The 144,179-nt window shown below is 47.6% G+C and overlaps 1 protein-coding gene across 1 annotated transcript; it reads right to left on the reverse strand.

The window, feature by feature from the left end:
- Positions 1 to 12,636: 12,636 nt before the first annotated feature.
- NAV2 (neuron navigator 2) lies at positions 12,637 to 80,247 on the reverse strand. The gene is given in 43 exon segments (XM_040409758.1): positions 12,637 to 14,757; positions 14,891 to 15,094; positions 15,185 to 15,303; positions 15,507 to 15,703; positions 16,755 to 16,826; positions 16,932 to 17,086; positions 17,199 to 17,434; positions 17,585 to 17,753; positions 17,831 to 17,926; positions 19,403 to 19,500; positions 19,722 to 19,875; positions 20,727 to 20,880; positions 22,301 to 22,473; positions 23,543 to 23,691; positions 24,230 to 24,341; positions 24,432 to 24,515; positions 30,666 to 30,740; positions 30,836 to 30,859; positions 33,162 to 33,214; positions 37,223 to 37,405; positions 37,769 to 37,826; positions 37,829 to 37,879; positions 37,881 to 37,933; positions 40,599 to 40,642; positions 42,385 to 42,419; positions 42,421 to 42,828; positions 42,831 to 42,843; positions 43,832 to 43,983; positions 43,986 to 44,048; positions 44,050 to 44,108; positions 44,111 to 44,179; positions 44,182 to 44,281; positions 44,283 to 44,488; positions 44,491 to 44,517; positions 46,164 to 46,449; positions 50,117 to 50,255; positions 62,309 to 62,431; positions 70,115 to 70,492; positions 70,772 to 70,880; positions 71,020 to 71,126; positions 73,536 to 73,857; positions 73,860 to 74,553; positions 80,136 to 80,247. Coding segments are annotated over 42 exon segments (5,766 nt in total). The 5' UTR covers positions 74,191 to 74,553; positions 80,136 to 80,247; the 3' UTR covers positions 12,637 to 14,631.
- Between the last annotated feature and the right edge of the window lie 63,932 nt (positions 80,248 to 144,179).

Raw genomic sequence — 144,179 nt, forward strand, 5'->3', positions numbered from 1 at the left:
GGCCACTCCAGAAGGCGGATTTTCTTATGTTTAAGCCATTCTGTTGTTGATTTACTTCTATGCTTTGGGTAGTTGTCCTGTTGCAACACCCATCGTCTGTTGAGCTTCAGCTGGTGGACAGATGGCCTTAAGTTCTCCTGCAAAATGTCTTGATAAACTTGGGAATTCATTTTTCCTTCGATGATAGCAATCCGTCCAGGCCCTGACGCAGTAAAGCAGCCCCAAACCATGATGCCCCCACCACCATACTTCACAGTTGGGATGAGGTTTTGAGGTTGGTGTGCTGTGCCTCTTTTTCTCCACACATCGTGTTGTGTGTTTCTTCCAAACAACTCAACTTTGGTTTCATCTGTCCACAGAATATTTTACCAGTACTGCTGTGGAACATCCAGGTGCTCTTGTGCAAACTGTAAACGTGCAGCAATGGTTTTTTTGGACAGCAGTGGCTTCCTCTGTGGTATCCTCCCATGAAATCCATTCTTGTTTAGTGTTTTACGTATCGTAGATTCGCTAACAGGGATTTTAGCATATGCCAGAGACTTTTGTAAGTCTTTAGCTGACACTCTAGGATTCTTCTTCCCCTCATTGAGCAGTCTGCGCTGTGCTCTCGCAGTCATCTTTACAGGAGGGCCTCTCCTAGGGAGAGTAGCAGCAGTGCTGAACTTTCTCCATTTATAGACAATTTGTCTTACCGTGGACTGATGAACAGCAAGGCTTTTGGAGATACTTTTATAACCCTTTCCAGCTTTATGCAAGTCAACAATTCTTAATCGCAGGTCTTCTGAGAGCTCTTTTGTGCGAGGCATCATTCCCATCAGACAATGCTTCTTGTAAAAAGCAAACCCAGAACTGGTGTGTGTTTTTTATAGGGCAGGGCAGCTGTAACCAACACCTCCGATCTCATCTCATTGATTGGACTCCAGTTGGCTGACACCTCACTCCAATTAGCTCTTGGAGATGTCATTAGTCTAGGGGTTCACATACTTTTTCCACCTGCACTGTGAATGTTTACATGGTGTGTTAAATAAAAACATGGTAACATTTAACTCTTTGTGTGTTATTAGTTTAAGCAGACTGTGATTGTCTATTGTTGTGACTTAGATGAAGATCAGATCACATTTTATAACCAATTTGTGCAGAAATCCAGATCATTCCAAAGGGTTCACATACTTTTTCTTGCAACTGTATACCACCATAAGGAGCTCATTAAAGCACTGTATTATAGATGAATATACGCCATTAAATACTCATGACAAAACCTTTGATGAAACAGTATTTTGCTTTGACAGGTTCACATGGACTCTCTATGAGGCAGAAGTCGTCGTCATGGTGGTCTGCTCCAGATGGAAAAGCAAACGACTGCAACCAGAGAACATGTTTGTCAACTGTAAGTCCCTGGATATAACTGCACTGTTACCACTTATATGATCTGCAGAACGCTGTGTAGCACTATATGGGGTTAAAGGTGGGCTTTCTGTAATGTGATTAGTAAAAGTATAGTAATATTATTCAGCCGGTGGTATAGTATAAAGTTACCTGGGCTAGGGGCCCTCTTAAGTGTTGGTTGTGTATCACCCCCGTTCAGAACCCCTATCGCCTCTGACCGGCCATAATAATGTCTGCTGAATTCTGTATAAAGCAAAGTACTGGAAGCCTACGGAGGACGAGCGGTGCCATAGATCCTATGGGCTGCGGAGCACGGTCCGTGCATCAACTGCAACCTGATGTCTAATGATCCATAGTTACATAGTTAATACGGTTGAAAAAAGACATACGTCCATCAAGTTCAAACAAGGGATAGGTGGGGACGCGAATCCCAAAAGGAAGTGAGACTCAGATTTCTACACGTTTTCATAAGCATTTATGTTTTTTACTTTTAAGAATTCGTCTAAACCCTTTCTAAACCCGTCCACTGTTCCTGCTGTGACCACGTCCTGAGGTCTCTATTCCACAGATTCACAGTTCTTACAGTAAAGAAGCTTTGACGCTTCCGGAGACTGAACGTTTTCCTCTCCAGTCGGAGGCAGTGCCCCCTTGTCTTTTGAGCACATTTTACATGGAACAGCTTTTCGCCGTATTTTTTGTACGGCCCATTAATATATTTGTACAGGTTAATCATGTCCCCCCTTAGTCGTCTCTTCTCAAGACTAAATAAATTCAATTATTTTAATCTTTCTTCATAACTAAGACCCTCCATGCCCCTTATCAGTTTAGTCGCTCTCCTCTGTACATTTTCCAGCTGCAGAGCATCCTTTCCATGGACTGGTGCCCAGAACTGGACTGAATATTCCAGATGAGGCCGCACCAACGCCTTGTAAAGTGGTAGTATTACATCCATGCCTCGTTTAATGCATGACAATATCCTGGTGGCCTTAGAAGCAGCTGATTGACATTGTGCAGTAATTTAATCTACCATCCACAAGGACACCCAAATCCTTCTCTATAAGTGACTCTCCCAGTGTTACATCACCTAGGACATATGAAGCACAGAGATTATTACTACCAAGATGCAGAACTTTACATTTATTCACATTGAACCTCATTTGCCAAGTTGATGCCCAATCACTCAGAGTGTCCCAGTCAGCTTGTAGTGTATGGACATCTTTTATAGACTGCACAGTACTACACAGCTTGGTGTCATCTGCAAAAATAGATATCCAGAAGAGAAAATCCGGAAAAATCCCTTATTGTAGTAACTGCAGCTAAAATGTAAAAAAAAAAAAGCATATATTCAGAAAAATAACGAGAAACATAAGATTAATAATAACTAACTGAACCAAATACTGAGACTCCCTCTTAGGCTGGGTTCACACGGGCGTTGCGGGAAAATGTGCGGGTACGTTGCGGGAACACCCGCGATTTTTCCGCACGAGTGCAAAACATTGTAATGCGTTTTGGGCTCGCGCGGAATACTCGCCCGTGTGAAAGGGGCCTTAGGGCTCATGCTATTTTTCGTCCAGGCCTGTTGCTTTTTTTTATAGTCTGTATGCAGAACCATTCATTTAAATAGGGCAGCAAAAAAAAACAAATGAATTCCGTATCTGTATGTCCGCGAAAAAAATTAGAACATGTCCTATTCTTGTCCATTTTACTGACAAGGAGAGACATTGTTACAATGGATCCGCAAAAAAACGGATGTAATACAGTGTCACACAGATGTCATCTTTTTTTTTTTTTTGATACGTGTTTTGCATACCGCAAAATACATACGGTCATGAGCATCTGCCCTAACACTGAAGATTTCAAGACAGGAAAACATTGAACAGGATAATGCTGCCATCTGGTGGTGGAAACCTGATATTAACCTGTATTCATATAAGTGTACAGTAGTAGTAGCCTTGTGTCATTGTCCTGTACCCCAAGTGTCAGCGTGTTCTTATCCTGTACCCCAAGTGTCAGTCATTATCCTGTACCCTAATACACAGTGTGTCATTATCCTGTACCCTAATACACAGTGTGTTCTTATCCTGTACCCCAAGTGTCAGCGTGTCATTATCCTGTACCCCAAGTGTCAGCGTGTCATTATCCTGTACCCCAAGTGTCAGCGTGTCATTATCCTGTACCCCAAGTGTCAGCGTGTCTTTATCCTGTACCCCAAGTGTCAGTCATTATCCTGTACCCCAAGTGTCAGCGTGTCATTATCCTGTACCCCAAGTGTCAGTGTCATTATCCTGTACCCCAAGTGTCAGCGTGTCATTATCCTGTACCCCAAGTGTCAGTGTCATTATCCTGTACCCCAAGTGTCAGCGTCCTCATCCTGTACCCCAAGTGTCAGTGTCATTATCCTGTACCCCAAGTGTCAGTGTCATTATCCTGTACCCCAAGTGTCAGTGTCATTATCCTGTACCCCGAGTGTCAGTATCCTGTACCCCGAGTGTCAGTGTCATTATCCTGTACCCCGAGTGTCAGTGTCATTATCCTGTACCCCGAGTGTCAGTGTCATTATCCCGTACCCCAAGTGTCAGCGTCATTATTCCGTACCCCGAGTGTCAGTGTCATTATCCTGTACCCCAAGTGTCAGCGTCATTATTCCGTACCCCGAGTGTCAGTGTCATTATCCTGTACCCCGAGTGTCAGTGTCATTATCCTGTACCCCGAGTGTCAGTGTCATTATCCCGTACCCCGAGTGTCAGCGTGTTCCTCTCCTGTACCCCAAGTGTCAGCGTGTCATTATCCTGTACCCCAAGTGTCCGTGTCATTATCCTGTACCCCAAGTGTCAGCGTGTCATTATCCTGTACCCCGAGTGTCAGTGTCATTATCCTGTACCCCGAGTGTCAGTGTCATTATCCTGTACCCCGAGTGTTAGTGTCATTATCCTGAACCCCAAGTGTCAGTCATTATCCTGAACCCCAAGTGTCAGTCATTATCCTGTACCCCGAGTATCAGTGTCATTATCCTGAACCCCAAGTGTCAGTGTCATTATCCTGTACCCCAAGTGTCAGCGTGTCATTATCCTGTACCCCAAGTGTCAGCGTGTCCTTATCCTGTACCCCAAGTGTCAGTGTCATTATCCTGTACCCCAAGTGTCAGTGTCATTATCCTGTACCCCGAGTGTCAGTGTCATTATCCTGTACCCCGAGTGTCAGTGTCATTATCCTGTACCCCAAGTGTCGCCGTGTCATTATCCTGTACCCCGAGTGTCAGTGTCATTATCCTGTACCCCGAGTGTCAGTGTCATTATCCTGAACCCCAAGTGTCAGTCATTATCCTGAACCCCAAGTGTCAGTCATTATCCTGTACCCCAAGTGTCAGCGTGTCATTATCCTGTACCCCGAGTGTCAGTGTCATTATCCTGTACCCCGAGTATCAGTGTCATTATCCTGAACCCCAAGTGTCAGTGTGTCTTTATCCTGTACCCCAAGTGTCAGCGTGTCATTATCCTGTACCCCGAGTGTCAGTGTCATTATCCTGTACCCCAAGTGTCAGTGTCATTATCCTGCACCCCAAGTGTCAGCGTGTCATTATCCTGCACCCCAAGTGTCAGTGTCATTATCCTGTACCCCGAGTGTCAGCCTCATTATCTTGTACCCCGAGTGTCAGTGTCATTATCCTGTACCCCAAGTGTCAGCGTGTCATTATCCTGTACCCCAAGTGTCCGTGTCATTATCCTGTACCCCAAGTGTCAGCGTGTCATTATCCTGTACCCCAAGTGTCCGTGTCATTATCCTGTACCCCAAGTGTCAGCGTGTCATTATCCTGTACCCCGAGTGTCAGTGTCATTATCCTGTACCCCGAGTGTTAGTGTAATTATCCTGAACCCCAAGTGTCAGTCATTATCCTGAACCCCAAGTGTCAGTCATTATCCTGTACCCCAAGTGTCAGCGTGTCATTATCCTGTACCCCGAGTGTCAGTGTCATTATCCTGTACCCCGAGTATCAGTGTCATTATCCTGAACCCCAAGTGTCAGTGTGTCTTTATCCTGTACCCCAAGTGTCAGCGTGTCATTATCCTGTACCCCGAGTGTCAGTGTCATTATCCTGTACCCCAAGTGTCAGTGTCATTATCCTGCACCCCAAGTGTCAGCGTGTCATTATCCTGCACCCCAAGTGTCAGTGTCATTATCCTGTACCCCGAGTGTCAGTGTCATTATCCTGTACCCCGAGTGTCAGTGTCATTATCCTGTACCCCAAGTGTCAGCGTGTCATTACCCTGTACCCCAAGTGTCAGCGTGTCATTACCCTGTACCCCAAGTGTCTGTGTCATTATCCTGTATCCCAAGTGTCAGCGTGTCATTATCCTGTACCCCGAGTGTCAGTGTCATTATCCTGTACCCCGAGTATCAGTGTCATTATCCTGAACCCCAAGTGTCAGTGTGTCTTTATCCTGTACCCCAAGTGTCAGCGTGTCATTATCCTGTACCCCGAGTGTCAGTGTCATTATCCTGTACCCCAAGTGTCAGTGTCATTATCCTGCACCCCAAGTGTCAGCGTGTCATTATCCTGCACCCCAAGTGTCAGTGTCATTATCCTGTACCCCGAGTGTCAGTGTCATTATCCTGTACCCCGAGTGTCAGTGTCATTATCCTGTACCCCAAGTGTCAGCGTGTCATTACCCTGTACCCCAAGTGTCAGCGTGTCATTACCCTGTACCCCAAGTGTCTGTGTCATTATCCTGTATCCCAAGTGTCAGCGTGTCATTATCCTGTACCCCGAGTGTCAGCGTGTCATCCTGTACCCCAAGTATCAGTCATTATCCTGTACCCCAAGTATCAGTCATTATCCTGTACCCCAAGTGTCAGCGTGTCTTTATCCTGTACCCCAAGTGTCAGCGTGTCATTATCCTGTACCCCGAGTGTCAGTGTCATTATCCTGTACCCCAAGTGTCGCATGTCATTATCCTGCACCCCAAGTGTCAGCGTGTCATCCTGTACCCCAAATGTCAGTGACCTTATCCTGTACCCCAATACTTAGCATGTACTTATCCTGTACCCCGAGTCTCAGCGTGTCAATACCCTATACCCCAAGTGTCAGTGTCATTATCCTGTACCCCAAGTGTCAGTGTCATCATCCTGTACCCCAATACTCAGCGTGCTCTTACCCTGTACCCCAAGTATCAGTCATTATCCTGTACCCCGTGTCAGTGACCTTATCCTGTACCCCAAGTGTCAGCGTGTCATTACCCTGTACCCCAATACGCAGCGTGTTCTTATCCTGTACCCCAAGTGTCAGCGTGTTCTTATCCTGTACCCCAAATGTCAGGGTCATTATCCTGTGCCCCAAGTGTCAGTGTCATTATCCTGAACCCCAAGTGTCAGCGTCATTATCCTGTACCCCGAGTGTCAGCGTCATTATCCTGTACCCCGAGTGTCAGTGTCATTATCCTGAACCCCAAGTGTCAGTGTAATTATCCTGAACCCCAAGTGTCAGTCATTATCCTGTACCCCAAGTGTCAGCGTGTCTTTATCCTGTACCCCAAGTGTCAGTGTCATTATCCTGAACCCCAAGTGTCAGTGTAATTATCCTGTACCCCAAGTGTCAGCGTGTCTTTATCCTGAACCCCAAGTGTCAGTGTGTCTTTATCCTGTACCCCAAGTGTCAGTGTCATTATCCTGAACCCCAAGTGTCAGTGTAATTATCCTGAACCCCAAGTGTCAGCCTCATTATCTTGTACCCCGAGTGTCAGCGTCCTCATCCTGTACCCCAAGTGTCAGCGTGTCATTATCCTGTACCCCGTTTCAGTCATTATCCTGTACCCCAAGTGTCAGCGTGTCATTATCCTGTACCCCGAGTGTCAGTGTCATTATCCTGAACCCCAAGTGTCAGTGTAATTATCCTGTACCCCAAGTGTCAGCGTGTCTTTATCCTGTACCCCAAGTGTCAGCGTCATTATCCTGTACCCCGAGTGTCAGCGTCATTATCCTGTACCCCGAGTGTCAGCGTCATTATCCTGTACCCCGAGTGTCAGTGTCATTATCCTGTACCCCGAGTGTCAGTGTCATTATCCTGAACCCCAAGTGTCAGTGTAATTATCCTGAACCCCAAGTGTCAGTCATTATCCTGTACCCCAAGTGTCAGTGTAATTATCCTGAACCCCAAGTGTCAGCCTCATTATCTTGTACCCCGAGGGTCAGTGTGTCATTATCCTGTACCCCGAGTGTCAGCGTCATTATCCTGTACCCCAAGTGTCAGCGTAATTATCCTGTACCCCAAGTGTCAGCGTCATTATCCTGTACCCCAAGTGTCAGCGTGTTCTTATCCTGTACCCCAAATGTCAGCGTCAATATCCTGTACCCCGAGTGTCAGCGTCATTATCCTGTACCCCAAGTGTCAGCGTCATTATCCTGTGCCCCGAGTGTCAGCGTCATTATCCTGTACCCCAAGTGTCAACGTGTCCTTATCCTGTACCCCAAGTGCCAGCGTGTCATTATCCTGTACCCCAAGGTCAGCATGTCATTATCCTGTACCCCAAGGTCAGCGTGTCATTATCCTGTACCCCAAGTGTCAGTGTGTCATTATCCTGTACCCCGAGTGTCAGTGTCATTATCCTGTACCCCAAGTGTCAGTGTGTCATTATCCTGTACCCCGAGTGTCAGTGTCATTATCCTGTACCCCGAGTGTCAGTATCCTGTACCCCAAGTGTCAGCGTGTCGTCCTGTACCCCAAGTGTCAGTGTCATTATCCTGTACCCCAAGTGTCAGTGTCATTATCCTGTACCCCAAGTGTCAGTCATTATCCTGTACCCCAAGTGTCATTATCCTGTACCCCAAGTGTCAGTGTCATTATCATGAACCCCAAGTGTCAGTGTAATTATCCTGAACCCCAAGTGTCCGTGTCATTATCCTGTACCCCAAGTGTCAGCGTGTCTTTATCCTGTACCCCGAGTGTCAGTGTCATTATCCTGTACCCCAAGTGTCAGTGTCATTATCCTGTACCCAGAGTGTCAGCGTCATTATCCTGTACCCCAAGTGTCAGCGTGTCATTATCCTGTACCCCGAGTATCAGTATCCTGTACCCCAAGTGTCAGTGTCATTATCCTGTACCCCGAGTGTCAGCGTCATTATCCTGTACCCCAAGTGTCAGTGTCATTATCCTGAACCCCAAGTGTCAGTGTAATTATCCTGAACCCCAAGTGTCAGTCATTATCCTGTACCCCAAGTGTCAGCGTGTCTTTATCCTGTACCCCAAGTGTCAGCGTGTCATTATCCTGAACCCCAAGTGTCAGTGTGTCTTTATCCTGTACCCCAAGTGTCAGTGTCATTATCCTGAACCCCAAGTGTCAGTGTAATTATCCTGAACCCCAAGTGTCAGCCTCATTATCTTGTACCCCGAGTGTCAGCGTCATTATCCTGTACCCCAAGTGTCAGCCTCATTATCTTGTACCCCGAGGGTCAGTGTCATTATCCTGTACCCCAAGTGTCAGTCATTATCCTGTACCCCAAGTGTCAGCGTCATTATCTTGTACCCCGAGTGTCAGCGTCATTATCCTGTACCCCAAGTGTCAGTGTTTCATTATCCTGTACCCCAAGTGTCAGTGTCATTATCCTGAACCCCAAGTGTCAGTGTAATTATCCTGAACCCCAAGTGTCAGTCATTATCCTGTACCCCAAGTGTCAGTGTGTCTTTATCCTGTACCCCAAGTGTCAGTGTCATTATCCTGCACCCCAAGTGTCAGCGTGTCATTATCCTGTACCCCGTGTCAGTCATTATCCTGTACCCCAAGTGTCAGCGTGTCTTTATCCTGTACCCCAAGTGTCAGTGTCATTATCCTGCACCCCAAGTGTCAGCGTGTCATTATCCTGAACCCCAAGTGTCAGTGTCTTTATCCTGTACCCCAAGTGTCCGTGTCAGTCATTATCCTGTACCCCAAGTGTCAGCGTGTCATTATTCTGTACCCCAAGTGTCGGGGTACAGAATAAAGACATGCTGACACTTGGGGTACAGAATAATGACACTGACACTTGGGGTACAGGATAAAGACACGCTGACACTTGGGGTACAGAATAAAGACATGCTAAGTGTCAGCGTGTCTTTATCCTGTACCCCAAGTGTCAGTGTCATTATTCTGTACCCCAAGTGTCAGCATGTCTTTATCCTGTACCCCAAGTGTCGGGGTACAGGATAATGACACGCTGACACTTGGGGTACAGGATAAAGACATGCTGACACTTGGGGTACAGAATAATGACACTGACACTCGGGGTACAGGATAATGACACTGACACTCGGGGGACAGGATAATGACACGCTGAGTGTCAGTGTCATTATCCTGTCCCCCGAGTGTCAGTGTCATTATCCTGTACCCAGAGTGTCAGTGTCATTATTCTGTACCCCAAGTGTCAGCATGTCTTTATCCTGTACCCCAAGTGTCGGGGTACAGGATAATGACACGCTGACACTTGGGGTACAGGATAAAGACATGCTGACACTTGGGGTACAGAATAATGACACTGACACTCGGGGGACAGGATAATGACACTGACACTCGGGGGACAGGATAATGACACGCTGAGTGTCAGTGTCATTATCCTGTACCCCGAGTGTCAGCGTCATTATCCTGTACCCCAAGTGTCAGTGTTTCATTATCCTGTACCCCGAGTGTCAGCGTCATTATCCTGTACCCCGAGTGTCAGCGTGTCATTATCCTGTGCCCCAAGTGTCAGCATGTCATTATCCTGTACCCCAAGGTCAGCGTGTCATTATCCTGTACCCCAAGTGTCAGCCTGTCATTATCCTGTACCCCGAGTGTCAGTGTCATTATCCTGTACCCCGAGTGTCAGTGTCATTATCCTGTACCCCAAGTGTCAGCCTGTCATTATCCTGTACCCCGAGTGTCAGTGTCATTATCCTGTACCCCAAGTGTCAGCCTGTCATTATCCTGTACCCCGAGTGTCAGCGTCATTATCCTGTACCCCGAGTGTCAGTGTCATTATCCTGAACCCCAAGTGTCAGTGTAATTATCCTGAACCCCAAGTGTCAGTCATTATCCTGTACCCCAAGTGTCAGCGTGTCTTTATCCTGTACCCCAAGTGTCAGCCTCATTATCTTGTACCCCGAGGGTCAGTGTGTCATTATCCTGTACCCCGAGTGTCAGCGTCATTATCCTGTACCCCAAGTGTCAGCGTGTCGTCCTGTACCCCAAGTGTCAGTGTTTCATTATCCTGTACCCCAAGTGTCAGCGTCATTATCCTGTACCCCGAGTGTCAGCGTCATTATCCTGTACCCCGAGTATCAGTATCCTGTACCCCAAGTGTCAGTGTCATTATCCTGTACCCCAAGTGTCAGCGTCATTATCCTGTACCCCGAGTGTCAGTGTCATTATCCTGTACCCCAAGTGTCAGTGTCATTATCCTGTACCCAGAGTGTCAGCGTCATTATCCTGTACCCCAAGTGTCAGCGTGTCATTATCCTGTACCCCGAGTATCAGTATCCTGTACCCCAAGTGTCAGTGTCATTATCCTGTACCCCAAGTGTCAGCGTCATTATCCTGTACCCCGAGTGTCAGCGTCATTATCCTGTACCCCGAGTGTCAGTGTCATTATCCTGTACCCCAAGTGTCAGTGTGTCATTATCCTGTACCCCGAGTGTCAGTGTCATTATCCTGTACCCCGAGTGTCATTATCCTGTACTCCGAGTGTCAGCGTCATTATCCTGTACCCCAAGTGTCAGTGTCATTATCCTGTACTCCGAGTGTCAGCGTCATTATCCTGTACCCCGTTTCAGTCATTATCCTGAATCCCAAGTGTCAGCGTGTCATTATCCTGTACCCCGAGTATCAGTGTCATTATCCTGTACCCCAAGTGTCAGCGTGTCATTTTTCCTGTACCCCAAGTGTCAGCGTGTCATTATCCTGTACCCCGAGTATCAGTGTCAGAATCCTGTACCCCGAGTGTCAGTGTCATTATCCTGTACCCCGAGTGTCAGTGTCATTATCCTGTACCCCAAGTGTCAGTGTCATTATCCTGTACCCCGTTTCAGTCATTATCCTGAATCCCAAGTGTCAGCGTGTCATTATCCTGTACCCCAAGTGTCAGCGTGTCATTTTCCTGTACCCCAAGTGTCAGTCATTATCCTGTACCCCGAGTATCAGTGTCAGAATCCTGTACCCCGAGTGTCAGTGTCATTATCCTGTACCCCGAGTGTCAGTGTCATTATCCTGTACCCCAAGTGTCAGTCATTATCCTGTACCCCAAGTGTCAGCGTTTCATTATCCTGTACCCCGAGTGTCAGCGTGTCATTATCCTGTACCCCAAGTGTCAGCGTGTCATTATCCTGTACCCCAAGTGTCAGCGTGTCATTTTTCCTGTACCCCAAGTGTCAGTCATTATCCTGTACCCCAAGTGTCAGCGTGTCATTATCCTGTACCCCGAGTGTCAGTGTCATTATCCTGTACCCCAAGTGTCAGCCTGTCTTTATCCTGTACCCCAAGTTTCAGCGTGTCGTCCTGTACCCCAAGTGTCAGTGTCATTATCCTGTACCCCAAGTGTCAGTCATTATCCTGTACCCCAAGTGTCAGTGTCATTATCCTGTACCCCAAGTGTGTGTCATTATCCTGTACCCCAAGTGTCAGTGTTTCATTATCCTGTACTCCGAGTGTCAGCGTCATTATCCTGTACCCCGTTTCAGTCATTATCCTGTACCCCAAGTGTCAGTGTCATTATCCTGTACCCCAAGTGTCAGCGTGTCATTATCCTGTACCCCGAGTATCAGTGTCATTACCCTGTACCCCGAGTGTCAGCGTGTCATTTTTCCTGTACCCCAAGTGTCAGTCATTATCCTGTACCCCGAGTGTCAGTGTCATTATCCTGTACCCCAAGTGTGTGTCATTATCCTGTACCCCAAGTGCGTGTCATTATCCTGTACCCCGAGTGTCGGTGTCATTATCCTGTACCCCAAATGTCAGCGTCAATATCCTGTACCCAAAGTGTCAGTGTCATTATCCTGTACCCCAAGTGTCAGTGTCATTATCTTGTACCCAGAGTGTGTTATTTCATCCCCAGGACGGTCTAGATTTTAGAGACTTTAAAAGAAAAACTGCTGCAGTCCCCCTGACCAACCAATCACGACGCAGTCTTCATTCTGTAGCAGCAGTATATGAAATGAAAGCTGCGCTGTGATTGGTTGCTCGGTGCAGTTACTCCCTTAGACGTCTTTCCTAAAGCGGCAGCCGATTCTGGACACAAGGACCGGACTCTGAATAAATAACCATCAATTTATTGAATCAGTAATAATTTAAGACTCATACAATCAGTTTTGTTTGTATCGACAGTAATAACGATCTCATCCCAATGTGTGAAAAATTCATCACAACTGAAAAATAAACCCCGGCAGAAAGGAAGCCCCCACAAAATACTCGCCCTCCCCAATCTTTCCATTTTGTTTTTACTTACATTATTTTTTTTTAAAAAGGACTAAAAAAATCTCATCAAAATGCAGCAGATTCCTTGGATATTTACACTTTGTTACAATGTGAACATTTACATCTTGAGAACATCCGAGCGAGCGCGATGCATGATGCGTCACGTACAATTTACAATAAGGGGGGGGGGGGATATTTAATCTTTATTATTCCGTCTCCTTAGAAGAATGTTGCATAGAATCCGGCGGAGATCTGACGATTGACTCTGGAAAAGGCTATTGGAGGTATTAAAAGGGAGGATCATTGAGCGATTCTTTGTGTCGTCCAGCCCGGCGCTCCTACAACAGTCTATATACAGTGCTGTATCTGCTGGCGCTATACTGGCAGAGACGTGGAACATGTGACATGGTATTAGATTAAAAAAGAAAACCTTCCCATTTAATATACATCCAGGGAGACCTGCTTCCTGGTGTTCACCAAGGACAATACAGTGTCATCTAGAACATCCCAACGCAGTTCGGGCATCGCAGAGAACAAGTCGTGGCTTATATACAGAGTCTGAAAGCTATAAATATAGATATATGCATCTGTGATATGACGCGTCCAGCCCTATTCACAGTTGTGGATTTCAGTGCTGGGGAAACTCTCTGCTTGACCAGCTTCGGGCACCGTAAAACCGTTACCGTCCGGTCCAGACAGCGTCAACGTGAAATTGCGCGTCTGCTCCGGCCGGTTCATCATAACCTGGTCTAACATGTAGCAGAACACATGAGGTATAGAAGAACTGCACCAATGTATAGATTTAGAACCGAGGGGGTCTCCCGGGATATTACAGGGGGTTTCCCAGTGTCAAATAAAATTCATAACAGAGCAGGTCCCTGGAGCCAGTACGAGCCCAGTGGTGTCACAGCAACACGCATCTAGGCTAACTGGGAAGTACACCAGACGCGTCTGCACTACAAGCCCCAGTGTCACCCGGACCGTGGCAGACAGGACCCATCTAGGGAGTTGCAGGTTACCCACCTTGATTATAAGGCATTGACGGGTTAGCACCAAAATGGGGGGAGGTGGTGGTCTGGAGACATCGAGGTGGGAGCAGATGTTTACCTGAGGAAGGACGGGTATGCAGCCCCTGTCTCCCCAATGGACGTAGCTAGGATCTTGCACAGTGCAATACAGGACAGTGTGAGACAAGCCCGTCTACTGCTGCCGCCGCATGGAAGGGTGTGGGTGACGGGACTAAAATGCACTGCGGTCTCCTCATACCAGCCTGTTGCATTTTATGTCGGGGGGGGAGCAGCTATTTGCACCCAGTCTAGTGGTCGCCCCATCATATAATAGATGACCTGCCTTAGGACAGCAGAGGTGACGGTTCAGTTTTTGGTCAATGGTCGTTACCTATAAAACAACGTCCATGTGGCGGCCGACGAGCCCTTTCATGCTCACGGTATAAAGCGGGGGAATGGAGAGCATCCTGCATAGCTGTACAGTATTTGTGGCAGATGCCCCTTCCCCCCAGCAGCACCGGTTACAGAAACCGAGAGCAAGGCAAGCAGCATAGTCAGTGACTATCTGCACTGAGGTTACCTAGTGAAGCTGGTATGGCCAGTACCCCTGTGTGTTTGGTTAGAGCAGCATAGGCAGTGTACCATCCCCCACCCAGGGAGCAGCCCCAGACCTGTCCGTTTTATCTTCAGTGTTTCAGGCGTTTCGTCCTGGTACATGTAACACCTGGTCATGTCAAACAGGGTTCAGCAACCTGCACCCTCGCCCGTTTGAAAAGCCTAAAGTGTCTTGGTTGTCCTAGCCACCTGACAGTGGCCAACTCTCACGGTCACAGCGCGGACTCCAGCGAGGAGTCCAGAATGTCGTCCTGGTGGCTGTTGCTGTTGGAGTCGCTGTCGTAGCTCTGGGGGCTGGAAAAGTTGGCGGCTTCCTGGAGCCTCATCAACATGTTCATCTGGAAAAGCAAGAAATCAGTGTACAGGGGCTGGAAACGAAGCGCTAGCCGAAACGTATGCATCCTCTGCCCTAGAGGCACGAGTGCCACCCGCCCTATAGGCATCTACAGATAAAAGGTATTGGACTCTTACCAGAGGATCTCCGTCCCCATCCGCGGATGGCGCTTGCTTGCTTGACGTTCCCTCCCTGGGCACAGAATACCCGTCAAATCCAACATCTTCTGGCCGCAGCTGGAGCAGAGGTGGCCAATCATGCTGTAAGTGAACAGTGGTCCACGGGTAGGTATCCATAACCCACTTGGCAGGATCTTCCCAGGGTGCTCTTCTGCCGTACAGCTAGCGGAGGAATTCAGAGACATGCATGATGGGAAATTCTGTGTGCTGTACATAATCATGTATGACGAGTCTACACAGGAGACCTCTTACCTGCAGGCCTTCTCTGACAGCCTCCAGTAGGTAGGGGATGATGGAGTAGTTCCAGAGGTCAGTAAACCAGACCCTTGAGCCGTCCACGTCCATGGGGCAGGACAGGAACAGACGAGGTCCTGGAATAAAGAAAAGCAGGCTCCTTGAAATATCATAGGACAGACTTTAGGTTTACTGTCCCTTTAAATCTGTCATATGTTTATGTGAGAGCGCCAACTACTGGCAGTGAGTCAGAATGACAACTTTCCAGATAACGTCTCCCTTCCTAGAGGTTATTGACCAGTGATGGTGTCTAAGGGATCCGTTCATATTCACCACTCACCGATGGTGACATCTGAGGAGCTGTGAGTCTCCAGGAAGCGGTTCAGGTGTTGCCAGACCTTGGGGATCCAGTCTATGATCTTCCCCAGCTCCACGTTCCTTGTCCGGTTGCTCATTTCTGTTTCTATTAACTTCCTCCGGAGATATCGCCCGAGGAAACCTTTGACGGGCTCCGTGTGATTGGCGCATAGCACCCACCTGTGTGACAAGCAAGGCAGATGGTTACAGGGTGGCAGTGGACACATACAATGTATCCAAACATATGACATAGGATATAAAGCAGTAAACCGCTCTGCAGACCCGGAACGTGTAGGAGAAAGCCGTGTAATGCAGGTGGATGAAATACCAGTAACTATACGCCCCTGGCAATTTGTGTGCAACTGAAAGGGTTTTCCAGTTCTGCAACTTTCTAACCTACCTTGTCAATGAATGGAAGCATTCGCAGTTCACACTAAGCAGCTGAAAACCCCTCCTCATCATGTCTAGCTCGCACAGGTGCAATACAAGAGAGCGCTCTGATCCACCGTAACGAACCGCACCGCTGAGACATCAGGATGGGATTTCTGCCTCTGAATGTAAACCAGAATGTGTCCATTTACTGGCTGCAAGCAGAGATCTTGAAATAATGAGGAACCCATTAGAATTATGCAGACTGTTTCATGAATGATTAAAAGAGATTTCCAAGATTTTAATACTCATGACCCATCCCTAGGTCATCAGTATCTGATCGGTGGGGGTCTGACACCCAGGACCCCAACCCATCAGCTGTTTGGGAAGGCAGCGGTGCTCCTGTGAGCGCCACACCCTTCTCTCTGCACAGCGCCATACATTGTATAGTGGCCGTGCTTGGGATTACGGTCAGCCCGATTTCACTTCTATGGGGCTGAGCTGCATCTAAGCCTTGTAAGTGATGAATGTGTTGTCACTCGGCCTACGGAAAGCAGCGAGACGGCTGCAGCGCTACTGCCTTCTCGAACAGCTGATCGGCGGGGGTCCTAGGTGTTGGACCTATCCAGCGGAACGGTCATCAGTAGTAACATCTCGGAAAACCCCTTTACGCTTTAGAGGGGAGTCCACACTTTGAATCTGCAGTTTTGCCGCCCCCTTCCAGAAGACATGGCGGTTTTTAAATGATTTTGAGTTAATTGCAGCAAAACTGCAAATGAAAACCGTAAACTATGGCCTCAGCCTGAAGGTGAAAGCAAATGCGGACAGAGATCTATATCATTATCACAGGACTGGGACGCACCGGAAGTTGTGGTGAAGCTGTAGATTGGGGGTGGAGGACGTTGCCTGGTTCATGGTGCCGATTATGTACGGGCTGCAGACAAAAAAAAAGTATATTAATGACATCTTCTACATCCACAGAGGCGGACACCCTGCACAGGTCCTGCCAGGGGGGCCCGTATAGGCTGCAGGACATTACCATTTGTGGTACTTGCAGTTTAGGAGCCCATTAAAGATCTCGCCCAGGGAGCTGAGGTGGTGCAGGTTGTCCAGGATGATGACGAGGGGCAGGTCCACCGCATTGTTCTTGCTGTTGCACTGATCGGCAAGATTGGAGAGATACTGGCGCAGCTCCTGGAGGACAGAACGGTACAGGCCGTTAAGGAATGGCCTTTTGAGCAGTTCCCTCATGTCAGTGTAGCCCACCAGATGTGGTGTCATTAACCCTTCCTGGAGGAGTCTCTACCTTACTGGACTTGTGATCCACGTTAAAAGTGGCAATAATCCCATCCGTCATCTCCCGCCCCTCGCGCAGCACCATGTACTCGGACAGACGGTTGGCCAGGTAGGTTTTTCCTGTCCCACTTGGACCAGACAAGATAATCCTTCTATGCTCTATCAACAGTGAGATGTATCGCTGTAATATCGGTCGAGGGATCAAAGTCTCAAATACCAGGCTGTCCACGCTGTTCTCCGGGAGACCTGGGGGCAATGCAGGGAAGAAATCAGTGCAAACACTGCACAAGGGGGCACAGCTTGGTGGCTCCTGTCCTGTGTGCCATCCACTGTAACGAGCCTTGCAGCAGTGAGCTCATGCCGCCCTCACATTACCCTAAATCTAAATACTCATACCTTTTAAAGAGACAGAAATGGTGTTATTCTCGCCTACGAGGTACCCGCAGGGGAGCAGCTCAGGGGTCCCGGCTGTGTTCGTCCGCTTGATCTCCCCGATGCTATAGGCAACGACGCTGTCAGTGTTCAGTCCCAGTTGTGTTACTGGATCCACGTGCACTAAATATTCCTGTGAAACACATCGTGTCGGTGACATGCCCCTTAGTTCCTAGGATGCTGTCCCCGTGTGGGGCATCATTCATTTACCTTGAACAGCCGTCGGACCACGCCATCCAGAACGTCCCATTTTGTTTTGCCGCCCACACCAATGCAACCGACAAGGAAGACTCGAGGCCGGCATTCCTGTGGGAAAGACAAAGCCCTTCAGTATGTGGCGCTGCTGTGTCCCAAATTTTTTTAATTAATTTATTTCTTTTACAAAGTGCAGCACAATGGGATCCTCCATGCTTGTGACTAATAGGGAGATGTGTCACTGCCCACAATCCTACTAGTGGAGTCATATAATGTGCAGTGTAGGGCTGCAACAAGTACTTGATTAAATCGAGTAATCTGACCCAAAAAAATCCTCAATGCAAATTTTTTTCCATCGAGGATTCGTTTGTGTCACGTGACTACGGAGCGGGAGTGAAGCGCTTGTTATTACTCCTGCTCCATGGTCTCCCGCTGGCCCGCAATGCGCTTGGAATACTAACCTTTCCAGCAGGGGGTCTCCGGACACTTCACAGCACGTCCATGGTCCCGCGCTGCACTGACCTCCTGACGTACGCATGGCCGTGACCCGACGCTCTGTGTCACGTCAGGCCCAGAGCAGCGCAGAACGATGAAGTGTCGGCGGCGCCACTGCTGGAAACGTAAGTTGGTGACACCAAGGGGATGGGGGCACGACTAAGGCCTATTGCACACGACCGTATGGCTTTTTCAGTGTTTTGCGGTCCGTTTTTCACGGATCCGTTGTTCCGTTTTTTGTTTCCGTTGTGTTTCCGTTTCTGTTCCGTTTTTCCGTTCCGTTTTTCCGTATGGCATATACAGTATACAGTAATTACATAGATAAAATTGGGCTGGGCATAACATTTTCAATAGATGGTTCAGCAAAAAACGAAACGGAAACGGAAGACATACGGATGCATTTCCGTATGTGTTCCGTTTTTTTGCGGACCCATTGACTTGAATGGAGCCACGGACTGTGATTTGCGGGCAATAATAGGACATGTTCTATGTTAAAACGGAACGGAAAAACGGAAATACGGAAACGGAATGCATACGGAGTACATTCCGTTTTTTTTGCGGACCCATTGAAATGAATGGTTCCGTATACGGACCGTATACGGAACGCAAAAAACGGCCAGTAAACGGGGAAAAAAAACGTCCGTGTGCAATAGGCCTAAGGCTGAGTGCCCGGAGTGCACAGCGTCATAGCAACCAATGACGCTGTGCACTCCGGGTGTCAGGAGGAGGGCAGGCTGGGCTTTCACGGACCATGCGTCCGTGGTTTAACTGAAGTGTGGCCCGGCCCTGGGAGAGAGCCAAAAGGCACCGGGGTGGGGGAGAGCCAAAAGGCACCGGGGTGGGGGAGAGCCAAAAGGCACCGGGGTGGGGGAGAGCCAAAAGGCACCGGGGGATAGTGGAGCGGATGGCACTGGGGGAAACGAAGGGTGTTGGGGTCTGATGAGTTTTTATAAAGGAAAACCGTCTATTAATTCATTTTTTCTTATTAGATTACTCGATTAATCGTAAAAATAAATCAGTAGAATACTCGATTGCTAAAATAATCGTTCGCTGCAGCCCTAGTGCGGTGCCATCCGTGTATCCATCACTTACCTCTCTCCACTTCATCTCCTCCATGAAGCTGACAATAATCTTCACATGGCGACTTTCCTTGCGCAAGGTGCCATCCGCAGAATCGTCCAACATCATGTCTGTAAAAGAAACCAGCCAGTCAAGGAGTGAAATAGTTCAGCCACCCCCAAAATCTCTCTCAAACTGCCAGTCACCAGCGTTCAGACGTACATCACGGTTCAGCATGGCGCCCTACGGAGGGAGGAGCTAAGAACTCTATGTCCGCCCAACTAACAAGACCGCACAGGTCACGCTCCATCTTTACCTATGTGACCCTTCAATGTATCACCAGTGTAATTACCGAGGCTGGAGGATTCCGTCATGGTTATTCCGGGCTGTGGGAATCCTACGGAATGTCTTGGGGAGGAGGAGATCTGAGATGGTGTCCTGCTGCATTTCCCCGTATTTTCCGCCTTCAGGTGATCGTTCTCGACTTTCAGCTTCTCGATTTCCGTCTAAACAGAAGAAGTGAACATTAGTCTGATCATAGAAGTGATCAGCGGCGTCAGACAGGACGTAGGGAGTCAGTACTCTGCAGGAGGCCATCAATATTAGGCGAATTGCTGGTTACAAAAGATAAACAAAAAACTACAGATGTACTACAACTCCCAGCAGTCATTTATGCTATTTAATGTTCAGCTCAGTCACTTACCTCTCTGGCAAATAATGGCTCATACAGGTAAAAGAGGTTTTCCAAGATTAAGGCAAGAAAACCTAAAATCATTGTATAATGAAACTGTCTGCCATCATTTCCCTCCCAAGATCTTTGCTTGCAGTCATTGAACAACAACATTCATTCAGAACTAAAGATCTGGTACTTCAGTCTAGACCAGGGATCAGCAAGCTCCCGGCATGCTCCATTCACTCCTTTGGGAGTTCAGAGAACAGCCAAGGAGGTGAGCATGCTGGGAGTCGTAGTTTCACCACAGCTGGAGTGCCGAAGGTTGCTGATCCCTGGTCTAGACATTCATCTGTGAGCTCAACAGCCTGCACTCCGCACATACACAGGAGAGATTTGACAGAGATTATCTAGACTTGGTACACTGTATCAAACCCTCAGCTGTGAGGAGTAATATCTACATCTGGTTTTAGCTTTACTGACAGCAAGCAGAGTTCCTGGGAAGAAATGAAAACACAAAGTATATTAGAAAAGTAGCCATTTTTTTTGCAATGCAATGCCCAAGGGTGATGCTGGGGGTAGTAGGCCTTTCTTCATACACATTAGAGAGGAGCGGTCAGCTGTGTTATATATGCTCAGAGCAGGGAAGGTGGACGTGGCGGCTGTCATGTGGTCACGGCTCCGTACCTGCATTCTGTTCATGGCCTCGCGCAGGGTATCCAGCTGATGCGCCGAGCTCAAGGCCTCCAGTCGGATATCGGTCAGCTTCATCTCCTTGTCGCGGAGTTCGTTGCGCAGTTGCAGGACGCTGTCGGCCTCATTTATCGAACAGTCGGAGAGTCTGTAAAATAACGTAAGGTTTATGAAGCCGTGTCCTCACAATCTGCCCACACCGAGGGTGGCTGGAAATCCAACATATACATCACTATTGACGTGCACGCCGTGAAATCAGACAGCTGTCCTATACAGCCTGATGAAGGGCCCGAAACGTTGCTATAATATGTACCACTGATGTTGAAAAATCTATAAAAGTATACATTTTTCGTGAAGATCATTTGGTGTGCTGTCTGAAGCCAAATATTGAGTATACATCACTATTGAGCCAGAACGCGGCAGATTCACGGTCAGATCCGCTGTAATCAGTGCAATGGATATTTCTTCTTCGCTTGCGCAATGTTAGAGGTCCAGACGCTGAACTGGGGACGGATCTGTCTCAGACATTCGAAGGCGCAGCATCCGTGTCGCCGCCTGCCCCGACAAGATCCTGTGGATTTCTCCAATTGATCAATTATGGATTATACGGTAATTAAACAATTATTGGATTGTAAGCTCCTCCAATTACCGGGACAGGCAGGAGCCTTCCGTCAGGAGGGATGCACCGTAGAGCTCAGTCAGGGAGCAACGATCTGCAGTGCATTAACCCCCGAGGAGCCGACCAGTTTTTTCTTTTTTACTTTCTCCTCTTTTTTTCTGATTAACGTTTTTTTTTATTTCCTTGTCTTTCTTTTTGCAAGACGGGTTTTACTTTATGTAGAGGCAATAATCTGGTCCATAAACATTCACCTTTACTGTATAAATTAAGTTTAAAGAAAAAAGCTATTTCGCTCCAGTTTTAATTCACTGATTATCAAAAATGTACCGTGCAGCTTCTGAGGGTCATGAGGATACCAGAAATTTGTATATTATGTTATTGGACATTTAATAAAGTTAATTTATTGTAGAAAAAAAAAAAAAGGAAGTGCATTTGTTATGTTTTTTTTTTTAATTGATTTTTATTTAATGTTTTTTAAAGTTTTTATTTTTATTTTTACTTTCACTTATTTGTTAACTATAATGTGCTGTATATATCCATATGGCAGTACATTACCCTGCATACTAACACCACACCTAAGTATGTCCTTCCCTACAAGGAGGATGCCCTGGGGTCCTTCAATGGCCCCTAGACTGTGAGCCTATACCGGGCGTTGCCCTCAATCGTGTCACAAGGTCCCCCCCCCTCCCCAGTCTTTCCTTTTGAATACTGCCTGCGGCATTCAGAGGGTTAATAGGTGGAGATCAGAGGATCCCGCTAGCTGTTGCCCCTGATCACTTGCTGTGTCCATTCGATCAGCAGTTCATCCCGCGCCCTCAAGCGTCAGGACCTATAGGGAATACAGAGGGGCGCTCTGACCTCCCTTTATTAGCCAAAGAGGATATTACTGGTTACACTGGAGGACCCATACTTCATGAACCAGGATGATCAGGATGAACCATTCACTTACATAGAGCTGGACTGGGAGCATCTCATGAGCGGGGTAGACAGAATAGTGTTATTATGTGGCAGCTTGGGGGAAGACGGTAGCGAGGAGTCGGTCATTTCCTCAATGTCAGAATGGGAGGACGCGGACTTGGGAGACTTCTTCTTGCCGAATGCCTGTTTGAAGGAGCTCCTCAGCTGTAAGAAGAGAGAGGTTATGAGGAGCAGCGGAGCCCGAGGCTGGGAGATGGAGCGCGAGGTGGGGGATGGGATGAGCGGCTGAGGTGAATGATGACTATAAGTTGAAGAATGAGCTGGTGGTGGAGGAGGTGATGGAGGAGATGATGTGCTGACAGGAGGAGTGACGGGAGGGCCGCAGACCTTACCTCATTCACCTGGGACAGGACAAGCAAGCAGAAGGGAACAGGACGGGAAAAAAGACAAAAAAAAAAGGACAATTTAAAACAGACAGGAAAATGCCATATGCACCAAATTCAGACAAAAACCACAGGGAGATTTCTGGAGATCCGGATCCTAATGCAGGAAATCTATGACACGGGGAGCGCCGATCGCACACACAGACATATTCTCAGAATAATGGCGGATCTGAGCACTGGGGGTCAGCAGAAATATCGGACCCGTGAACTTCCACTTGAACTTAGGGCGACCCAAGTCAATAAAACAGGTGGTCCCCTTTAAGAAAGGAAAATGTCTCCCTTCTAATGTCTGTGTGCATGACCAGCAGAAAATTAATAGAAGCAAGCGAATTAAAACAAGGGTTAAAGGGGCAGTAAACCTAAAGTCTGGAGTTCTATCACCGCGTTGCGGTGTTATAACGGGAGCGGCTGGTCACATGGAAATGCCTCTGGAGATGTATGACCTCAAGTAGTCATCATGGGGGCAGGACTGGAACAGCCGACAACAGAAGGCAATTGTTTGGGGACGTTAGGTGTAGCGTCCATTTAGGAAACAACTCCCAGATTAATAATCCGTGAAGAGAGAGAAAACCAAATGAAAGCACAAGACAAAAAAAAAAACAACTGCGATGGAATAAAAAAAACTACGTTTCCAAATGATTGCAGCTCAGCATCATTGAAGTGAATGAGCCTGAGCTGCAATACCACAAGTAGCCTGTGCACAGGGGGGGGTGCTGGTTTAGTACGACCCCTTGTTGTGTCAGGCTGAACACAGGTGGTGAGAGGAAGGGCTGACGACTTGTACATGACACAGTACACCCCAGTCACCGCCTGACGCCCGATCTACACACCCAGTTCTTCCGATTCTTCTTCTTCTTGGAATCGCTTTCCACGTTGCTGCCCACACTGGAATGGCTTGTGGCACTGTTAATGCTGGAGACGCTATCAGACGAGTGCTGCCGTCGGATCCGCAGGTCAGCTGACTGGGTCGTCCCGCTTCCTGTAAGGGGGGGGGATAATTGTCAGGTAGTGTATCAGATGTAATCTTATTACAATGCAAAATGCAACAAATGCTCTAAAAAAAAAGAGATCAGCAACCTCCAGCAGTCCAGCTGTCCTGAAACTACAACTCCCAGAATCCTCTTTTCATTTCTATGAGAGTTACAAGACCAGCGGAGTCAGTGTGCATGATGGGAGTTGTGGTTTCACAGCAGCTCGGAGGGCTAAAGTGTAGCCTCCCCACAGCGCCACCTACAGTCAAAGTGTAAGCTGCAAGATCTAGGCCTCGTTTTCAGAGGGCAATGCAAGCTTCACCCCCCACACACAAATAGAGAAGCATCTAGAAGGATTTACGGTCGCCCGCTCCTTCGTCATCAGGTACATGGGCGGTTTCCTGGGCCGGGGCTATGGTTATACTACTGGGCATCCATGGCCTTATAATTGCAGACAGGCAGGCTTGTCTAGCGCTCAGCAGATTACATCAGAAATTACCTGGAGGCCGCACACAACCCAGGGGGGACGCAGCTGGCTATTATTACCTTTGCAGCTGAGCTCCGGGGTGTTGATGACACCGTTAATGGCCGCCTGTGCGGCCGCGTTCTGCTTCTTCAGCTGCTCTATGGTTTTCCTTAACTCATTCAACTCTGAATCCTGCAAAAAAAAAAGATAAAAGTTCAGGCTGTCAGATTCAAAGTCTAAAGCCTGCGGCTCTTTGTGACTACAACTCCCAGCAGTGCTGACCTTCTGCTCTGCCGACATGGTGAGACTCTGCAGCCGGATCGTCATGTTGCTCAAACTTTGTTCAAAGGCAGCAACAAGATGAGCCTAAAATAATAAAAAACACACAAGAGTAAATAGCAGAACCTGAAAATGTCTCGTCACATCCAGGGGTCCACCGACGAGCAGGGGGGTCTCCACAGCGTCTATGAAGATCTGACAGGTTGGAAATTTTTGGATTTAAAATTATTTGATTCCCAGGAGATAAGCAACATGCAAACATGGTTGACACCTAACATTTGCAATAGCTTTTGGTTCATCGGGGTGTGAATATTTCTGCAAGAAAGGGCTACTAAAGTAAACATGGAGGATGGTGGGGGTTTCTACATGTGAGGTGCGAGGGCCGGACGAGGACCCATCATGTGAATATGGAATGTGTCGGCTAGGTGCGGGAATGTCACACACACACGCTGTGTAAAAGTCCAGGATCATCACTACTGCAGTCTGCTGAGCTTGTGCTTATACACAGCAGCCTATCGGAACAAGCAGAGCTGCAATGTAAAGCATGGCAGCAGTCAAACCAGCATTCTGAGGCAGTTTTAGGACTACTTCACATACCAACAAGCAATGTAGTCAAGCTGTGGGTCACTGACCATAGTTGTGCCTAAATGGAGAAGGGCTGCAGTCCAAAGCATGAGGGACACAATAGAAGCCTGAGCCCCTGATGAAACACGAGGTGGGTTTCAGACTACCTCAAACTACAACAGACATTGCAGTTAAAGCTGGAGCAACCCTGAGATATTTATATAGAAGGTCAGACAACCCTTTTACTGGATGGGTTGTTCCTTTGAGATTCTCCATGTGATGCGAATAAAGGAACATATGGAGCCTATACATCAGAGGCCGGAGGAACAATATGGAGGATTACCATCCTCTGAGTCACTGCAGCTGCTTTATTTATAGATCGCCCACCTGCGCCATAGAGAATCACTGGACAATGTCAGTCTACACCGCCATATAGGAACACACGTAGACGTGCACAGCGTCTGCTCCTGAGGAACCTCACACCCCGCTTCTGCTTTTCACCTAAAACATGCTCATCAGAGCGCGACAAATCCTCCGTACAAACATTTACAGAGAAAACAAAGACCAGCAGGATGTGTGCGCTCCGCGAATTGTGCCGCTAACACAACAGATACGGTGGGAGAATTCGCTCAAATCTGCCCACTGGACAGAATCTCACAAAGCCCATCATCTGCTCATCCGTCGAGATGTGAAAGACGGCGCCTTGTTGGAGGAATGTGAATTAAAGGGTCACAAACCCTAAAGTGAGAAGTATTAAAGGAGTGCCCGATAACAGGGGCCAATAGACTGTATTCTCCTGTCCTACAGTCATCCTCTCCCCTGAAATGGCTGATAGCAGGGAGCAATAGACTGTATTCTCCTGTCCTACAGTCATCCTCTCCCCTGAAATGGCTGATAACAGGGAGCAATAGATTGTATTCTCCTGTCCTACAGTCATCCTCCCCCCTGAAATGGCTGATAACAGGGGGCAATAGATTGTATTCTCCTGTCCTACAGTCATCCTCTCCCCTGAAATGGCTGATAACAGGGGGCAATAGACTGTATTCTCCTGTCCTACAGTCATCCTCTCCCCTGAAATGGCTGATAACGGGGAGCAATAGACTGTATTCTCCTGTCCTACAGTCATCCCCTCCCCTGAAATGGCTGATAACGGGGAGCAATAGACTGTATTCTCCTGTCCTACAGTCATCCCCTCCCCTGAAATGGCTGATAACAGGGGGCAATAGACCGTATTCTCCTGTCCTACAGTCATCCTCTCCCCTGAAATGGCTGATAACAGAGGGCAATAGATTGTATTCTCCTGTCCTACAGTCATCCTCTCCCTGAAATGGCTGATAACAGGAGCAATAGACTGTATTCTCCTGTCCTACAGTCATCCTCTCCCCTGAAATGGCTGATAACAGGGGGCAATAGACTGTATTCTCCTGTCCTACAGTCATCCCCTCCCCTGAAATGGCTGATAACAGGGGGCAATAGACCGTATTCTCCTGTCCTACAGTCATCCCCTCCCCGGAAATGGCTGATAACAGGGGGCAATAGACCGTATTCTCCTGTCCTACAGTCATCCTCTCCCCTGAAATGGCTGATAACAGGGAGCAATAGACTGTATTCTCCTGTCCTACAGTCATCCTCTCCCCTGAAATGGCTGATAACAGGGGGCAATAGACTGTATTCTCCTGTCCTACAGTCATCCTCTCCCCTGAAATGGCTGATAACAGGGGGCAATAGATTGTATTCTCCTGTCCTACAGTCATCCTCTCCCTGAAATGGCTGATAACAGGGAGCAATAGACTGTATTCTCCTGTCCTACAGTCATCCTCTCCCCTGAAATGGCTGATAACAGGGGGCAATAGACTGTATTCTCCTGTCCTACAGTCATCCCCTCCCCGGAAATGGCTGATAACAGGGGGCAATAGACTGTATTCTCCTGTCCTACAGTCATCCTCTCCCCTGAAATGGCTGATAACAGGGAGCAATAGACTGTATTCTCCTGACCTACAGTCATCCTCTCCCCTGAAATGGCTGATAACAGGGAGCAATAGACTGTATTCTCCTGTAATACAGTCATCCCCTCCCCTGAAATGGCTGATAACAGGGGGCAATAGACCGTATTCTCCTGTCCTACAGTCATCCCCTCCCCGGAAATGGCTGATAACAGGGGGCAATAGACCGTATTCTCCTGTCCTACAGTCATCCTCTCCCCTGAAATGGCTGATAACAGGGGGCAATAGATTGTATTCTCCTGTCCTACAGTCATCCTCTCCCTGAAATGGCTGATAACAGGGAGCAATAGACTGTATTCTCCTGTCCTACAGTCATCCTCTACCCTGAAATGGCTGATAACAGGGGGCAATAGACTGTATTCTCCTGTCCTACAGTCATCCCCTCCCCGGAAATGGCTGATAACAGGGGGCAATAGATTGTATTCTCCTGTCCTACAGTCATCCTCTCCCCTGAAATGGCTGATAACAGGGGGCAATAGACTGTATTCTCCTGTCCTACAGTCATCCTCTCCCCTGAAATGGCTGATAACAGGGAGCAATAGACTGTATTCTCCTGTCCTACAGTCATCCCCTCCCCTCCCCTGAAATGGCTGATAACAGGGAGCAATAGACTGTATTCTCCTGTCCTACAGTCATCCTCTCCCCTGAAATGGCTGATAACAGGGAGCAATAGTCTGTATTCTCCTGTCCTACAGTCATCCTCTCCCCTGAAATGGCTGATAACAGGGGGCAATAGACTGTATTCTCCTGTCCTACAGTCATCCTCTCCCCTGAAATGGCTGATAACAGGGGGCAATAGACTGTATTCTCCTGTCCTACAGTCATCCTCTCCCCTGAAATGGCTGATAACAGGGAGCAATGGACTGTATTCTCCTGTCCTACAGTCATCCTCTCCCCTCCCCTGAAATGGCTGATACCAGGGGGCAATAGATTGTATTCTCCTGTCCTACAGTCATCCTTTCCCCTGAAATGGCTGATAACAGAGGGCAATAGACTGTATTCTCCTGTCCTACAGTCATCCTCTCCCCTGAAATGGCTGATAACAGGGGGGCAATAGACTGTATTCTCCTGTCCTACAGTCATCCTCTCCCCTGAAATGGCTGATAACAGGGAGCAAATAACTGTATTCTCCTGTCCTACAGTCATCCTCTCCCCTGAAATGGCTGATAACAGAGGGCAATAGACTGTATTCTCCTGTCCTACAGTCATCCTCCCCCTGAAATGGCTGATAACAGGAAGCAATAGACTGTATTCTCCTGTCCTACAGTCATCCTCTCCTCTGAAATGGCTGATAACAGGGGGCAATAGACTGTATTCTCCTGTCCTACAGTCATCCTCTCCTCTGAAATGGCTGATAACAGGGGACAATAGACTGTATTCTCCTGTCCTACAGTCATCCTCTCCTCTGAAATGGCTGATAACAGGAGGCAATAGATTGTATTCTCCTGTCCTACAGTCATTCCCCCCCCCCCCTGAAATGGCTGATAACAGGGGGCAATAGATTGTATTCTCCTGTCTTACAGTCATCCTCTCCCCTGAAATGGCTAATAACAGGGGGCAATAGACTGTATTCTCCTGTCCTACAGTCATCCTCTCCCCTGAAATGGCTGATAACAGGGGGCAATAGACTGTATTCTCCTGTCCTACAGTCATCCTCTCCCCTGAAATGGCTGATAACAGGGGGCAATAGATTGTATTCTCCTGTCCTACAGTCATCCTCTCCTCTGTAATGGCTGATAACAGGGGGCAATAGACTGTATTCTCCTGTCCTACAGTCATCCTCTCCCCTGAAATGGCTGATAACAGGGGGCAATAGATTGTATTCTCCTGTCCTACAGTCGCCCTCTCCCCTGAAATGGCTGATAACAGGGGGCAATAGACTGTATTCTCCTGTCCTACAGTCATCCTCTCCCCTGAAATGGCTGATAACAGGCGGCAATAGACTGTATTCTCCTGTCCTACAGTCATCCTCTCTCCTGAAATGGCTGATAACAGGGGGCAATAGATTGTATTCTCCTGTCCTACAGTCATCCTCTCCTCTGAAATAGCTGATAACAGGGAGCAATAGACTGTATTCTCCTGTCCTACAGTCATCCTCTCCCCTGAAATGGCTGATGACAGGGGGCAATAGACTGTATTCTCCTGTCCTACAGTCATCCTCTCCCCTGAAATGGCTGATAACAGGGGGCAATAGATTGTATTCTCCTGTCCTACAGTCATCCTCTCCCCTGAAATGCCTGATAACAGGGGGCAATAGACTGTATTCTCCTGTCCTACAGTCATCCTCTCCCCTGAAATGGCTGATAACAGGGAGCAATAGACTGTATTCTCCTGTCCTACAGTCATCCTCTCCCCTGAAATGGCTGATAACAGGGAGCAATAGACTGTATTCTCCTGTCCTACAGTCATCCTCTCCCCTGAAATGGCTGATAACAGGGAGCAATAGACTGTATTCTCCTGTCCTACAGTCATCCTCTCCCCTGAAATGGCTGATAACAGGGGGCAATAGACTGTATTCCCCTGTCCTACAGTCATCCTCTCCCCTGAAATGGCTGATAACAGGAGGCAATAGACTGTATTCTCCTGTCCTACAGTCATCCTCTCCCTGAAATGGCTGATAACAGGGAGCAATAGACTGTATTCTCCTGTCCTACAGTCATCCTCTCTCCTGAAATGGCTGATAACAGGGAGCAATAGACTGTATTCTCCTGTCCTACAGTCATCCTCTCCCCTGAAATGGCTGATAACAGGGAGCAATGGACTGTATTCTCCTGTCCTACAGTCATCCTCTCCCCTGAAATGGCTGATAACAGGGGGCAATAGACTGTATTCTCCTGTCCTACAGTCATCCTCTCCTCTGAAATGGCTGATAACAGGGGGCAATAGACTGTATTCTCCTGTCCTACAGTCATCCTCTCCCCTGAAATGGCTGATAACAGGGGGCAATAGATTGTATTCTCCTGTCCTACAGTCATTCATCTCCCCTGAAATAGCTGATGACAGGGGGCAATAGATTGTATTCTCCTGTCCTACAGTCATCCTCTCCCCTGAAATGGCTGATAACAGGGGGCAATAGATTGTATTCTCCTGTCCTACAGTCATCCTCTCCCCTGAAATGGCTGATAACAGGGGGCAATAGATTGTATTCTCCTGTCCTACAGTCATCCTCTCCTCTGAAATGGCTGATAACAGGGGGCAATAGACTGTATTCTCCTGTCCTACAGTCATCCTCTCCTCTGAAATGGCTGATAACAGGGGGCAATAGACTGTATTCTCCTGTCCTACAGTCACCCTCTCTCCTGAAATGGCTGATAACAGGGAGCAATAGACTGTATTCTCCTGTCCTACAGTCATCCTCTCCCCTGAAATGGCTGATAACAGGGGGCAATAGACTGTATTCTCCTGTCCTACAGTCATCCTCTCCCCTGAAATGGCTGATAACAGGGAGCAATAGACTGTATTCTCCTGTCCTACAGTCATCCTCTCCCTGTTATCAGCCATTTCAGACTGGGGAAATAGATCACATTCCCCGTGACATAAAGCTGGTAATACATGAGGACATCACTGTAGAGGGGTACAACATCATTTTATAGGGGTACAATATCTCCCATTGTACCACATAAAGGGTGATGTCCCCTTTATTACTGACAATAGAAGGGCGATCACTTACGTTGGCACTGAGCTGGGTTGTCAGGGCGGACACTTTTTCCTGGGATGCGTCCAATTCTCTCCTTAACTTGCGGATCTAGAAAATAACCCACAAATTGTTAAATGCCGCGGCCTCACACAACGTGCAGTGGAATATAAAGCAACACTGACGATCACACTGACGATGCGCACCTCTGACTGGCACTTTTCTTCTGGCTGCAAAAGATAAAGAAAAACCCCATTAAATGACAATGCGGCGGCGTGGACCTACGGTTTGTCTTCATGGCCTATAAACAGCTGCAGGAGACAGAGTGGCGCCGACTTGTACGATTTCCCTTTTTTGGGCAGGTTTTTAATGAAACCTCACTGCCTTAGACGAGACATTGGCAAGAACCCCTCCCCCCCCCCCCCACCCCATAATGATGCGTGCCGCAGACGTTTAACACCCAAGTCATGAATTTACAAGGATCCTGATGGGACAGGAGCCGTTAACGTCTCACATTCCTGCGAGAAGGACTGCACAACACAATAAACTCCCGCTGGTCACCAGAGCTGCACTCCTGGGAACGGGCAGGAACGGGGATTTACAGGGGGCATAAAATGGGTACATTTAAAGGGCTTTCCTGAAGTCCACCCCTGTAACCAGTCCTGTAAATTAATAATCACCTAATGATATGTGCCTTCAGCTCCAATGCGTATCTGTGTCTCCATGGTTACAGACTACAAAACAAACCGTGTAGTCTGACCCTGAAGTAACACTACCTTCAAGTCTGCAATAGGGGACAGATGGGTGACAATAATACACAGGGTGCGTGCAGTCTGTTACCACGGAGACACATCAAGATACAAAGGAGCTGCATACAGAAAACCACAGAAGATTATTCATTAGGGGTATCTGCAATGGTTTGCAAAAAATAAATAAAAAATCCTCTGTAAAAATAACTCCTCTGGGGTGGGGTTGGGGTTATTAGCATTTTCAAATTTGCCCTTTTGCTGCCCCTCTGTGGAAAGATTGGGGTTTATAGGTCTTGTAAAACCCTGGAGAGTCAAGGCGACGTCAGAATGGAAAAGCAGAGGAAACCCTTTAAAGCAGGGATGCTCAACCTGCGGCTCTCCAGCTGTTGCAAAACTACAACTCCCATCATTCCCGGACAGCCTAAAGCTATCAGCCTACAGAAGGGCATGATGGGAGTTGTAGTTTTACAACAGCTGGAGGGCCACAGGTTGAGCATCTCTGCTTTAGACAAGTGTTATAACTGAGGATTCCTCACATGCTGCAATTTCCCAATTAAGCTAATCCCACTGACTACTTTACATGTCGGTGTATGTGGGGCGGGGGTGTCAGCTTATCTGTGGACCCCCATAGACCAGGGATCAGCAACCTCTGGACTTTCTTGACTGTTCTTGTAACTCCCATGGAAGTAAAAGGAGGATTGTGGGAGTTGTAGTTGGAGAACCAGCCGGAGTGCCGGAGGCTGCCGATCCCTGCCATAGACGACACAGTCAGTAGGTTATGAACATCAGAACAGCAGCAGATCCCGTTAAAGTTTGCACGTGTCCAGCCCAACCCATTTCTGTTCCAGACCAAGATTTTAACATGCAAACATTTTTTGTTATCTCAAAATTAAAACTAAAAGCAGCTACAAATTTCTGACCGCTTTCTTTCCACAGCTCCTATGTATCTCCATGGCAACAGACAACAAACAAGCCCTGTGTAGTCGGATCCTGCAGCCTTTTACGCCCCTTTTCGTCGACCTTCTAGATCTAACCTACCAAATGTACATTAACAAGTAGCAGGGGATGAATGAAGGAAGGCAGCACTCCTCATGCTGAAACGGTTTGTGGTCTGTTTCCATGGAGACGCATAGGTCTGCAATTGTGCCGAATATAGAAATACAGGTAGGAAATTTTTAAATAAGATCTATTACAAAGTTGCTTCATTTTCCATTTTGGAGCTATTGGAACAAGAAAAAAAACTAAATTGGTTCATGACTTGTATGCAGCCTGTAAAGAGGACCTCTCCCCGCTCCTGACACGCCTGTTTTAATAGCGTCATGCATCATCTTATGTCTGTATGTTGTGTCATTCCTTTATTACTTCTACTACAAGTTATGAATGAATTGCTAGCAGTCTGCAGTAAGGGTACAGAGGGTCGTTACCAGTTGGGGGGGGGGGGGGGGGGTGTCCCTGCACAGACTCACTCTATCCAATCACTGCTGCCATTTTCAGACTTTGCAGGGACACACCCCCAACTGGTAACACCCCTCTGTACCCTTACTGCTGACTGCTAGCAATTCATTCATAACTTCTAGGAGAAATAATAAAGGAACGGCACAACATAGAGCCAAAAGAATAGACGCTCCAGAGTTGTTATTACATGGGGAATGCATGGAGCGGGGAGAGGTCCTCTTTAAGGAAGTGTACAGGAAATTCCTTTAATCCGGCGGCATCAATGAGACGGGCGCTGAACTACCAGTATATACAATGACAACGATACAGTAAAAAGTCTATGACTTACAGTGGAGTAGACAGAGGATGTGCTGGACACCAGAGACAGCGAAGATCCGTGAACTGTGAGATACAAGAGGAGGAAGACTCCCATCAGACACAAACAGGGCTAAAGCTGAGGCTACATGTAATCTGAGCACAGATAAGGGGACCTTCCTTCATTACCCAGAAGAGTAAATGGGGGGGGGGGGGGGCTGGGATTCTGCGGGACGTCCGGCTGTGGTCGAGGGTGTGCTGCTTTTTGGCTCCCACTGGATACGGCTACGATCAGTGTGTCCAGCTTATCTACAATGTCTACTGGAATCTAATGCAGTCTGAAATCCGTGCCCTGTCTCAGAGACTCAAGCGGCTATCTCTCCCCCATGATTTACACTTCAGCTGATTCTTTAGATCAGCTGACGCGTGTGAGCACAGTATGGTCAGTACCCATTAACAGAAGACATTCAATGACAGGCACCACTTATCACCTGAAATGCGCTAATCTATAGACAAGTGACCCTCACAGGAGGATGTCGTGTTGTAGGACGACTGTCTTCTTTCATGTGTTTGTTTTTTAGGTCCGGTCCACAACAGTGAGCACATGACTGCGCTAAACCTGCCCGTCCACCGTGGAGCCACCCGGGCATGCTCCTTTCCAGGTGACGTGACAAGCGGATTGTTCCTCGGGGCAATTTCTGAGTAAACAAGCTTCTCCGAGACCAAAGGTGAAAATGTGCAGGTACGACCGGTGAAAACAACTGGGCGACCTCAACCCCCGACAACCTCCACATATGCCCTTCAATCACGCTGGTAAGAAGGAAGCCACCGACTGATTGGTGGCCTGACCAGGCGTTTGATATCAACATGCATTGTTGGCTTGGCTGATAGGTGATTTTAATAGGGATAATCAGCGGAAGGGCACGGCTGGCGCCGCTCATCTCTGGGGTGAAAATACAACAGTGGGATCTATGTTGTTTACCCCAGTGGCAGATGTTCAGGAGACTGCCTGCAGCACGGGGGAGGTTGTCAGGATGCCCGTGGGCAGCTTAAGGCTGTTGTATTACTCCGGTAACACAATTTCTCAGTTACTGGGATATCTGATCGCAGTTTGGCGGTCGATCTGTCATCAGCATTCAAAACAAAGAAACTATCAGTTATAGCAAGATAGATTCAAGAGCAGATCATGGGTAACTCCATAGCTTCCCTGCCGCCGGCGCGTCAGAGGATGGAAACCACCGTCATACCTACACTCTGGGCTTAGTCTTATCTGTTCCTAGTAAAGCTGGGTGACCTCCCTAATGACTGCTATTACAGGGACAATAACCCATCTTTCCCAGACTTCCAAATGCCAAATTTACCTAATGACGCCACGAAACAGAAATGGAGGTGGAGGTGTACCCGCGCAGAATCGGGAAGATCAGAAGTCTGGGAGAGCTGAGCGACGATCACCATGTCAATCAGGGGCACCCAGCATTTATGTCAGATTTCCTACTAGTATCACCTTTTACACTACGCAGACTGTCGCCCCAACATGGAACGCGATACCCTGCAGATGTCTCTGTGTAAAGCTTATTATTAACGTTATTTGCCCCGCAGTGCAAACAAGACACAATGATAATGGCGTCATAATAATGTGGAGACGCCGGCGGGGCGCATTCCCAGGAGCTCCTATGTCAGAGCTGAGACACTTATAACTAGAGGTGCAGCTCTATGTACACGTCACCTATATATGTACATATGTATGTACTGTGCAGTACATTTATAGCCTCCATATACAAAAGTGTATTGTCAGCGAACAAGCAAACGATCTAATGTGTGTGGAGCTCCCGACTCCACTAACATCACATTTTTCTTTTGGTTCTCCTAGTAGATAAGCCACCACCAAAAGGGTCTGGCAGCAGCTTTCAGTTGACAGATATTGAGGTGTATGGGCATCATTGCATCCTGTATTATACCCCAGAGCTGCACTCACTATTCTGCTGGTGCAGTCACTGTGTACATACATTACTTATCCTGTACTGATCCTGAGTTACATCCTGTATTATACTCCAGAGCTGCACTCACTATTCTGCTGGTGCAGTCACTGTGTACATACATTACTGATCCTGAGTTATATCCTGTATTATAATCCAGAGCTGCACTCACTATTCTGCTGGTGGAGTATAATACAAAAACTGATGTAATGTATGTACACAGTGTCTCCATCAGCAGAATAGTGAGTGCAGCTCTGGGGTACAATACAGGATGTAACTCAGGATCAGTACAGGATAAGTAATGTATGTACACAGTGACTGCACCAGCAGAATAGTGAGTGCAGCTCTGGAGTATAATACAGGATGTAACTCAGGATCAGTACAGGATAAGTAATGTATGTACACAGTGACTGCACCAGCAGAATAGTGAGTGCAGCTCTGGAGTATAGAACAGGATGTAACTCAGGATCAGTACAGGATAAGTAATGTATGTACACAGTGACTGCACCAACAGAATAGTGAGTGCAGCTCTGGAGTATAATACAGGATGTAACTCAGGATCAGTACAGGATAAGTAATGTATGTACACAGTGACTGCACCAGCAGAATAGGGAGTGCAGCTGTGGGGTATAATACAGGATGTAACTCAGGATCAGTGTATATACACACACAGACACACACACTACTCACAAATAGTTAGGGACATTTGGCTTGTGGGTGAAATTTCAGGATGTTCTCAGACGGAAGTGGCCACTGAGCTTAGAGTGTCCTCACCAGGTTGGATCAGAGATACAGAGAGACTGGAAGTGTCATGAAAGGCAGAGAAGTGGACGTCCTTTGGCCGCATCCTACACCAGTGGTGGCGAACCTATGGCACGGGTGCCAGAGGCGGCACTCAGAGCCCTCTCTGTGGGCACCCGCACTAGGCATATGGTGTACCAATATGCCTTAGACTTTTACCTGCCATTCATCAGCGCAGGGCGCACTATGAACGGCACAGGCAGCGCACTGAATGTAGGCTATTATAGCTAAATGATAAAGTACATGGAAGATATACTGTATTGGTATTCAGGCTAAATAGCCATGTTGGCACTTTGCGATAAATAAGTGGGTTTTGGGTTGCAGTTTGGGCACTCGGTCTGTAAAAGGTTCGCCACCACTGTCCTACACTGATGACCGCTTCATTGTTAACAATGCCCTGATCCGGATGATGAACGCCACACAACTCCAGGCACATTTAAGGGAGGTGAGAGGCACCCAAGTGTCACATCAGACAATTCGAAACTGTTTATATCAGTGTGGTCTGTGTGCTAGACGTCCTGCAAGAGTACCTGACCGCACCACCTGGCACAGGCACCCTCTTCTTGCATGGGCCAGGGAGCATCTACACTGGACAAGGGTTCACTGATGAAAGTCTATTCACGCAGAGCAGAAATGATGGCCGCCAGCGATGTTGGAGACGTCAAGTAGAGCGCTATGCATCAGCCACTGTTGTCACCAGACGAGCCTGTGGTGGTGGTACAGTGTGGGCAGGTGTGTCTAGTCCATACAGAACTGCCTTACACTTTGGTGCAGTGACAAGCCCATACTACTTGAAGAACATCATTAATCCAGTCATTGTGCCTCTGCATGAACAACACAGGCCTAATGTCATCTTCATGGAGGACAATGCACCAGCTCATCGAGGTCGCATCATTAAGGAACGGCTGCAGGAGACTGGAGGACCTCACATGCAGTGGCCTGCACTTTCTCCAGACCTGAATCCCATTGAAACCTGTGAGATCAGCTGAGTCGTCGTGTAGAGGCTTGTAACTCTGTACCCAGAACCTCAATGACCTGAGGGCCGCCCTTCAAGAAGAGTGGGATGCCATGCCTCAGCAGACGATAAGTCGCCTTGTGAACAGCAGGAGACGTCGTTGTCAAGCTGTAATTGACCCAAATATCCCTTTTTGTGAGAAGTCTATGTATAGGTAACATTAGGATGACCGATACAAAAATGCAAGACCGACGACCCGAAATGCCTGGAGGCACCTGACACCAGGAAGCAGTCACCATACCCAGTGTTCAGGACCCTATCAAACACATTAAGAAGCCCTGACTATTTTTATAGGACACTTACCTTCTTCAAAACCATCACGAAAGGATCCGGAACGGCTCATGGCTCTCGTCTTCTCATCCAGAGACATTGAACTGTTTCTGAATCGAGGTTCGGTGTAGTGGTCGCCATCTGTGTTGGAAAGGCTGTGCGTCCTCAGCATGGTTGCGTTAGACAAACTCAAGTGAGCTGCAGTTGTAGGACTCGCTGAAAGGAAGAAATCACAGCACGAAGTGAGCGACATCAGGGTAACTCATTGCATCAAGATACCTGAGGGTGAACCCCCCGCTGAGGACCAAGTGGACGTGAGCAGCTATGACAGGCATCCATCAGTGGTCCATCAGATGCTCCTCTATGGTGCACAGACTTGGTTTAGGTCCTTCACCTTTGAGTAGGAAGCATAAAAAACCCCAAGAAACCGCAATGCCTCAGGATATGAGCAAAAGAGCTTTGAGAATAATAAACGGGCACCAAGAGTACTGCTGGGACAGGATACTGTTCAGGGGACCTCTTGAATAAACGCAAATATTTTTGGGTCACGTTACTATGATTGTCCATCCAAAGACTCACCGAGCTGGGAGAAGTTAAATCTGGTGCAGGAAGGCGAGGTAATGCTGGAACTGGGCGGAGGAAAGGGGAGCTACCGGCCGTGTCCTGGAGTCCGCCAGATGAATGCGAGCGGCAGCCATTCCTTGGCCTCATCTTGGTTTCTGAGCTGAGATGATGGAGCGTACCCTGAGTGCAACGGGAAGAAGAAAAAAATTAAATAAAAGTCTACAAAAAAACGGAAAGGGGGGCAATTATGACAAACAAGCACATTACAGACAAGTCATTTCACAGTACTCAGCGGACAGGACATGAGGGTAAACGTGTTCTCTAAGTGTAGACGGTGGACGAGGTGACAACCAACATGGCCACCGTTACAGCTGCCCCATGGGTTGTCAGCCAGCTTCCCCAGGTCCTGACTGGTAACACTGCCTACATATGCAGCGATGCATTCCTGGATCCTGTATGTCTGGGCTTCTAGGCAGGACTGACGTCACAGGAGTCTTGGAAAGCTTGGCGACAACCCTTCTAAGAGCTGTTGTGGTCAAAATGATGTCACCCAGACTTCCTAGAAACAATGAAAAGGCCGAACAGAAGAGGAAAACTTCCAAACTGACTGAAGACTGACCAACATGGACAATACATATCTAGAGGGCGAGTGCAGGAGCAGATAGCCGTATTGTACCCATGAGAATTTTCATTCACTTGGATGCAGGATCTTTAGGGCGGAGAAGTGGGCTGTCACCCGCACACGTCCCCATGTGTTCGCCCACCCGTCAGATACACGTCTCTGCTCTGTTAATGGATGCTGCCATGCCAATGCCCTGTGCAGCCCCAGGTAATGTCTGCCGCAAAATCACACAGGAAAATCCAGCACCATGCAACACAAACAAGGCGGACAACATATCCCATCAAACTAGGCGAGAATCACTAAGTGCAGGGAACAGGGAGACCCTGGGGTACGAGCACTATATGAAGTATATACAATGTGTTCTATGAGATGTGTAAAGACAACCGGTCTTCAGGTGATGCTGAGCCAGTATGAAGGTCTAACCCCTAGGCACAGCCGCACCATGACCGTCACATCACAGTTTACATATAGAACCAATCACTGTATATATTCTGCTGGTGCAGTCACTGTGTACATACATTACTTATCCTGTATTATACTCCAGAGCTGCACTCACTATTCTCCTGGTGGAGTCACTGTGTACATACATTACTTATCCTGTACTGATCCTGAGTTACATCCTGTATTATACTCCAGAGCTGCACTCACTATTCTGCTGGTGCAGTCACTGTGTACATACAATTCCTTATCCTGTACTGATCCTAAGTTACATCCTGTATTATACTCCAGAGCTGCACTCACTATTCTGCTGGTGCAGTCACTGTATACATACATTACTTATCCTGTACTGATCCTGAGTTACATCCTGTATTATACTCCAGAGCTGCACTCACTATTCTGCTGGTGCAGTCACTGTATACATACATTACTTATCCTGTACTGATCCTGAGTTACATCCTGTATTATACTCCAGAGCTGCACTCACTATTCTGCTGGATGCAGTCACTGTGTACATACATTACTTATCCTGTATTATACTCCAGAGCTGCACTCACTATTCTCCTGGTGGAGTCACTGTGTACATACATTACTTATCCTGTACTGATCCTGAGTTACATCCTGTATTATACTCCAGAGCTGCACTCACTATTCTGCTGGTGCAGTCACTGTGTACATACATTACTTATCCTGTACTGATCCTGAGTTACATCCTGTATTATATTCCAGAGCTGCACTCACTATTCTGCTGGTGCAGTCACTGTGTACATACATTACTTCTCCTGTACTGATCCTGAGTTACATCCTGTATTATACTCCAGAGCTGCACTCACTATTCTGCTGGAGCAGTCACTGTGTACATACATTACTTATCCTGTACTGATCCTATGTTACATCCTGTATTATACTCCAGAGTGCACTCACTATTCTGCTGGTGGAGACACTGTGTACGTACATTACTTATCCTGTACTGATCCTGAGTTACATCCTGTATTATACTCCAGAGCTGCACTCACTATTCTGCTGGTGCAGTCACTGTGCACATACATTACTTATCCTGTACTGATCCTGAGTTACATCCTGTATTATACTCCAGAGCTGCACTCACTATTCTGCTGGTGCAGTCACTGTGTACATACATTAGTTATCCTGTACTGATCCTGAGTTACATCCTGTATTATACTCCAGAGCATGCACTCACTATTAGTATAGTCTAATATACTCCACAGCACCATTTATATTTCTACAGGTTACAGAACTAAAATCTACCAGCATTCCCTGCCTGTTCAGTGTCTGCATAGAGCATGATCTGATCATTTTCGTTTTCTGTATTTCTCTTACGATTTCCATTAACAACCAGCAGAATTGTGAGTGCAGCTCTGGAGTATAATACACTTTCTATGTAGATTATATCTATATATAAACTGTAATGTGGTGATGAATGGTGAACACTGTCAGACTGTAATGTGTCCTCTCCCCTCAAACAGCTCCTTCTCCCTATTCAGATCTGTATGGAGGGTCCTGCTCCTGGAAAGGGGGGCTCAGACTGGTCTACAAAGGCTAATTCAAAAGAGGGGAGTCAGCACATACGCTCACCAGCACTTGCTCAAATTTAAACGGTTATGGCTCCTGGTGGAAAGTGATGACGCTTGTGACACATGGTCATGTCCTTCAATGCAAGACACACACAAAAGATGGAATAAAAAAAATAACGACGGGTCCCACAAAGACCCCACAGTCATGGAGGACGCACAACACCACGGAGCAGGCGTCACGCTGAATAACCTGAATCCTTCTTAGGCAAAGTGTTTCTATCAAGATGAGGATCGCTGCAGCAAAGTCAAGAGAGGAGAGAAAACTTCAGAGAAAGGATGGAGCAAGCGGAGGACGTGGACACACAGGAGCGGCACACGGGCGTGCGGATTACAAGGAGCGTGCAAGGTGCAGACTCAACAGTCAGACATGGATGAGCAAAGATGAGATGCAGGCCCCCCAGATGTACCAAAGCTGAATGAACCTCTCCCTGCACTGCATGCTTAGTGCGGTCGGCCCACACATATGGTGTTCTGCTCAGCTCTGCTACATCTTGCTCATAAACTTTTCCATTGGGGGGGGGGGGGGGGGAGCTCATCTTATAAGACCGGCCACATACAGGGAAGACAAGACAAAGATTCGGGAACTCGCCATTAAAACAGGTTAGTGCCAAAGCATGACGGCTACTGTCCACCTAAGGCCGTGGCTCCAAGTTGGCGCTCCTCCAGCTGTTGCAGAAACTACAACTCAAGCATGCACAGGTGAGGACATGCTGGGAGTTGTAGTTCATTCAACAGCCGGGAGCCGCAAGTTGAGTATCACAGACCCCAGGGGACACAAAGTCTCAAGTGGAATCTTTTCTATGTCTGAGTGCCTGTACATCTTAAAAAGGACAGATCTGCTATCAGCAAGGTCACGTCCACGTAGAGGGTACTAATTAGGGGGGGCGACGACTTATTAGTCGTGTGCTACATCGCAGGCCAGGGAGATATAAATGGGGCGGTGCGGGTACAGACACCTTCTGGGTGCTGGGCTCAGAATACCTGTAAACCTGATATAGAGAAGACCCTGCACCCCAAGATGGGGACATGTAGGTCTCAGCAGAGCCCGCTACGTATCTGTCCAATTACCGCAGACGACCAGGAAGTTCGGATGAGACATAACCTGGCATCCGTCCAGCCCAAGACTACACCATCATTACAGTGGGACCTGGCTATAAAGTGAGGAGCGCCTGCTGATGAGGAAGAGGTGGAGGAAGTGCTAGTCAAGCGGACTAGTGCATTTCTGTAATGTGGAGTCTGGAAAAGGTTTCGCAGCGCTAGTGGAAGCCTTATTGGTAGTCACCCAGCTCTACCAGAAACGGATATAATTAAAAAATAATAATAATCAAGAGGATGATGAGGACTGGAGACTCTGAAAATCCGGTGACCCAACACAAGTCATAATGAAGACACACAAGACGAAGCTTGTAGAGGCAGGACGCTTATACGAAAGCGCGTGAGGATGACGACAGACAAGAGGAGGGGCGAGGGGGCGGTGAAGCCGCATGCCACAAAAAATTAGGAAAAAATAAATAAAATCAAGCAAAAGGCCTCTGAGTGTGATGACGGCGCGGGCCGGTGATGAGAGCAGGAACAGCGCAGGCTGCAGGTGATGGACACTCAGGGTGACGGACACCGTTACCTGTCCTGCTTCCTGGGGAGGGTATTTCTGCTGAATTTAGGACTAGCACCAGGGGAGGAGAGAGGGCTATAGAGACGGGGGAACAGATTGTACAGAAATAAACATGATTAGTGAATTAATAAATATAAAAAAAAATATATATATATATAAAAAAAAAAAAAGGGAGAAAATGTGCAGAAAAATCAGTCCAAAAGGAAAGGGTTAATGCCTTTTATAGAAATAGCTAATCAGGAAAATGTATGCAGCTTTCCAATAGACTCTGGGGCTTCAATTTCCTCACTCAAGATTCCTGCTTGCAGTCACTGAAATGGGACATTCCTGTTTAAACACAGCAACCACCATGTGGGCCACTCACCTCTCAGACATGGCGGTCTTCACGCTGTTGGTCCCAGATGAAGCAGGACATGGCGTCGTCCCGCGGAGAGGCGGTCGGGGCGCTCGGTGAGTGGTTACTTGCTGAGGGATATGTCGATGACTCGCAGCTGGTGTGCAGGCTGCTGACTGACTGGAAACCCAAGCCGTCCTTGCTGACCGCGGAGGAGCTGCTGGCGTTCGTTCCCCAGGTTAGACTATTGGAAGGTGCCGAGTGGGCGGAGCCAGGGCTGGAGGCCAAGCGGCGATGGGTTCAGATCCATATTTTTGCCGTACAGGGGCTACTACCTCCGCTGCTGAGTATGGCGCTCCCGGAGGGGGAGTCTGGGTGGGCATGATGGGAGTTCATGGTGGCGTGGGGGTTGGATATAATCACCGAGTTCTTCATGTTTTCCGAGGTCGTCACCTGTCCTTGTTTATTCGGTTTTTTCCGCCAAAAAGCCTGCGACGGTAAGAATGCATTCATCAAGATACGCTCATTGGAGTGTTTTCACTGCACATGCTCACAGCAGCACAGAGTATTTCTGGAGCTCAAAAAGTATTAGGAGATCTCGCTCCTCCCGTTACTTATACTATAATCTGCATAAAAGCAGCACAGACTTTTCCTGAAACACTCTGTGCTGCTGGAGTAGTTCAGACAATGACTATGCTGACCTGGTGAGCTATGAATTCGCGTGGCCGTGTTAGTGAGGAGGGGGCTGCATGTGACGGGGGGCAGTGCCATGATCTTAGGAAGGAAATGCAGACAAGGGGAGGTCACACGCCGAGACTGAGAGTGGAAATAGCAGCGGTACTAGCAGCACAGAGTATTTCAGGAGAGGAGCGTGTAGGGGCAGTGATCGTTGTCAGCGAGGACAGGGCTGCATGTGACAGGGGCAGTGTAATGATAGAATGGAGACAAGTAGAAGGCCAAGCATTAAAAGCCTATAGTGAAAACAGCAGCGTCCTAGCAGCACAGAGTATTTCAGGAGAGGAGTGACTTGCCTACTCACCTGATGAGGACAGGGATGCAGATTGTAGGGGCATTGTTATGACTGGAGGAGAATGGAGACAAGTGGGCTGTAACAGAGGCTCTCACACAACAGGCAGCACAGAGTAAAAGAGGAAATTGTGGATGTCAACTATGCTTCCGCACAATTTAAAATGATGTCATTAAGTATCACATTTTTCCTATAAAATTAAATCATTTCATTTACTGATGTTTCTTTATGTTGCAATTGTTTCTACTCCATTCACATTCTAAAGCCACATCCTGCTGGTAAAGATACCCAATCAGAGCTCATTTATCAGGTCACATGTCTGACAAATGGGTGGGCCTGACCACTACGTTTCCAGGACTTTGGTTATGAATGGAGAAAACATAAAATAACTCCAAACGGCAAACAAAGCAAAGTGACTGCTGTAGAGGTAAAGCCTGGTGTTCTCCATACCTGCGCAGTTGTGGCGAGGACACGTCGGGGTACTTGCTTCCCTGTTGGCGGGTAGCACTGGGGCACCTTGTGACGCTGGGTTCAGTTTGATGAGTTATTGGAGGCCACGCTCTCATGTCAGAGGAGATTCCTTTCTCGCGGTTCGGTTTGGTTCACTCACTCCGGACACAGAGTTATTAAGGGACATCTTGCTGGTCTCTCTCATTTTGGGGACTGGGAAGACCTGCTGACTTGCTACTTATATTGGAGTCAATGCTACTGGTGCTGGAGCGATTTACCGGTTCCACTGCGTGACTCTGCTGGGACGCGGTAAGCTGCGGTACTGGAGATTGGTCCTGGCATTCAGCTGTAAGTATCGTCATCGTTGTGCGATCCATCCATGCTGGTCTTACGGTTGGAGGACCTGCCGATGAGTCCGGAAGATTTGGGCATTTTTCCCAGAGTGGCGGAAACCGCTGGTGATGGTTTGCCCCGCTGGTTGTGATGATCGGCATGCCAACCACCGTGCTCCCTGGTTTCTTGAACCAAAGGTATTGGTATTGGCAGTGATTGTCCTTGAGGAATTGCTCATGGGTTTCTTGGTCTCATCACCGCTGCTGCGCCCTGCGTCTGACGGGGAACGTTTCACCTGGGCTGACTTCGGAGAAACTCTTCCTTCTCAGATACTTTTGCATCATCTGTTTTTCCTGTCAAAAGATAAAATAATAGAAAACAAAGATTAACTACATAAACTATACTCCAGAGCTGCACTCACTATTCTGCTGGTGAAGTCACTGTGTACATACATTACATTACTTATCCTGTACTACTCCTTGTTACATCCCTGTATTATACTGCAGAGCTGCATTCACTATCTGCTGGTTGCAGTCACTGTGTACATACATTACTTATCTGTACTGATCCTGAGTTACATCATGCATTATACTCCAGAGCTGCACTCACTGTTCTGCTGGTGCAGTCACTGTGTATGTACATACATTACTTATCTTGTACTGATCCTGAGTTACATCCTGTATTTTACTCCAGAGCTGCACTCACTATTCTTCTGGTGCAGTCACTGTGTACATACATTACTTATCCTGTACTGATCCCTGAGTTACATCCTGTATTATACTCCGAGCTGCACTCACTATTCTGCTGGTGCAGTCACTGTGTACATACATTACTTATCCTGTACTGATCCTGAGTTACATCCTGTATTATACTCCAGAGCTGCACTCACTATTCTTCTGGTGCTAGTCACTGTGTAAATACATTACTTATCCTGTACTGATCCTGAGTTACATCCTGTATTATACTCCAGAGCTGCACTCACTATTCTGCTGGTGCAGTCACTGTGTACATACATTACTTATCCTGTACTGATCCTGAGTTACATCCTGTATATTCCTCCAGAGCTGCACTCACTATTCTTCTGGTGGCAGTCACTGTGTACATACATTACTTATCCTGTACTGATCCTGAGTTACATACTGTATTATACTCCAGAGCTGCACTCACTATTCTGCTGGTGCAGTCACTGTGTACATACATTACTTATCCTGTACTGATCCTGAGTTACATCCTGTATTATACTCCGGAGCTGCACTCACTATTCTGCTGGTGCAGTCACTGTGTACATACCTTACTTATCCTGTACTGATCCTGAGTTACATCCTGTATTGTACTCCAGAGCTGCACTCACTATTCTGCTGGTGCAGTCACTGTGTACATACATTACTTATCCTGTACTGATCCTGGGTTGCATCCTGTATTATACTCAGAGCTGCACTCACTATTCTGCTGGCTTCAATGGAAAGTCGCAGGCTATCTGAGCTCGGGTAATACGTTTCCAGAATTTAAATCCCAGATCTAGCTAATAGGGAATGAGAGTTTTGAGCCGGAGTATAAATAGAGGCTGTATTTTAAGGATCAAGCAATGCGATGTGTATTTAAAGTTCGGTCACTTTTATGTCCTAAACCATTAAGTATTCCCATTATAGATAGATTAGCAGCAGACACACCAGGGAGTGACAGACACAATTCAGTTCAGAATACTGTGTTGTCCGGTGGACTCCTAAGGGCCTGTTCACACGTCCATTTATGCCGCAGGAATTTTGGCGCGACTGGAGTGCGGATGCGGCACCGCTGAAACCTCATCAGGCGTACGCTCTTAGTTTAGCTCCATTCAATGGGTCTAAACCGTGTGCCGGTCCGAGGCATCCAAAGTGAAAAACCGTAGCAGAACCTGTGGCGTTTTCCGCTGCGGAATATGCAGTGGAGTTTGACAGCACCACATCCTGTGTGTGAACGCACCCTTACAGGACTGAGGGTCTTACAGAGCTCGTCTTACCTGTCCCTGGTGTCTTCAGAGCCCCCGTGGTGGACTTAGTGCGGGGGCTTGTGATCCCCACTTGAGCAGTCATCCCTCGCCTCCAGGACCCCGCCTGGGATATGACCGTGTTCTTCCTTCCGGAGGTGCTCTTATCGGACTCGTCGGACAGGTCAGAGGGGTTCTTCCTCCATTTACTCCCAGACTCCATCTTCACTCCGCTGTCTGAGCCGCCATCCAATCTCTTCAAGTCATCGCCGGACCAGAGGGAGTTGCGGTCGACCTGTAAGTGTTTTTCTGTATCAGTCTATAAAGGAGACATGGAAAATGCTGTCAATGTGCAAACGACAATGTCTGTTCAATGCAATCAATACATGGCGGCCTGTGACCGGGGGTCCTGCAAATGACGACGTCTGTTCAATGCAATCAATACATGGCGGCCTGTGACCGGGGGTCCTGCAAATGACGACGTCTGTTCAATGCAATCAATACATGGCGGCCTGTGACCGGGGGTCCTGCAAATGACGACGTCTGTTCAATGCAATCAATACATGGCGGCCTGTGACCGGGGGTCCTGCAAATGACGACGTCTGTTCAAGCAATCAATACATGGCGGCTGTGACCGGGGGTCCTGCAAATGACGACGTCTGTTCAATGCAATCAATACATGGCGGCTGTGACCGGGGGTCCTGCAAATGACGACGTCTGTTCAATGCAATCAATACATGGCGGCCTGTGACCCTACGGTAAACTACTTGAAGGAGCTGTATGCTTTGTACAATCCCAGCCCCCTAAATATAAGCAGATACAGTGTTATTCCTCCGCTAGGGCCCCAACGATCGGCTGTAAACCACAAGTATTAAACTTCTCCGCAGCGCCACCACAGGTGAAAGGAAGCATTGCACAGTCTGTATAATGCATAGATAAGCTGGGTCCTCAGAGTGAGGCTGCTCAGGCCGATGGCGATAATAAATGATGCATTTTCCTTTAAAAATATGCAATATAATATATTGATCACATCAGGCCACTATGGGGGAGGGGGCATCCTCAGTAGATGAAGGTGTTTGAGGCTGTAGCGGGGGTGTTCAGATGATCAGGGGTTATGTAAGTCTCATGTTTGGAGGGTGGGGTGAGAATCAGGGGGTGATGATCAGACAGGAATCAAGCTGGAGGGGCGATGATTAGAAATCAGGTCGAAATGTGGGAGAATTCTGCAAAAACGAGTCAATTGGTGCCTCATAGAAACCAGTGACCATGAACCAGCAGACACCAGTGTGTGCTCGGAGACCCTTCCCCACGGCCCCTGGGATATAGACCCAGTTCCTGCGGCCGGTTTGTGTAATAAGTCATTAGTGCGCAGCGCGAGGCTCATTAACAGGAGTCTGATGCGTTGCTGCTTTTATAAACAGACTAATTGCCGTTACATTAAGATGACGGATCTACCTCGGGGACATGGCAGATGAAACAAGGTAACCGCGGCAGAGCGAGGAGCAGGACCTGGGAGTGAAGATTAACACAGCCCAGGGTGTCGGATCTCTTCTGGAAGGTGGGGTTGTCAGACCTCAGCCCTGTGCGGTGCGGCAGGCCGAGTCCTGCAGACATTGGCGGGTCTTACCGAATAACTCCTCATTTATACAGATAATGACAGATTGTTTCCAGCTCATTTCTGCCGATAATGAAATCTCGGAAGACGCTGTACTTGTTTCCACAACAGTCCGGGGCAGGAATGCTCGCCCCAAAATACCAGCGTGCTTACATATAACAAACACCGATGCAACCTACACGCGAGTCTAACGGCATGGCCTTCCGGAACGGCGCCAGGTACAGGCTGGGCTACCGTGGGGTGGCATCCATTATTATGCTACTATGGGCACCGAGCGTGTGACCGGACGATACAACAGGGGTCACGGCTGCGAGGTACCACGTGTATCTGTCCTTACAGCTCCATTTTGCATTCTGTCTCAGGCAACAGAAAGGCCCCAAGGTGGAGATCGTCACTGACAATGAGCAGGGTTATAGGATCATGTAAGGATCCTCGCTCCCCCGCTCATTAGGTAATTGTCTTCACTTCAGCGCTGGGATCCATCACAGCCACACACCCCGACACAGGAGTATAAATTATCCGCAAAAACCTGCAAACCGGCTCCAAGACGGAGAAGAATAGCAGATTCCTCCCCGCCCAGGGTTCACAGGGGATTTAGTGTGAACTCCAGGAACCATGAATTATATCATCCAAGTAAATCATGTCAGCCCAGGATCAGCAGATAATCGGGTCACAAACTGGGTTTTCAGGCTCACACAAATTTCGCAAATTCTACCCCTGCCACACCCCAAAGTAGTATAAGGGTCCGTTCTCACGTCCGTGGTGGTATTGTGGATCCGCACCCCCCCCAATAGAAATGCTATTCTTGCGGACATGTTCTATCTTTTGCGGAGCTGCGGACCGGAAGATCGGGGGTCGCGCTCCACAAATGCGGAGAGCACATAGTGTGCTGTCCGCATCCATTCCGTCCCCATAGAGAATGAATGTGTCCGCACCCGTTCCGCAAAATTGCGGAACGGATGCGGACCCATTTGTGGACGTGTAAATGGAGCCTAAGGGGCATCAGTCCTTGAAAGACAACCAAAATGGTCGACAGTGTTTATGGCTTCAACATATCTACAATGACATATAAAGGAACTTTGCAAATAATTATTAAAAATTTCCTGCAGCTTCTATGCATCTCCATAGTAACAGACTACAGAAAGCGTGCCGCCTGATCCTGCCGTCATTGTCCCTTCTATCTGTCCCCTACTTCCGTCTAATACACAAAAAGCCATGTGAATAAGGGTCCATTCACATGTCCACAAGTGTATTGCGGTCGGCACATGACCGTCAGTCTGATAGGAATGCCTATTCTTGTCCGTGACGGTGGACGTGCTTGTGTGGGGCTGCAGAATGGAACTACGCACCACGTGCTGTCCGCATCTTTTCTGGCCCTATTGAAATGAAGGGGTCCACACCCGTTCCCCAAAATTGCAGAACGGATGTGGACCCATTCATGCGGACGTGTGAATGGACCTTAGAAAGTAGGGGATAAATGGAGGAGAGTAGAACTGCAAGATCAGGCTACAGAGGTTGTTTGTAGTCTGTTACCATGGGGATGCATAAGACTGCATGGCAGCTGTAGACACAAAACGGTAGGAGATATTTAAGACTATTTTTCACTTTAGATACCCTGAAGCGATGTAGCATTGGTCACATAGAGGGACATGGCCTTTAAATCACCTGCATACGTTGTCCTCCAGCTTTTCCAGAAACCAGAATGGTAAATCCGTTCCGCTACGCGGCAATATGGGAGGCAGGGACGTGACAGCCGATAACTAATTCATTTCGCTGCATATAGGACAAGCTGGGCGACAACCCTTGTGAGAGCAGTTATAACTTAAAGAGGACCTTTCACCGATTCTTACCCTATGAACTAACCATACAGACATGTGGAGCGGCGCCCGGGGATCTCACTGCACTTACTATTATCCCCGGGCGCCGCTCCGTTCTGCCGCTATGCCCTCCGGTATCTCCGCTCACTAAGTTATAGTAGGCGGAGATACCAGTCCCTAAGTTATGGTAGGCGGAGTATGCCCTAGCGCTGGCCAATCGCAGCACAGAGCTCACAGCCTGGGGAGGTTATTTTCTCCCAGGCTGTGAGCTCTGCAGTGCGATTGGCCAGCGCTAGGGCAGACTCCGCCTACATAACTTAAGGAACGGAGATACCGGAGGGCATAGCAGGAGAACGGAGCGGCGCCCGGGGATAATAGTAAGTGCAGTGAGATCCCCGGGCGCCGCTCCACATGTCTGTATAGTTAGTTCATAGGGTAAGAATAGGTGAAAGGTCCTCTTTAAAGGGGACTTCTTCCCATAGACCTTTAGTGTCATTTGACTGGATCCATTCACAACAAGGAAAAAGTGCCCTTGTGGGCGATCAGGGCCTTACCTGTACATCCAGGTTTTTCCGCGAGGACGCTGGCGTGTTGGCGTACGAGCTGATAGAGGAACTGGTGTTAATGTCATCCGTGCTCAGGTTGTCGATGGTATCGCTGATCCCACTGCTCACCGAGCTACTGTCATCCCAACTGCAAGAGACCAAACCAGCGGTTACGAGACGGCACCAACATAAACTACAACGGGGAAGACGGTCTGTGCCACACAAGCCTACAGATAAAGCCCGCAGCTTATAACAGCGCAGGAGCGGCCGATACCAGTCACACGATGTCCGGGTCTCTGGAGGGTCTCAGATATGTGACAAAGTGGTGATCATAGGGGCACCCAACACTACAGTCTCTCTCTAAGGTGAAATGGCTGATTACAGAGAACAATAGATTGCACGGATGGGACATACGGCCAGCTTGGAACAACAGAATGCAATAACCTTCACCTCAAATGGACAAAGATCTAGTGCTCCTTCTAAACGGTTCATGTTAACCCACTGACAACCCCCACAAAACATATTATACCAAGACTATATATCCCAGGGTGGTCACTGGGCCCCAGACCTCATCCAGTACCAAACAGGCTTCGGTTTCCCAAGGACCTGGTACTGAACCGATGAGAGAAGTGGCCCCTCGCCTCACAGACGCTAATCTCACATTCCAGCGGCACTATTTTGGGCACTGCCCTGTTTATGCTATAAATTCCCTGGAACGCTCGCATCTATTTGCACAGTTCACTTTGCTGCCAGCGCGGGCCGTGCACATGACCCAGAAACACAGTCATGGAACCGATCCGCGGGCAAAAACAGCTAAGACCCCGAGAAATCAGAGCAAAGCTGGGGGGGGAACAAGCAGATACAATCTAACCAAACTGTATCAGACCTAAGTATCTAAGCCAGTGGTATCTAAATCAGCACGTGGCTTTCCAGAGGCTGTGAAACTACAGCTCCTAGTTGAAGACCACTGACCTAGACGACATGAATTTCCTGAATGTATTGAACTTTCCAAAAAAACGCATCTAAAAAATTTTGTTTTCAAAAGTGGACATCCCCTTTAAGGCTACAGGAGGTGCTTTTTCTAAGGGTCCAGAGCCTTCAGCAGGCATCGGATATGGCAGTGATAGGCAAACTGCGGCTCTCCAGCTGTTGCAGAACTACAACTCCCAGCATGCAAAGTCTGCCTACAGCTTTCAGCCTACAGCAGGGCATGGTGGGAGTTGTAGTTTTGTAACAGCTGGAGAGCCGCAGTTTGTCATCACCGTCATGATAGCTTCACATGGACTGTATGGAGTAATAGGTATTTCAGCGACAACTGTAATTTACATAAACATTAAGCAAGTTGTCACTGCTCCGCCCCCTGCTATACGGAGGCATACCAGTTCTATAGGAGCGTAGGAGGTTACACAGAGGCATATTGGAAAGTGATTAACCACTACAATATAAACCAGGCCGGATTTTAGGTCGGTGCACGATTTCCTACTTATCTCTGGAGGGATCTGCTCGAAGTTTTAACTTACAGTGAAAATCTGCCCATGTGGCTTAATAATAATAATCCTTATTTATACAGCGCCAATGTATTCCGCAGCCGCCACGCAGAGGGCGCGCCACCGCCTGTTTTTATACATTTCCTCAGTCTTTTTACAATAAATAATAAATGCTTCCTGAAACATTGTTTCTTTCTTTAGTTACAAACACGCAAAAACAAATGAATAGTATATTTTTGCAAATTAGTGTCTCCGTACCGGAGAGATTCGCACATGCAAAAATATCCAAATGATGGACGTAAGCAGAAGAGAATCTAAAACAAATACAGATGATCTGTGCAGGCGCGCCTGTATTACTCAGCAAGCGGCCAGGGTCCACCTCCACACCAGAACCAGTTCTGCCCGGCCCAGATAGGGGATCTTGATTTTTATTTATTTTATGCACTTATATAGCGCTACTATACTCCGCAGCGCTGTACAGACATTAGCATCACACTGTCCCCCATGGGGCTCACAATCTAAGGTCCCTATCAGTAGGTCTTTGGAGTGTGGAAGGAAACCGGAGGAAACCCACACAAACACGGGGAGAACATACAAACTCCATGCATCCTTCTTACCAGATCTCCTGTGAGATGAGACCCTGTGAGCGCCAGGGAATCCGCAGCCCCTATTAATTACACACAGCTAGCTGGAAGAACTTGTTTTGGGCAACTGTAGAAGACAATGCTTCCTACAAGGCTGCAGGGGGATGTGATAAAGACGAGGTAGTCGGGGGGGAGGGGAGGCCCATTACTAATCCAAGCTAACAGGATTAAGGTGAAAAGAAGAAAAAAAGAATTAGCAAATACTGCTCTGGCCCGGTTCTCTCCCTCATCTGAATGGAGGTCCACAGGTTAGACTTTTATCTACCCCCTAAATTCTCAGTGCAGCCCCCGCCCGAAAAAGATAAAGCAAAAAAGTCCCCTTGGGGTGCAGAAGGACTCTCCATTCACTGCTGGATTTTCTATCCTTTCCATTATTAAATTGCAACAATGTATCACTCCTACTCTGATACAAAGTTTCCCCCTGGATTGTAAGTGTCTGTATTTGTTCTACAAAGATAAGGAACATTTTGGCAGATAAAGGAAATATTTCTCTGCCTTTTAGATCAGGCCGGTTGCTTTTCACCCTCTTCGAAGGTCATAAAAAGTTGGCGAAGAGCTGCGGACTGACTGCAGAGCCCTCACAGGTAAAAGGTGACGACAAAAAACCCCAAACATCTGTGGACCCCCCTAACCCCACCCGGGTACGTGATAGACATTCCATGTCAGTGGCCACTGACTGTAAGACTTACCTCCGGCTCCTGAGGTTTCCAGTCCACTGAATGGTTCTGTTCTGTCGCCCATGGACATTCCCGGACACGAGAGCCCCGCGGACCGCGGCCGGTGACACCTTCATTGAGGACAGCGCTTCCTGAGCGCGTTCATATCTTCTTCCCTAACAAAAGTTTTGCCTCTGGAGCACATGGAAGCGCCCTGACAATCACTGGAAGCCTCACAAGGAAGAAAAAAAAAAAAAAAAGCCTTGCACTTCAGAAGTCTGGAGGAAACCTGATGCCACCAATCATTAACCAGTGAAGTGCCGGCAGCCCACACGCCAGCACAGACAGGGCAGTAAAGAAGCAAACTGCTTACAGGTCTGGGAATTTTCCTGAGCAAACACTGAATGTAGCAGGGAGGCAAACAAGACCCTGCGGTGATGTCAGGGAGGGCGAGCCCGGGTCCCCGGCCCATGTGGCGGTTTTCATACAGACTCTGCAGCCACAGAGACCACAAGGATCTCCATAGAACGATACAGGCACCCTGGGGATGACCCATTGTGGGAGAACTACAAGTCCCAGCAGGATGTAGCATCCAGGGAATGTTACACAATAGAGATTGTGATCTGTGAATTATATTATTCTGAGTGTGGGGTACGTCTGCAGCAAACCCTAAGGGGGGGGGGGGGGGGGGGGGGGGAGTTTAAGAAGGTGGTGGTCTGACCGCAGTGACCCCCACCGATCCCGATCCAATAGATCGACAGGTCGAGCTTACACCTCCATTTATTTTCTACGGAGCCAATGGAGATAGCCGACTGCTGCGGTCAGCAATTTATGGCGGCTCCACAGAGAGTGAATGGACGGGCAGGGCGCCTGTTTAAACTGCTGCTCGATCAAATGGGGGAGGGGGGGGAATGAGACCCCAGCGGTCGGACCCCCACCCATCAGTTAGTTATCCCCGATCCTTGGCACAACCCCTTTAAAAGTCGCAGCCTTCTTAATAAGGGCTCGTTCAGACAGCCGTATGCTTTCCGCAAAAATGCGGATCCGTTTTCTTGCGGATTAGATGCGGACCCGTTCACTTCTATGGGGCCATTTTCTTCCATTCTACGGCTCCGCAAAACGAATAAAACATGTCCTATACTTGTCCGTGAAAATCAGGACGTGGCCCCACTGAAGTCTATGGGTCCGCAAAAATGCAAAATGCAATCCATTTTTTTTTTTTTGCGGACATGCTAAACTGTCCGCAAAAAAACGGATCCGCATTTTTGTGGACAGCATACGGATGTCTAAATGATCCCTGAATCGGATGCATCTCCTGGTAGTCCGTGCGCCAGTAGAGCAAATCTACGGTAGCGACGAGCGCCATACTTTACACCTGTTTCTGGACTAAATTATAGTAACCAGGATGGGCTCTGGAGGCCACGCCCCTTTGCTAAGGGCCACACACTTTTCACATTTTTGCGCGAAATACCACCCGTTTAAAAAGTGACCACGGGGCTGTGTACATAGACTGTAAGCTGAAGGGCCCAGGGTAGTGTACTGAGGGTTTTACGACTACCACAATATCGCACACCCTAGCATCCGTCACCCCAGATATAAATGCTTTGCTTGCTGTGTGTGGACTCAGGGAGTCTCTATGTACTGAAGTCAGAGTAAACAGCTTGTGCTTTGTGACGTCCTCGCCTGAATCCGTGTCACAGGCGCCGTGGCTCGTCCTCCTGAATTATCCTGCAGCAATTACTTCACACTTCAATTATATTCAGTTGCTGCATTAAAAAGGATATAATCTGCATTGCCCTGACCTAAATATCTTCTCCTGGTCCACAGTTCCAGCCTGCAGTGCCCAGAGCTGCATTCACAATTCTGCTGGTTTCTACTGGAATATGTCGACAGGTTGTAGACAGACACGCCCCTATGACACAATGCTGCACTGCATTCTGGGACATTCCCTTTTTCCTCCATAGAACTGCATTAAGGCACTTGCAGAGACACTGAACTAGCAGGGGATGCTGGGAGATTTCAGTTTAGTGGCTTTCAAGATAGTGAGTGCAGCGGCAAAAAAGTAAAGGCTAGAGCAGGCATCCTCAAACTGCGGCCCTCCAGCTGTTGTAAAACTACAACTCCCACAATGCCCTGCTGTAGGCTGATACCTGTAGGCTGCTCGGGCATGCTGGGAGTTGTAGTTTTGCAACAGCTGGAGGGCCGCAGGTTGAGGATGCCTGGGCTAGAGTTTAAAGGGGCTCTCCGTAAACGGATTGCAACTGTCCCCCTGCTGCAGTCAGCAGAAATCTAATAAGACGACTGGCAGGAAGTGTTTAATTTCCCTGCAGCGCCACCACAGGGGAAGTTAGGCATTACACAGGTTCTGACTACTAATTCGAGGAAATGATGCGAACCTTCTCCTGAGATAAAGGTGTATCTAATCACCAGCTCCAGCTGTTGTAAAACTACAACTCCCGCTATGCCCTGCTCTAGGCCAGGGATGCTCAACCTGTGACCATCCAGCTGTTGCAAAACTACAACTCTCAGCATACCCTAATAGCTGTAGACTGTCCAGACATGCTGGGAGTTGTGGTTTTGCAACAGCTGGAGGGCCGCAGGTTGGCCATCCCTGCTTTACGTCAAAGAAAGCAGATGCTGACAGCTCTCTTATGGCTAGAGACCCTGTGGCTCCCCAAGACCTAGGGGTCCAGGTGCACCCCCCCACTACTGTAGGGCTCAGATTTAAGTAAGTGAACCCCCCTCTGCAGCATATTGGCTTAATGGTTATGAGCTGAGGGTTGTAAATAGCTGCTCACGGAGGAGCATTTATTGCATGTGCAGCTGTTTATAATCCGGAGCTGATCCCAGCATTACTCCGACTCTACAGAAGAGAGCACGAGAGCATGACGTAGCGCTCACATACTGCGCCGCGGGAAGCCAACCGCGTACGAGTCCAGGAGCTCCGTTCCAATGATTTTACTGGGCCGCAATGGAACAAACTCCGATATATTATTTGGAAGGAAACAGATTTACTGCTGCTTTACAGCGCCAAACAACGGAACAGCCGGTAAGCTCTGCGCCTGCAGGTAATGAATTTCTAGTGAGAGCAGGAATACCGGAGCGATGAAATCACTGACATCTCTGGTAAAGAGGTTTGAGGTTAGATGGAGGCTGCACGGAATCTGCCACTTCTTGTACATGTCGTCTATCGCAGCCCGTGGCCACAAATCAGAGCGTGCGGCCTGTCCTGGCAACACAGAGTTAACTTACCAAGAGCTCCGGCTTTCTAAAAACACACGGGGAGAGGATCATGGTAATTTACATTAAAATAGGTATTTATGACCATTGTGAACAGAAAATGAGTAGGTGTTATGTACTGAAACATCGAATGTAAGGAGGGATTTCTGATCTGAAGCCTGCAAAACAGAGTGCAGCTCTGGAGTATACTACAGGATGTAACTCAGGATCAGTACAGGATAAGTAATGTATGTACACAGTGACTGCACCAGCAGAATAGTGAGTGCAGCTCTGGAGTATACTACAGGATGTAACTCAGGATCAGTGCAGGATAAGTAATGTATGTACACAGTGACTGCTCCAGCAGAATAGTGAGTGCAGCTCTGGAGCATAATACAGGATGTAACTCAGGATCAGTACAGGATAAGTAATGTAATGTATGTACACAGTGACTGCACCAGCAGAATAGTGAGTGCAGCTCTGGAGTATAATACAGGATGTAACTCAGGATCAGTACAGGATAAGTAATGTAATGTATGTGCACAGTGACTGCACCAGCAGAATAGTGAGTGCAGCTCTGGAGTATAATACAGGATGTAACTCAGGATCAGAACAGGATAAGTAATGTATGTACACCGTGACGCACCAGCAGAATAGTGAGTGCAGCTCTGGAGTATAATACAGGATGTAACTCAGGATCAGTACAGGATAAGTAATGTATGTACACAGTGACTGCACCAGCAGAATAGTGAGTGCAGCTCCTGGAGTATAATACAGGATGTAACTCAGGATCAGTACAGGATAAGTAATGTATGTACACAGTGACTGCACCCAGCAGAATAGTGAGTGCAGCTCTGGAGTATAATACAGGAATGTAACTCAGATCAGTACAGGATAAGTAATGTATGTACACAGTGACTGCACCAGCAGAATAGTGAGTGCAGCTCTGGAGTATAATACAGGATGTAACTCAGGATCAGTACAGGATAAGTAATGTAGGTGCACAGTGACTGCACCAGCAGAATAGTGAGTGCAGCTGTGGAGTATAATACAGGATGTAACTCAGGATCAGTACAGGATAAGTAATGTATGTACACAGTGACTGATAAAACTGTAAAGGTTTTGAAGACCTGCCCTTTAAACAGGTCACAATCATTACTGTCGGAAGGTTAGATGTGCTGTTCAAACTGGTGCTGGAAGTGGTAAATCCCAGGCTTTAGCTTCTTTATAGGTAAAATATAAAATTTCCTCTAAAAACTGAATTCCTGGGATGTGCACAGAAACCAGAGGCGCCCGGCCCCTGTAGATGTGAGCAGAGGTGGAGCATTCACACACTACCTGCTACGTCTATTATCCTGTGGATTCACATTGTGAACTATTACAGTTTAGTAGCGTCTCTGGATAATGGACTCGGACTCAGGATCCTGAAATAAATCAATAACGGGCAGAACGAGCCAGAAGAATGGCGTCCGCCGGGATCGCAGCCACGAGCGGAATGTGTTATTTTAATCTTTTGTGTTGTTTTAAACATTGGGCTGAATTCGCTCTGAAGCAGATCTGCCTGACTGCGAGGAAATGAAGCATGGGAAGGGTCGTGTGAGGCCGAGAACCTTGGAAAAGTTTGTGCCCCCCCCCCTGTAATTACTCCGGCTGATAGGGAGGACGCTTCCTGCAGTTAATGATTGTCAGGAGTCACTGAAAACCGGGGTAATAAACACAGGCTCCCACAAAATGATAGCCATCAGCTGGACCTGGACTGCGGGAGTTTATAACAGTCTGGGAGCGTTATAAGAGAGGAGCCGTCTCTGGAGGCAGCTGTCTCCCATACGATTGATAAGGATTGCTGGGAGCCTCCTGGCCAGAAGCGGCTGATAACAGGGAGCAATTGATTCTTTTCACCTCTCCCATATGTTAATCCTGGGCCTCCTGATTCATGAACTGAATGCCAAAACTACAGTGTACACTGACACACAGGCAGAGAAATGAACAAAAGGGAGTATAATTATGAAAAAAAAAAAGCATGTGTAATGTATATTTGCTTTCCCCAGCGGGAAACTAGAGGATGACCCCTATAGACATCGTAAGGGGGGCTTACAGGTTGCTATGCACTATATAATGGAGACCATGATAATGCGGCAATGGCCGATCAGGAAAATAAGGAGATATTCGGGATTTAGAATCCATATATTTTTTATCACGGGGACATGAGGTGAGGGCGGCTGGAGCAGCTGTGTACCCAGGACTATGACCGGTGAGTCCGAGTCCGGTCTGTGGGGCTCTGGGTTATGTGACCGCCGTCTCCTGTGCATTCAGCTGAGGGAAGAATGGGAGTTATCTGATAAAATAATATGGGTTATATGACATAATGCAGCCGGGGGGCCCCATCCACCCACAAGAGTCAGACAGACTGGTGCACTCAGGATATCGCACAGCGGTGCAGGTATTTCTGCTGTCAGGACACGCTGCTCAGTGATATCACTGGAGGTGTGAATGCAAAGCTGTCACTGACGGCAGGAGCAAACCGATTACAGCGAGCAAATGTCTGCAATACTGCGCTCTTCATATGTAATCTAAACTGTATATCGTCTAATGCTGGATAACTGTCTGCATACATTATATATAGATGGTATTTATCCTCCAGAGCTGCACTCACTTATCTGCTGGTGCAGTCACTGTGTACATACATTACTTATCCTGTACGGATCCTGAGTTCATCCTGTATTATACCTCCAGAGCTGCTACTCACTATTTCGTGGCTGGTGCCAGTCACTGTGTACATACATTACTTATCCTATACTGATCTGAGTTACATCCTGTATTTATACTCACAGAGCTGCACTCACTATTTCTGCAGGAGCAGTCACTGTGTACATACATTACTATCTGGTTACTGATGCCGAGTTACATCCTGTACATATACGCCTGAGCTGCACTCACTATTCTGCTGGTGCTTCACTGTGTTCAGACAGTACTTATCCTGGACTGATCTGAGTTATCATCCTGTATTATACTCAGAGACTGCACTCACTATTCTTGCTGGTGCAGGTCTCTGTGTACAGACATTACTTATCCTGGACTGATCCGGAGTTACATCCTGTATTATACTCCAGAGCTGCACTCACTATTCTGCTGGTGCAGTCACTGTGTACATACATTACTTATCCGGTACTGATCCTGAGTTACATCCTGTATTATACTCCAGAGCTGCACTCACTATTCTGCTGGTGCAGTCACTGTGTACATACAGTACTTATCCTATAGTGATCCTGAGTTACATCCTGTATTATACTCCAGAGCTGCACTCACTATTCTGCAGGAGCAGTCACTGTGTACATACATTACTTATCCTGTACTGATCCTGAGTTACATTCTGTATTATACTCCAGAGCTGCACTCACTATTCTGCTGGTGCAGTCACTGTGTACATACATTACTTATCCTGTACTGATCCTGAGTTACATCCTGCATTATACTCCAGAGCTGCACTCACTATTCTGCTGGTGCAGTCACTGTGTACATCCATTACTTATCCTGTACTGATCCTGAGTTACATCCTGTATTATACTCCAGAGCTGCACTCACTATTCTGCTGGTGCAGTCACTGTGTACATACATTACTTATCCGGTACTGATCCTGAGTTACATCCTGTATTATACTCCAGAGCTGCACTCACTATTCTGCTGGTGCAGTCACTGTGTACATACTTTACTTTATCCTGTACGGATCCTGAGTTACATCCTGTATTATACTCCAGAGCTGCACTCACTATTCTGGCGGTGCAGTCACTGTGTACATACATTACTTATCCTGTACTGTCCTGAGTTACATCCTGTATTATACTCCAGAGCTGCACTCACTATTCTGCTGGTGTTGTCTCTATAAGACTATCTTTAAACACATAGAATTATTCAGTATGGAAGATGAAGATGTTCCTGGTCCTCGGTTGTTCTCGTCTCTCTTCGGTACAGGACTCCGATCACATACTGTACACAGTTATCAGCTTATCTGCACCCACACAGACTAGGCAGGACTCTACCTGGGAAGAATTAAGGGGCCAGTTTCACATAAAGGTGTGTATGTTGTACTTTAAGTGTGGGAAAGCACACAGGCCTCGGAGCGCGCGGCAGGTGGAGGCAAATCGCTCACCATTGCTTTGCTCAGGTTTTTTGCCGCTTGGCTTTCTGCTCTGAAAAAGGTGCGACAGCAAAACCCACACCTTGTCCCTGTCCGTGAATATAACTGTACGCACCCAACGTGCTCAGCCCCGCCGGGGATGGTCCCCTCTGCCGAGCAGATCTGGGCTGTAGGTTACACCTGGAGTTGCCACCATTCTGCTCTTAGACAATGGCACCGGGGGAGGGGAATGACCTAATTCCATCTGCTGGCTATGGCCTGCATTACTGGAAAGGGCAATGATAGGAAACAAAGCTCCTACAGGATCTGATCTCTTCAGAACTGACTGGACTCATCCAATGTCCGGCATACCTCTGTGCTCCACATTTCATCAGCCTCCAGAGCTGCACTCGCTGAGAAAAGAAACTGCACCCTCATGACGACTGACAAACACAGGCGTACTACAGGTCACCTGCAAATCTCCTCCATATTCTGCAGGATGTCCAGAAACCCTGCAAATACTTTCAACTTCCACTGCGCAATTTTCCATTTCTGATGCTCCATTCACTCCCAGAGATGCATTAGGATTTCCGCTGGCGGAGTACGAGCTGTGCATGCTCAGAAAAAGTAGGGAGCAGCAGAGAGATGTGAATGGATGCAGAATTGTAGAATTCTAAGTGCAGCTTTGGAAGTGAGTGGAGTCAATGCAGCTTTGGATGCAACTAGAACATAAGACATGCTGTAACACATGATCAAAACTGTGCAAATATGCAATGTTTAATATCAGTCATATCTGGAGAAAGATCAATGTGAACCCCTGACAGGATGATGGGGTTCATGTCTAATCCATAGGAGAACCGATTTATCAGCTCTCCATATAAATCAGCCCGGGGTGGTCCTTAAAAGGCGAACACCCACCTGGAAGGAGGATCGGAGCTGCCCCAGCCCTTGCTGCTGGTGACCAGGCTGTATCCCTTAGGGTCATGCACACAAACGGTATTTTCTTTTTGCAGACCGTATACGAACCATTCATCTCAACGGGTCCCCAAAAAAAATGTGTGCATTCCCTTTGCCGTACATCCGTATTTCTGTTCCGCAAAAAAATAAAACATATCCTATTATTGTCCACATTCCGGACAAGGATAGGACTGTTCTATTAGGGGCCAGCTGTTCCATATTTTGCAGAAAGGAAAGCTCAAGGACGTCATCCTTTTTTTGCAGATACGGTCGTGTGCATGAGCCCTTAGGCTGACCTGACCCCTGCAAGGACAGAATAAAAGTCCCAGCATGCACTGCAAGCTGCGGACATGTCACTTTGCGTGCTGTAGTTACTATAGGTTCCCCAACCACAATGGTGCAATCATTTATCACAGTGCAGAGGAATGTATAGCTCCGTGACCAGTTAAGGCGTGTTACTATAAATAGCTGCAAAATGTACACGGCGCCCGATGCCCGCGCTGTGTAACCAGCGCATACGTCACAGAGACTGCGAGACCGCCGGCATAACATGACACCAAGCCCATGAAACACCCAGCAGACTGCAAAGATGGATTTTAACATCACTTATGAATCTGGCCGAGCATGTAATTTCCAAAGGGAGATAAGCGACTGCAATTCAATATGGGCGCCCCTTGTCCGATCACAGCTTCCCCGATCTGGAGACATGAGATTACCTGAGGGATTTATCCTTTATGTCTATGGCCAGCTTCATGCCAGTTTTACTGATGTCCAGGCAAAGATATGGACTTTACTTGACCCATTAATGATGTCATGTCCCACTCCAGTGATGTCACCTCTTGAAGTAAAGCATTGTGGCAGGACCCTCACCTTTAAGTAAAGCCTCTAGAGGACACAAGTGGAAGTGCTGCCTGTCCTAAAAACTATATCGAGGACTAGAGCAAGAATATCTTCTGATTGTGTACACAAATCCAACAAATCTAGTCATTGACTGATCTTGGGGACGCAGGGCCTTGGGGTTTACTTAGTTAACGAGGTTCACTCTATTAGTCAGAGAGAAGTACTTAATGGACGTTTACATGGAGAGACAGCCTATTAATATAGGAGGATGGACGCACTCCCACCTGTCAGCATCTCCTTGTCCCATAGACGTGTTACGCTGAAGTGTTTCCCGAACAGCCGCCATCCCGTCCGGCAGACGATTCAGTCTCCGTGTGTAAAGGCCAAGTCCCCCATCTGTCATATACCTGAAGAAAAGAAGAATCAGAGACATACAAATCAGACCCACGCTGAAAACTACAGGAGTTCATCTGAATGTATGAATACAACGACGAGCAAAGGGCGACTTCCAACCATATTAACATGAAATCATAAGAATTTTGAAAACAGGTTTTCCTACATAGTACACTTCTTTCACTTCTCTAAAATGTACCGCCCCACTGTGTACATAAATACAACTACTATAATACTGCCTCCTATGTACAAGAATACGACTATAATACCGCCCCACTGTGTACAGAAATACAACTACTATAATACTGCCTCCTATTGCCAAGAATACAACGACTATAATACTGCCTCCTATGTACAAGAATATAACTACTATAATACTGTTCCTATGTACAAGAATATAACTACTATAAGACTGCCTCCTATGTACAGGAATATAACTACTATAATACTGCTCCTATGTACAAGAATATAACTACTATAATACTGCCTCCTATGTACAAGAATATAACTACTATAATACTGCTCCTATGTACAAGGAATATAACTACTATATTACTGCTCCTATATACAAGAATATAACTACTATAATACTGCTCCTATGTACAAGAATATAACTACTATATACTGCCTCCTATGTACAAGAATATAACTACTATAATACTGCTCCTATGTACAAGAATATAACTACTATAATACTGCCCCCTATGTACAAGAATATAACTACTATAATACTGCTCCTATGTACAAGAATATAATTACTATAATACTGCCTTCTATGTACAGGAATACAACTACCATAATACTGCTCCTATGTACAAAAATATAACTACTATAATACTGCCTCCTATGTAAAGAATATAACTACTATAATACTGCCTCCTATGTACTAGAATATACCTACTTATAATTCTGCTCCTATGTACAAGAATATAACTACTATAATACTGCCTCCTATGTACAAGAATATAACTACTATAATACTGCTCTTATGTACAAGAATTGATACCTACTATAATACTGCTCCTATGACAAGAATATACTACTATAATACTGCCTCCTATGTACAAGAATATAACTACTATAATACTGCCTCCTATGTACAAGAATATAACTACTATAATACTGCTCCTATGTACAAGAATATAACTACTATAATACTGCTCCTATGTACAAGAATATAACTGCTATAATACTGCTCCTATGTACAAGAATATAACTGCTATAATACTGCTCCTATGTACAAGAATATAACTACTATAATACTGCTCCTATGTACAAGAATATAACTACTATAATACTGCTCTAATGTACAAGAATATAACTACTATAATACTGCCTCCTATGTACAAGAATAGTACTACTATAATACTGCCTCCTATGTACAAGAATATAACTACTATAATACTGCTCCTATGTACAAGAATATAACTACTATAATACTGCTCCTATGTACAAGAATATAACTACTATAATACTGCCTCCTATGTACAAGAATATAACTACTATAATACTGCCTCCTATGTACAAGAATATAACTACTATAAACTACTGCCTCCTATGTTCAAGAATATAACTACTATAATACTACTCCTATGTACAAGAATATAACTACTATATACTGCTCCTATGTACAAGAATATAACTACTATAATACTGCTCCTATGTACAAGAATATAACTACTATAATACTGCTCCTATGTACAAGAATATAACTACTATAATAATGCTCCTATGTACAAGAATATAACTACTATAATACTGCTCCTATGTACAAGAATATAACGACTATAATTCTGCCCCCTATGTACAAGAATATACTACTACTATATACTGCTCCTATGTACAAGAATATAACTACTTTAATACTGCTCCTATGTACAAGAATATAACTACATAATTACTGCCTCCTATATACAAGAATATAACTACTATAATACTGCTCCTATGTACTAGAATATAACGGCTATAATACTGCCCCCTATCTGTAAGAATATAACCACTACAAGGAGTGGCAGTAAACAGGGGTCGGCGGTATTATTCATGTGCAGTCAGATGCCCCGGGCCGTGCACCCACTAAGCCTTGCTGGTGAACACTCTATTGTCCTCTGGTATCAGCCGTGTCATGGCTGTATTGCTCTTCCATGAGCTCACGTCTCCTCGGCGCTGAGAACCTCCGGCTTGTAAACTCGGTTACTTACCTACTAAAACTGCTATAATGTGATATAATCTGCATGGAATAATATAACAGAGCATTAAACCAGGAATAATCCTTAAAGGGCAGGTGCCTAATTCTCCAGCGCTGCTGCTGAGGTCCATATGATCCCGCTCCCATTAGTCTCAGGATAATAGGTGGGGGGTTCAGTCATTGCCCCTCAGATCCCGGCAGACCCCATTATATGGAGATTACAACCTGTGCAATGTCGGAGGGATTTGCATCAGATCCGTTTTCATTCACCATCTGTGACCGGTGTAATTGCCCCGCAGACCAGAGCAGGGTGCGCTCCTCCCGTCTAGGGGTGAGGCACACAGGGCGTCATGTCAGCTCACCTACAATACTAATAATCTGTGCAAAGGTTTTAAAATAAATCATTCACACATCAATAATATCACATTTGGGATTGCCCTTTAGGCCATTGCCTACTAAATTCTTCAGACAGCCCCTTGTACAGAGGAATATTTAATCTGATCAGGGTTAAACCTTTGTGTCTGTGACCGTCCTGCTGGCCTCAGAAGCTTGCAATCGAATCCCCCTGCAGCAAGAAAAACCTCTAAACCTTGCCGCTGCGACCCCAGTAAGACGGTGAATCCCGTCCCTACCTGTCTTGTCAGAAGTCCCTGGTGCTTCCAGCCGGTGACAGTCCCCACAGGCGGTCAGCCGGGTGTCTGCAGCCTCGGACGGGTCTGTGCGGTGTGCATGTAGCTGCACAGGGCTCGCACCCACCACCGGTGTGAAGATGCCCCGGGGACGGTTTCCTGGCGTTACTAACCTGCAGAGGCTCCTGGGAACTTCTCACGTCAGCGAGCGCAACCCCAGGGGCATGAGACAAGGCGACCGCCTAAATGACACCAGCCGCAGATGTGGCCCCCAGATGTGCCCCATGCAATCTTAGATTTCCTCCAGCTCAGGGAACACAGCGCCAGTCACAGGAGCATTCTCATCATGTAGGAGGAGTACTCTCATCATCCACTTATCGCTGCAGTGGTGTCAGAAGCGTCTGATCCGACCTCCTCCATCTGGAGTCTGACCGCCCTACTTTGTTCTTAGTTTGGATTTTAACCCTTGCAGTGCTACCACTTCCCTGGAGATAAGTGGCATCGCAGTAGATGTAGCAGAGAGGAGGAGGCATTTTAGGCTTTTTTGCATAATGACACTGCAGCAGCTATTGCCTGCAGTCCCATGTAAAACTAAAAATAGACTACTGCAGTTCCCTATGACAAACTCAGCTCTGCTGCACCTGCACATGATCTAGATGCCACTCATCCCAGTCCCCATGTGCTCACAGGATGGAGTAATACCGCAGGATGTGCTATTGTGGGCAGCTTGTCCTCGTCCGTGTGGTCGGCACTGCTTCCTGATGGAGTCCAGCGACTCGAAGGCATCAGCCCAGTGAGGAGACGGCAAAGCACGGACAACCGGAATTATAAGAGTGACAGGTGGCGGATGTCTACAGAGCGGCGGATTATCTGGATCTAGGGGTGCACAGGCTGGAGCTGCTCCCCAGCTGTTACATGGGAGGACGGCTGTATTATAGAAGGGGCGAACAGGGGTGTGATGATTATTGCAAACAGCAATCCTTCACAGAGGCACAGATCCTAGGCAGTTATCACACCCATGGGTTACGGTTTGGAGGTCGCGTAGCACAGATCTTGCTTACATTACAGTCTGATAGAGTCAGTGACCGGGACCAGAGTAATGGTTATAGGAGAATGCAGAACATACAAAAACACGGCGTGCAGTTAATATAACCATGAAGCATGGCGACTGATAAGTGACCGGCAAAACACCCTCTAATGTGCGCACAAACCATGCCAAGTGCTACAGATGTATATTATATATATATTTATCGCCACCTTGTGGCAATACCACATAGCTGCAGCACACGCCTCTGAATAGGTTTCTCCCTCCACAAAAAGACTTTTGACAGCGATTTTAAAGTATTTTGCACACAAAATTACCTTTGTCGTGTATTTTTCCCTTCTCCGACCCTATCATGGCAGGCTGCAGTTGCACATGACCCATTTTTCTGTTTTATGGTTACAGCTCCCAATACCCTATGCGGGCACTCTACACTGTTTTTCACTGCCTCCTGCTTTACATCATCACCAGTCAGTCTCCTTCCTCATATAGCAGCTGTGAATAGTAGTGTTGAGCGAACTTCTGTTTTTAAGTTCGGCGTACAAGGTTCGGGTCATCGGAGAATTCCGTTATGGATTCCGCTTCCAGGGACCATAAGTTACTTAGTAAATAGAGTTCCAAGTAAGTTCCCAGTCAGTCTCCTTTCCCCTCTGGCAGCTGTAAATACATTCCCCAGTGAGTCCCCTAATTAGTCTCCTTCCCCTGCTGACATCTGTACATATAGTCCCAGTCATTCTCGTTTCCCCTGGTAAGTCCCCTAACCAGTCTTTCTCCCTTTTCAGTGTCAGTGAGTATAGTCCCGAGTAAGTTCCTGCCAGTCTGCTTTCTGAAGAAGGGGCAGCGCCCTGAAACGCGTTACTGGGACTTTATTCAAATAAAAAGTCCATGTATAGGAACATAAAAGGATAAAAATAATAAAGTATACATGACTTTTGGAGGAAACGTTGGATATTGGCCTTTTTCTGGATTTATGTTCTCCCAGTATGTTTCCGGCCAGTCTTTTTTCTCCCCTAGCTATCAGGACTACGTATCATCCTCAGTAAGTTCCCTACTCAGTCTCATTACCACTCTGACCGGTAAGTTCTGAGTCAGTCTCTTTTCCCCTCTGGCAGCAATGATCATCTTCCTCAGTACTTTCCCTACTCAGTCTTCTTCCCCCTCTGGCAGCCATAGATATCCTCAGCAAGTTCCCTTATTTAATCTCCTTTTTGTTCTTCTGACAGCTGTACATATAGTGTCCAGCAATCATCCTGATCAGTCTCCGTCTTCTGACAATTATATAGTCCACAGCAGCTCCTGATCAGTCTCCTTCCTCTTCTGACAATTATATCTAGTCCACAGCAAGCTCCCTGATCCGTCTCCGTCTTCTGGACAATTATATATAGTCCACAGCAAGCTCCCTGATCAGTCTCCGTCTTCTGACAATTATATATAGTCCACAGCAAGCTCCCTGATCATTCTCCGTCTTCTGACAATTATATATAGTCCACAGCAAGCTCCCTGATCAGTCTCCGTCTTCTGACAATTATATATAGTCCACAGCAAGCTCCCTGATCAGTCTCAGTCTTCTGACAATTATATATAGTCCACAGCAAGCTCCCTGATCAGTCTCCGTCTTCTGACAATTATATATAGTCCACAGCAAGCTCCCTGATCAGTCTCCTTCCTCTTCTGACAATTATATGTAGTCCACAGCAAGCTCCCTGATCAGTCTCCGTCTTCTGACAATTATATATAGTCCACAGCAAGCTCCCTGATCAGTCTCCGTCTTCTGACAATTATACACTGCTCAAAAAAATAAAGGGAACACAAAAATAACACATCCTAGATCTGAATTAATTAAATATTCTTCTGAAATACTTTGTTCTTTACATAGTTGAATGTGCTGACAACAAAATCACACAAAAATAAAAAAATGGAAATCAAATTTTTTAACCCATGGAGGTCTAGATTTGGAGTCACCCTCAAAATTAAAGTGGAAAAACACACTACAGGCTGATCCAACTTTGATGTAATGTCGTTAAAACAAGTCAAAATGAGGCTCAGTAGTGTGTGTGGCCTCCACGTGCCTGTATGACCTCCATACAACGCCTGTGCATGCTCCTGATGAGGTGGCGGACGGTCTCCTGAGGGATCTCCTCCCAGACCTGGACTAAAGCATCTGCCAACTCCTGGACAGTCTGTGGTGCAACGTGACGTTGGTGGATAGAGCGAGACATGATGTCCCAGATGTGCTCAATTGGATTCAGGTCTGGGGAACAGGCGGGCCAGTCCATAGCATCAATGCCTTTGTCTTGCAAGAACTGCTGACACACTCCAGCCACATGAGGTCTAGCATTGTCTTGCATTAGGAGGAACCCAAGGCGTACCGCACCAGCATATGGTCTCACAAGGGATCTGAGGATCTCATCTCGGTACCTAATGGCAGTCAGGCTACCTCTGGCGAGCACATGGAGGGCTGTGCGGCCCTCCAAAGAAATGCCACCCCACACCATTACTGACCCAATGCCAAACCGGTCATGCTGGAGGATGTTGCAGGCAGCAGAACGTTCTCCACGGCGTCTCCAGACTCTGTCACGTCTGTCACATGTGCTCAGTGTGAACCTGCTTTCATCTGTGAAGAGCACAGGGCGCCAGTGGCGAATTTGCCAATCTTGGTGTTTTCTGGCAAATGCCAAACGTCCTGCACGGTGTTGGGCTGTAAGCACAACCCCCACCTGTGGACCGTCTGGGCCCTCCTATCACCCTCATGGAGTCTGTTTCTGACCGTTTGAGCAGACACATGCACATTTGTGGCCTGCTGGAGGTCATTTTGCAGGGCTCTGGCAGTGCTCCTCCGGTTCCTCCTCTTGCACAAAGGCGGAGGTAGCGGTCCTGCTGCTGGGTTGTTGCCCTCCTACGGCCTCCTCCACGTCTCCTGATGTACTGGCCTGTCTCCTGGTAGCACCTCCATGCTCTGGACACTGCGCTGACAGGACACAGGCAAACCTTCTTGCCACAGCTCACATTGATGTGCCATCCTGGATAAGCTGCACTTCCTGAGCCACTTGTGTGGGTTGTAGACTCCGTCTCATGCTACCACTAGAGTGAAAGCACCGCCAGCATTCAAAAGGTGACCAAAACATCAGCCAGGATGCATAGGAACTGAGAAGTGGTCTGTGGTCACCACCTGCAGGAACCACTCCTTTATTGGGGGGTGTCTTGCTAATTGCCTATAATTTCCACCTGTTGTCTATCCCATTTGCACATACAGCATGGTGAAATTGATTGTCACTCAGTGTTGCTTTCCTAAGTGGACAGTTTGATTTCACAGAAGTGTGATGGACTTGGAGTTACATTGTGTTGTTTAAGTGTTCCCTTTATTTTTTGAGGTCAGTGTATATAGTCCACAGCAAACTCCCTGATCAGTCTCCTTCCTCTTCTGACAGTTATATTTAAAGTCCCACCAGCAAGTTCCCCTGAAGTTAGAGGCTTAATAATTGTATCCATGGATTCCGGAGGGAGCAGACAATTGAAGGTGGATTACATGCAGAGACTTGAGACGTGTGTCCACCAGCGCTAGACAGATGTGCACATTGCTATAAACTAGAGCACTAGGTGGGCGCCATGCTATGTCAATGTCAGAACTCATGCTGCTGCAGGAGATGCAGCTCATTCTGACTTCTGTGCATTACCAGGTATAAACACTTCCCTAGCCCACCATGAAGAATACGCTCTGTAAGAATCACTCTGCAGCAGCTTTGGATGTGACTAGAGCATTAATAATTGATCAGTACAAGATACCTGAAGCAAACCATTCCTATATGTAGATAAACCGCATACAATGAGTGAAGCCCCTTACCCGCTGGTGATCTCATCGCTTCGGATGTTCTTGCTCAGGACATCGCCATCGCTCATGTATCCGGTGGCATCGACACTAACACTCTCCAGCTCCATGTCGTCCCCCTTGTCGTCGTTGTGACCCATGTTGCCTCTGGTAGCCAACTGCCTCCTGAGAGGTGCGGGGTACACGTAACGCCCGGGTTCACAGTTGATAAAGCGGCTGGCGCTGGCTCGTGGAGGGTACCCGTTACCCAAAGACGGTGCGTCTCCTGCCTGCAGACGAGGGCTCGACTGTCCCAGCCTCCATGTTAACGGCGTTGGCCGGGATGCCAGGCCGAGGATGCTGCGCCCGCTGACCTCCGTAGTGATGTTACTGTCAAATGTGGTTTCCAATGTGCTGGGGGGGAAAAAAACAAAAACCACCAGGAGATGTAATAAGATGTCCCACCGAGAAATCTACATGCCAGGGGCTCATTCACATGGGGGGGGGCAACTTATTTTTTTTTAAACTGGAATATTGACGTTAGGCAGTATTTCCATAGGACCGGACAGGCCTCCCCTGGAGCAGTCACAATCCGCGGGGGAGGGGGGGGTGAATCCTCCTCACATGTGATCTGTTAATGGAATGTGACTATGGCGGGGCCGATCATGCACTGTACACGCGCCCTGCCCCCACCTGTGGCTGATCTGTGTCCCCCTCAGGCTGGACATAGTTTCCTCCAAGTTCTGCCGTAGATCCGCAATGTTCTTCACCGTTCTCAGTCTCCGGGTTTCTGGATCTTCACCTTTAGAAAATGAAAAGAAAATGAGATTAGAGGCTGAAGTCTGGGCTCAGTGGATGGAGGGTGCGTCTCTGATCACCGCCTGGCACGCGGCAAGGATTGGCTCAGGCCGGGTAAGGTCGGGACCCAGTGATCCACTTACCTGGCAGATCCTCCAGACAGGAAGGTTTATTATAGAGCGCGGGCCCGATGTGAATCCCTCCTGTGCCGCTCTCTACCGAAACATTCCCCTCGTTGTCTGTCTGAGACCTATAGACGGCAGAAACGGACAGCTACATGACGCGGACACCGTGAAATCCACTGCTGCAACTACACAATACCGCCACATGGTGCACAAGTGCCCTGAATACCACCTGGGCGTGTGCGCAGATAAGGCTACTTTCACACTCGCGTTTGGTGCGGATCCGTCATGGATCTGCACAGACGGATCCGTTCAGATAATACAACCGATGCATCCGTTCAGAACGGATCCGTTTGTATTATCTGTAACATAGCCAAAACGGATCCTCTTGAACACCATTGAAAGTCAATGGGGGGGCGGATTTGTTTTTTCTAGTGCGCCATATCGTGTCGTAAAAAAGGGATCCGTCCCATTGACTTACATTGTGTGTCAGGACGGATCCTGTTGGCTCAGTTTCGTCGAGGGCGGACACCAAAACGCTGCAGGAGCGGCCTCCGGAGCGGATCCTTTTCCATTCAGAATGCATTGGGGGGCAAAGACTGATCCGTTTTGGACCGCCGAGCCCTGAACGGATCTCAGAAACGGAAAGCCAAAACACCAGTGTGAAAGTAGCCTAAGTAAGGCAAGGCATGTGTGACCACCCTAAGCAGAACTGTCTGAGGGCCATCTTGGTAGCCATCCAGCTTTCCCAGAATAAGATGAATGGTGGAATAGAACATTTCTACGTTTCTCAGAGGAGGAGGACCACTTTATAATTTATACTTAATTATTTCAGGGAGACCTTCCTTTACATGTAAGTTGCGTCTGTGTTACCGGTGACTTGCCACTAGAGGGCGACATGATCAAGTCGATCGCTGGCGGCCGTTACCGTCTATTTGCTGACTCAGGTTATTTAGACCGATTGTTGAGATTTCTCGAGCTGAAGTGCGATCCGTATACTAATCTAGGAGATTCCACCGTTAAATATCTGCCCCGTCATCAGGGAGGTTGTTCCTCTGCTGAGCCGAAAAGCTTAAGTATTGGAGCTCAGCCCCATTCACTTCCCTGGAGCTGAGCTGCAATACCACACACAACCAGCTGACAGGTGAGGCGCTGTTTCTGGAAAGAAAGCAGCCATGCTTGCTTAATCCTGGACAACCCAAGAAGAAAGTGATGTCATTACATGTGTCCAACCCTTAGGCTCAGTCCATTTGCTATTTTTTACGGAGGTTGACCAGAGGGTTAGAAAAACATGGCTGCTTTATTCCAAAAACTGCACCTCGCCTGTCTATGGGTTGTGCCTCCTATTTCACTGTGGCCAAAGGACTTGACTTCATTGGCCTCTTCAAATAGCTGATCGGCAGGGGTCCCGGGTGTCTGACCCCCACCCATCCTGAGGATACTATTAAACACTCACTGTAAAGTGCAACTTTCTGCAACGTTGTACTATACTTTCCAATATCTGCGATGCTTCCTGTCACTGAATAGAAACAATCTCCTGTACATCTAGTGGCTGAGGTGAGTATGGGCTACTAGATGTACACACAAATGTTTCCAAGGAGGGATGGCAGCATCTCCGGATGTGGGTGTGCAATGTGATAATCACACACCAGGGGGAGCCACGGTCCTCCTCAATTCTATGTACAAGCCTTTAGAGGAGAACACGCCTGACCGAGACTCAAGGAAATAAAAGGCCGGGGTGTCGCGGGCACTAGAGGGCAGTGCCCAGTATGACTTACACCAGGGATGCTCAACCTGCGGCCCTCCAGCTGTGGTAAAACTACAACTCCCACCATGCCCTTCTGTAGGCTGTCCAGGAATGATGGGAGTTGTAGTTTTGCAACAGCTGGAGGGCCGCAGGTTGAGCATGCCTGACTTACACTAAAGCAGGGTTCAGCAACATCCAGCACTCCAGCTGTTGGAAAAGCACAAAGCTCAGCATGCTCCATTCATTTCTATGGGAGTTCCGAGTACAGCCGAGCACGAGTGCACGCCGGAAATCGTAGTTTCGCCACAGCTGGGGTGCCAGAGGTTGCTTATCCGTGCACTAAAAGGTTCTTGGGGTTAGGGGGGGCTCCTTAGGGTAGGTTCACATCTGCGGCACCAGCTGAGGAACAGACAACCGGAGCCACCAGATCCCCATTGATTATAACGGGATTTGACAGGAGTCCAGCATAAACGTCGGCGCTCTTTAGGGGGCTGACACTTACCGCCTAGCTACCTATAGGTGGCACTAGAGTCCGTTTTCTCCTAGAGGGGAGCTCATTTGCATCCCTTAAAGCAGGGATGCTCAACCTGCGGAACTCCAGCTGTTGCAAAACTACAACTCCCAGTATGCCCTAATAGCTGTAGGCTGCCCAGGATGCTGGGAATTGTAGTTTTGCAACAGCTGGAGGGCCGCAGGTTGGGCATCCCTGCCTAAAGGGACACATGGGTACGTCTTTAATCACTCTGACCTAGTCTATAGGCGCACAACCAAACACCCCGCAGGAAGGTACCTGTACATGAAGGGCGCCACCGTGGCCGTGTTGGGGTGATTATACTGCTGCTGAGGATGAGGTAGCTGAACGCTGACTGTATTACTTCCCGTAGTCTGTGTGACACTGTTCGTCCCGGTGATGGGCTGGCTGTTGCCCGTTGTGGATGCCCCCTTCCCTTCCGAGGAGGCCAAGCTGGATGTGGAGCTGGAATTCCTGTTGTCAAGCTGGGTCTTCTGAAGAGAAAGCCCTGAGCCGGTCTTTCCGCTGCGGCTTCTGTCGCCTTCCTTGGCAGACCCTGGGGCACTTGAGGATTTCCCTGGGGTGGTTTTCATTCCTGGTTTGGTATTCCGCTGTGGGCAGGGCAGAGGCCTCCCTTCTTGCCCCCTTTGGGGATGAAGCTGGCGATCTTGGAGGACTTTTTTGGCACGTCGGCGGCAGCGGGCAGCGCTTCTTCCCTGAACTCTTCCTTCGCTTCGAGCTTTTCGCCAACCGATGCTCTTTTCGCCAGGTCCTTGTTCTTCTCCTTCTGCTTGTCCTTCTCGCTGCCCTTCGGGGAGCTCTTCTTTGTGGTCAGTGCCCGGCCAAGCGTCCTTTGAGCGATGCCCTTCAGCGCGATCTTAGGGCTGTGAGAAGACGGGCTTAGGCTGTTGGCGTTCTTGATGCTGTGCTCCATTTCTTCAGCTTCTTCGCAGCTGGGGAGCTGGTCAAGTCAGTTCACAGCTGGGGTCCGACACTCCTCCAGCGCTGACTCCGGAGACTTGGAGCCCCCTTTACTATTGAATAACTCAGTTTTTCCAGCATTGACTTCTGGGTGTTGGGGGAAGGGCTTCAGAGGTTTTCTTGAGGTTGTTTAGGACTATCCGGCACCGGCTGCTCACAGACAGTATGGAAGACGTGGTGGTGTGCTTAGCGCTGAGGGGACTTGCTCCTCCACGTTTATTGGTGGAGTTAGGGCTGGGGTATGGGCTGAGGGGTTACTACTTGAGGAGAGGACATTCTCATTCATCTACCGTCTGCACAGGCGCCTCGGCCAACTCTGCAAGAAACATCAAGAATAGAAGAATTACACAGTCCACATATAGAGCCCGCACCCACTCAACGACAGGTACATCTAGACACTCAGGACATGCACATTGCAGGTAATGGCCACCATGGACGGCACCCAACTTTCCCAGGCACAGATATACCTATGAAGTGGTATCGAGCAGGAATCCTACAGTGAACCCAATGCACAGCAGAGACGTCCGGGCTGTGAGCCGACTCTGCTTTCCCTCTAATAAGCCCCATGTGCGGCCGGCTGCTTCTGATTAGCGAGCGCTGCACAAATATTGACCCATCAGTAAATCCTGCCGAGAGCGATACATCCCCCAAATGTTTCCTCCGATCCGCGGGCGGAAGGGACCGTCCAACGCCTTTCAAAGTGAGAAATAAATGCTCGGCCTTCACCGCTCCCAGATCCATGAACCGCAGTGAAAGAACGCAATGCAAGGAGCAGTCGTGACTTAGATTACAGTCCGCGTAGATTATAGGACTGACCCTGTAATCTGTGGGATTTGCGCTGTGCTGGACTATCGGATTTTCTGGATTACTGAACAGAAACTATATAACACTGGACTTGTAAGGGCCCAAAGCCTACAGTAGGACAACTGCTGGAAACATGTGCTGGATTATCAAATGCCAGATTACAGCAATGCCTTCAAGATACATCATTGTTCCCTGAACAGACCGACAGCAACAAGAAACCAATGGAGTAATGGACCCTTTGGGGCACACTGGATTATCAGAAGCCATAGCCAAAATGTCACGGACCTATAGAATATATTTGCTCTTTGACCCTCCGACCCTCAGGAATGATATCGCCACCTCTGGGCATATTGCAATACTACACTTCTCCTGCAAGGAGGTGTCAGCTGGGGCAATTACCTTAAAGGGGTATATTGATAAACCCTTTAAGGAGGCATATGGACTTCATGGACGGGGTGCCTTGTTCAGATCAAGCTGCGGCTCTCACTCTGGTTGTTGCGGTCCATCTATATGAGGGATCAGCAACCTTCGGGCCTCCAGCTGCTGTGAAACTACAACTCCCAGCATGCAAACTTACTCCTCTGTTCTTATAACTCCCATAGAAGTGAAAAGAAGATTCTGGGAGTTGTAGTTTCAGAACAGCTGGAGGTTGCGGATCCCTGATCTATATATATTACACCATCTCGTACCCATTTGAATGAGAGTGTGTAATACCACATTTAGCCCCTAGTGGCCGCTGTAGGGAACATGACCAGCGGGAAGAGACCTCCCAGGAGCCCTGATCGCCGCAGCAGCTCCTCTCATGTTAGTGGTTTATTCACACACTGTTGTGGATTTGTCACAGTTTTTGGAAAAATCGTGGCAAAAACTAAGACAGATGTGAGCACAATGTCTTCCGCCCTAAAGGAGTTACTCCCGATGAGACAATCCTTTAAAACCTAAAGTCAGGTCTAGCATGGCGACACCTATAATCATCATGTTGAAATGCGGCTGCGTTAGTACGCACGACAACATAGGGAGTCATTAAAAATCCAAACGGGCAGGATTTCTGGTCACAGGTTACAAATCACAGCGCAGGGGAGCAAGGTAGGTTGTGATGAACTGCGACTTCCCATTCGGACCGGGGTCATTCCGAAATCGCACCCCGTGCGTGACTTTAACGTGATGGCAAGCGGCAGACAATTTGCTTCGACTGTGTGAACAGAAGGCACTGTGCAGCCCTAGCCTTGCGCTCCTAAAACCCCATTAGGCCGTCCCTGTCTGACAACCCGAGGGGTGCAGGGAATTGCGCTATGTGACAGGAGGGGAAGCGGCGTTTGTTGATACAAGCATACTTCTTCTGGGCGGGCGATCCGGCTTAAGGACATTCCCAGAGGATCGTATGTGGAGTGCGAACTAATGTAATCCGTCACAGCCGCAGATAATTCATCGGATCTGTGTAAACAGCGGCGACCACCGCAGCAGCATTAAAAGGGCACCGGCCCCAGCAGCGTCAAACCGCCAGATACACGGAGCCAAATTATCCTGCACATTCTCCCGCATTCCTCCCATTTTTTCAGTTTTATTTGTAACTACGTCGAATCATCATTATTTACGTGCGGAACCTATTCGCACCCTTAGTATTCAGTGCAGGCCTCTCAGGTCTGTGAGAGTCGCCCTCCTATCAGATTTGTTCATTGGGTTATTGACACGTTGCAGTCCTCATCACGAATCGGCCCCGGACCTCCCAATATTTTAGAAAAATCACAATGCGCTGAGATATTGGAGAAAAAAACACGTGTGTGCAAGATATGGTGATGAAAGCGGGACGGGGACAGCCTGTTGTTTCTCTTAGTTCTTGAAATTGCTGGAACAATGAACTTCAGTGACAAAACTAGTAAAAGTTCATTCAACTAGATCAATGACCTCCAATTCCGGGACTACAACTCCCAGCATGCTGCGGCTCTACAACCAGTGAAGAGCGGCTGAGGGACCCCTCGGGACCAGTGTACAGACCCCTCCGACCTGTGTCATTTCCTCTGCAGTCATCTTCCGCCCTGTTTACGACCGTCCCACCTGCGCTTCGGGCAGAATGAGGTGAGAGCGGGCGTCTCGTCGGCCCCTGCACTCCATCAGGCCAGGTATGTGAAAGGTGGTAATGGAGATATAGTGACTGTATACGCAGCGGTATCGCCTTAACAGACGCAGGCGCCGACAGTACGAGGCCACATCTGTTTTACGTGTCATGGCCGCCTCTGCTATGTGCGCAGACACAGAGCCCGGGACACAAAGGGCGCTTCTTATAAGAGGTCTGTCATACCGTGTGCTGCCTGCGCCAGAGACTGATGGCTGCGGACCCGTTTTCTGGCATACTGTATATCATCATAATGTATTGGAGGGAGGAGGCCACGCCCCTTTCCACTAAGCCCCTTGATGGAAAAATGTGCGACTCTACTCGTACACATCTTATTAAAGGGCCTCTGTCAGCAGATTTGTCCCTATGACCCCGGCTGACCTGTTACATGTGCGCTTGGCAGCTGGAGGCATCTGTGTTGGTCCCGTGTTCCTATGTGCCCGCATTGCTGAGAAAAATGATGTTTTAATATATGCAAATGAGACTCTAGGAGCAACGGGGGCGTTACCATTACACCTAAAGGCTCAGCTCTCTCTGCAACTGTCACACCCTCTGCACTTTGATTGACAGGGCCAGGTGTGATGACATTTACCCTGGACCTGTCAAAGTGGAGAGGGCGCAGCAGAAAGCACAGAGCCTCTAGGTGTAATGGTAACGCCCCCGTTGCTCCTAGAGGCTCATTTGCATCTATTAAAACATACTTTTTCTCAGCAGTGCGGGCACATATGAACATGGGACCAGCACAGAAGCTTTCAGCTGCCAAGTGCACATGGAACAGGTCAGCCGGGGTCATAGGGACAAAACTGCTGACAGATGCCCTTTAAATGTGTCACAATGTATAGGATCCAAGAGGCAAAGTACAAAATCCACAGAAGCATAAAATCCGAGGTAAATATAACGGTAATAATGCCAAATACTAAATCCAAGTACAGAATCGACAACACAAAGTACAGCCACATAATACAAAATCCAAAAAAAGATGGAGGGACCCAGTTTATTGAAAAGTTGCAGAGCTTTTCTCCATCCTCACTGGGACCTGATGTGTCAGATTATCAGACAGGGCACGACCCTCAGCATACCAGGCAGTCGTGTTCCGGATTATCAGATTTCCCTGTACTATAGCAGAGATTCACTCCGGCCTCAGGATTTCACGTTACGCTTTTATCTCTGCGTCGCCCCCTCGCCCCGGGAACAGCTGTGAGCAGGAACTATAAGCCCCTCGATGAAGCTAAATAAGGGCAGGAACAAAGTGATAAAGACCCAGCACCGACCACAGGAAGCAGACGGGAAATATCGGGGGATGGAAAAATGAAAAAATATCAAAAGTGGAGGGGGAACCAGAGCTACGCCGTCCATCAGTCCCAACGCTCGTCTGGAGATTAGGATCAGAGGGGTCGGGGGACTGCACGGCGCAGACGATGCTCATGTACAATTACTTCCATTTCATCCGAGGATCTAAGGGAGGGGGCGTCTGTACCCACAGCTGGGATCGATTTCACAGAAGCTGCTGGTATCCTTCCCTTTAAGCCGGTATTACAAGCCGTCACCGGCAGCTACTGTGCATCCGTCCGCCTGGTAATTCCTGGGGGCAGCGTGGGGCCCGTGCAGCCTGGAAGGGCTCATCTGAACACCTGGACCCCGAGTCACGCCCTGTGTTACACTCCAGAGCTGCATTCACAGTTCTGCCAGTTGTTACTGGAAACAGCCAGCAAGCATGCGGACAAACGCCCCCTAAGCTCAGCTCCTATAATTCGGGAGGAGGGGGGGGGGCAGTTACTTTATCCTCTGTCCGATGATTGTACAGGGCATGTTCCCAGAATGCAAATTACCAGGCACTAAACAAGAAGGGGTTGCTGGGAGATTTCAGCTCTGAAGTCAGCCCAGTATTTTCTAATACAGATAAAAGCGTTTCTGATGTTAGATTTAAAGTCAAGAAATGTCAGGGCATGCTGGGAGTTGTAGTTTCTCAATAGCTCTATTTCCTGAAGACTTTCTATAGAAGTGATGACTGGAGGGGCCATAATCAATAGGATGAGGGCCCCCGGCTCTCTTCTGACTAATGTGGCCCTTTGGTTGTTGACTCCGAGATCTCTGCAGCTGGAGGCTGATGGCTGTCCCATAGACATGACTGGTGCAGAACATGTCGGACCACTGGTCCGCTGCAAAATAGCTGCCTCAATATGGACATCTGCTATGGGGGAACTACAGAAGCTGCCCCTAGTGGGATGTGACGGGTGACTCCACATCAAGGGGCTTTATCTGCTTCTTCTTCCAGAACCGCCCCCGATGACATCATACTCCTCCTCTCATGATGTCACACATTTACTGACAGTGCATAATTATGTATTGGGGTCTAGAGAAGAGATTGGGGGGCAGGCTTATCCCAGAGACAGACCCCCAATCAGTCGTGCTCCATAACAGACAATCTGGTTGCTATGGGCAACGCCGCTATCATATTTACACCGTTATATATCTCCCATACGATATAAAGTGATATCACAATGATTGAGAGCGGCTGTCCCTCATGGTGCCCCCTATCTGCCCTCGTGTCACCCTTCCAATATTTCATTCCTTACATCTAAAATCCGCATAATATAGAAATAAAACAGCAAAATGGGAAATTTTTTCAAAAAGCTGCAACTGTAATTTTTTCCTATGGCAGCACACATGTAATCAGCAGAAAAAACCCGTCCTGTATATGCACATCTATACAGCACAGGGGGGACATCAAGGAGATGGGGTCTCTACATCAGCCAGAAATCACAGAATTGTACATTTACACTCTTCTACAAACAGCATTCCCATTGTACTTTGTATTGTCAGCACTGTCTGGCCTGTGAGGGGTTAATGGAGCAGCGTCTGTCCGCCCAGCAGAACAGGTGAGCGACCGGCGGCACAAGTCACAAACCGTTCCTAAAAAATGTTCCTGATGTAAAGTGAAAAACTACAGAAACAGCAGAAAATAAACTGATGAGCGTTACCTGTGAAGCCTCCTGTACGTGCGGGGAAGTGTGTGTCCTCTCTGCTTCACACCGACTGCACTACCTCTGCTACATCTTCTCCCAGGGAAAGTGGAGCATTCAGAGGTGAAACATCAATCTCTCCACCCTCTGCACTGACTCCAGAGCTGCCAGATCCCCACCCCTCAGCAGACTGCTCCATACCCTGCACCGTGCAGACCCCCTCACCTCAGCAGACTGCTCCATACCCTGCACCGTGCAGACCCCCTCTACAGAGACCCTCACCTCAGCACACTGCTCCATACCCTGCACCGTGCAGACCCCCTCTACAGAGACCCTCACCTCAGCAGACTGCTCCATACCCTGCACCGTGCAGACCCCCTCTACAGAGACCCTCACCTCAGCACACTGCTCCATACCCTGCACCGTGCAGACCCCCTCTACAGAGACCCTCACCTCAGCAGACTGCTCCATACCCTGCACCGTGCAGACCCCCTCTACAGAGACCCTCACCTCAGCAGACTGCTCCATACCCTGCACCGTGCAGACCCCCTCTACAGAGACCCTCACCTCAGCAGACTGCTCCATACCCTGCACCGTGCAGACCCCCCTCTACAGAGACCCTCACCTCAGCAGACTGCTCCATACCCTGCACCGTGCAGACCCCCTCTACAGAGCCCCTCACCTCAGCACACTGCTCCATACCCTGCAACCGTGCAGACCCCCTCTACAGAGACCCTCACCTCAGCACACTGCTCCATACCCTGCACCGTGCAGACCCCCTCTACAGAGACCCTCACCTCAGCACACTGCTCCATACCCTGCACCGTGCAGACCCCCCTCTACAGAGACCCTCACCTCAGCAGACTGCTCCATACCCTGCACCGTGCAGACCCCCTCTACAGAGACCCTCACCTCAGCAGACTGCTCCATACCCTGCACCGTGCAGACCCCCCTCTACAGAGACCCTCACCTCAGCACACTGCTCCATACCCTGCACCGTGCAGACCCCCTCTACAGAGACCCTCACCTCAGCAGACTGCTCCATACCCTGCACCGTGCAGACCCCCCCCTCTACAGAGACCCTCACCTCAGCAGACTGCTCCATACCCTGCACCATGCAGACCCCCACTACAGAGACCCTCACCTCAGCACACTGCTCCATACCGTGCAGACCCCCTCTACAGAGACCCTCACCTCAGCAGACTGCTCCATACCCTGCACCGTGCAGACCCCCTCTACAGAGACCCTCACCTCAGCAGACTGCTCCATACCCTGCACCGTGCAGACCCCCTCTACAGAGACCCTCACCTCAGCACACTGCTCCATACCCTGCACCGTGCAGACCCCCTCTACAGAGACCCTCACCCTTAGCACACTGCTCCATACCCTGCACCGTGCAGACCCCCTCTACAGAGACCCTCACCTCAGCAGACTGCTCCATACCCTGCATCGTGCAGACCCCCTCTACAGATCCCCACCCCTCAGCAGACTGCTCCATACCCTGCACCGTGCAGACCCCCTCACCTCAGCAGACTGCTCCATACCCTGCACCGTGCAGACCCCCTCACCTCAGCAGACTGCTCCATACCCTGCACCGTGCAGACCCCCTCTACAGAGACCCTCACCTCAGCAGACTGCTCCATACCCTGCACCGTGCAGACCCCCTCTACAGAGACCCTCACCTCAGCACACTGCTCCATACCCTGCACTGTGCAGACCCCCACTACAGAGACCCTCACCTCAGCTACTGCTCCATACCCTGCACCGTGCAGACCCCCTCTACAGAGACCCTCACCTCAGCAGACTGCTCCATACCCTGCACCGTGCAGACCCCCTCTACAGAGACCCTCACCTCAGCACACTGCTCCATACCCTGCACCGTGCAGACCCCCTCTACAGAGACCCTCACCTCAGCACAACTGCTCCATACCCTGCACCGTGCAGACCACCTCTACAGAGACCCTCACCTCAGCACACTGCTCCATACCCTGCACCGTGCAGAACCCCCTCTACAGAGACCCTCACCTCAGCACTCTGCCTACAGATTGATACTGTGCTCTATCCTATCATATAGCCCCCAATCTACAAAGACCCTTACCCCAACACTGTGCCCTATAGACTAATACTCTGCCATATGCTTTCCACGTAGACCCCCAATACATTTAGACCCTCACCCCTGCATTCAGCCCTACAGACCAATACTCTATCCGCTCCATGTAGACCTTTCATCTATGGAGACCCTCACCCTTGCACTGTGCTCTACAGCCCGATACTCTGCCCTATGGTCTCAATGTAGACCCCTAAATCTACAGAGACCCTCACCCCTACACCCAGCCTTACAGACTAATACTCTGCTATATCCAAACCTCTGCTCTGAAGAGACCCTCATCTGTGTACTCCCCCAGACCCCCATTACTGTGCTCTGCCCCATTACTCCCCCACCATCCCACAACACACTACTGGTTGACTATACTATGATATACTCCATTCTATATTTTATGCAGAGCCTCACTCTTCCTACCAGGATTTCCCACTTAGTACTCTAGAGACCCCCATCCTTTCCACAGGATCCCCTGACTCTGTATGGATTCAGCACTCAGTAACCTGCACCCATCCTCACTATACAATCACCCATTCTCTCACACAACCGCATCCTGCTCCCCCCTTCCCCCTAAAGGATCCACACAACTCAGCATTGACTACCAAGGCAGTGACGTACACCCTAAATCTACAGGGATCGGCCATCTACCCATCTACAGGGATCGGCCATCTACCCATCTACAGGGATCGGCCATCTACCCATCTACAGGGATCGGCCATCTACCCATCTACAGGGATCGGCCATCTATTCATCTACAGGGATCGGCCATCTACCCATCTACAGGGATCGGCCATCTACCCATCTACCGGGATCGGCCATCTACCCATCTACAGGGATCGGCATCTACTCATCTACAGGGATCGGCCATCTACCCATCTACAGGGATCGGCCATCTACTCATCTACAGGGATCGGCCATCTACCCATCTACAGGGATCGGCCATCTATCCATCTACAGGGATCGGCCATCTACCCATCTACAGGGATCGGCCATCTACCCATCTACAGGGATCGGCCATCTATCGCAATATGAAATGCCAACCTGTCCCATCCGGTGCTCAGCTTACCCCATGTAAAGGTCTGTCCTCCTGCCCAGCACTCTCTCCCCTCTATTTCTAAGGACTTTGCATCCAAATTACCATCTGCAGCTTACGGCCGCCCACTATACAGATAAGCATCCTCCACTTTTTGGGAAATTTCCCAAAAAGAGAACAGACCCCTAAACCAGTCATGTTCCCTGACAGAGTAACATAACCCAGCACCCAGCCTGTCCCCCTGCACCCAACGCCTGCCCCTGGGCAGATCTCCCTCTTGCAATCCACCTTGAAGTACAGGAAACGTACAGATCTGAGACCGTGCACGGAACCATTCGCTTATCGGACTGTATACAGGAGCCGGGGCCTTGTACTGCATCTCCTCATCTCAGCACATGGTGACCTCTACCTGATGCCAGGGGCCAACGCTCAGGAGTCACTGGAGTACATCGCAGACGAGGCGAGGAGATCCTCCTCCAGGCGGTATACATGCTCCAGCCTTTCATATTATGGCACATACAGCATTATAATACAATAAACGCACGGCGACTAAATGATCATATGACCTCTAGGTAACAACGCCTCTGATTTCACCCTACGCACTGCAAGGCCACGTTCACATGGCTGTATTAGCACGCTAACAATTTAGCTGCAGAATCGGCAGACAAAATCCGTGCGGTTTCTTCAAGCAGTTTTCTGTTGGGAGTGGATTTCGGTGCAGTTCTTGATGCCGATTTTGACGTGGTTTTTAGCCCTGACATTGATTGATTTAAATGGGATCGGCTCCAAGAATGAACACGCGACAACCCGACAAAATCCGTGTGAAAAATCTGCCCTGCGAGAATGGCCCAAAGGATGAAATCCGCTGTGAAAATCAGCACGGTGTGGACTGGATAATCCCCAGCATGCTCAGATTTCTACGGAGAATTTTTCCGATACCCACTGCAAAGCGGAGGCAATTCCACCACATGCAGGAGAGACCTTAGGCTGAATCCACAGGGGGCAGAATGGTTGCAGATTACAGTACCAGGCACGGATCTGCTGATGACTTTCACAGTGGATTTCAACCCTTTCTATGTAACAGGGTTTAAACTTGAGGAGAATCCCCATGTAGCATACAGATTTTGCTGCAGATCTGCTGTGGATGTTGAAAAGTTTCACTGCATGTGGACTTACCCCGACCTGCTTACCCATATGGCTGTGTGTGGTACTCAGCCCCCCACGAGTAGCTGGGGCTGAGCTGCGCCAGAGCCCATCAATGTAAGCCCCCATCAAGACTCTGCCTACCATCAAGCCCTGGTCTGCAGGACTGGACTGCCAGAAAAGGTCTGCTTGGACGTGAAACGTAGCGACAAAGTGTCTGTGTAACCGAATGCAAACAGATCTGATAAACCGATGATACAGCATCAAAGCTCGGCGATGAGGGTCACAAGGACGCCCCCAGACTGACGAGTTCAAAGCGGCCACCTGCCAGATCTCACAATGCAGAGCACGCACAGCGCCGCAGACTTTGTTCCTGACGGCAGAACGAGATACTGCAGATTAAACAACGGCAAGAAATATGTGAAAAGTGAAGCTTTATGGGTCCTGACACAGATGGGAGACGAGCGGAGCGATACACAAACGCTGGGCGTCCAGCCTTGTATGGGAGAAGAATCCACCGCCACCCGCCGACCTAAGCAAGAAACTGTATATATAACATGACAGGGCGAGGATTGTCAGGGGATATGTCCCAGGTCTGTGATACCGTGCCAGCACCGTACGCCTGCGCCAAACCGGACGTGGAGGATTCTACCACAGTAAAGTGCTGGCTAGGAGTTGTAGTTTTGAAAAAAAATATAAATAAACGGAAAGTTGCAGGTCGGAGATCATTGATCTATGAGACTAAAGTTCTCCATTGTACTGACCGATTAGGAAAACCTCCAAAATTCCAAATACGGCAACATGCACACGACCGTATGTGTGTTTTGTGATCCGCAAATTGCGGATCCGCAAAAAAACAAACAAAAAAAACAAACGTCCGTATGTCATCTGTTTTTTTTTTTTTGCGGATACAATGTAACAATGCCTAAAACGGACAAGAATAGGACATGTTCTATTTTTTTTGCGATGCTACGGAACGGACATACTGATGCGGACAGCACACGGTTTTTGGTTGACCCACTGAAATAAATGGGTCCGCATCCTATCCGCAAAAAAAACGTAACGGACACGGAAACAAAATACGTTAGTGTGCATGCAGCCTAACCCTGCAAGAGCGTGCAGCAGCAGCAGGTGACCGCTCTGGAGCCCCAAATGTAAATGCGCTGTATTCAATATGAGCAGACACAATTCCTTTAATCCGGTATTTGATAATCCGGGACATAAGTGCAAATAATGTAGAATTTCACAAGACTGACAGAATATATGCAAACTGTCTGATAACGATATCGACTTTTTGGCCGGGAGAGCTGGGACATGACGAGCGACACTGCCGAGTGAGAGCTGTGTACGGAATACGGTGCGGTGGTCATGTGATGCTCGGGAGCCGGCCTCAGCAGACCTAGATGGGCTTCGTAATACTGACAGAGATGATGAATTCCCCCGGTAAATGAGGTTGTGCAGCAGCAATTTACAGGGGGAAACTGGCGAGGAAAAAAACCCACCACAGGGCAGCGTGGATGAGATGTAGACCCGCGTCCAGACCAAATTCACAGCGGTTTAGAGAAATCCGTAGCACGTCAGATTAGGTTGTGGATGTCATTCTCTGCAGCGCATACAGCGAAATCCGCAACTGAATCCGTGACAAATCCAAATGCTCCAGGCAGATTTTTCCACGGATTTGTTGTGCATTTTTCTGCACAAATGCAGCAAACTCCACGGAAAAAAATTCTGCTGCAGAAAATTCACCCCGTGTGGCTGTGCCCCAAAGCGAAGGCCTCCTGCACATGAACGTATTTTCTTTCCATCTCCGTTCCAGTTTTTTTGCGGACCGTATACGGAACCATTCATTTCAGTGGTTCTGCAAAAAAAAAACGGAAGGTATTCTGTTTCCGTATGTCAGTCTTCCCGTGCCGCAAAGAAATCGAACATGTCCTATTATTGTCCGCATTACGGACAAGGGTAATACTGTTCCGTTAGGGGCCGGCTGTTCCATTCTGCAAAATTCGAAATGCACACGGACGTCATCCGTATTTTTTGCGGATCTATTTTTTGCGGACTGCAAAATACATATGGTCGTGTGCAAGAGGCCTAACAGTAGGACGCCTCATGCATGGATCCGCGTCAGCTTCCTCGTGTCCGCCATTCTCTGGGTCAGCCCCTGCCAGACACTCCACAACATTCCTCCTGCTCCTCACTTCTGAATTTCTCTTCCTTTTGCCCTCGGGGAAGGGACGTGAAGATTTTCCTGCTCGCTGGGTAAACAATACAATGTTTTCGCGGACATCCATTCTTTAATAATTGGAAACATGTCCACGCGCCTGGAATTTTGTTGCACTAATGTCGCGCGACAATTTTTATAATGGCAGTCTACGGTGTCGCACTGCAACATATTGCGACTGCGACGCAACAGTCGCAGAAAATCCATTTGAGATGTCGCAGTCGCAGTATGTTGCATGTTGCAGTGCGACACCATAGACTGCCATTATAAAAATTGTCGCGCGACATTAGTGCAACAAAATGTTGCGCTACAAATGTTGCCGTGTAGCTGTGCCCTATCTGTCGCGCAACAAATGTCGTTGTGTAGACGTAGCCTAACACAACTGGATACGATTATAATAATCTGTCTGTGTTCCTATTCATTAGCAGCAAGCAGAGATCTTAAACATGGCGAGCAGCTGTTACCGCAGCCCTATGATAACGCCATAGCAGGCTCGAGGGCTTTCTTCCCTTACAGGTGCATTATACACATAGTCTGTCCATTAATCCAGAGTATTTGATTATCCGCCATTTGTCAAGCCCCAGAGTCGGCCGCTTGCCTTGCGGTCAGGAGGTCAGCGCGTTAATGAGAATACCTTGACATTCCAAAAACACGGGTTAATGTGTACCGGGTCCAGAGTTAAAATGTAACGTGTGCTCACCAGCGGGTTCTCATGGTGGGAAGCACTCCGACCACTGCGTCCGTCTCCTACACCTTGCACTATTCACATTACACAACCTGCTCTATATACACAGGCTCAGATCATCTACAGCTCTGAGACTACAACTCCCAGAATCCACCCTTCACTCCTATGGGAGTTACAAGAACAGCTATGTAGGTGTGCAAGCTGGAGTGCCGAAGGTTGCTGATCCCTGATCTACAAATAAAAGCTGCATTCGCTCCCGATCTACATTTTACAGCAAAAATATAATTAATTTTCCCAACATCAGGTGGCTGTACAGTGCAAATCATCAGAACAAGCCCTGTGCAGTCTAGAAAAGTGAGTGCAGCTCTGGAGTATAATACAGGATATAACTCAAGATCAGTAATGTATGTACACAGTGACTGCACCAGCAGAATAGTGAGTGCAGCTCTGGAGTATAATACAAGATGTAACTCAGGATCAGTACAGGATAAGTAATGTATGTACACAGTGACTGCACCAGCAGAATAGTGAGTGCAGCTCTGGAGTATAATACAGGATGTAACTCAGGATCAGTACAGGATAAGTAATGTAAGTACACAGTGACTGCACCAGCAGAATAGTGAGTGCAGCTCTGGAGTATAATACAGGATGTAACTCAGGATCAGTACAGGATAAGTAATGTATGTACACAGTGACTCCACCAGCAGAATAGTGAGTGCAGCTCTGGAGTATAATACAGGATGTAACTCAGGATCAGTACAGGATAAGTAATGTAAGTACACAGTGACTGCACCAGCAGAATAGTGAGTGCAGCTCTGGAGTATAATAAGGATGTAACTCAGGATCCGTACAGGATAAGTAATGTATGTACACAGTGACTGCACCAGCAGAATAGTGAGTGCAGCTCTGGAGTATAATACAAGATGTAACTCAGGATCAGTACAGGAGAAGTAATGTATGTACACAGTGACTGCACCAGCAGAATAGTGAGTGCAGCTCTGGAGTATAATAAGGATGTAACTCAGGATCAGTACAGGATAAGTAATGTATGTACACAGTGACTGCACCAGCAGAATAGTGAGTGCAGCTCTGGGGTATATTACAGGATGTCACTCAGGATCACCCATACAAGTCTGTCTTGTATTTTCCCTTAAAGCATTAATCCTCAACAAGTGGTGAATCCATTTTGAAGTAAAGCCCTTTATGCCCCAGTGAGTACAGGAGTTCCCAGTGCACCGCTAGACTAGTTAGTTAATACACAAACTGCCCCATAACACAAGGCTCCCTCCATGAGAAGATACGAGATACAGTCGTCAGTAGACAACCGCTGCCCTCTACAGGCCAATTCCTGTAAAGTCAAATGTCCCAGATCAGAAATCAGCAGAGCTGACCCCCATGATGATAAAGTGGAATCCTATAGTTTGCCTATGACCCCTGCATGGGGCGGACAAGGGGGGTTTGTGAACCCCCTTAGCTGCTGGGACCTTGGCCTTTATCAGAACATCCAACCATTGAGTCCAAGTCTGGTTTATAACAATGTCCAATATCTGAAGCTAGGTCGCAGTATTATATCTGTAACTTTTTTGTTTTAGCTGCGCCGTCCCTTTAAGACGGAGTGCTGCCTCCTCACGCTCGACGTTATCTCTGCAGGAAGCTCTCCAGTAGTTTTATCACTGAATTGGGGAAGCAACACAAGAAACAATAGCGCATCAATGACCCTTGAAATTAATCTCCAGGGTCAGAGTTGTGCAGCTTTGATGTAGAAGATGCGAGGGGCGGCAGAGGGGGCGCAGGAAGACTCCTCATTTGGCAAATCCTCACTCAAGACCCCTCAGAATCTCCCACTGCCCCGATGGAGATAAAACCTGTATAATAACTGGTGCGGAGCTGGAGCCACCCCATTGCTTTATCTGCGAGACCGGGTCAGTACACCCGCAGTCGGGCCGGGATACTCGTCTGCAAACCACATGTGAGTCTGGATAATTAAAGGGCCGGCGCAGTCCTGTAATCAGGTCACGATGACAAGTTCTGCAACTTTCTAATAGACTTTGTGATTCTATACCTCTGCTTGCTGTCAGCGAGCTGGAACATGCATCCAGAGGCATCCTGACCCAATACTCCTCACAAAGGTTTGTGACAACTGCAGCCAAGACAATCCTCTGAGAGCTGAAAAGACTAAACTCCAGACTGAAACACTGTAACAAACGGCCAGGACAGGAGAGACGTGAGCACTGCTGGTGTGGCTTAACTCCCAGAGAACTGTCTAGACCAGATACAACTGTCACAAACCCTCAGCTGCGAAAAGCATTAGGTAAGTGCAGGGATTTAGCCTCTGGAAGTAAGCAAGAATGTCTACATACACAAACAGCAAGCAGAGATTTTGAAAATGGTGCGGAATTGAAACACAAGGTTGATGAGAAAGTGGCAGAAATATTCATTAAAAATAGAAAACCCCTTTTCTTGGATTTAGCCTCAGTAATTCAGCCCCTTGTCTTCCCGATATTCACTGTAAATCTGCAGCTGCCTATAGGAAGACAAGGCGTCCGCTCCCGTCACTGCAGCAGTTACTCAATGAGCCCACCAGGGGGCGAGACTGCACCAGGAATGTTTATTGCTTTACAGAAGTTACACAGAAGATACCCCCACAATAGGGATCGGGAGCCCTGTTCTTGAGATTAGTGGGGGGATCGGGAGCCCCGTTCTTGGGATTAGTGGGGGGATCGGGAGCCCTGTTCTTGGGATTAGTGGAGGGATCGGAAGTCCTGTTCTTGGGATTAGTGGAGGGATCGGAAGCCCTGTTCTTGGGATTAGTGGGGGATCGGGAGCCCTGTTCTTGGGATTAGTGGGGGGATCGGGAGCCCTGTTTTTGGGATTAGTGGAGGGATCGAAAGGCCTGTTCTTGGAATTAGTGGGGGGATCGAAAGGCCTGTTCTTGGAATTAGTGGGGGGATCAGGAGCCCTATTCTTGGGATTAGTGGGGGGATCGGGAGCCCTGTTCTTGGGATTAGTGGGGGGGATCGGGAGCCCTGTTCTTGGGATTAGTGGGGGGATCAGGAGCCCTGTTCTTGGGATTAGTGGGGGGATCGGGAGCCCTGTTCTTGAGATTAAAGGGGGGATCAGGAGCCCTGTTCTTGGGATTATTGGAGGGATCGGGAGCCCTATTCTTGAGATTAGTGGAGTAATCAGGAGCCCTGTTCTTGGGATTAGTGGGGGGATCGGGAGCCCTGTTCTTGGGATTAGTGGGGGGATCGGGAGCCCTGTTCTTGGGATTAGTGGGGGGATCGGGAGCCCTGTTCTTGGGATTAGTGGGGGGATCGGGAGCCCTGTTCTTGGGATTAGTGGGGGGATCGGGAGCCCTGTTCTTGGGATTAGTGGAGGGATCGGGAGCCCTATACTTGAGATTAGAGGGGGGATCAGGAGCCCTATTCTTGAGATTAGTGGAGTAATCGGGAGCCCTGTTCTTGGGATTAGTGGGAGGGATCAGGAGCCCTATTCTTGGGATTAGTGGGGGGATTGGAAGCCCTGTTCTTAGGATTAGTTGGGGTCCCATCGGTCAGACCCCAATTGATCAGTTATTCCTGTGGATACGAGAGAACTTAAAAACTTGGCATGACCCCTTTAAAGAGGACCTGTCTCCTCTCCTGATAGGTCTGTAATAACCATTCTGGAGTTTCTCTTCTTATGACTCATGTTCTCACTTATAACTTATGTTGTTCAACCCCTCTATTATTCCTACTACAAGTTGATGAAAGAATTGGTAGCAGTTTCCAATGAAGGTCCATCTGGATGTTACCAGTTAGGGGTCACAGCCCCAACTGGGACAACCCCCCACCCCAAACGGGAACAACCTGACTGGCCTTTATTACTGACTGCTGCCAATACTTTCATAAATTCTGGTAGGAATAATAGAAGAATAGCACAATACATAGTCATGAGAGTAGATGCTCAAGAGTTGTCATTACAAGGGAATGCAAGAATTCACTAAAACAGACATCAAGTCTGGAGAGGTGAGAGGCCTTTTTACGGGGGGGGGGGGGTTGGGTAGGGGAGTGCGAGGCAAATGACCTTTACAATAATACACACACAAAGATAGGACCTGCAGTCCTGTGTAAATCCTGCAGTCCTATGTAAAGCCACAGAGAACAAATGCAGTTACACAAGTTATCACAGAGTAAATACATAGAGGGCGCTGAGGGTCATCCTGCCTCCAAACACAGACAGAGGTGCTGGCGGCCATGATGTACGCAGTGACCTTACTGACTGCAATGTCTGGTGAGAGACCGGGACGTTATGACCCCCCCCCCCAACTGCTGTACCCCTCAAATAAACCAATCATCAGCGAACAGTAGTGCAAGGACGCCTGGACACATAAGGGTAAATGCACACGTTCAGGATTTATGTGTGGAGAATCCGCATGTGTTCGCAGGGAAATTCGTGCCGACAATCCGCATCCATTGGTCCGGATTTACATGCGGATTTGGTGCAGATTTTACTGTCCCCATTGAAGCGAATTGAGAAAATACGTTCAGGAAAAATAAAATAAATTGAAATGCTGCAGATTTTAAAAATGCGCACGGAAAAAAATCTGCATCGTGTACATGAGAATGTTAAATTCTCATAGAATACAATGTGAATGACCTACGGTGCGGAAAACGTGTACGGAATCCTGATCATGTGCATTTAGCCTAAAGGCCACCCCTGCCGAATTCTCAGACTACTGGAAGGTAAACCCCTCCAATCATCGTGTACGGTCACATCACTGACTGGCCATTCAGGAGTCCGGGAAAGCTGGGTGAGACCCAAAATATTCACCGATTACAGGACCCGCAGGTGTCCACCCAACTTTCCCAGAAACAGATACGTCTAAGAAATGGCGGAATCGAATATGCAGCAACTAGTGGCACATTGGGCAGACTGATTTGCTGGCCTGGCACACTGAAGCGACAGCCCCCCTGTATGTCTCGTACCTTTCTCAGTCACAGCTGCTGGAGGATTCACTGGTTTGGCTTTGTCGTAGTTATTGAAACTCTGACTGCGCCTGTTCCCACCGGCCGGCCCCCGGGTCTTGGCCTCGCTGCCTGCAGCCGGCGTCCTGGTGCTGGGACCTGGGAGCCTAAAAACATTAAAAGGACATATTAGAAAAGCAGAAGAGGAGGCCGAATAATCCGCAGCCTCACAGGGCGGGAGCTCATGTTAGGACGGAAGATATCAGACAGACAGTCACCCAGCAGACGGACAGACGGATATCACCGCAAGCAAATATGGAGGAGACAGACAAACAATAGGATTATATGGTGATTAGACTGGGCCCTGGCAGAGGAGAGGTTAACGCTGCCTGTCAGTCATTAAATACTATCTTCTGCAACTTTATAATATACTTTTGTCTCATCACCACTGTCAAGATCTCTGCTTGCTGCTAGAGAATGGAAACACTGTTCTATTCTTTGTACTGATCTAATACTTCTCACGCTTGAAGATTTGTTACAATTGTATCCAGGCTACACAATCCTCTGTAACTGCAGACTGATACATTGTAACAAACTATCAGGGCGGAGGCCACTGGAACAAACCAAACTATTCGGCTGAACTCGCAGGCAGCGCATTTACTGTAGAAATGTCTGCGACTGAAAATCTGCTTGCTGCATGTGAACGGGGTTCTAACATTTCGTTTAAATGAATTGCAGAGTTTCGAAACTTAGATGAAGAAAATGAATGTTTCCCTTTGTTCACAACAAGCAAAGATCTTGAGATGCATGAAGAATTATAGGGCAAAGTACATTGAAACGATGCTGACTTTTCCGTTTACAGTCTTGACTAGACACGGGCAAAGAGCGCCGAGAACGCGCCGGCGCAGTCCTACAGCTTCAGGGACCATTCAATATACAGACTAGACATGGCCTGGAGGTGGTCCTAATCTGTCAGGCACTTTACTGTCCCTTTAAATCCCTAGATAGGAGACTGTAAACACTACAACTGCTGAGTGGAGTACAACCCCCTTCATCCTCCAGCAGAGATAAGAGGGGATTCCTCCCCCACAGCTCAAACAGCAGCTGAAATCACAGCTCCTAACACCCGGCACACAGGGCCGTCACCCTCAGGGGGTGATCTTTGGCTGGCTTCTGTTCAGACCATTCTGTATGGGCATTCCATGATATGGGAGCCGGGGAACCCTTTAAATCTGGATGGGACCCAGTATGGTACGTCCACTTGCGGCAGAAATTTCTACATGTGGATTTTGCTGAAGATTTATGCCTTGTGTGAACTAACCCTAATGTCCGCCATCCGAGTGTCCCCCAGCTCCTATATCACTGCATACATATGCAACTTTTCCACTCAGGACTCTAGGAAAGCTGGGTGGCAGCCCTTTTGTCACTCAGCTTTTGTTTTCGTTCTACTGGGAATCCTGGGTTTGAATCTAACTAGGAGCCACCCCTGTGGTTCTCCAGTCTTCCTACGAGATTAGATTGTGAGCTCTTGGGACAAGGCGTGTCACTACAGTATATGTTGGTGCTAGTCCCATATAACCACAGCAGGTCACGTAGAGGACAGTCTCTATCCGGTGTCATGTAGCGGTATTGCCCCGAGGCTCTGGCACATCATCCAGCTGGAGCGCTCGTCAATCTGCGCGTTCTCACTGACGTGACGAGTTCCACGCAGGACCTTTGATGCTCAGGCGCTTCGCACTTACACAATGATCTGTCTTTCTTACATTTTGCCCAAGGAAGTAAAATAAAAATGAAAAATTTTTCCTTTCGTTAATTGCATGTGACAGCGCGCACGGGACAAACATCTGCTTCTCCGGGAGGGCGGAAAACAGGAGACGCCTCCAATCTGCACGGTATATGAATTAAAAGGACCACCCTGCCCCCCCATCACATATCTCCAGAGCCGAGAACCTCCAGACACATTTACATCTACAGTATGTGAGACTCTATCAGCCGCTCCTCTTATATAACGCTGCTGTACTGTAATAAGATGACTGATATCAGCCGCTCCTCTTATAACGCTGCTGTACTGTAATAAGATGACTGATATCAGCCGCACCTCTTATATAACGCCGCTGTACTGTAATAAGATGACTGATATCAGCCGCACCTCTTATATAACGCCGCTGTACTGTAATAAGATGTGACTGATATCAGCCGCTCCTCTTATAACACTGCTGTACTGTAATAAGATGTCTGATATCAGCCGCTGCTCTTATATAACACTGCTGTACTGTAATGAGATGACTGATATCAGCCGCTCCTCTTATATAACGCTGCTGTACTGTAATAAGATGACTGATATCAGCCGCACCTCTTATATAACGCCGCTGTACTGTAATAAGATGACTGATATCAGCCGCACCTCTTATATAACGCCGCTGTACTGTAATAAGATGTGACTGATATCAGCCGCTCCTCTTATAACACTGCTGTACTGTAATAAGATGTCTGATATCAGCCGCTGCTCTTATATAACACTGCTGTACTGTAATGAGATGACTGATATCAGCCGCTCCTCTTATAACACTGCTGTACTGTAATAAGATGACTGATATCAGCCGCTCCTCTTATATAACGCTGCTGTACTGTAATAAGATGACTGATATCAGCCGCTCCTCTTATATAACGCTGCTGTACTGTAATAAGATGACTGATATCAGCCGCACCTCTTATATAACGCTGCTGTACTGTAATAAGATGACTGATATCAGCCGTACCTCTTATATAACACTGCTGTACTGTAATAAGATGACTGATATCAGCCGCACCTCTTATACAACGCTGCTGTACTGTAATAAGATGACTGATATCAGCCGCACCTCTTATATAACGCTGCTGTACTGTAATAAGATGACTGATATCAGCCGCACCTCTTATATAACGCTGCTGTACTGTAATAAGATGACTGATATCAGCCGCTCCTCTTATATAACACTGCTGTACTGTAATGAGATGACTGATATCAGCCGCTCCTCTTATAACGCTGCTGTACTGTAATAAGATGTGACTGATATCAGCCGCTCCTCTTATAAATCCAGGGTTGCACTTTTCAATGGTCTGTCTGCTGGCCCTTTAAGAAAGCTTTATGTGATGCTAAATGTTGTGAATCTCCATGTTCTATAAATGGTACCGTCGGCATTATGGATAAGTCAGGACCATGATGCTTTGCAGCAAGGACCACAGGGAGGTGAGGGTGATGGACCCTCATTCTAGAGCCCTGTGCAGACTTACATTCCCTACATACAGAGATCCACATTATCCCCGCACTCTTTGTGATTATTAGACGCCAGGTTACTATTTAGTGGAGGTTTTAAAATGCAAAAAATCCCATAAGTGTGAGTCAAGAGCACAGCAGAGTCGGCGACTGCGCAGCCGAGCAGTTAGTGTGTGTTAGCTGTACCATTAGTGGGGTAAGAGGGCTGCAGTACACTCTGCACACAGCAGGGGGCCTCACTGACCGGGAGGAGCATTTCCTCTGCCCAATGGAGAAGCGCAGAAACCTGACCTCCCGCGGCTCTTTGGAGGATGAGCTGTACAGTGGGATAAATGGACATTATCAAGAGGAGCTCTAACCTCACCAGGCATCCTCCCTTTACAACATTTACATTCTTCAGGAATTGGAAATGAACCAGTAGGCCACGTTCACACACAGCGTAACGGCGTGGATATCTGCAGCGATTTACAGCACAATACATGCAAACGTGGTCCTCATGAGCAGGAAAATGGGCACCTGCAGATCCTCAGACCCCCTGCACCTGCAGATCCTCTGACCCCCTTGTACCTGCAGATCCTCTGACCCCCTTGTACCTGCAGATCCTCAGACCCCCTGTACCTGCAGATCCTCAGACCCCCTGCACCTGCAGATCCTCAGACCCCCTGCACCTGCAGATCCTCAGACCCCCTGCACCTGCAGATCCTCAGACCCCATGCACCTGCAGATCCTCAGACCCCCCATGCACCTGCAGATCCTCAGACCCCCCATGCACCTGCAGATCCCCAGACCCCCCATGCACATGCAGATCCTCAGACCCACTTGTAGCTGCAGATCCTCAGACCCCCTGCACCTGCAGATCCTCAGACCCCCTGCACCTGTAGATCCTCAGACCCCCTGCACCTGCAGATCCTCAGACCCCCTGCACCTGCAGATCCTCAGACCCCCTGTACCTGCAGATCCTCAGACCCCCTGCACCTGTAGATCCTCAGACCCCTTGCACCTGCAGATCCTCAGACCCCCTTGTACCTGCAGATCCTCAGACCCCCTGTACCTGCAGATCCTCAGACCCCCTGTACCTGCAGATCCTCAGACCCCCTGCACCTGCAGATCCTCAGACCCCCTGCACCTGCAGATCCTCAGACCCCCTGCACCTGCAGATCCTCAGACCCCCCCCTTGTACCTGCAGATCCTCAGACCCCCTTGTACCTGCAGATCCTCAGACCCCCTTGTACCTGCAGATTCTCAGACCCCCTTGTACCTGCAGATCCTCAGACCCCCTGCACCTGCAGATCCTCAGACCCCCTGCACCTGCAGATCCTCAGACCCCTGCACCTGCAGATCCTCAGACCCCCTTGTACCTGCAGATCCTCAGACCCCCTGCACCTGCAGATCCTCAGACCCCCTGCACCTGCAGATCCTCAGACCCCCTGTACCTGCAGATCCTCAGACCCCCTACTAGTTATCCTGCAGAAATGCTGTGGATTTCAGCCTTTCAGTGTAACGCCTGCTGATTTTACTGTGCAATCGCCGTGGACTTGCGGCAAGAAAAGGATTATGACAAGGTTGGAGTTCTTTTTTAAAGTGCACCTATCAGAACCAAAAAAAGAAATCCACAACCACTCTTAGTTGTGGGAGTATATTGGATGTGGTGCCGCCTGAAACTTCGGTTCTGTTCTGCATATTCTGGGTCTTTACTTTGGTGCTCTTCCTCCCCTCTCATAGCATTCAGCTTCACAGAATTACAGAGAGAAGCTGCAGCTGCACCCCCCTCCTCTCCCCAATCTATTTACTACAGACATCATTTTAGGGTAGTCATTTTTGTGGTGGACATCATTCTAAGAGAATCATTATTGGGACGGACATCATTTTAGGGGAATCACTTTAGGGACGGACATCATTTTAGGGGAATCACTTTAGGTGACGGACATCATTTTAGGGGAATCACTTTAGGTTTCCAAACCTTCACTTTTACTGAACTTCACACTCCACCAGCTCAGGTTATGGACATCTCGGAGCAGGGCTAGAACTCCTTAATTTTGGTAAATGGTGGAAGTCACCTACATACAAGACGGGCGCAGACGATCCCCTCCCCGCTCCTCCTTCCCCTGATAAGGACATATTTGTGTTCTCCACCACAAGTTCACATTTTCATGAGATTTTCCCTTGAAAGACTTAAAAAGAAGCGGTTTTGTGTTACACGGACAATTCTCCTTGGGGAAATCTGTTAATTGCTCCATTTTTCACTGCTACAAAGGGCCGTATTCTCCATGATGTCATGAGAACCTGCCGATGCGGCAAGTCAGAGGGGTCAGCCTTAATTTATGGCTAATGTAAGGTTTGTGGTCTAATGATACCCCATGGTATGCTTTAATATAGATATCAACTTTCCTGTGAGAATCTGAGACACTGGAGAAATGCGGATTAGAATGGCAGTGACACAAAGCTTACAGGGGACGTCCATGAGGGTCTTCATACAGTTACTGGGGATCAAGTATAGGAGGAGGAGAACAGTCTATCCGGCCACAATCTCAGGAGGGGTCTCTATCTGACTAAGGGCAAAATATACCTGAGGAAGGGTCTCTCTCTGACCACAGGGCATAATATACCCGAGTTAGGTCTCTATACCTGAGGAGGGGTCTCTATTCAACCATCTGAAATAATACACCTGAGGAGGGGTCTCTATCTGACCACATGGCACAGTACACCTGAGGAGAGGTCTCTATCTGACCACATGGCACAGTACACCTGAGGAGGGGTCTCTATCTGACCACATGGCACAGTACACCTGAGGAGGGGTCTCTATCTGACCACATGGCACAGTACACCTGAGGAGGGGTCTCTATCTGACCACATGGCACAGTACACCTGAGGAGAGGTCTCTATCTGACCACATGGTACAGTACACCTGAGGAGAGGTCTCTATCTGACCACATGGCACAGTACACCTGAGGAGGGGTCTCTATCTGACCACATGGCACAGTACACCTGAGGAGGGGTCTCTATCTGACCACATGGCACAGTACACCTGAGGAGGGGTCTCTATCTGACCACATTGCACAGTACACCTGAGGAGAGGTCTCTATCTGACCACATGGCACAGTACACCTGAGGAGGGGTCTCTATCTGACCACATGGCACAGTATACCTGAGGAGAGGTCTCTATCTGACCACATGGCACAGTACACCTAAGGAGGGGTCTCTAGCTGACCACATGGCACAGTACACCTGAGGAGAGGTCTCTATCTGACCACATGGCACAGTACACATGAGGAGGGGTCTCTATCTGACCACATGGCACAGTACACCTGAGGAGAGGTCTCTATCTGACCACATGGCACAGTACACCTGAGGAGGGGTCTCTATCTGACCACATGGCACAGTACACCTGAGGAGGGGTCTCTATCTGACCACATGGCACAGTACACCTGAGGAGGGGTCTCTATCTGACCACATGGCACAGTACACCTGAGGAGGGGTCTCTATCTGACCACATGGCACAGTACACCTGAGGAGGGGTCTCTATCTGACCACATGGCACAGTACACCTGAGGAGGGGTCTCTATCTGACCACATGGCACAGTACACCTGAGGAGGGGTCTGTATTCAACCATCTGACATAATACACCTGAGGAGGGGTCTCTATCTGACCATATGGCACAGTACACCTGAGGAGGGGTCTCTATCTGACCATATGGCACAGTACACCTGAGGAGGGGTCTCTATCTGACCACATGGCACAGTACACCTGAGGAGAGGTCTCTATCTGACCACATGGCACAGTACACCTGAGGAGGGGTCTCTATCTGACCACATGGCACAGTACACCTGAGGAGGGGTCTCTATCTGACCCCATGGCACAGTACACCTGAGGAGGGGTCTCTATCTGACCACATGGCACAGTACACCTGAGGAGAGGTCTCTATCTGACCACATGGCACAGTACACCTGAGGAGGGGTCTCTATCTGACCACATGGCACAGTACACCTGAGGAGAGGTCTCTATCTGACCACATGGCACAGTACACCTGAGGAGGGGTCTCTATCTGACCACATGGCACAGTACACCTGAGGAGAGGTCTCTATCTGACCACATGGCACAGTACACCTGAGGAGGGGTCTCTATCTGACCACATGGCACAGTACACCTGAGGAGGGGTCTCTATCTGACCACATGGCACAGTACACCTGAGGAGAGGTCTCTATCTGACCACATGGCACAGTACACCTGAGGAGGGGTCTCTATCTGACCACGTGGCACAGTACACCTGAGGAGGGGTCTCTATCTGACCACATGGCACAGTAGTACACCTGAGGAGGGGTCTCTATCTGACCACATGGCACAGTACACCTGAGGAGGGGTCTCTATCTGACCACATGGCACAGTACACCTGAGGAGAGGTCTCTATCTGACCACATGGCACAGTACACCTGAGGAGGGGTCTCTATCTGACCACATGGCACAGTACACCTGAGGAGGGGTCTCTATCTGACCACATGGCACAGTACACCTGAGGAGGGGTCTCTATCTGACCACATGGCACAGTACACCTGAGGAGGGGTCTCTATCTGACCACATGGCACAGTACACCTGAGGAGGGGTCTCTATCTGACCACATGGCACAGTACACCTGAGGAGGGGTCTCTATCTGACCACATGGCACAGTACACCTGAGGAGGGGTCTCTATCTGACCACATGGCACAGTACACCTGAGGAGGGGTCTTATAAACCCGTTGCTTAGTACCTGGAGTGCATCTCTCCTTGTGCTTTGCTCTGTGACTGGGGAGGTTGCTGTGGTTGTTGGCACTGGACTGGAGCGGGTGATTGGGGCTGGGCATGGGGGGTGCTGGAAGGATGATATGACTGCTGGCACTGGATTGGCGTTCCTGAATGTTGGGGCGCTTGAGCCGGCTGGTGATAATTCTGTTTCTGAATTTGCTGCTGCTGTTGTTGTTGCTGCTTGAAACGCGACAGGCTGAAGAAGAGGCCGAGGATAGCCTTCAGATTGCCATTCCTGATCTCTGCAAAACAAGAAGAGACACAATGAGGATGGAGGATGGCGGCTCAATGTGCGGGTATTAAAACGTCTACCCAACTACAAGCCTCTACTGTGCAGGACAACCTCTAATTAACAGTCCATAGTCTACATGTACAGACACTGCACAGTACCACTTCTCAGTCTATATTCTGTATGTACAGACACTGCACAGTACCACTTCTCAGTCTGTATTCTGTATGTACAGACACTGCACAGTACCACCTCTCAGTCTGTATTCTGTATGTACAGACACTGCACAGTACCACCTCTCAGTCTGTATTCTGTATGTACAGACACTGCACAGTACCACTTCTCAGTTTGTATTCTGTATGTACAGACACTGCACAGTACCACCTCTCAGTCTGTATTCTGTATGTACAGACACTGCACAGTACCACTTCTCAGTCTATATTCTGTATGTACAGCCACTGCACAGTACCACCTCTCAGTCTGTATTCTGTATGTACAGACACTGCACAGTACCACCTCTCAGTCTGTATTCTGTATGTACAGACACTGCACAGTACCACCTCTCAGTCTGTATTCTGTATGTACAGACACTGCACAGTACCACTTCTCAGTTTGTATTCTGTATGTACAGACACTGCACAGTACCACCTCTCAGTCTGTATTCTGTATGTACAGACACTGCACAGTACCACTTCTCAGTCTATATTCTGTATGTACAGCCACTGCACAGTACCACTTCTCAGTCTGTATTCTGTATGTACAGCCACTGCACAGTACCACTTCTCAGTCTGTATTCTGTATGTACAGCCACTGCACAGTACCACTTCTCAGTCTGTATTCTGTATGTACAGCCACTGCACAGTACCACTTCTCAGTCTGTATTCTGTATGTACAGCCACTGCACAGTACCACTTCTCAGTTTGTATTCTGTATGTACAGACACTGCACAGTACCACCTCTCAGTCTGTATTCTGTATGTACAGACACTGCACAGTACCACTTCTCAGTCTATATTCTGTATGTACAGCCACTGCACAGTACCACCTCTCAGTCTGTATTCTGTATGTACAGACACTGCACAGTACCACCTCTCAGTCTGTATTCTGTATGTACAGACACTGCACAGTACCACCTCTCAGTCTGTATTCTGTATGTACAGACACTGCACAGTACCACTTCTCAGTTTGTATTCTGTATGTACAGACACTGCACAGTACCACCTCTCAGTCTGTATTCTGTATGTACAGACACTGCACAGCACCACTTCTCAGTCTATATTCTGTATGTACAGCCACTGCACAGTACCACTTCTCAGTCTGTATTCTGTATGTACAGCCACTGCACAGTACCACTTCTCAGTCTGTATTCTGTATGTACAGCCACTGCACAGTACCACTTCTCAGTCTGTATTCTGTATGTACAGCCACTGCACAGTACCACTTCTCAGTCTGTATTCTGTATGTACAGCCACTGCACAGTACCACTTCTCAGTCTGTATTCTGTATGTACAGCCACTGCACAGTACCACTTCTCAGTCTGTATTCTGTATGTACAGACACTGCACAGTACCACCTCTCAGTCTGTATTCTGTATGTACATCCACTGCACAGTACCACTTCTCAGTCTGTATTCTGTATGTACAGCCACTGCACAGTACCACTTCTCAGTCTGTATTCTGTATGTACATCCACTGCACAGTACCACTTCTCAGTCTGTATTCTGTATGTACATCCACTGCACAGTACCACTTCTCAGTCTGTATTCTGTATGTACATCCACTGCACAGTACCACTTCTCAGTCTGTATTCTGTATGTACATCCACTGCACAGTACCACTTCTCAGTCTGTATTCTGTATGTACAGACACTGCACAGTACCACTTCTCAGTCTGTATTCTGTATGTACATCCACTGCACAGTACCACTTCTCAGTCTGTATTCTGTATGTACAGACACTGCACAGTACCACCTCTCAGTCTGTATTCTGTATGTACAGACACTGCACAGTACCACTTCTCAGTCTGTATTCTGTATGTACAGACACTGCACAGTACCACCTCTCTATCAGTCCATATTATGTATGGACGGACCCTGCAGAGTGCCACTTGTCATTATCAGTCCATATCCTGCTCCTACCACTCCTCTCCTGAAATCCTCTGTGCTGCTGGGAACCTGCTCCTTCCACTACGTAACTCTCACCCTGTGACCTCCCCCAAGATCAGCACACTCCTCTCCTGGAATCCTCTGTGCTGCTGGGAGGACCCTGCTCCTTCCACTATGTAACTCTCACCCTGTGACCTCCCCCAAGATCAGCGCACTCCTCTCCTGGAATCCTCTGTGCTGCTGGGGCCCTGCTTCTTCCACTATGCAGGTCAGTCAGACAAGTCTGTACACACCTCTATGGGACGCAGATCTGCAGGGCTGGCACTGCATAGGCATAGGTTTCCTATATACATACAGCAGAGGTAAGTGCCCGGAAGTGAATAGAAGATCTGAGATATTATTTTTGCTTCTATAAATGTACTTTTTGCACATTGTGATTTGTCACGTCTCGATTTATGTCACGGACCCCCTTGGATATTTATATGCAGGGAAGAAAGCCTGATGAGGTCCCAGGAGGCGACTTTACCAAACAGGTGCGAACTCCATCCACAAGTGTTAAGACAGGATCTGCAGCCTGAGAGGCGACACCCGGGGTGAGAGGCTGAGACACCCACAAAGAGCGAGAACAGATATCCATCCTCCCCCCAGTCTGTAATACAGAGTGACCCCCAAGACCCAACATCTCCAGAAAGCTCTAACATCCCCCGGTCCTACAGGACCTGCCGCCATCGTATAGGTCACAGCCATAGATTGTCGCTAGATTTCTTTGCAGCTTGGATTCTTTACGGTGATTTTCTAGGCAGAGTATAAAATTAGGAGAATTCAAGGGTAAATGTTTTACCTCCCCTACATGGGGCATCACAATGAACCGCGGGTCACGAGAGGAATCAGGAAAGCGCCACACAGCCAGTGCATGATCACATCTGCGCCAAACCTGATGGCAACCAGAATCCCGGACCGCGCTGGAATCAGCGCGACACGTGAAGGTGCCCTGAGGGTGAATTCACATGCTGCAGATTCATAAGCAAGGCTACTTTCACACTCGCGTTTGGTGCGGGTCCGTCATGGATCTGCACAAACGCTTCCGTTCAGATAATACAACCGCATGGATCCGCTCAGAACGGATCCGTTTGTATTATCTGTAACATAGCCAAAACGGATGCGTATTGAACACTATTTATTGAAAGTCAATGGAGGACGGATCAGTTTTCTATTGTGCCAGATTGTGTCCGTGAAAACGGATCCGTCCCCATTGACTTACATTGTGTGGCAGGACGGATCCGTTTGGCTCAGCTTCGTCAGACGGACAGCAAAACGCTGCAGGCGGCCTCCGGAGCGGAACGGAGGCAAACTGATGCATTCTGAGCGGATCCTTATCCATTCAGAAGGCATTTGGGCAAAACTGATCCGTTTTGGACCGCTTGTGAGAGCCCTGAACGGATCTCAGAAACGGAAAGCCAAAACGCCCGTGTGAAAGTCGCCTTACACTGCGATGCACTTGGATGGGGTTTTGATGTAGCAGAAAAGATCTGCACAGAAAATCCGATTTTCATATTTCGCATGTGAATTCTGTCGCAGATTTTTCATGGATTTTCTCCAGTTCAGTGGATTTCGCTGTGGAATCGCCCCAGATTCATCAGTATTTCACCTCATTCCTGGAGCTGGCAGGGAGACCCCATGACACCAACTCCAGGAGCCGTGCAACTGCCCTGTGCCTAGTGGGAGTTGTAGTTTCACAAGAGGTGGCACCTGGCAGGAAGCGGGTTTCAGTAGGAGGCCACCTGGCAGGTAAAGTGACACCTCCAGCGGAAAGCGACCAACTTCTTATTAAAGAGCATCGGACCCCAGAACATGGGGTGGGGAGTCACGGGGGGCACTTATTTACTACACTGTACATGAAGGGTCCAGGAAAAAGCTACTGAAACCAGGAAACGTTCTTAGCTAACTCATCACTAACTGTTCTGATTCCACTAGACGCTGTTTTCAAGATCTCTGCTTACTGTCAGTGGATATGGACATTCGTATGTACATCCAGAGGCTTTCTGAGGATTCGCTACAATTGTATCCAGTCTACAGTATTCCATGTAAGGCTTCGTTCACATCATCGTTCAGCCTTTCCGTTCTCCTGCTCCGTTTAGGGGCAGGAAAACGGAAAGGACGGATTCGGCACTAAACGGGGCAGGAGAACGGAAAGGCTGAACGGTGATGTGAACGAAGACTTAGCCAAACCACCTGGACTCCAGGCGGATACACTTTACCTGCACCGACACATTGTAACAAAGGCAGGAGGGATATTTGTGCCTGCGATGTGTGTAGCTCAAAGGTTTTCGTAGACTGGATACAATTGTAACAAACCCTCAGCTGTGAGAGTTATTAGGCGTCTAAGGATATGTTCACAGGTGTTGGGTTTGCCGAAGACAAACCCAAGAGGTAATTACTGCAGGATCTGCAGCAAAAAAACTAATGCAGATGTGCAGCTCGGCCGTGCCCTGGACCAGCATGAGGATTAGGTCCATTCAATGCGGGTAACGGCCCGGCTTTTCTGCGCATAATGCATAGGAATAAAATTTTCTACGGAAACCCATTCACATGCATTGAATGCGGATTGCAACTGGATACGGCACACATTTCAGCAGTCCTAAATGTGTGTAAAGGTTTCCAGCAATGATTGTTTCCACTCAGCAAGCAGAGATCTTAAAAATTGTAAAGCCTTCAATCATGTATAGATGTGCAATAAATCACATTATGGAGCGATTCACATGCCCCCCCCCCCCAAGTAAGACATGTTGGACCTGTGTGACCAGGATGCTGCTGTCATCCCCCTGACTTGGATCCTTCCCTCTCTCCAAACTGACCTGCCGTGTACAACCTCCTCCCCCTCCCTGCTGCTATCATACAAGTCAGTGTTTGATCAGCGATTGTCATCAGAGATTGTAAGACAAAACCAGGTGCGGGTCAAAACCACAAAACAGGTGCAGATCTTATCTCTGCGACGGCTTCACTCCTCACAATCTGGAAAAACAATCACTGGGGGACAATCACTAATGGGCCCTTTACGAGGCCGACAATTGAACAGATCATCACTAACTAGCATTAATAGTAGCGCTCGTGAACGATGATCTGGCAGTGTAAATGCACCGCCGATGAACGAGCAAAACTGCCGTTTATCGGGTGATTGGATCTTTTGTGTGGCACAGAAGATCATTGTTTCCCAGTGACAGATTGTGCTGTATACAGACGATCTGCTGCCGAGACGGTATGGAGAAGAGCGATGGCATTAGTGATCACCCCTCCCCCTACTCTGCACCGGTCTCCTGCGCTAGCGACCAGCAGATTGTCAGGAAGGAACGCTTCCTTCCCGACAATCTGTTCGATCGTCGTCCCGTGTAAAGGGACCAGAACTGTGCGAAAGCAGCCTAAGGCCTCATGCACACGACCGTGTGTACTTTACAGTCTGCAAATTGTGGATCTGCAAAATACGGATACCGCCTGAGTCGCTCTGCGTTTTTTGCAGACCTATTGATTTTAATGGGTCCATGGTCCGCATTTTGCGGCCAAATATAGAACAGGTTCTATCTCCCTTTGCGGAATGGACATACGAATGCAGAAAGCAGCCGGATCATCTGTGTGTCCATTCCGCAAAATGATAGACTATGGGGGTCATTTATCAAAGCGGTTTAAAGTAGAACTGACTTAGTTGCCCACAGCAACCAACCAGATCCCTCCTTTCATTTTGGACAGCTTCTTTGGAATCTGATTGGTTGCTTGGGGCAACTATGTCAGTTCTACTTTACACCAGTTTGATAAATGACCCCCTATATCTACAAAATGTGGACCACAGACCCACTGAAGTAAAAAAAAAGCCTAAGGCCTAATGAACAACAACCTTATTTCTTCGGTTTTTTTGCAGATCACAAATGGACCCAATTATATCTATCGGATGTCATCTGTCTGCTGTCCACGTCTGTATGTCCATCCCGCATATTATAGAACCGTTTTGTGGACATGAATACACATTTCACGCGGAAGGTGCGTCCGTATCCGTGGTCAGCGGACTGCAGCACGGACACAGCCCTGTGCATGTAGCCTGGAGGAGGGGGAGAGCAGAGAGAGCGCCAGTCTTCAGCAGCACCATCGGCTAGGAGAAGGACTGACACACACGCTGCACCTTTACCATAAAGACTACTAGAAAGTGACTTCATTTTGTATTTATGAAACAAACAAAAAAATCCGTACAACGCGCCTACAATCCTCGTGGTCTTTTCTCATCTGACAGTGTAAAAAACAACATACAAGCCAACAACATCTATGCACACCCCATATAAATCCTACCCTCACAGCTGGGGGGCGCTCTTCCACCGGATGCCGCAATCCCGCCCACAATCGATGATTCTGTTTCACAAGTTGATGGCCGCGATACCCGATAGGCGTCCGGCGGCAGCCACTCGCTGCCCGTGCTCCACGCCGACACATTTATTTTGGAGAGTACAACTGGTGCGACAACTTCTCGCTGTATTTCCAGCCTCACACTTGTGTCACAGAAATAGGGTGACATCAGATCCAGCACCTATTTCTAGAGCTCACAATCCGAGAGGCGCAGAGACAAAGGGAACATTCTTCTCGGGGGAGAAATAACGTGACATCTCTCTTTACAGCTTAAATCCAGACAATTAAGAGTTTGGGGCAGGACGATCATCGCTCGGCGGCTTTATTTGCTCTGTCAGTCCACATTATGACAGCTCTAATCCCCAGATCACTTGCTTTGGGAGACACTTGTAATGAATGGAAGGGGGGGGGGGGGGGGAGAGATACAGGGTCACCTGGGTCACGTGACGCGTCTCGACTTGACAAACTTGTGTCCTGTTTGTAACTTGTCGCTGTAACAGTTGTCATTTCTGCAACTTTGGTTTAGGCCCCATGCACATGATCGCATCTGCAAAAAGCGGATCCGCAAAATATGGATGTGGTCCATGTGCTGTCCACAATTTATTTGCAGACCCATTGTTTTTAATGGGTCCGCGGTCTGCATTTTTGCGGATGATCCGTGTGAGTTTCACATCCGTCACAGATAGAACATGTCCTAAAATTGTCAATGGGGCCACAAAAAATACGGAAGCAACACAGACCGCATCCGTATTATTTTTCAGAGCTTAAGACTAAGTGCGGTAGATGATTTATCTGTGACTGCTGTAGGCATGACCGGCGTCAGCTCAGGTTGGCCCCATTATCCTTCCCTGTGCAAGGGCTGACATACAAGACCGACCCTCCTGTCCTGGGATGGGAAGTGGGTGACAAATCAGAGGGACCCTATTTTTACATATCTTCATCCCTGAATCAAAAATTAGACAAACAGCGCCACCCCTTTCCACAGGTTGTGCGTGGTATTGCATCTTGGCCCTACTGACTTCAATGACTCTAAGCTGCAATACCAGACACAACCTACGGATGGGTGTGGCGCTGTTTCCGGAAGAAGGCGATCAGGTTTTTCGAATCCCAGGAAAACATAACAAAAACCCATCACACACAGTCGTCCCCACTAGTTTCCAAAAACCCAGGTGACACATGGCTAGTCATATCCATACAGGCCTGCACAGACAACAGGTGCACCCACTAACTCCTAATTGCTTGTTAGGACTCCTTATGAATACCCAAACATCACTTTTGGGACCAGGCGCTTATAATAATGCAGGGGTCTTGCTAAGAAAAAAATAAAAAATAAAAATCTTCCAAGATGCAGTACCACTTGTTGCCACTAGGTGAAGAGCATGTCCATTCCTACCCCACATACATTGTACTTTATGGTCTCCTCTAGAGAAATAATACACTGAATGTATCAGATATGTGATATTCTGTAAGGATGGCACGATGACAAGGACTACAGGTTCCAGCAGTGCCTCACATTGACATAAGCTTTTCTCTAACACCTGCCTTCAGATGAACTACAATGCTCAGCATGCTCAGATGAGAGGTGATTATCACGTCACAGGAATGGTGGACTCACCCTCCGCTGACAGGCCTTGTATGTTGATTCCTTTGGCTGCCAGGAAGCTCAGGCAGGCATCGATGTTCTCAATCTAAAGAAAGCACAAAGTGACGGATTAAACTCAGCAAAGTGACAGCTGCGCTCTCATAGTGACAGCCGAATGTGTGCGTCCTTATTCTGTGTGTAAATACATACATTATATATACACACCCCCAACACATATACTATATATATATATATACATACACACACACATTCTCAGTATCTGCTCTTATTCTGTATATATATACACTGCACAGTACCACTTCTCCTGTCCTGTATATATACACTGCACAGTACCACTTCTCCTGTCCTGTATATATATACTGCACAGTACCACTTCTCCTGTCCTGTATATACACACTGCACAGTACCACTTCTCCTGTCCTGTATCTATACACTGCACAGTACCACTTCTCCTGTCCTGTATATATACACTGCACAGTACCACTTCTCCTGTCCTGTATATACACACTGCACAGTACCACTTCTCCTGTCCTGTATCTATACACTGCACAGTACCACTTCTCATGTCCTGTATATATACACTGCACAGTACCACTTCTCCTGTCCTGTATATATACACTGCACAGTACCACTTCTCTTGTCCTGTATATATACACTGCACAGTACCACTTCTCCTGTCCTGTATGTATACACTGCACAGTACCACTTCTCCTGTCCTGTGTGTATACACTGCTCAGTACCACTTCTCCTGTCCTGTATATACACACTGCACAGTACCACTTCTCCTGTCCTGTATCTATACACTGCACAGTACCACTTCTCCTGTCCTGTATATATACACTGCACAGTACCACTTCTCCTGTCCTGTATATACACACTGCACAGTACCACTTCTCCTGTCCTGTATCTATACACTGCACAGTACCACTTCTCCTGTCCTGTATATATACACTGCACAGTACCACTTCTCCTGTCCTGTATATATACACTGCACAGTACCACTTCTCCTGTCCTGTATATATACACTGCACAGTACCACTTCTCCTGTCCTGTATATATACACTGCACAGTACCACTTCTCCTGTCCTGTATATATACACTGCACAGTACCACTTCTCATGTCCTGTATATATACACTGCACAGTACCACTTCTCCTGTCCTGTATATATACACTGCACAGTACCACTTCTCTTGTCCTGTATATATACACTGCACAGTACCACTTCTCCTGTCCTGTATGTATACACTGCACAGTACCACTTCTCCTGTCCTGTGTGTATACACTGCTCAGTACCACTTCTCCTGTCCTGTGTGTATACACTGCACAGTACCACTTCTCCTGTCCTGTATATACACACTGCACAGTACCACTTCTCCTGTCCTGTATATATACACTGCACAGTACCACTTCTCCTGTCCTGTATATATACACTGCACAGTACCACTTCTCCTGTCCTGTATATATACACTGCACAGTACCACTTCTCCTGTCCTGTATATATACACTGCACAGTACCACTTCTCCTGTCCTGTATATATACACTGCACAGTACCACTTCTCCTGTCCTGTATATATACACTGCACAGTACCACTTCTCCTGTCCTGTATATATACACTGCACAGTACCACTTCTCCTGTCCTGTATATATACACTGCACAGTACCACTTCTCCTGTCCTGTATATACACACTGCACAGTACCACTTCTCCTGTCCTGTATATACACACTGCACAGTACCACTTCTCCTGTCCTGTATATATACACTGCACAGTACCACTTCTCCTGTCCTGTATATATACACTGCACAGTACCACTTCTCCTGTCCTGTATATATACACTGCACAGTACCACTTCTCCTGTCCTGTATATATACACTGCACAGTACCACTTCTCCTGTCCTGTATATACACACTGCACAGTACCACTTCTCCTGTCCTGTATATACACACTGCACAGTACCACTTCTCCTGTCCTGTATATACACACTGCACAGTACCACTTCTCCTGTCCTGTATATATACACTGCACAGTACCACTTCTCCTGTCCTGTATATATATATACACTGCACAGTACCACTTCTCCTGTCCTGTGTGTATACACTGCTCAGTACCACTTCTCCTGTCCTGTATATACACACTGCACAGTACCACTTCTCCTGTCCTGTATATACACACTGCACAGTACCACTTCTCCTGTCCTGTATATATACACACTGCACAGTACCACTTCTACTGTCCTGTATATATACACTGCACAGTACCACTTCTCCTGTCCTGTATATATACACTGCACAGTACCACTTCTCCTGTCCTGTATATATACACTGCACAGTACCACTTCTCCTGTCCTGTATATATACACTGCACAGTACCACTTCTCCTGTCCTGTATATACACACTGCACAGTACCACTTCTCCTGTCCTGTATATACACACTGCACAGTACCACTTCTCCTGTCCTGTATATATACACTGCACAGTACCACTTCTCCTGTCCTGTATATACACACTGCACAGTACCACTTCTCCTGTCCTGTATATACACACTGCACAGTACCACTTCTCCTGTCCTGTATATACACACTGCACAGTACCACTTCTCCTGTCCTGTATATATACACTGCACAGTACCACTTCTCCTGTCCTGTATATATATATACACTGCACAGTACCACTTCTCCTGTCCTGTGTGTATACACTGCTCAGTACCACTTCTCCTGTCCTGTATATACACACTGCACAGTACCACTTCTCCTGTCCTGTATATACACACTGCACAGTACCACTTCTCCTGTCCTGTATATATACACACTGCACAGTACCACTTCTCCTGTCCTGTATATATACACTGCACAGTACCACTTCTCCTGTCCTGTATATATACACTGCACAGTACCACTTCTCCTGTCCTGTATATATACACTGCACAGTACCACTTCTCCTGTCCTGTATATATACACTGCACAGTACCACTTCTCCTGTCCTGTATATATACACTGCACAGTACCACTTCTCCTGTCCTGTATATATACACTGCACAGTACCACTTCTCCTGTCCTGTATATATACACTGCACAGTACCACTTCTCCTGTCCTGTATATATACACTGCACAGTACCACTTTTCCTGTCCTGTATATATACACTGCACAGTACCACTTCTCCTGTCCTGTATATATACACTGCACAGTACCACTTCTCCTGTCCTGTATATATACACTGCACAGTACCACTTCTCCTGTCCTGTATATACACACTGCACAGTACCACTTCTCCTGTCCTGTGTGTATACACTGCACAGTACCACTTCTCCTGTCCTGTATATATACACTGCACAGTACCACTTCTCCTGTCCTGTATATATACACTGCACAGTACCACTTCTGTCCTGTATATATACACTGCACAGTACCACTTCTCCTGTCCTGTATATATACACTGCACAGTACCACTTCTCCTGTCCTGTATATATGGACACTGCACAGTACCACTTCTCCTGTCCTGTATATATACACTGCACAGTACCACTTCTCCTGTCCTGTGTACCGGGTGTAATCCTCCGGATCTGCTCTTATTATTATTGGTCACCAGAAGTCGCCGTTTACACGAAGTGCTGATAATCGCCCTGAGGGGCGACTCGATCATTTATATTGGGGGGGGGGGGGGCATGCTCTATCCAGCAGATGGCAGCCTGTCATGTAATATAAAGCGGGGCAGACTGTATCCGGTCGCTCCCACACTATTATAGGACAGAAGCTGGAGGAGACGTTTCGCCGTGTACAGTGGTGACAATGGCCGCTCCAGTCGGCTCAATAGACTGAATTCAATGGGATGGGGATCAGCAGAATCAGGAGTCTGGGGGGGGGTAGCTATTCCAACCATGCGAGGACTGCAGGATGGGAATGGGCTGTGGTGGCGTTGACCTGAGGGATTCATGGCATGCCACACATTGTGTTAGCACAGGGGGCTCCTCACTAAAATAGATCTCCGTCAACTGCCCCCCCTGAGAAATGCAAGACAAGTGTCCTGCAACAAATACACGGAAATATAGCAAGTGTAGAAGGCTGCAGCTCTGGAGAAGTAACAGTTTGTCGTTACAATGTATCATCACAACCACCGGGCAGATTTACTAAGCTAAATGCTCTAGAACCATACAGGGCATGCTGTGCACCACATTTATATATTTGGCGCGGTTTCTGTCTCGTCTAGTTCTTCGCTGTCTAAACTTAGGACAGTAATAATAGATCTGCCCCAATGTCTGTATTTATAGCATTTCCCACAGTCACATTACGGGTCACGTTGGCTTTAGCCGAAAAACAAGGAGAAATCTCTTGCGGTCTTTCTTAGTAAAACAGCTGATCATTCGTGAGCGTATGATCTGGAGGTGTCCGTCCGGTATGGGACGGGTCTTCGGGTACTTCGTTGAGATTGTATACCCCGACAGACACAAGTCCATTATGCACCCCAAGAGGTCCGAGCATGTCCCTTCAAGATTTAGGTTTCGATTGCGTCTTATCTGCTTAAAAACAAACCACTCCGGATGCTGCTCCCGTTCCAAGCATCAGCCGCCGATGGCGAGGAGACCGGGGTCCTGGAAATGCTGGTGCAGACCCTGGGAATGAGATAACGTGCACGTGGCGGCACGATCGTATGACGCTGACACTAGCGTGAGGTTAACGCTGCGTGTCTAATGGCGTCGGCTGAATGTACTACAAATCTCAGGTTATGACTGACAACTGCCTGACATTGGAGGTAGAGGCCAGAAGAGTCTCCCAAAACCTCCAAAAGAAAGGCTGCAACCTAGGCCACTTCATACCGCCTGGTGTGTACCCGTCTACTACACTATTTCATACTGCTCTAGACTGGGCTGACGGAGGACAAAAGGACCCCTTATTGGGTAGATGGTGCCCTACGGATACACTTGGTACATATGATGGCTGCATAACCAAATTTAAGTTGACAATACACTTTAGATAGCGGTCAGGCAAATACTTGTTCTGCCGACAGTTATTCGCCTTCTCGCACCTGCACACATGCATACTCGGATCAGCCCAGAATGCACGCGTTCTAATAGGGAGCTGCTGCCAGACTTCTCAGAGAAGAAAAGGATTGGACATGTTGAAGTACAACCCTTCCATCCTCCCCGACCTCTGCGGCGAGTCAGGACGGCATCCCCTTCCACGTATGGCTGACTGGTTCGCCATCCCCTTCCACGTATGGCTGACTGGTTCGCCATCCCCTGCATGGCCAGCTGCAGGCTCTGAATGGGATGTGAACAGCGCCTTATTGCAGATGATTTCAGCCTAGCCGGGTGTACGATGAGGATTCCATCTATATTGGAGTGAATGGAGAGGAGGATGTGCAGCTCCGCAGGTACATAGGTCTCATCTGACTGCTTAGCGGGTGGAGAACCCCATTGATGGCTGGAAAGGCCCGGGATCCGGGGCAGTCTCTATGAATTAACCCTTCCAGGACTAGTAGCAACAAAGTATCAATCACATCCCTATCTGAACATTCTAATCTAACACATGATGGAGACACGAGGGCCCGGCGGACCTCAGCACTCACCATTTGGGACCTGTTCTTGGGGCAGCCATTGATGTCTTCAATCTTTTCATTCGCTGAAGAGAAAAACAAAAAAAAGAGAGAGAAAGAGGAGTCAGGAAAGAAGGGTCCGGAGAGGTGCAGATCTACAGTACAGTCACTCACAGCCGGCCAGAGAGGTGGGGGGTTTCACAAGAGCCGGGCCCACCCCAGACAGCTGACGAGAGGTCGTCCAGGGAAGGGAGACAACTGTGCCGCCTATTAGACCTCCACAATCATCTGGGCAGACACCCGAGCTGTCAATGGTCAGCGCTGCAGCCCCCGAAAGTGACACCCACAGGATAGGACGTACTCCCCCAGGAGCTCACAATCTACTGCCCTACCTCTCTGACTAAGGGCTCGTTCACACGACCGTTGGTGTCCCGTATTGCGGACCGCATTTGCACGGGTACCGTTCCGTTGTCATTCCGCATCACGGATGGGGACCCACTCATTTCAATGGATCCGCAAATCCGGAGATGCGGAAAGGAACACTACGGAGCGCTTTCTGGGGTTCCGTTCCGTGCCTCCGCACCGCAAAAAGTTAGAACATGCTCTATCTTTTTGTGGAACGGAGGGATCGCGGACTCAGTCTAGTGAATAGGTCTGCGATCCCCATGCGCCTGCCCCACGGAAGGTGCCCGTGCATTGCAGACCAAAATTTGCGGGACACCAACGGTCGTGTGAACGAGCCCTATTGGTCAGTGCTGCTTCAGCCTCCATCCACGTGCACCCTGGGGTCGAGCAGAGAGGGGTGGCTGATCTCCCTTCAGAACTAAAGATCGAGCATGCTGATATCCAACAGACTGATCAGGGGACAGTCGGAAGGCCCCCGCACACATTAGTTGGTCGGCCATTTTGGTTAATAAGGGTTAATAAGAGTCTAATAAGGGTTTGTTCACACATCGCAGATCAGCCTATGGTAAACGCGACGCATATTTTACATGATCCACGGCAGAAATGCAAGGCTGGCACTCAGATTTCTGCAGCAGATGTGCCACGGGTTTTCATGCAGAATCCACGCAAATTATCTGCATGCTCATTTGGCGCAGAGAGAAAATCCGCCTGGAATTTTTTTTTCCAGATTATGTGAATTCTGTTGCAAAAACCACATTCACCTGCGCTGGATATGAAACGTTATCAGATCGGATGAGGATCCAGCTGTGGAATCTGCATCTAAATCCTCATCAAATCCCTGCGGGACACGGGGAAAACGTACAAGCGGAGATGTCGCCCCGAACGGACTGCAGACACAGTGTAAGTCCGGAGACGGATCTTGCCGCAAATGTCAAAAGCAGGAAATTTGCAGAAAAATTCTAACAATTTTGCTAAATATTTGTATTATTATTTATTTTTTTAATAAAACCCCATTCACATGTATATTAATCAGACTGAACGTGAGGCCCACTTTTTCACATGGATTTTATTCGCCTGTGATGATCATGTTGTGGTTTTTTCCCACGATTTTCCAAACCCATGACAAAACGATGGCATTTCTGACACGCTTTTAGGAGATGGTGGCACACAAAAAAACGAAAAACACATCATGACTGCGATGTGTGAACAAACCCATAGAACTTGTGGCAGATGCAGGAGTGAGATGTGGCTGCAGGACTTCATGTTGTATCAGCGGCGCTCCGTACGTATTCGCCTTGTACCTGGGGACGCTCCTGATACAGACAATGCAGAAACTGGGCAGAAAACGGACCGTAAGGCGATGAGGGTGAGAGAGTGACACTGAAGGCTGCTGTCGCCCCATGCCTATGGTAAAGTATTAAACACAATCCAGTAAAAAAAACTACCATACAAATAAAATGACACTTTATTAATAAATAGAATGACATGAAAAGATCCGTACAAAGAAAATAGTGCAGGGAAATGCGGCAGACGAAGGTTCACGAAACGTGCGTCGGGGCTGGTGCCATCCCGGAGGAAGCACAGTATGGGTAAGGCTACATGCACACGACCGTGCCGTTTTTTGCGGTCCGCAAACCGCGGATCTGCAAAAAACGGAAGCCGCCAAACGGACAAGAATAGGACATGTTCTATTTTTTTTGTGGGGCCACGGAACGGAGCAACGGATGCGGACAGAACACGGAGTGCTGACCGCATGTTTTGCGGCCCCATTGAAGTGAATGGGTCCGCATCCGAGCTGCCAAAATGGCGGCTCGGATGCGGACCCAAACAACGGCCGTGTGCATGAGGCCTAATGGTTTTATGCTTTAATTTTGATGTTTTTTGCACTTGGACGTTAAATGTTTCATATGTGGGCATTGCACTATATATCCATTCCCCTGCGTCTTCCTCCTGCGGATGCCGCCTTCCCTGCACGATTTTCTTTGTACGGATCTTTTCATGTCATTCTATTTATTAATAAAGTGTCATTTTATTTGGATGTGGTCTGGTAGTTTTTTATTGGATTATGTTCTGGTTAGGCTGCCGGGATCAGCGGAGAGCATGCTGTGACTTGCAGTTCCTCTGGCGCAGGCCGGTATGTGAGCCGTGCGCCTGGACTGACATGGCGGCTCCATCCTCTGACAGCGAGGGATGGGCTCCCTCCTCCCTCACACTGTCGATGGGGGACAGGCCGGGTTGGGCCCTCACTTCCCCGGCAGTGGCATATTTTACATTATCGTCCTCCACGAACCTCCCAAGAAGACAGATGACACATGGGATGAATCCGTCCCCGCACACTTCACAGCCAAGTGTCACCCAACCCCACACACCGAGCCGTCAGCAAACAGGAGGCCGAGGGACAAGTCAAAACGGCGCAGGAATTCAGATCTAGTGTTCATCATGACGCCACACATCAACAAGGCACAGGAAGAAACCTGCAGGACCGGGACAAGACGTCCGACGACCAAGAGGAGAACCGGCTGCGCAAACTGACAAATCCGCTGATAACAGGGGATACGTGTGTGGATATAACTGCAGTATAACAGTACTGTAACTATATAACTGTAACTATATAACGGTATAACAGTAACTATATAACGATATAACAGTACTGTAACCATATTATGGTATAACAGTACAGTAACCATATTACGGTATAACAGTACTGTAAATATATAACGGTATAACAGTACAGTAACCATATAACGGTATAACAGTACTGTAACCATACAACGGTATAACAGTACAGTAACTATATAACGGTATAACAGTACAGTAACTATATAACGGTATAACAATACAGTAACTATATTATGGTATAACAGTACAGTAACCATATTACGGTATAACAGTACTGTAACCATACAACGGTATAACAGTACAGTAACTATATAACGGTATAACAGTACAGTAACTATATAACGGTATAACAATACAGTAACTATATTATGGTATAACAGTACAGTAACCATATTACGGTATAACAGTACTGTAACCATACAACGGTATAACAGTACAGTAACTATATAACGGTATAACAGTACAGTAACTATATAACGGTATAACAATACAGTAACTATATTATGGTATAACAGTACAGTAACCATATTACGGTATAACAGTACTGTAACTATATAACGGTATAACAGTACAGTAACCATACAACGGTATAACAGTACAGTAACCATATAACGGTATAACAGTACAGTAACCATATAACGGTATAACAATACAGTAACTATATTATGGTATAACAGTACAGTAACCATATTACGGTATAACAGTACTGTAACTATATAACGGTATAACAGTACTGTAACTATATAACGGTATAACAGTACAGTAACCATACAACGGTATAACAGTACAGTAACTATATAACGGTATAACAGTACAGTAACCATATAACGGTATAACAATACAGTAACTATATTATGGTATAACAGTACAGTAACCATATTACGGTATAACAGTACTGTAACTATATAACGGTATAACAGTACTGTAACCATACAACGGTATAACAGTACTGTAACTATATAACGGTATAACAGTACAGTAACCATACAACGGTATAACAGTACAGTAACTATATAACGGTATAACAGTACAGTAACCATATAACGGTATAACAATACAGTAACTATATTATGGTATAACAGTACAGTAACCATATTACGGTATAACAGTACTGTAACTATATAACGGTATAACAGTACTGTAACTATATAACGGTATAACAGTACAGTAACCATACAACGGTATAACAGTACAGTAACTATATAACGGTATAACAGTACAGTAACCATATAACGGTATAACAGTACAGTAACCATATACCGGTAGAACAGTACAGTAACCATATAACGGTATAACAGTACAGTAACCATATAACGGTATAACAGTACTGTAACTATATAACGGTATAACAGTACAGTAACCATATAACGGTATAACAGTACAGTAACCATATACCGGTAGAACAGTACAGTAACCATATAACGGTATAACAGTACAGTAACCATATAACGGTATAACAGTACTGTAACTATATAACGGTATAACAGTACAGTAACCATATAACGGTATAACAGTACAGTAACCATATAACGGTATAACAGTACAGTAACCATATAACGGTAGAACAGTACTGTAACCATACAACGGTATAACAGTATAGTAACCATATAACGGTATAACAGTACAGTAACCATATAACGGTATAACAGTACAGTAACCGTATAACAGTACTGTAACTATATAACGGTATAACAGTACAGTAACCATATAACAGTATAACAGTACAGTAACCATATAACGGTAGAACAGTACTGTAACTATATAACGGTATAACAGTACAGTAACCATATAACGGTATAACAGTACTGTAACTATATAACGGTATAACAGTACAGTAACCATATAACGGTATAACAGTACTGTAACTATATAACCGTATAACAGTACAGTAACCATATAACGGTAGAACAGTACTGTAACTATATAACAGTACAGTAACCATATAACGGTATAACAGTACTGTAACCATACAACGGTATAACAGTATAGTAACCATATAACGGTATAACAGTACAGTAACCATATAACAGTACAGTAACCATACAACGGTATAACAGTACTGTAACTATATAACGGTATAACAGTACAGTAACCATACAACGGTATAACAGTACAGTAACCATATAACGGTATAACAGTACTGTAACCATATAACGGTAGAACAGTACTGTAACTATATAACGGTATAACAGTACAGTAACCATATAACGGTATAACAGTACAGTAACCATATAACGGTATAACAGTACTGTAACCATATAACGGTAGAACAGTACTGTAACTATATAACGGTATAACAGTACATTAACCATATAATGGTATAACAGTACTGTAACTATATAACGGTATAACAGTACAGTAACCATATAACGGTAGAACAGTACTGTAACTATATAACAGTACTGTAACCATACAACGGTATAACAGTATAGTAACCATATAACGGTATAACAGTACAGTAACCATATAACAGTACAGTAACCATACAACGGTATAACAGTACTGTAACTATATAACGGTATAACAGTACAGTAACCATACAACGGTATAACAGTACTGTAACTATATAACGGTATAACAGTACAGTAACTATATAACAGTATAATAGCAGAGTAACAATATATATAACGGTATAATAGTAGAGTAACTATACAACAGTATAACAGTGCAGTAACTATATAACGTATAACAGTACAGTAACTATATAACGGTATAACAGTACAGTAACTATATAACAGTATAATAGCAGAGTAACTATATATAACGGTATAATAGTAGAGTAACTATACAACAGTATAACAGTGCAGTAACTATATAACGTATAACAGTACAGTAACTATATAACGGTATAACAGTACTGTAACCATATAACGGTATAACAGTACAGTAACCATATAACGGTATAACAGTACTGTAACTATATAACGGTATAACAGTACAGTAACTATATAACAGTATAATAGCAGAGTAACTATATATAACGGTATAATAGTAGAGTAACTATATAACGGTATAACAGTACAGTAACTATGTAACAGTATAATAGTACAGTAACTATACAACGGTATAACAGTACAGTAACTATACAACGGTATAACAGTACAGTAACTATATAACGGTATAATAGTACAGTAACTATATAACGGTATAATAGTACAGTAACTATATAATAGTATAGTAGTACAGTAACTATACAATGGTATAACAGTACAGTAACTATAACGGTATAATAGTACAGTAAGTACACAACGGTATAATAGTACAGCAACTATATATAACGGTATAATAGTACAATAACTATATATAACTGTATAATAGTACAATAAGTACACAACGGTATAACAGTACAGTAACTATATATAACTGTATAATAGTACAGTAACTATACATAATGGTATAATAGTACAGTAACTATACAACGGTATAACAGTACAGTAACTATTCAACGGTATATTTGTACAGTAACTATACATAATGGTATAATAGTACAGTAACTATATATAACGGTATAATAGTACAGTAACTATATATAACGGTATAATAGTACAATAACTATATATAACTGTATAATAGTACAGTAACCATATAACGGTATAATAGTACAGTAACTATACAACGGTATAACAGTACAGTAACTATATAACAGTATAGTAGTACAGTAACTATACAACGGTATAACAATACAGTAACTATATATAACGGTATAATAGTACAGTAACTATATATAACGGTATAATAGTACAGTAACTATATACAACGGTATAATAGTACAATAACTATATATAACTGTATAATAGTACAGTAAGTACACAACGGTAAAATAGTACAGTAAGTACACAACGGTATAGTAGTACAGTAAGGCTACTTTCACACTAGCGTTGTTAGAATCCGGCAAGCGGTTCCATTGACGGAACTGCCCGCCAGATCCGGCAAACCGTATGCAAACGGATATTTATTTTTTTCCAGATCCGTTAGACAGATCCGGTGATATATCGGATCCATCTCTTCTGGTTTCAAACGGAATAACGGACCCGGTATTTAAATTTTTCCATATCCCGGCGCATGCACAGATGGGAAAACCGGATTCGTCTACGCGGCAAATTCCAGAACACTTGGTACCAGATCCGGCATTAAAACATCTCTATGGAAATTAATGCCAGATCCGGCAAGTGCAGTATTTTGTCCGGTCAAATACCGTACAAGGGACAGAACGAAGACGTCCTGATGCATACTGAACGGATTACTTTTCATTCAGAATGCATGGGGACAAAACTGATGCGTTTTTTTTCCGGTATTGAGACCCTTTACCGGATTTCAATACCGGAAAAGAATAACCCTATTGTGAAAGTACCCAAACTATACAACGGTATAACAGTACAGTTACTATATAACAGTATATCTTATAGCACAGGAACTATATAATGTAAGAGACATGTGAATAGAATAACAGTAAAGCGAATAATACAGTAATAGTATAATAATTATATATGTGAATAGACATGTAAATAGTAAAATTGCGTAGTGAACAGTATAGTAACAGTATAATAGTAATTATATATGTCAGTACACATGTGAACAGTATAATAGTACAGTACTGGACCTATATAACAGTATAATAGTACAGTAACTGTATAATAACTGTGATTAGACATGTAAATAGTCTAATTGTATGGTGAATACTATAGTTATAGTATAATAGTACAGTAACTATATAACAGTATATCTAATAGTACAGTAACTATCTAAGGCTACTTTCACATCTGCGCTTTCCTTTCTGGTATTGCGATCCATCAGAGTATCTCAAAACCGGAGGAAAACACTTCAGTTTTGTCCCCATTTATTGTCAACGGGGACAAAACTGACCTGAATGCAACGGAGTGCGCCAGAAAAGAAAACGGATCCGTCACCCATTGACTTACAACGGCCGGAACCAGCAAAAACACAGATGAAGAAAGTAGCCTTATGTAAATAGTATAATAGTAAAGTGAATAATACAGTAACTACATAACAGTATAAAAGTACAGTAATTATATATGTGAACAGACATGTAAATAGTATAATCGTGTAGTGAATAGTATAGCAATAGAATACTAGTACAGTAACTATATAACAGTATAATAGTACAGTAACTATATAACAGTATGGTAACTATATAACGTGAACAGTATACTAGTACAGTAACTATATAACAGTATAATAGTATGGTAACTATATAACGTGATCAGTATACTAGTACAGTAACTATCAGTATACTAGTACAGTAACTATATAACAGTATACTAGTACAGTAACTATATAACAGTATACTAGTACAGTAACTATCAGTATACTAGTACAGTAACTATATATCAGTATACTAGTACAGTAACTATATAACAGTATAATAGTATGGTAACTATATAACATGTGAACAGTATACTAGTACAGTAATAGTATAGTATAATATTGGTACAGCATATAGTAATAGTATAAAAGTATAGTAACTATATAACATGTGAACAGTATACTAGTACAGTAACTATATAACAGTATACTAGTATGGTAACTATATAACGTGAACAGTATACTAGTACAGTAACTATCAGTATACTAGTACAGTAACTATATATCAGTATACTAGTACAGTAACTATATAACAGTATACTAGTACAGTAACTATATAACAGTATAATAGTATAGTAACTATCAGTATACTAGTACAGTAACTATATATCAGTATACTAGTACAGTAACTATATAACAGTATACTAGTACAGTAACTATCAGTATACTAGTACAGTAACTATATATCAGTATACTAGTACAATAACTATATAACAGTATAATAGTATGGTAACTATATATCAGTATAATAGTATAGTAACTATATAACATGTGAACAGTATACTAGTACAGTAACTATGTAACAGTATAATAGTATGGTAACTATATAACATGTGAACAGTATACTAGTACAGTAACTATCAGTATACTAGTACAGTAACTATATAACAGTATACTAGTACAGTAACTATATAACAGTATACTAGTACAGTAACTATCAGTATACTAGTACAGTAACTATATATCAGTATACTAGTACAGTAACCATATAACATGTGAACAGTATACTAGTACAGTAACTATGTAACAGTATAATAGTATGGTAACTATATAACATGTGAACAGTATACTAGTACAGTAATAGTATAGTATAATATTGGTACAGCATATAGTAATAGTATAAAAGTATAGTAACTATATAACATGTGAACAGTATACTAGTACAGTAACTATATATCAGTATAATAGTATGGTAACTATATAACGTGAACAGTATATTAGTACAGTAATAGTATAGTATTGGTACAGCATATAGTACAAGTATAGTAACTGTATGATATGCGTATAGAGGTGTGAACAGTATAACAGTACAGTGAATACTACAGTACCAGTGTAATATACAAATGGTACATCAGTATAATAACTATATAACGGCATAAATAAAAGCACAGTTACTGATAGTAGCGCCACACCTGTCCACTGGTTGTGTCTGGTACTGCAGGGAATACGGTTGAGCCGCATTACCTCATGTAACCTGTAGACCGGTTGTGGTGCTGCACCCTGCTAAACACTGACGGGAAGATGGCCGCTCCCCAGTGCCGCTATAAAATCCCTGCTCGCTCAGGGACGGGGAAAAGCTAAAGAATAATTCCACTTTTGAATCTGCATTTTGCTTGCGGGCGAGCTCACATCTGCGTTCGGGGCCTCCATCGCAGTTTCTGTCAAGAAGAGGCGACAAAAAAGTCCTGTGTACAAGACTTTGTTTCCGCTAAAATATGGACGCCTGAAGGAAAAACGGACTCCATAATAATCAATGGGATCTGTTTGGCGCTGTTGCTTTCAGTTATGTTCTGAATCCAGCGCTTCCGTTATTTTTGTTGCTCTGCTCCACTAGCGAAATAATTCGCTCAGCCCTTACTTTTTTGCACCAATTCTGAGTTATTTTTTGTATTTCCCTCTATTCTTAGGGTCCATCCACACATCCGCAATTTCGTTCCGCATTTTGCGGAACGGAATTGCGGACCCATTCATTTCTATGGGGCAGCACGATGTGCTGCCCGGATCCGGAATTGCGGATCCGCACTTCCGGGTCCGCAATTCCGATCCCGAAAAAAATAGAACAGGTCCTATTCTTGTCCGCAATTGCGGACAAGAAAAAGGCATTTTCTATGAGAATGCCGGCGATGTGCGGTCCGCAAAATACAGATCGCACATCGCCGATGTCCGTATTTTGCGGATCCATGGATCCGCAAAACACACACGGACGTGTGAATGGACCCTTATACAGAGCTGCTATCACAGTTCTGCTGGTTGCCCTTGGAAACAGACAGTAATTGAGCTCCACCCCGTTGTCAGACATGTGACCGAACGCCTGCTCCCTGGGGACAGGAAACCAGCGGGATTCTCGATTTAGATACAAACCGAGAAGAAAACTTTGGGGGAGACATATCAAGTCTGGTGCCGAGGGAAAGTGGGGCCAGGATGATGCTGCCATCTCTCGGAGAAATAAGAGGAGTTATCCGATTGACTGCGGCGGTTCTGGCACATTGTGCAATGTTTTACGCAACATTCTGCCGTTCACAGATCTTTTGTGTGTTCGTCCGTCTCTAGTGATCAGCAGATCTTCGGAAATGGACGCAGTAACGCAAAGGATCGGCGCTCATGTCACGCAGTCAGATATTTGCCTGAATGAACGGCCATATGAGCGATTGTTCTTTACTTAAGTGCGGCCGATACTAATATTTCTACAATGAGAGCCTACGCCGGACTGTGCATTAGGGTCCATTCACACGTCCGCAAAATGGGTCCGCATCCGTTCCGCAATTTTGCGGAACGGGTGCAGACCCATTAATTTTCAATTGGGCCGGAATGTGCTGTCCGCATCCGCAAAAAAGTGGAACATGTCCTATTCTTGTCCGCAATTGCGGACAAGATTAGGCATTTTCTATTATAGTGCCGGCGATGTGCGGTCCGCAAATAGCGGAATGCACATTGCCACTGTCCGTGTTCTGCGGATCCGTGTGAATGGACCCTTAAACCGATGCCACGCATGTGACTTTCCACTGACTTCAATGATTCTCTATCCCTACGTGCATCCCAGGGGACGAATCTCACTCACCCACAACCTGGATGACGTCCGCCAGCAGCACCCCGTCCGTCACATCTTGCTGCAGGTCTTTAATCAGGCGCTTGTGCCCGGATTTGGCCAGGTAGTGGTTCGCCCAGTCCGTGTAAATCTGTAAGAGAAGAGAGACACTTGAGTGAGACTGTGAGTAATCCTCCCCCCTGGGTTATGCAGGCGGGACCCCTCGCAGGACGCCAGTGCGGGCCCCATTAACATGCAGCAGAGGTTTCACATCTACATTCGCTCTCCAATACCAAGTGCTTGTCTTCCATGGGTCGTCCTGACACCAGAGTGTGAAACCCTCAGCCTCTACCAATTCTCGCCCGCCGTGCCATGCTTCATTCCCCTGCAGGACATTGTTGGGGAGATTAGCGGCTCTGGATAACGTGTTTGTTTTCAAACTCCCCAATCACCACGTTGGCCGGTGCGGTGACCCCACACGTTGAGCCCCCCCCCCAAACTGATCCCACAGCACAAAGCCTGTCTGCTCCTGCCGGCAGCTGCCCGTCCATCTGCAGGTAGGTGAAGCGTCTCCGCTCTCCAGGTCAGATATTGGCGCTGATAAACACTGCGCACACTCGGCTCAGCTATGCATGCATTAATCCCTATGGAGCTGTGCAGGATCTTACATCTTCATTTCTCCTGTCCTCCATTCATTCACTTCTATCATTAAGCTTGTGGGGGGGCTGCACCAGAAATGTCGCAGGGTCCGTCCATCGTTTCCTGCTGAGTCTGCAAATATTGACACACCTAAACAGCCTTGCGCCATGACGAGGCCTCTACAAGGCGGGTTTATGGCTGCCATATAAAACCGCGCAGACAAAAACTTTAATAGTTTCCTTTTTCGAGCTAAAACTTCATGGCCGGAAACTGGAAGGTGACGTGGAGGCTGTGTACCCCCCTCAGTCAGTGGTCGGGGTCCCACTATGCTGGTGTCAGGGGTCGAGTCTGACGTATAGCCGCTGTGTCCCCATATGCATGCTTTATTCCAGTTTGTGATCGTCCCACAAGATCTATCCTCCTCCCCTGAAATACTCTGTGCTGCCGCGACCCCCCTGCTCCTTCTTGTGGCCGGATTTCAATTAGGTGTAACCATTTTGAAGCAGGGGCTATTCCTTATCCGATTCTCAAATTAGGAGAACATTCAATGCCTCTCCCTCAACACACAGCCTGCTCCTGAAATACTCTGCGCTGCTGTGTTCCTTCCTGTGACCGGACTGCATGAGGTGGAGTCATCTTGAAGCAGGGGCCACATCTTGTCTGCAATCAGCTTCTCACATGGGGATAACATTAAACGCCTCTGTCTCTACAGAGAGTTTGCTCCTGAAACACTCTGTGCTGCTGCTGCTAAACCTGCTTCTTGGAACATTAGTGTCCCATCTGTTTCTATTAACCTCACGACATCATCACCAACATCCTAACAGGCACTGGCAGGTCGCACTGGCACCCTCCCTCTGCTGAAATACTCTGTGCTGCCCTCCATGAACTCGCAGTCCTGTGACACCACGTTACCTTATCCATGCAGGTGGTCATACATCTCAGATAATGCAGAGGTAAACTCGCGCACACATAAGACGGCCGCCGAACAATGGGAAGCGCGCTGCGCACTATGACACAGTGATAAAAGCGTGAGTCACTTCAGCCGCTGACCCTGAAGATGAAAGGGCCGTCTACCAGACGTCTCAGCCTCAGGTGTGCACAGCCGCCCCGCAACAGCTGCCTGGAAAACCGAGGAATGAGTCAGATAATGGGTCACCTTTCAGAGGAGAGCGGCCGCGTCCACGGCACTCGAGCAGGAATCGGGCGCACGCTTCATTGTCTCACTCCAGGGTGCGCTGTAGCTTTAAGACCCGTGGGTATATTTTTGAAGTGTGATGTCATAGAGCGCCGCTGTGCCAATGGGCAGGGAGTCACCGGTGATAAGGCACGGGTGGGGGCAGCGACGTTCTCTGCGGTCGGTATACAGTGACTGATCCCCCTCTAAAGTGTCGCCTTACTGTAACAAACACCCCCCCATTGAACTCTCAGCATCAAAACACATTCCCGAGGCTACAGTCATGGGCGCAGAGCGTGGTCTGACTCAGCCCGCTGTCAGAGACCCCCTTGTCCTGCCCGCTCCTCTATTGTCAGCTGACGGGGCCTGTCACAACAATCGGCCCCCATGAATATGAATGACGGATCCTAAACACATTTTGTGGAAGGGAAAAGGTCACGGAGCGGGCGGTCACTTCCAAGAAATCGCGTTAGTAACGACCTTATGGGCTAATTGCCGTATTGCGTCACTATGGGATGCCCGGACCCTGGTCCAGATGCAGCAGAGCTGAGTTTGTTGTCTGGCACAACCCATGCCACGAGGAGTTTTCTGACAACCGATCAGCAAAAATGGTGCTGAACTGCGCCAAATGCAGATTATTCCTGCGGGATTGTACGAGTTAGGCCTTATGCACACGAACGTATTGTGTTTCCATGTCCGTTCCGTTTTTTTTGGCGGATAGGATGCGGACCCATTCATTTCAATAAGTCCGCAAAAAATGCGTGTGCTGTCCGCATCAGTATGTCCGTTCTGTAGCCCCGCAAAAAAAAAATAGAACATGTCCTATTCTTGTCCGTTTTAGGCATTTTTACAATGGATCCGCAAAAAAAAAACGGATGGCATCCTTTTTTTTTTTTTTTTTTTGCGGATCCACAATTTGCGGACCTTAAAACACATACGGTTGTGTGCATGTAGCCTAAGGCTCCATTCACACGTCCGCAATTCTGTTCCACATTTTACGAAACGGAATTGCGGACCCATTCATTTCTATGGGGGCCACACTATGTGCACTTCCGGGTCCGCAATTCCATTCCCCGAAAAAAATAGAACATGTACTATTCTTGTCTGCAATTGCGGACAAGATTAGGCATTTCCTATTATAGTGCCGGCGATGTGCGGTCGGCAAAATGCGGAACGCACATTGCCGGTGTCCGTGTTTTGTGGATGTGTGAATGGACCCTAAGGCCTCTTCCGTTTCTGTTCCGAATACGGAACCATTCATTTCAATGGGTCTGCAAAAAAAATATATATGAATGTACTCCGTATGCCTTCCGTTTCCGTATTTCTGTTCCGTTCAAAGATAGAACATGTCCTATTATTGTCCGCATAACGGACAAGGATAGGACTGTTCTATTAGGGGTCAGATGCTCCGTTCCGCAAAAAACGGAATGCACACGGACATCATCCGTATTTTTTGCAGATCCGTTTTTTGCGGACCGCAAAATACTGAAAATGCCATATGGTTGTGTGCAGGAGGCCTTAGGCCTCCTGCACACGACTGTGCCGTTTTTTGCGGTCTGCAAAAAACGGAAGCCGCCCATGTGCCTTCTGCAATTTGCGGAACGGAACGGGCGGCCCATTGTAGACATGCCTATTCTTGTCTGCAAAACGAGAGAAGAGCACCAGAGAAGAGAACCAGTGAAGGGAGTCCCCTGGGTCAGAGCAGCAGGTTTTATGTTCGCCCCTTTTATTTTGGGTTCTGTTCTCCAAGAATGTGGCCGTTTTCACCCAAAGAGCGCCACTCTTGTTAATTAATGGGCCATGTCTGGTATTTGCTAGTGAACCACCAGCCATTGTGATGACGTCCTAAATAAAGGTGCCCCCAGACCATAAGTGTAGGTTCAGACGCAATGCAAAGGGTGAAATCCGTGAGAAAATCCGCAGCGCCCTCAGATTTCTGTGCGGACCAGTGGCAGTCCTGTAATTGGCCATATTTAAAGGCTGGACCCACTGACTTTATAGGAGGATGCTCCAACGGCAGCAGATGTCAGGGGGGATGAGGACTAGGCTGTTGAACTTTAGCATGCCCAATCCTTCTCTTCCCAGGTGTAAATAACCCACAGCCAGGAGGGTCCGGCAGCATCTTATCCCCCCTACCCATTCAGAACACATGGATGCTCAGCCAGGCCGAGCATGCACGTCTATGGAGAGGTTGGGTCATCTCGACCGTAGTGCAATGTACCCTAACGTGTGGCTCTCCAGCTGTTGTAAAACTACAACTCCCGTCATGCCCTGACAGTCTGCTGCTATCGGGGTATGATGGGAGGTGTAGTTTTACAACTACGGAAGAGCTGCATGTTGGAAATAACTGCTTAAGGCCTCTTTCACACGACCGTTTTTTTCCCCCGTTTACTGGCCGTTTTTTGCGTTCCGTATACGGAACCATTCATTTCATTTCCATTTCCGTGACTCCATTCAAGTCAATGGGTCCGCAAAAAAACGGAACACATACGGAAATGCATCCATATGTCTTCCGTTTACGTTCCGTTTTTTGCTGAACCATCTATTGAAAATGTTATGCCCAGCCCAATTTTATCTATGTAATTACTGTATACTGTATATATGCCATACGGAAAAACGGAACGGAAAAACGGAACAGAAACGGAAACTAAAAACAGAACAACGGATCTGTGAAAACGGACCGCAAAACACTAAAAAAGCCATACGGTCGTGTGCAGGAGGCCTAAGGGCTCATGCACCTGACCGTGTGCTGCCCGTGTTCATATTGTGGCCCGCATACAGCACCGGCCAGGTGCATCCCACATTACGGATCGCGGACCCATTCACTTCAATGGGTCCGCAATCTGGGAGATGCGGAACGGAGGCACAAATCAGAACCCCACGGAAGCACTACAGGGTGCTTCTGTGGTGTTTCTGGCGCATGCACTACTTTTTTGAGGTGCGGACCGTCGGATGCAGATCACGGACCCTATTCAAGTGAATAGGTCCGTGATCAGCATGCGGCTGCTCCACGGTCTGTGCCCATGCAGCACGGAGCCCTTACGTTCGTGGGCATGAGCCCTTAATGGGATATTTCTCATCTGAGACTTCTACATAACACCACCGCCGGTCACTTATGACTGGCTGCCTGTAGACAATCTCCATCTACAGCCCCACAATGATCTGTCTGCAGAAGGCATTGTGGTACTTGCAGTCCTCCAGGCAGCGCAGTGCTACATCCTGCCTTCAAATTAACAGATACAGTAGTAGCAAGATTTTAAATATATAAATATCTTCTGTAAAAAAACAAAATATAAACAAGGACAAACAAGAAGAGAATAAGAAGAAACCATAGACAAGATCAGGAGGAAACCATAGGCAAGAGGAGACCAGAAGAAAACCATAGACATGACCAGAACAAAACCACAGACAAGAGGAGACCAGGAGGAAACCATAGACATGACCAGGAGGAAACCATTGGCAGGAGGAGACCAAGAGGAAACCGTAGACAAGACCAGAATAAAACCACAGACAAGAGGAGACCAGGAGGAAACCATAGACATGACCAGGAGGAAACCATAGACAAGACCAGAATAAAACCATAGACAAGAGGAGACCAGGAGGAAACCATAGACATGACCAGGAGGAAACCATAGACATGACCAGGAGGAAACCATAGACATGACCAGAACAAAACCACAGACAAGAGGAGACCAGGAGGAAACCATAGACATGACCAGGAGGAAACCATTGGCAGGAGGAGACCAAGAGGAAACCGTAGACAAGACCAGAATAAAACCACAGACAAGAGGAGACCAGGAGGAAACCATAGACATGACCAGGAGGAAACCATAGACAAGAGGAGACCAGAATAAAACCATAGACAAGAGGAGACCAGGAGGAAACCGTAGACATGACCAGGAGGAAACCATAGACATGACCAGGAGGAAACCATAGACATGACCAGGAGGAAACCATAGACATGACCAGGAGGAAACCATAGACATGACCAGGAGGAAACCATAGACATGACCAGGAGGAAACCATAGACAAGACCAGGAGGAAACCATAGACAAGACCAGGAGGAAACCATAGACAAGACCAGGAGGAAACCATAGACAAGACCAGGAGGAAACCATAGACAAGACCAGGAGGAAACCATAGACAAGACCAGAATATGTCTGGATTTTAGCACGTTTTTTCATTAAAGCATTTATACGGTTGATTGGAAGCTGGATCTCCTCTTTTATCTACAGACCAGAATAAAACCACAGACATGAGAAGACCTGGAGGAAACCACAGACAAGTCAAGACCAGGATGAAAACCGACAAGAGAAGACCTGGAGGAAACCACAGACAAGTCAAGACCAGGATGAAAACCGACAAGACACCAGGAGGAAACCGCAGACAAGGCAAGTCTTACTCTTTTATAATGGTTGAAGGAAATTTTACTTCCGTTCCGCTCAGGGACCCAGAACCTCAGGCTTGCTGGCATGGCGTCTACCCCAAAGGCCGGGCACAGGAGAGAGCACAGGATGCCTCCTGCTTCCCGGGGGCCCCTCGCTCACTGAGGTGGTTGCAGTGTGTCAGGCGGCACCGGGTAATTTTAGCTCTGAGCAATCAGATTGGGTTACACTTCAGGGTCTCTGGGATTAGGCAGAGTGGGCAGCAGCTTTCCCTCCCCGATGGATTCCCTACCGCGTACTGAGGCGTGACACAACTCTTCCTGTGCCAGACCATCTCCGCGTTCACCAGGCTGCAGGTGCCCACAACGTAATCCCTACAAGAATGAGTCCACGGTGGCCGGCGTCACCGTCCTATGTGCTCAATACGGTGGCAACAAACGTGGATGTTTTTGGTTAAAAAGCCTTAGGGCTCACGCACACGACTGTATTTTTTTTCCATGTCCGTTCAGGTTTTGTTTTTTTTTGCAGCCTGTAAACAGAACCATTCACTTCAAAAGGGGCTGCAAAAAAAAAAAACGGAAATTATTCCGTGTGCATTCCGTGTCCATATGTCCGCATGGCCTTTCCGCAAAAAAAACAGAACATTTCCTATTATTGTCCGCATTACAGACCAGGACAGGACTTGTTCTATTAGGGGCCGGCCATTCCGTTCCGCAAAATACAGAATCCACACAGCCGGTATCCATGTTTTGCGGATTCGCAATTTGCAGACCGCAAAACACCCAACGGTCGGGTGCATGAGCCCTTAGGGTGCAGTGACCTGTGGCGGGTCTGTTGCGGATCTTCTGCAGATCTGCCTATGTTCCAAGGAACAAAATCCTCACCACACTGTGGGAAATTTACCGGTAATTTAGCTAATTATCGTGGAAATGCTGAGGGTGTGCCACGGATTTCACCCTCTGCGTTGGTAAAATCTGATATTTATTCCCCGTTTTGGGAAAACCCCTTTAAGCCCCTGCTTACTCCCCTGTATCTGTTGCGCCCCGCTCTCAGACTATTATTTCCTATCAGTACTATATGTACCGTTATACAGCTCATGCACACGCCCCTAGCCCGTTTTGCGGTTCGCAAATTGCAGACCCGCAAAACACGGATACCGGCCGTGTGCATTTTGCAATTTGCAGAACAGAACATTGTGGCCTCTGTAGAACTGTCCGATCCTTGTCAGTAAAAGGGACAATAATAGGACGGATTCTATCTTTTTGCGGGGCCACTGAACGGACATCCCGTCTGCTGTCCGCATCTTTGGAAGGCCCACGGAAGTGAATAGGTCCACACCTGCAAAAAATGTGGATCGGATGCGGACAAAAAAAAAAACACCCCAGAGGTGTTCTGTTTGGGGCACGTTCTCACTACAGAAGAAACGTTCTGGGCGGGTACTTTAGACATATCCCACCGTGATTTTACGGAACATTCACTGCTGTGTTCGCACGTGCGCTGACCCGGATTTAGTACTAGGGTACTAGCGAGAATCAGTCCGGGCCAGATACTGCAGATGCGCGTTCACACTTCCCGCTACATATTTGGGATACCCTGCATGTGTGAATGGGGCACCTACAGTGTAGTCTAGAGAAGCCATCTTGCAGCTCAGTTTGTTACAATGTATCAGTACAGGTAAAACATATCAGACTGTGAGGACTGGATACAACTGTAGCAAACCCCGAGATGCTAGACATGCGACATAATGTGAATTACTCCCAGTAGGGGGCAGCACTTGTCCTTCATACCTCTGACCTTATTACAGACGTCTCAGACAATTACACACAAATCTGCGAAAGAAGAAAAACGCTCGGGTTTCTTGACAACAATTAAGCGATTGCATTCGGAGACCTGTTAAACGTAATGTAATAAGCCGCTGATTTGCCATCTGTTCAACAGATGCATTGCTTATTACGCTCCGTCTACGAGGACGGCTATCGCAATCTGTCTATACGGCATGGATCTTCAAGGTGAAGGCAAACAGGAGCCACTGTGCAAACGTCCAATAATCCGACATCCTACGACGGCTGGCGGTGCCGGATTATCAGAAGTCTCACACATTTTCTTGCATGCTCGCGGGTGATGTGTCCTTGTCATCTCGCTGGGTTCCCGTGGGCTCCAAGTCACTCAGGGCCACGAGGGAGGCGAGTACCGGATCATCAAGGAACTTTTGGGTAGCGAAGACTATTTGTGCTGACTCATCAGGTTATTACGGTTATGCAGATGGCGAACGTGGAACTTATCGTGGACTGTCACCTGAACCCACATTTGGCAGACAGTTCATTAGGCCTCATGCACACGACCGTTGTCTGCATCCGCGGCCGTTGTTCTGTTTTCCGTTTTTTTTCACTGACCCATTGACTTTCAATGGGTCCGTGGAAAAATCGGAAAATGCACCGTTTGGCTTCCGCGTCCGTGATCAGTTTTTCCAGTCCGTGAAAAAAATATGACCTGTCCTATTTTTTTCACGGACCCATTCAAGTCAATGGGTCCGTGAAAAATCACAGATGCACACAAGATAGTCATCCGCGTCCGTGATCAGTGTCCATTTTTCCTATCATTTTCAATGTGAGACGCATTCACTTCAATGGGGCCGCAAAAGATGTGTGCTGTCCGCATCCGATGCTCCGTTCCGTGGCCCCGCAAAAATTATGAGTCATGTCCTATTCTTGTCCGTTTTGCGGACAAGAATAGGCGTTTCTATAACGGGCCTCCTGTTCCGTTCCGCAAATTGCGGAAGGCACACGGGTGGCATTTGTGTTTTGCGGACCGCAAAACACGGCACGGTCGTGTGAATAAGCCCTAATTCTGAACCTTAAAACGCACGCACTCTGGGCTGAGCGAGCATGCATGTGTTCTTAATACACACAAGGCTAGGTTCACATCCGCTTTCAGAAATCCGGCAGGTTGTTCCAGGAAGGAAACAGCCTGCCGGAGTTCACCGTGTTCAGGATAGCCCGATAAGGCCTATTGCACACGACCGTATGGCTTTTTCAGTGTTTTGCGGTCCACAAAAAATGGATCCGCAAAAAATACGGATGACATCCGTGTGCATTCCGTTTTTTGTGGAGCCGAACATCTGGCCCCTAATAGAACAGTCCTATCCTTGTCTGTAATGAGGACATGTTCTATCTCTAAGGGTCCATTCACACGTCCGTATTGCATTGCGGATCCGCAATCCACCCGGCTGGCACCACCATAGAAATGCCTATTCTTGTCCGCAATTGCGGACAAGAATAGGACATGCTCTATATTTTTCCAAAGCCGCTATTGCGCCCCGTGGCCGCGCTGCGGCCCGCAATGCACCAACACCCACCGTGGGGCAGCCGCAGCGGATCGGGAACCCCGTTCACTATAATGGGTCCGCAATCCGGCCGTTACGCAAAAAGATAGGACATGTTCTATTTTTTTGCGGAACGGAAGTACGGGACCAAACCCCATGGAAGCACTCCGTAGTGCTTCCGTTCCGCACCATTCCGCATCTCCAGATTTGCGGACCCATTGAAGTGAATGGGTTCCTATCCAGGATGTGGAACGCACACGGAACGTTGCCCGTGTATTGCGGATCCGCAAATGCGGTCCGCAATACGGCCACGGAGCACACACGTTCGTGTGCAATAAACCTTAGGCCTCTTGCACACGACCGTAATACGGATGACGTACGCGTGCATTCAGTTTTTTGCGAAATAGAGTAGCTGGCCCCCGATAGAACAGTACTATCCTTGTCCGTTATGCGGACAATATTAGGACATGTTCTATCTTTGAACGGAAATACGGAAACGAAAGGCATACGGAGTACCTTCCGTTTTTTTGTTTTTTTTGCGGATCTATTGAAATGAATGGTACCGTATACGGAAAGCAAAAAAAACGGAAAGTAAACGGGGGAAAAAAAAAAAGTTTGTGTGAATAAGCACTTATGCTGTGAACTGCTGAATCCCCATTGACTATAAGGCCCGTTTTCCGGCTTTCGGTCGGACACATAGTCGTGCATGCGGGACGTTCGGTCTGGCTGAACGCTGACACTGGAAACTGTCCGGATCTAATTATAGTTAATGGGACCTGGTGGTTCTTGGCATTAACTGGCTATGCTGACCACAGATGTGAACCTAGCCCGAGACGGCTGCCCAGACCCTCCTACATCAGCCGACAATAATCTAATGTGTATGGAAAGCTAGCCCCACAGGAGACAACCGCCAGCCAAACGCACTCTCTCCGGTCCTGCCCCTACATGCATGCTCGGCCAACCATACATATGTAGCCTATGGGGGGTTGCTAGACGCCTCTGGTGGCCGCTTATCTCCTTGAGAACAAAAGGATCAGGCAGTTGAGATCCAACATGCCTGATCCTGATCTGCCCCAACATCAGCCATCAAAGGAGAACTGGAGTCCTCATACACATTGCACAACGGTTCGGCAGACGCACACGTGGTCCCGGGGTCCCTTCTAGACCCCTAGGACTATCATCTGGGATCCCATTGACCTGATCGAAAGGTGGGGAGACCCGTTTGTTCATGCGGTGCTCACTTTTCACCAAACTCCATTTTTCAATGGTTGGGATCGGATGAAGCCCCAGTCCTGGCTGTTTAACCCTATGATTGCTTGTCCTATAGACCCATGCCGCCCTTATTAACCTGGTTTGGGCAGTGCCAGCTCTGAGCCCCTTCTTGTGCCATACGAGAGCACATTGGCTGAGGGAGGAACCAATCAAAGGGTCTCTGCAAGACAAGATGGCGCAGGAAGATGAAAGGGTCCCCGGCTCGTAAAAGGAAACAGGAATGAGGAATTCCAGAGCAAACATCCCAAGTGGCCTCTGAGAGCCTTGCCCTGAATCTGGGGGCAGCCGCTGGTGGAGTAGTCTTTAGTGTCAACTGACTGATCAAAGCCTGACCATAAAGATTCTTATCAGACGGGGGGCAGGGGAGAAGACCCCAACAGGAAGGAGCAGGATATCTCCAGGACCCTTTCACCCAGTGCCGGCTGATTACAAGTGATCTCTCCACTAATCTTCAAAGGGAAGTTCAAGGCTGCCAGCTCAGGACATAGCTGGAGGATTAGCACACGTTCAGGTCGAAACTCGCTTCCATCAGGAGGTATTTTATATTAAAATCACCAGTGCCAACACTTTAATGTGCAGCCGCACCGGAGTGTCTCTGCCAAAAAGGTTTTCAGGGGCCATGAAGGTAAAACCTGCGCCCGATCAGACCCCCCGTCATCTGCAGATTCTATAGACCCCGCACACAATGCAGGAGACAGCACTGGTCATAATGGTCACCGCCAGTGGCAACAGAAATTACTCTTTAACTTTTATGATGTAATATTACCTGAGTATTACCCAGCCCCAGACAAAGACTATGACCCCGGCCATATCTCCTCATCTCCGGCCGCTTCCTCCTCTGTAGACGTTTAGGAGACATTTGAATTATAATGCGAGTTGTGTTAAAGGTGCCCACACTGACTCCTGGGGTACGGGATAATGACACGCTGACTCCTGGGGTACGGGATAATGACACGCTGACTCCTGGGGTACGGGATAATGACACGCTGACTCCTGGGGTACGGGATAATGACGCTGACTCCTGGGGTACGGGATAATGACGCTGACTCCTGGGGTACGGGATAATGACGCTGACTCCTGGGGTACGGGATAATGACGCTGACTCCTGGGGTACGGGATAATGACGCTGACTCCTGGGGTACGGGATAATGACGCTGACTCCTGGGGTACGGGATAATGACGCTGACTCCTGGGGTACGGGATAATGACGCTGACTCCTGGGGTACGGGATAATGACGCTGACTCCTGGGGTACGGGATAATGACGCTGACTCCTGGGGTACGGGATAATGACGCTGACTCCTGGGGTACGGGATAATGACGCTGACTCCTGGGGTACGGGATAATGACGCTGACTCCTGGGGTACGGGATAATGACGCTGACTCCTGGGGTACGGGATAATGACGCTGACTCCTGGGGTACGGGATAATGACGCTGACTCCTGGGGTACGGGATAATGACGCTGACTCCTGGGGTACGGGATAATGACGCTGACTGCTGGGGTACGAGATAATGACGCTGACTGCTGGGGTACGAGATAATGACACGCTGACTCCTGGGGTACGGGATAATGACAAACTGACACTTGGGGTACGGGATAATGACAAACTGACACTTGGGGTACGGGATAATGACAAACTGACACTTGGGGTACGGGATAATGACAAACTGACACTTGGGGTACGGGATAATGACAAACTGACACTTGGGGTACGGGATAATGACAAACTGACACTTGGGGTACGGGATAATGACAAACTGACACTTGGGGTACGGGATAATGACAAACTGACACTTGGGGTACGGGATAATGACAAACTGACACTTGGGGTACGGGATAATGACAAACTGACACTTGGGGTACGGGATAATGACAAACTGACACTTGGGGTACGGGATAATGACAAACTGACACTTGGGGTACGGGATAATGACACGCTGACCTTGGGGTACAGGATAATGACGCTGACACTTGGGGTACAGGATAATGACAAACTGACACTTGGGGTACAGAATAATGACACTGACACTCGGGGTACAGGATAATGACGCTGACACTTGGGGTACAGGATAATGACACTCTGACACTTGGGGTACAGGATAATGACAAACTGACACTTGGGGTACAGAATAATGACACTGACACTCGGGGTACAGGATAATGACGCTGACACTTGGGGTACAGGATAATGACACTCTGACACTTGGGGTACGGGATAATGACAAACTGACACTTGGGGTACGGGATAATGACACGCTGACCTTGGGGTACAGGATAATGACGCTGACACTTGGGGTACAGGATAATGACAAACTGACACTTGGGGTACAGAATAATGACACTGACACTCGGGGTACAGGATAATGACGCTGACACTCGGGGTACAGGATAATGACACTCTGACACTTGGGGTACAGGATAATGACACTGACACTCGGGGTACAGGATAATGACACTGACACTGGGGGTACAGGATAATGACGCTGACACTCGGGGTACAGGATAATGACACGCTGACACTCGGGGTGCAGGATAATGACACGCTGACACTCGGGGTGCAGGATAATGACACGCTGACACTCGGGGTACAGGATAATGACATGCTCACACTTGGGGTGCAGGATAATGACACGCTGACACTCGGGGTACAGGATAATGACACGCTGACACTCGGGGTACAGGATAATGACACGCTGACACTTGGGGTACAGGATAATGACACGCTGACACTCGGGGTACAGGATAATGACACGCTGACACTCGGGGTACAGGATAATGACACGCTGACCTTGGGGTACAGGATAATGACACGCTGACACTCGGGGTGCAGGCGCCCTGCCAGCGTTGTCTACTCATTTATACTCATCCCCTGGATGCAAAGAAAACTAATAAGAGAAGTAATAACGGTGGAAATGTGAAAAGTCAGATAAAAAAAAATACTTGAAAACTACTTTATAATTCCAATTTTTCAAAACCAGTGACTGTGCCCACTAAACGCTGGGGTGCTGCTGTCTCCATCAGTGAGGCCATATATAAAGGAGACACCCGCCCCTTATAACACTAGGAGGTCATAGATTTGATGCACTTTTCACTTCAGAGCTTCATAAGGGGCAGAGGGCCTGGATTTTGCCACCTAAAATCCCCCCCTAGCAGATGTCCTAATTAAAAAGTGTGAAAAATAATAAATCCGCAGCTTTGCTTCTGTCCTTCTCGTGTCTGGGGAAGAGTAATGGAGCAATGCTCTGCAGGACCTGAACGGGCATCTCAAGGCCACTCCAGGCTAATTTAACAGCAGCGCAGCACACGACAATGGAGGCGCCTGGACCTTCATCAGATGCCATTTAATTAATTTTACAAAGCCCAGCTGCCCACACAGCGCGGCCCCTTCAGCGCGGCCCCCTACGTGGAGCTAAGAGCCCAAGTGTTTGAGCCATCAAAAAAATGTGCCCAGAGTATCTTTAAGTCCATAATCCTGCACCAATGACATTCCCGGCAGTCGCTCGGTGACTTGTGAGGGGTTTTACACAGATTAGTCTAAAAACAGAAAAGTAAGCAGAATTCAAGGGGAAAAAGCAAAAGCTTTCACTTCTGAAGGCCAAGAATAAAACGCTTTGCGTGCATGGAGGGCGATCTCCAGACCTCCATCCGATTTAGCCGATCGTAGGCAATATGTCATGTACATGGCTGCAGCTGGCCGTACACAGGACCTGAGGCTGGAAGGTCTGATCTCAGCTGAACGCCTTGGGTTCCTCTTCTCATCTCCTGAAAGTCTCTGGACATCAGAATTCCCATAGCAGTGAATGGAGAAAGCTGTGCATGCGCGGAGTGCTCTCCATTCACAGCAGGGCCCTGTGCTTCAGATCGGAGCACCCCTGTAGCTCAGATGCAGAGATCCGAATCTCCTGCATAGAAACGGGAAAAAATGATAATATGCTGACACCACTAGGGGGAACTCAAGTTCAATCTACACGTTACAACGGTAAGATCCAGTGCTCCTCTAGTGGTGGCTGCGGGTAGTCATTTTATCATCTTTCTCTGTGGTTGGGCAGGGGATTTGGAGCTCTGTATTACAACATCCAAGCTCTGACCGATATAGTTATGGTGGGAAATTAATTGTTCAGCACTTTGGACTTAATTAGAGTCAGAAGTGGACATTCCCTTTAAGGGTGTAAATGTTATAGAAGCAGCTCCTAAGGGGTCAATAGGAAGAAAGGTGCAGCCCAAGCTGGCCTAATCCCCATTTCCTTTGACCCCGCACAGGACCCCTCCCCGGCTAGATTAGAAATCAAGTGAAGAAGAAACGGTCAGCATCCTCCGGAACTCCAGCTGTGGTGAAACTACAACTCCCAGCATGCTCCATTCATTTCTATGGGAGGTTTGTAAACAGCTGAGCATGCTGGAAGTTATAGTTTTACAACAGGCGGAGCGCCACAGGTTTCTGACCCCTAATGGGTCGTGCCACCTGAGTTGTCATGAACCAGAACCGGCTCCAGCAGGAGGGCCCATTGTGATTTTGCTCCACTCCTGTTTGCAGCGGTTCCTCCATAGCTTCGGCCTCCTGCAGGGTTGCACTTCAGCTGCCGTATGTTGCACCCGAGTCCTATGGCCGATGACACTGCTGTGCAGTACTGCATTCATCTAGCATCTAGAATTAAAATATTAAGCTATAATCAGCACTATGGGGTGTAATATTAGGATGATGCAGGCGACGTCTATCAGCAGGTTGTGGAATATGCGCAGTCGCCGGCCGAAGTGTAAATTGCTGTCATTTAGTGAGTGGATGCTGCCTGCATGGAGCTTCATTAGGGAGGGGGGCCTCCACGTGACGATCAGCACCTTCTCCGTAAGCGATGGCGTTAGCGTCCTGCTCCACATTAGCCCAGAAGGCACAGGGAGATAAGGGAATTACAGAGCCCTATGAGACAGGAGGGAGAGGCTGCGTGTAAATCACAGCGAGGATCCTGTTCACGGAGATAAACCTCCGGACGTTTTCTACGGGATCAAGACTTAATTCCTTTCCGGTTTAATGTGATCGCTGCCTCTCCTTCCAGACATCCGTCTAATGTGAGGAGCTGATCCGGGATATCAGAATATAGGCAAACATTCACACCACATTTACCGCCGCCTGAGGTACATGGGGCTTATTCTAGAGTATTTCCCCATTCGCCCCCCCCCCCTCCCCCAAAAAAAGGTCTAAGCTCGCGGTTTGCTCATCTCTATCTGTTAATGCCGCGGTCACCGGTCGATGTATATCAAGACGGGATTTGCTGTAGGACACATTGCTGAAAACCCCTGCAGAAGCTATAATGGTAGTTAGAGTGCCTTGAAAAAGTATTCACACCCCTTTTTTCATGTTACACCCACAAAACTAAATGTATTTTATTGGGATTTTATGTGATAGACCAACACAAAGTACAAGTATGTGTGAAGTGACAAGAAAAAGAGACATGATTTTCAAAAATTTTAACAAAAAAAATGAGAAAAGTCTTGTGTGCATTTATATTCATCCCCTCTGTACTCTGATCCCCCTAAATATAATCCATTGTGACCAATCGCCTTCAGAAGTCACCTCATTAGTACATCAAGTCCACCTGTGTGTAATGTATTCTCAGTAAAACTACAGCTGTTCTGTGAAGGTTTGTTAGAGAACATTAGTGATCATGAACACCAAAGGAACACACCAGACAGGTCAAGGATAAAGTTGTGGAGAAGTGTAAAGCAGGTTTAGGTAAAAAAAAATATATCCCAACATCTCACAGAGCACTTTTCAATCTATCATCCGAAAATGGAAGGAGTATGGCACAACTGCAAACCTACCAAGACATGGCCGTCCACCTAAACTGACAGCCCAGGCATGGAGAGCACTAATCAGAGAAGGAAGAGGTCCATGGTCACTCTGGAGGAGCTGCAGAGATCCACAGCTCAGGCGGGAGAATCTGTCCACAGGACAACTATCAGTCGTGTGCTCCACAAATCTGGTAACTTACATTGTGTCTAATCTAAAAGACTCAAAGAGTTATAAGCAATAACCATTCTAAGGACCATCCCCCAGAAAAGGCCAACGTGGGACTACAGCCCTCAACCGAAAACATGGACCACTGCCCCTTTAGGGGAACTCCACTAGTCATATAACAAAACCAGTACAGCGAGATGAATACAGCCCAGTCATCCAGGTAATAATATGACTCAGGTTGTAAATTACCGCCATAAAATGACTTCTGTTGACAATGATCACTTCTCCCGAGCCGATCGTTCTCCAGAATGTCAGGAACCAGGTGTCCCCATCTGAGGATGATGGGAGTATTCTACCTCAGAGCATCACTTCCATACTGCAGCTCCACCATGGAACTGTATGTTTGAGGTATTTTATACCCCATTCACATGCCATGGGGGGAAAAAAAAGTAATCTGTGAAATTTACACAATGCATCTCGCCGCTATAAGGACGTGCGACCGCTGGAGCTCAATATAGGCCACAATATCCAGATGGTCATGGTAGAAGCACTCGCCTACATTGTGCACATACACGATGGTGGGTCAGGACTAGAAAAGATCGAATCCGTGAAAATATCAACATAGATTGAAATTAGAGCCACATTCCAGCCTCCAAGAGATCCGGCCACGGCCTCCATTACTAATATCATTATAATGCTGCTGGACCATTATAAACGGCAGACGCCTTAGATGAACTTAAAAGGGTATTCCACTTCATACCATGTTATCAGCTGGAGTATCCCTTTAAGCTGGAGGCTGCATTGCCATTATATAATGTGCTGTACAATGTAAAGCGTCTGCAGAAGCCTCTATTACCCATACAGATCACGACAAACGGCTGAAGATGTAGCGACGAAAATGTTGCTTATTATACGCACAGATGATCGTTCGTACTTGCGGTCGGTACTCGTTCGCTTTTAAATCGTTTGTTGTTATTACATGTAAAGATGGCGGACAGACCTATATGAGATCGTTAGCGAGTAGAAGATTCCATATTATACGAACGATCGATCTATTAACGAGGAGAGATCATTTTTTTAGCTGAAAGATCACGATTCTCGGTTATTTTTTTGCTCGCCTGCACGAGAATCTGTACGATATTTGCTCCGTGTAATAGGGCCTTTAGATGGCATTCCAGTCCATAGCATTTATCAGCCGGAGTGTCCCTTTATGCTGGACCTCAGTCATCCAGGCAGCCACGCCTCTCACCTATAATACACAGATTACGGCTGAGGGGTGACCCGGTCACTTGGCCTTCTTCCTGCAGGGTTACATTGTCGTTGAGGCGCTGCAGATGTCACGGCGAGGGACTTAGCGGTCACAATGCTTTGTGTCGGTTCAGCTGTTCTACGGATCATATTTACAGAAGTCCAACCAGAACCGGTTCCACAACTTCTACTGACACCGTGATAGCGTTTAGGGCATGTTCACGTGTCGGCATTAAGCCTGCGGCTCTCCAGCTGTTGTGAAACTACAATTCCTACCATGCCCTGCTGTAGACTAATAGCTGCAGGCAGTCTGGGCATGCTGGGAGTTGTAGTTGGAGAGCCGCAGGTTGGCCATCCCTCTGCAGACGGGTGCGGGCTGTCTCACGGAATTTCTGTGCAGATTTCTGTGGGTTTCCTCCCCTAAACCCCCTGTGTGTCTTGTGGTGCGGATTCAATGCAGTTTTGCAGCAGATCTCAGCCTTGCATTGAAAAGGGTCAAATTTGCACAAAAAGAACTGCACAAAGTATTGATATTTAAAAATCCGCACAGAAGGAAAAAAAAAAGCAAAAGCTTACAAGAGATCTCGGAAATCTAATTCACTTTGCTGGTAAGTATTACCCTGCGGTTTTTCCGCACAATAAGGGCTCGTTCAAACGAACGTGTGAAGCCCGTGCCGTGGAACGCAAATTGCGGTCCGCAATGCATGGGCACCGTCCGTGGGGGCGGGCGCATGGGGATCGCAGACCAATTTACTTGAATGGGTCCGCCATCCTTCCGTTCCGCAAAAAGATAGAACAAGTTCTATCTTTTTGCAGGGTGGAAGCATGGAACGGAACCCCAGAAAGCACTCCGTAGTGTTCCGTTCCGCATCTCCGGATTTGCGGACCCATTGAAATGAA

This window comes from Bufo bufo, chromosome 10, assembly GCF_905171765.1.
Source record: "Bufo bufo chromosome 10, aBufBuf1.1, whole genome shotgun sequence".
NCBI classification, from domain to species: domain Eukaryota; kingdom Metazoa; phylum Chordata; class Amphibia; order Anura; family Bufonidae; genus Bufo; species Bufo bufo.